This window comes from Pelodiscus sinensis, chromosome 24, assembly GCF_049634645.1.
Source record: "Pelodiscus sinensis isolate JC-2024 chromosome 24, ASM4963464v1, whole genome shotgun sequence".
Lineage (NCBI taxonomy): Eukaryota > Metazoa > Chordata > Testudines > Trionychidae > Pelodiscus > Pelodiscus sinensis.
The window spans coordinates 1242877-1383886 of NC_134734.1; the positions used below are offsets into that span (position 1 = coordinate 1242877).

Below are 141010 nucleotides of genomic sequence, written 5' to 3' on the forward strand. Positions count from 1 at the left end.
ATTCTAGGGAATGGGAGAAGGGAGAACAGCAAAACAGAGACAATGGATTTCAGGGAGGCAGATTTCAGTAAACTCAGAGAGCTGATAAGTAAACTTCCATGGAAAGCAAGATTAAGAGGAAGAACAACTGAGGAAAGTTGGCAGTTTTTCAAAGGGACATTATTAAGGGCCCACAAGAAAACTATTCCACTGTGTAAGGAAGTTAGAAAGTCTGGCAGGAGAGCACCTTGACTAACCCAGGAGATCTTACATAATCTGAAAATCAAAAAGGAGTCATATAAGAAGTGGAAACTAGGTTAAAGTTGAAAGGATGAATACAAAGTAATAACATAAGTATGTAGCGGCAAGATTAGAAAAGCAAAGATTAGAGTAATGTCTAGCTAGAGACATAAAGGGTAACAAGGAAACAGTGTGTAAATATATGAAAAGCAAGAGGCAGATGAAGGACAGGGCAGACCCATTGCTCAGTGAGAAGAGAGAAACAATAACAGGAAACTTAGAAATGGCAGAGGTGCTTAATGACTTCTTCGTTTTGGTTTTCAGATGTCTGATGATGGCGGGAACCTAGCCTAGTGAATGCTAATGGAAATGGGGCAGGTTTACAAGTTAAAATAGGAAAAGAACAAGTTAAAAAAAGTAGGGAAAGTTAGATGTCTGCAAGTCCCCAGGGCCTGATGAAATGCATCCTGGAATACTCAAGGAGCTGATAGAGGAGGAATCTTTAGCTCTCATCTTTGAAAAATCATGGAAGTCGGGAGAGAGTCCAGAAGACTGGAAAAGGGCAAATCTCGTGCCCGTCTATAAAACAGGAAATAAGAACAACCCAGGAAACTCCAGACCAGTCAGTTTAACTTCTGTGCCAGGGAAGATAATGAAGCAAGGAAATAATCTGCAAACACCTGGAAGGTGACAAGGTGATAGGAATCAGCCAGCATGGATTGGTAAAGAACAAATCACGTCAATCCAATCTGATCGCTTTCTTTGATAGAATAACAAGTCTTGTGGATAAGGGAGAAGCGGTGGACGTGGGATACCTTGACATTAGTAAGGCATTTGATACGGTCTCGGATGACCTTCTTATCAATAAACTAGGGAAATCCAGCCTAGATGGGGCTACTGTAAGCTGGGTGCATAACTGGCTGGATAACCGTTCTCAGAGAGTAGTTATTAACGGTTCACAATCCTGCTGGCAGGGCATAACAAGTGGGGTTCTGCAGGGATCTCTTTTGTGACCAGTTCTGTTCAATATCTTCATCGATGATTTAGATATTGGCGTAGAGAGTATGATTGTAGTTTGCGGATAATACAAAGCCGGGGGGAGGGGGCTGCAAGTGCTTTGGAGGACAGGGTGAGAGTTCAAAATTATCTGGACAAACCGGAGAAACCGTCTGAGGCAAACAAACTGAATCCGAGTCAGTAGTGTGACGCTGTTGCAAAAAAACAAAATAACAAAAACAAAAGAATCCCAAAGCCTTGAAAAGAGAAGAGGGAGGGGAAACATTGCCAGTTTTCAAGTACCTAAACGGGTGTTAGAATCATAGAATCATAGAATCATAGGACTGGAAGGGACCTCGAGAGGTCATCGAGTCCAGCCCCCCACCCTCAAGGCAGGACCACGCTCCGTCTACACCATCCCTGACAGATGTCTATCTAACCTGTTCTTAAATATCTCCAGAGAGGGAGATTCCACCACCTCCCTTGGCAATTTATTCCAATATTTGACCACCCTGACAGTTAGGAATTTTTTCCTAATGTCCAATCTAAACCTCCCCTGCTGCACTTTAAGCCCATTACTCCTTGTCCTGTCCTCAGAAACCAAGAGGAACAAATTTTCGCCTTCCTCCTTGTGACACCCTTTTAGATATTTGAAAACCGCTGTCATGTCCCCCCTTAATCTTCTTTTTTCCAAACTAAACAAGCCCAGTTCATGAAGCCTGGCTTCATAGGTCATGTTCTCTAAACCTTTAATCATTCTTGTCGCTCTTCTCTGTACCCTTTCCAATTTCTCCACATCTTTCTTGAAATGTGGTGCCCACAACTGGACACAGTACTCCAGCTGAGGCCTAACTAGTGCAGAGTAGAGCGGCAGAATGACTTCACGAGTTTTGCTTACAACACACCTGTTGATACAACCTAGAATCATATTTGCTTTTTTTGCAACAGCATCACACTGTTGACTCATATTCAACTTGTGGTCCACTATGACCCCTAGATCCCTTTCCGCCATGCTCCTTCCTAGACAGTCGCTTCCCATCTTGTATGTATGGAAGTGATTGTTCCTTCCTAAGTGGAGCACTTTGCATTTCTCTTTATTAAACCTCATCCTGTTTACCTCTGACCATTTCTCTAACTTGCTAAGGTCATTTTGAATTATGTCCCTATCCTCCAAAGAAGTCGCAACCCCACCCAGTTTGGTATCATCTGCAAACTTAATAAGCGTACTCTCTAACCCAATATCTACATCATTGATGAAGATATTGAACAGTACGGGTCCCAAAACAGACCCTTGAGGAACTCCACTTGTTATCCCTTTCCAGCAGGATTTAGAACCGTTAACAACAACTCTCTGACTACGGTTATCCAGCCAATTATGCACCCACCTTATCGTGGCCCTATCTAAGTTATATTTGCCTAGTTTATCAATAAGAATATCATGCGAGACCGTATCAAATGCCTTACTAAAGTCTAGGTATATGACATCCACCGCTTCTCCCTTATCCACAAGGCTCGTTATCTTATCAAAGAAAGCTATCAGATTAGTTTGGCATGACTTGTTCTTCACAAACCCATGCTGGCTATTCCCTATTACTTTATTACCTTCCAAGTGTTTGCATATGATTTCCTTAATTACCTGCTCCATTATCTTCCCTGGGACAGACGTTAAACTGACCGGTCTGTAGTTTCCTGGGTTGTTCTTATTCCCCTTTTTATAGATGGGCACAATATTTGCCCTTTTCCAGTCTTCTGGAATCTCCCCTGTCTGCCATGATTTTTCAAAGATCATAGCTAAAGGCTCAGATACCTCCTCTATCAGCTCCTTGAGTATCCTGGGATGCATTTCATCAGGACCTGGTGACTTGCTGACATCTAACTTTCCTAAGTGATTTTTAACTTGTTCTTTGTGTATCCTATCTTCTAAACTTACCCTCTCTCTGCTTGTATTCACTACGGGTATGTCTACACTACAAAGTTAGTTCGAACTAACGGACGTTAGTTCGAACTAACTTTAATAGGTGCTACACTAGCGCTCCGCTAGTTCGAATTTGAATCGAACTAGCGGAGCGCTTAGTTCGAACTAGGTAAACCTCATTTTACGAGGACTAACGCCTAGTTCGAACTAGCTAGTTCGAACTAAGGGCTGTGTAGCCCTTTAGTTCGAACTAGTGGGAGGCTAGCCCTCCCCAGGTTTCCCTGGTGGCCACTCTGGCCAACACCAGGGAAACTCTATGCCCCCCTCCCAGCCCCGGACCCCTTAAAGGGGCACGGGCTGGCTACGGTGCCCGTGCCAGGTGCAAGCCTGCCAGCACCCAGCTAGCAGACCCTGCACCTGGCACGGCACAGAGCCACCCACCCAATGCCCCCCAGCCCACCCCCTCTTGCCGGGACCAGGCTGGCGGCTCCCGGGAGCTTGCCCTGGACCGCAAGAGGCGGGCACCTTCCTGGGCTAGTGCGGACATCGTGGACCTCGTCCACGATCTCCGCACTAGGCACAGGAAAGTGGCCGTCTAGGGCAGGAGAGCTGCCAGCCTGGCCACCCAGGACCAGGTGTGCATGAAAATCAAGGGGGTCCACTGAGACCCCCGACACTGAGCCCTGAGCTTACAATGGCCGTACTGGGTCAGACCAAAGGTCCATCTAGCCCAGTAGCCTGTCTGCCGACAGCGGCCAACCCTAGGGACCCTGGAGGGGATGGACCGAAGACAATGACCAAGCCATTTGTCTCGTGCCATCCCTCTCCAGCCTTCCACAAACTTTGGGCAGGGACACCACTCCTACCCTCTGGCTAATAGGACTCCATTGACCCAACCTCCATGAATTGATCTAACTTCTTTTTAAACTCTGTTCTAGTTCTAGCCTTCACAGCCTCCTGCAGCAAGGAGTTCCACAGGTTAACTATTTGCTTTGTCAAGAACAACAACTTTCTCTTACTAGTTTCAAGCCTGCTACCCATTCCTTTCCTTTGGTGTCCTCTAGTCCTTCTTGATGGGAACTCAGGAAGAACTTTTCTGAATGCACCCTCTCCACCCAACCCCTGCTTTTAGAGACCTCTATCCTGTCCCCCCTCCGTCTCCTCTTTTCTAAGCTGAACAGTCCCAGTCTCTGTAGCCTTTCTTCATCTGGGACCTGTTCCCAACCCCTGATCATGTTAGTTGCCCTCCCCTCTCCCAGCCTTTCTCTTCCCCTCTCCCACCTCCTTTTCCCAGTCTCCCCCAGTTTTTTTCAATAAAGACAGAGTCAATGTTGGAAGAAACGTTATCTTTATTTTGTACATCAATAAGAAGGGGGGCTAGGGAAGGGTAAGTGGAAGGAGGTGAGGGAGGAATGGGGTACGAGCCCCCGATGGGGAGGACTGGGCTGGCTCTGCGGGCTTCTGGGGGTGGAAGCTCTCCTGCAGCCCCCCAATTACTCCCTCTCCCCAGATGGCAGCCTGCGGCAAGTGCAGCCGGGCTGATGGCCGAGTGGTGTGATGTGCCCAGTGTGGGCACTCAGGGCACTCCAAGCCAGAACTTCTTTGCAAGCGGGGCACCCCTTAGAACTGTCTGTCCGGGGTGGGGGTCGGGACCCTTTAAGCGCAGCCCTCGGCTAGCCTGAGACAGCATCTCCATGCTCTAAGTCCTCCTTTTATGCCCTGCCGGCACTGCTTCCGGCCATCCTTAAGCCCTGTTCAGAGTCCACTCAATGTGGACTTACTAGTTCGAACTAGCAAAACGCTAGTTCGAACTAGTTTTTAGTTCTAGATGCGTTAGTTCGAACTAGCTTAGTTCGAATTAACTAATTCGAACTAAGTTAGTTCGAACTAACTTTGTAGTGTAGACATACCCTACGTTAGGCACACCTCCAGACTTCTCGGTGAAGACCGAAACAAAGAAGTCATTGAGCATCTCCGCCATTTCCAAGTTCCCTGTTACTGCTTCTCCCTCCTCACTAAGCAGTGGGCCTACCCTGTCCTTGGTCTTCCTCTTGCTTTTAATGTATTTATAAAAGGTCTTCTTGTTTCCCTTTATGCCTGTAGCTAGTTTGATCTCATTTTGTGCCTTTGCCTTTCTAATCGTGCCCCTGCATTCCCGTGTTGCTTGCCTATATTCATCCTTTGTTAGTTGTCCTAGTTTCCATTTTTTAAACGACTCCTTTTTTATTTTTAGATCATGCAAGATCTCCTTGTTAAGCCAAACTGGTCTTTTGCCATATTTTCTATCTTTCCTACACAGCGGAATTGTTTGCTTTTGGGCCCTTAACAACGTCCCTTTGAAATACTTCCAACTCTCCTCAGTTGTTTTTCCCTTCAGTCTTGCTTCCCATGGGACCTTACCTACAAGTTCTCTGAGCTTATCAAAATCTGCCTTCCTGAAATCCATTACCTCAATTGTGCTGGTCTCCCTTCTACCTTTCCTTAAGATCATGAACTCTATTATTTTGTGGTCACTGTCCCCTATACTGTCTTCCAGAAGGGAGACCTCTGGCTCCCCACGCAGCCTGCAGTTCAGTTCGACCTTCCCCGGGGCGCTGCCCAGGCGGGAGCTGGAGGGGAGGGGTGGGAAGGGGCTGGATACAGGGGTTCGTAGGATCCCCGGGCGGGCAGGGACCTCAGGGGCCATCGAGTCCAGCCCCGGGCAAAGCATCAGCAGGGTCCAAGCCGGCTTCCTCATCCCTTGTTCCGGAGAACTCCGGTCTGCAAGTGAAGTGAAGTGGAGCGGAGGGGGTGGGGAGCTGTGTCTACACTTCCGTTGGAGTCTGCAGGGTCTCTCCCTGGCTCGGGGAGGGGGAGTGCAGGACACGAGCTGGGGGGGGGGTCCCATAGATCGGCCAAGAGCCGTTTGCAGAGCTCCCTGCCAGCTAGTCCCTTGTGCATGGGGGGGAGGGGGGGGTTGGGGAGCGTGCGAGAGGAAGTGGGTTTGTCAGATCACAAAGCACCGCGCGGTCTCTGCAAAACCAGGCGTCGGAGGTGACAGAGCGTGAGCAAAACTGCTTCCCTTTGGGTCCTGGTGCTCCATGCAAGGAGCTCTGTGGGGGAAGGGGTGGAGGGTCTGGGGGTACAGGCTTCTGGGTGACTGGGATGAGGGGCTTAGGATCCAGGAGAGGGTCTCCAAGTTTGGGGTGGGGCTCAAGGCTGGTGTGCAAGAGTGTCCAGATTCTGAGCTCGGGGCTTTGAGGTGGGGACAGGGATGAGAGTTTTGGGGGGCAGAAGAGGGCTCAGAGCTGGGGAGGTCTGCAGGTGGGGCAGGGGATTGGGACTCAGGCTTATCCGGACAGCTCTATGCTGGGGAGAGCCCGTGTCCCCCAGCCACGGCAGCTTTCAGGCTTGAGGGGAAGCTCTCTCTCCCCGCTGCAGTCGGTAGACCCTACGCAAGGCTTAATAAGACGCTACCGTGCCCACCCCCCTGCCCTCTGGGCCACAAGCTCTGGTCTCCCCCAGCCAAAGTACAAAGTCAGGGGTACCGCTCTGGGAAGGCTCAGCCCAGAACCCCAGATAAACCTGCCTTTTTTTTGTGGTCGAGAACACTCACAACTCGCTCCCTCCTTGCTGCCTGTATAATTTGCATTGTACACATGGACACAAATACAGAGAAGTATTTTTCAAATTTTAAAAACTTTATTACCGTATAACCTGGTGTACAAATAAAAAGTTAGCTTTTTGGTCAAAGATGTTTTTATCAACAGCTATTTACACAATGTCCTTTTTCTGATACAGAACTGAACTATGCACATGTTTTGCACTTGTATTCTTTCTTGTCATCGGCGAGGGTTTCGTGACTGTACAGTTTTGGTAAAACTTCTTGATTATTCATGCATTTAGCCAGGAAGACCCTTAGCATTTGGGTTCTGTTACCAGATTTGCCCATTACTTGGGGTGCGCTCAGTTATTGGGGTTACTTGTCTGGGGGGGGGGGTTGATAATTCTATTAATATACTGCTTGTGTCACTTATGTTCTTAGAGCTCTACTTTTCCCTTCTGTCACTTCCCTCCCAATGGAGCTATCCTGCACCCAGGCTCCCCAGAGCAACCCTCATATGCCCCCCGATTCAGCACAGAACCCACTTTCATGCCACAACCGTTCTGCTCGTAACTCACCTGATAACTAGAATTCTTTTGGTACGTTTTGGTTAAAGCAGAGGCCGGGGGAGGGAGTCTTCGTGAATCAGACTGGAGATCCCATTGACACTGGGGATCAGGGAGCAGAGCAGCAAGGGGGACCTGCCAGACATGGGTGGAGGGGGACCTTGGACCTCCACGCACCCAACAGTGGTGAGGGCCCCAGAGCCAGCCCCACAGCTGCACAGTGCCTCACATTGTGTCACAATATTTATAGTAAAAGTCAGGACAGGTCACATGGTTCCATGACCTGTCTAGGAAGGAGCATGGCGGAAAGGGATCTAGGGGTCATAGTGGACCACAAGTTGAATATGAGTCAACAGTGTGATGCTGCTGCAAAAAAAGCAAATAGGATTCTAGGTTGTATCAACAGGAGTGTTGTAAGCAAAACTCGTGAAGTCATTCTGCCGCTCTACTCTGCACTAGTTAGGCCTCAGCTGGAGTACTGTGTCCAGTTCTGGGCGCCACATTTCAAGAAAGATGTGGAGAAATTGGAAAGGGTACAGAGAAGAGCGACAAGAATGATTAAAGGTCTAGAGAACATGACCTATGAAGCCAGGCTTCATGAACTGGGCTTGTTTAGTTTGGAAAAAAGAAGATTAAGGGGGGAACATGATAGCGGTTTTCAAATATCTAAAAGGGTGTCACAAGGAGGAAGGAGAAAATTTGTTCCTCTTGGTTTCTGAGGACAGGACAAGGAGTAATGGGCTTAAAGTGCAGCAGGGGAGGTTTAGATTGGACATTAGGAAAAAATTCCTAACTGTCAGGGTGGTCAAATATTGGAATAAATTGCCAAGGGAGGTGGTGGAATCTCCCTCTCTGGAGATATTTAAGAACAGGTTAGATAGACATCTGTCAGGGATGGTGTAGACGGAGCGTGGTCCTGCCTTGAGGGCGGGGGGCTGGACTCGATGACCTCTTGAGGTCCCTTCCAGTCCTATGATTCTATGATTCTATGAATTTCTCTGAATTGCCTGAGACCTGTCCCTGATGTTTAACAGAAATATCTGTGACAAAATTAATGATCTGGATAATGGGAGGGATTGCACCATCAGCAAGTTCACAGATGACACTAAGCTAGGAGGAGAGGTAGATACTCTGGAGGACAGGGATCGGGTCCAGAGTGACCTAGAGAAATTGGAGGATTGGGCCAAAAGAAATCTGATGAGCTTGAACAAGGACAAGTGCAGAGTCCTGCACATAGGAAGGAGGAATCCCAAACATTGTTACAGGCTGGGGACCGACTGGCTAAGCGGCAGTTCTGCAGAAAGACGACCTGGGGATTCCAGTGGGAGAGAAACTGGATATGACTCAACTACTGAAGGGAGGTTCCAAAGAGGATCAAGCTCAGCTGTTCTCAGGGGTGGCAGGTGGCAGAACAAGGAGCAATGGGCTCAAGTTGCAGTGGGGGAGGTCTAGGTTGGAGATTAGGAAAAACTATTTCACTAGGGCTACGTCTACACTGGCATGATTTTCTGAAAAGTTTTCCATTAAAAGCATTTTCGGAAAAGCGCGTCTAGATTGGCAGGGTGCTTTTCCGCAAAAACACTTCTTGTGGAAAAGCGTCCGTGGCCAATCTAGACACGGTTTTCTACAAAAAAGCCCAGAGGGCCATTTTCGCGATTGGGGCTTTTTTGCGGAAAACAGTCCTGTGCTGTGTACACTGGCCCTCTTGCGTGAATGATTTGCACAAGAGGGCTTTTGCCCGAATGGGAGCAGCACAGTATTTCTGCAAGAACACTGACAATCTTACATGAGATCGTCAGTGTTCTTGTGGAAATTCAAGCGGCCAGTGTAGACAGCTGGCAAGTTTTTCCGCAAAAGCAGATGATTTTGCGGAAAAACTTGCCAGTCTAGACACAGCCAAGGAGAGGAGTCATCTGGATGATGCGTCAAGGTCTACACTGACTGGACAGAGCTGTAAGTGGGGCATCGGAAGTGGGGTACGGAGAAAGTTTGGGTAAGCGAACTCTGCTGTGGTATTTTCCCAAGATAATGCCACGTGACAGTCACACCTCCCGGCACTTGGAGGCTGGGAATGTTCCCGGTTCTGCAAAAGGGGCCTTCGTACGCAGACAGGGGGCAGCAGTTACCTTCGAGGGGCAAGGGGAGAGACAGCCATGTCCCCAGCCTCCTCCTCAACGATCAGTGAAAGGAGCAATGACGCCCCTTAGTGGAGTTGAGAGCCGCTGGGCCGCACCAGCAACCCTGCCGGGGTGCCCAACAGGTTCCCAAGGGGCCTGTCCTGCGGTTGGCCCTGCAGCAGGGGGTGCTATAGGAGCACAAGCGGCGAGCCGTGGCCGTGGGGGCGATAAAGGGAGACTCTCAGCGGAGCTGGCTGGAGTCAGCCCGGCCCTGGGGTCCCTTATGGAGCCGGGGATTGTGGGTACAAGTCTCACTCATGCCTCTCCCTCCTCTCCTGGAGCAGATGGGCAGCCTCCTCTTCTCCAAGGCTGGAGAGGCCATCAGCGGGGCAAATGCAGGCAGCAGGGGTCCCAGCATGTGCCATGTAGGCATTGGCACTGGCCTTGGGAGGGGGCATCAGGAGAGAAGCGTCAGCAGGAGGAGCCCGGACAGGGCGGGCAGGAAGAGCCCGGCGGGGCGCACGGCTGCACTGACTGTGCTGGCGGCTGGGGTGCATTTGCCGTTGGTTAGCTCTCCAAGGATCCCTGGGAAGGCCCCTGACACGTCTTTTATCCGGGTGCAGGCGGTCTCGGTCGCACAGCCCTTCATGACGGCCTTTGGGGGAGTTCCACCTGCGTGGGGAGAGGGAGGGGGAAGATGATCAGTGGGAGGGGTGCAGCTCTCTTCCTGGGGATGGACTAGAACACATCAGCCAGCCCGGCCTCAGATCTGCCTCTGGGCCCCACGTCGGCCTCCCCCGGACTCCATCGCCCCTTCGGCTCTACTCCTCCAGCCTCTCTGGTCTGACATGCCCCCCCCCTTCTCCTTCCCATGCATTCACTGGGTGTCCTTCAAGTCACCGGCCTCCCCCATTCACTGAGGACACCTGTACTGGGTCGGACTCTTGCAGAGCAGCAGCTCAGTGTTGGTGGCAGCGGTGGGATCTCGAAGAACCATGGCTTCATAGTGTATTAAAGCACCATAAGGGGACTCTGCAAAACTAGCATCAATTCCCAGCTCAGCTGCAACCTTCTTGTGTGAGTTGGGGCTAGTCATGGCACCATTCCCTGCCTCAGTTTCCTCACCACTTATCTGGGGAGAGTTTCCCTACCACACTGACTCAGACTGCAGGCTCATTGGGGCAGGGGCAATATCTCCCTGCAAGCCTGTAGTGCCTAGCACGGCTCAGTCCCTTGTGTGGGCAGAGCCCAGCATGGCCAGGCTCCCTGTGCTGAGCCAGGCCCTGCATTGAGGAGGTCGGGTGGAGAGCGAGAGGCACAGGAAGGGGAAGACCCGGGTTCGAGGTCAGTCCAGAGGCACAGAGCCCCGGTGTCCTGATCTGCGGCGGACACCTTTCCCTAGTGGGCCCCACCTGGTGTCTGTCTCCTGCCCTATGGGGGGGCAGAGGGAGGGAAAGGGCCAAGGAAAATCCCCCCAGAAGAAGTTATTGGAAGTTACCAGCTCTTGTGGTTACAGTGATGTCGATACATTGGGTCTCGGGGCCCACGCAGTCGATGGTCTCTTCACGACATTGTTCAGGGGGGTGAGCGTAGCAGCCGGGGCAGCGCCGGCCGTTCAGGGTGGTGTTAGCTGGGGGCACTTGGAAGAGGGGGAGCAAATGCAGTCAGCTCGGGGGACAAGCCCTAGGAGGTATCAGGGTAGGGAGAGCAGCTGGGGGGGGGGGGCACCACTCAGCTCTGGATCCCCCTGCAGGGGGTGCTGCAGCTCTGGGGATGCTGGAGGCAGCAGGGGCAGGGGAGAGGTCTATGAAAGGAGCACTGGATCCCACCCTGGTTGGGCAGGGGGGCAGCTGGGCTCACACCTGGTGCCTGCCTAGAGCCCCGCCCACTCACTCCACCCACCCAGCCCGGGGCTCCGTGTTATTCAATGGGGAGCCCCCTGCTGGGTGGGAGGACTGAGGGGAGGTCCCAGGCAGCAGGAAGTGCAGGGATGGGGGAGGGGACGGGGCACTGTACCTTTAGCCACTTCTGGGGAGCAGCCATCCCCCTGGCAGCAGGCGACGATCGTCCTTATTGCCTTTGCCTTCCCAAAACTCACAGAGACGGGTCCGGCTTTGCACGTGCGGGAGGTCAGACAGGCCTTGACAGTAGCTTGATTTTTCTCTCTCTCTGCATGAGAGGAGAGGTCTGAGCTGTAACCTCCTCCCATTTCCACCCCATCAGCACCCTCTTCACATTGACAGCCCTGAGCCAGCAGCCTTCCTCTCCCCGAGGGGAAACTGAGGCACGGGGCGGCGACATGACTCACTGGAGATTCCACGGAGCCAGAGCAAGTGATTTCTCTCCCGATCTGCAGCATTTAGGGCCTAAACCTGCTGCCAAACATGGGGGCCCCCGAATCCCCTGCCCCTAAAATTCTTCAGTTGCCAAAGGTCCCACCACGAGTACAAACACCTACCCCAAGTTCTATCTGTCAGCGCGACGCTGCACGAGTCGAACTCAGGAGAGCAGGACTGTCGGTCGCCCCTGCAGTCAGCTCCAGGCCCAGCGCAAAACTCACACAGCAGGCAGGCCCCTGGAGAGGGAGGGAGAACATGAGGCCCGGACACCAACTGGGCCCTGCCCCACTGACACCAGCTGGTCCTGCCCAAAAGGAACCCAGCCCCACTGGCAGCCTGCCCCACTGGCTGCTGTGCAGCTACCTTGGGGGCTGTGTCATTCCGGGCCCTCTCCTGCTGTCCCCCAGATTCCCCGGCTGAGCCCCTGGCTCGGTGCCTGCTTCTCAGTTCCATGCCCAGAGCCCCCAGCAGGCAGCTTGGAGATGGGAGCTGCTGGGGAACCAGCCCCACTCACCCATGGCCAGAAGAGCAGTGAGGAGGCAGGCGGCCAGAGGAGCCTTCATGGTGCCGGGAGCAGCCGATGGACACGGGGGTGGCTGGGGCGTTCCAGTCTCTGGCCAGGGGATCCTTCCCCGACAGTCTGGAAGGGGATCAGTCAGAGGCCGCCCAGGATGGAACCGGCCGGCAGCACGGAGGCACCCCTGAGCAATTTGCCACAGTTCTGGGGCAGCCACCTCACGGCCCCCGTCACTGGAAAAATAAATTATTCCAGAAGTTTGAGCAAGTTACTGGGGGACGCTGCCCTAGATTTGATGTTAACAAATAGGGAGGGACTGGTTGGAGATCTGAAAGTGGAAGGCAGCTTGGGTGAACGTAACCGTGAAATCCTAGCGTTCAGGATTCTAGGGAACGGGAGAAGGGAGAACAGGAAAACAGAGACAATGGATTTCAGGGAGGCAGATTTCGGTAAACTCAGAGAGCTGATAAGTAAACTCCCCTGGGAAGCAAGATTAAGAGGAAAATCAACGGAAGAAAGTTGGCGGTTTTTCAAAGGGATATTAAGAGCCCAAAAGCAGACTATTCCACTGTGGAAGTGTGACGGCGCGTCGGGTTTTTCTCGTCTCCTGACCCCCGGTAATGGCACAAACAGACTCCACCAGCCAGTAGAATAGAGGGAGTTTATTGCTTCTCCAGGCTGCAGCACAGCACAGATGTCATCTGGTTACAGGAACTGGGGCTAGGAGGCTTCAGTGCCCCCCTTGAGATGGGGGGTGGCTGGGCCCTACAATCCCAGCCCCCTCCCTAGCTCCTTCTCCCCTGCTTCCCAGACAGAAACTAAAGACCCTTCCAGCCCTGCCCCCAGCCAGGGGCGGCATTCCCCCTTCCTTTGTTCCTCTCCCTGGGGGGTAACTGGTAGAACAGGTCACCTTCCTGGCCCATCAGCTACTCTGCTGGGCCTTGGTACAGGCAGCAGCCAGTGGGGGTCACCCACAGCCCAAGCCTAGCAACCAGCAAGGTACCCCCACTACGTCACAGTAAGGAAGTTAGAAAGTCTGGCAGGAGAGCACCTTGACTTACCCAGGAGATCTTACATAATCTAAAAATCAAAAAGGAGTCATATAAGAAGTGGAAACTAGGTTAAAGTTGAAAGGGTGAATACAAACTAAAAATACAATTATGTAGCGGCAAGATAAGAAAAGCAAAGATTAGAGTAATATCTAGCTAGAGACATAAAGGGTAACAAGAAAACAGTGTGTAAATATATTAAAAGCAAGGGGAAGATGAAGGCCCATTGCTCAGTGAGAAGGGAGAAACAATAACAGGAAACTTAGAAATGGGAGAGGTGCTTAATGACTTCTTCGTTTTGGTTTTCAGATGTCTGATGATGGCGGGAACCTAGCCTAGTGAATGCTAATGGAAATGGGGCAGGTTTACAAGTTAAAATAGGAAAAGAACAAGTTAAAAAAAGTAGGGAAAGTTAGATGTCAGCAAGTCCCCAGGGCCTGATGAAATGCATCTTGGAATACTCAAGGAGCTGATAGAGGAGATATCAGAGCCTCTAGCTATCATCTTTGGAAAATCATGGCAGTCGGGAGAGATTCCAGAGGACTGGAAAAGGGCAAATCTCATGCCCGTCTATAAAAAGGGAAATAAGAACAACCCAGGAAACTCCAGACCAGTCAGTTTAACTTCTGTGCCAGGGAAGATAATGAAGCAAGTAATTAAGTAAATCATTTGCAAACACCTGGAAGATAATGAGATGATAGGGATCAGCCAGCATGGATTTGTAAAGAAAAAATCACGTCAATCAAATCTGATCGCTTTCTCTGATAGAATAACAAGTCTTGTGAAAAAGGGAGAAGCGGTGGACGTGGGATACCTTGACTTTAGTAAGGCATTTGATACCGTCTCGCATGACCTTCTTATCAATAAATTAGGTAAATCCAGCCTAGATGGGGCTACTGTAAGATGAGTGCATAACTGGCTGGATAACCATTCTCAGAGAGTAGTTATTAACAGTTCACAATCCTGCTGGCAGGGCATAACAAGTGGGGTTCTGCAGGTGAGCTCACCGCTTCAGGTACCAAAATGTTGTGGGCCAGCCCTGAGTGGGAGACAAAACAGGCGGCTCTCCAAACAGCGGGAGAGAAAACAGGCGGCTCTCCAAACAGCGGGAGAGAAAACAGGCGGCTCTCCAAACAGCGGGAGAGAAAACAGGCGGCTCTCCCAACAGCAGGATAGAAAACAGGCGGCTCTCCCAACAGCAGGAGAGAAAACAGGCGGCTCTCCCAACAGCGGGAGAGAAAACAGGCGGCTCTCCAAACAGCAGGAGAGAAAACAGGCAGGTCTCCGTGTCAGCAAGAAACAATTTAGACCCTGTTGTGTCGGCTGGGTCTGGTCCCAGCCTTCTCTACAGGGCCCCCACGCTGCCTGGAGGGCCGGGAACCCCCCGTCTCTGCGCTGCAACCGGGCCGCACCTCACAGCATCCAGCTGCCTGCAGAGAGGCTCCCAAGCACGCGCCGCTTTTAACAGCGGAGGGATCCCAGGGCCCAGGCCGGGCAAACCCACCTCTCTCCAGGGCCGAGTTCTCCGTGTGCCCCCGCCCTGGAGCCTGGGGCTGCTGCACAGTCACTCCACCTTTCCTGGAGGCTGGGGGTGGGGAATTTTGCTGACCCCTCTCTCCCAGGGAGGTGGGTTTTGCTCCTCACACCACAGGGAGTTGGTACCTTCCCCACCTGCTCAGGGTAACTCCTGATGCCACAGACCAACTGCAGCCAGAGCTGGGGCTAGAAATTCCCCTCCTAGATGGTGGCATTTGCCACTGATGTTCCCCCCTCCGCCCGTCCTCCCACCACTGTCATGCTGTTGGGCACATCCCACTTTTCAGAGGGTGCCACAGAATTGCCAATTCTCTGCATCTGCCTCAGTTTCCCCACGTTGTCTGGGGGGCTCTGGCCTTCATTAACATTCACAGGGTGATGGAGAGGGGCTGGGAGCCAGGACTGCTGGGTTCTCTGCCTGGCTTTGGCTGCCATCTCACATTTAGAGGGTAAAGCAAGGGGGCTGGGTGCCCAGATAGTTGGATTCCAACCCCTGCTCTGGGAGGAGAGCGTTCCCTAGTGGTTAGAGCACCGCTAGGCTCCCACTTACCAAATGCTCCTTAGAGTCAGGTTTTCTGGGTATGAAATCAAGGCCCCGTTCCACCAAGCTGTACCTGTCTCTTGCGCGGGCCTGTCACAACGGAGCTGGGGCTGCCTCGCTCTCCCGTTTTATACACCGGCAGCTGCGATGCAACATAGAAACCTTAATGGATTTGCGCTCGGCTCCAGGTACAGTCTGTAAGTTTCTATTCCTCTCGCCGGCCCTGCCCTCCCCCCAGGCCTCTGTGCGCCCTGGCACGTCCCCCGCCTTCCTGCCAAGAAATGGAATTCCAGGAAAGCGAGACTCCAGCTCTGCTCAGGCGGCCCTGAGGGGCAGCGGGTCCCACAATGGTCAGGGCAGCCGGCAGCCTGGGTTCTGTTCCTGGGGCCACATTGATTAAGGGCAGGACTCTTGGCAGCTGCTCCTGGTCTTGGGGGAAGCGGCACCCAGTGGTTAGAGCGGTGGGGGTAGGAGCCAGGACGCCTGGGTTCTGCCGAGGGGCTAGTGGGGCACGGGACAGTTGTGCTGCTTGGGCCGTGGAAATTGGGGCTTCATGAAGATGGTTAATGCAGGATGGAGGGGGCCTGCTGGTTAGGACTCCTGGGTTCTCTCCCCAGTTGTGGGAGGGGAGTGTGGTCTAGTGGTTAGCACAAGTGGCCTGGGAGCCAGGACTTGGGGGGAGGGTCTAGCCTACCCATGGAAAGAGAGTGGGGTGCAGTGGTTCTGGAGCAGGCTTGGGGTCTTGGCCCTGGCTCTGGGAGGGGAGGAGAGTCTAGCGGGTGAAAGCAGGGCAGCGAAGAGAGAGTCTGGGTTCTACTCCTGGGGGGGGGGGGGGGAAGGGAAGCGATTGCTGCTGGTGAGAAGAGCTGGGAATCGGGGGGCCTGGGGTAAAAACAGGAGAGGGGGCCGTGTGGAACCCTTCTTTCAGTCCCACTTCCCGATGCCCTGAAGCGTAACTGTTTCCCCTGCAGGAGAGCTCTGCAGAAGGGCCCTTGTGCACAGAGTGGGCCTGGGGGCTGCCGTCAGGGTGGGGTCTTAGAGCCAGACAATAGCTCACTGTTGAAGCAAAGATTTCAATTAGTTTACGTGGCTAAACAGATAGTTTTATTGGCCAATAAAAGCCAAGTGAGCCAAACGTGGTCCCAGCAAAGCCAGGCCCAGTGAAGCTGCCTAATACAATCAGTCCTAGTATCTTTATACCCTTGACCAAACAGCCTGATGTCAGGGCATCCAATTACAGAAATCCTCAATTAAGCTAGGGAAAACAAAGCCTTATCAACAAGAAGTCGGACAGGTACGAGGGAGTGCCTCTCCTGTCTGAACTAGCCCAATGAACACATTCCAATAGCACATCTGTCTTGGCCTGGCACATGGGGTGATAGAAAGTTCACTCTGGCCTTCGTGGAAAGACAAAAAGCTGAAATGGTTTCTGTTCTACAAGATGGCTTCTAGCTAAACATAAAATGGTTTCTGCAGCTTCTACATCACCCAGCCTCCTCCTTGATCAGTGGAGGGAGCAATGAAGCCCTTTGGTGGAGCAGAGAGAGCAGGGGGTAAAGAAGCCACCGTCCAAAGCAGATATTGGTAGCTCTGTGGCTTGGGGGGGGGGGGGGGGGGTAGTTCCTTGCTGTGCCCACAGGGGATATGTCTACACTACAAAGTTAGTTCGAACTAATGGAGCGCTTAGTTCAAACTAGGTAATCCTCATTCCACGAGGACTAAGCCTAGTTCGAACTAGCTAGTTCGAATTAAGGGGTGTGTAGCCCCTTAATTCGAACTAGTGGGAGGCTAGCCCTCCCCAGGTTCCCCCTGGTGGCCTCTCTGGGCACAACCAGGAAAACTCTTCTCCTCTCCCCCAGCCCCGGGCCCTTAAAGGGGTAAACTCTGGCCAGACGGTACTGGAGTCAGACAGCCCTGCCAGCAGTCTCTGCCCCTGACCGAGTGGCCCCACCATGAACCAGGCAGCCACTGGCATCGAGCTGTCCCCTGCCCAGACCCCGAGCACCCCGGGGCCAGCCAGGGGCCGTACACGGCGCGCGGCCCCCTGGACTAGTGCGGAGGTCATGGACCTCATTGAGGTCTGGGGGCAGGCCCCCAACGTCCATGATCTCCGCACTAGGAGGAGGAACGCGGCCGTCTATGCCTGCTTAGCGACTGCCATGGCCCGCAAGGGACACAGGCGCTCCCGGGAGCAGGTGCGCATTAAAGTTAAGCAGCTGCGGCAGGCGTACGCCAGGGCCACCAGGGGCGGCGCCACTGCAGGGGATGACACCTGCCCCTACTTCCCCGCCCTCCACCAACTCTTGGGGGGCAGGGCGGTCCGAATTAGTTAGTTCGAATTAACGTTGTAGTGTAGACGTACCCGGGGAGTTCACGACAGGCCAGTGTGGGGCTTTTAGGCCTGGAAGCTGCCTGCTACTCTCTGCCTCCAGCATCCGGGGAACAGCCGGGCCCGTTTGTGCTGACTCGGGAGGTTGCGCCCTGACAGGAGGGAATCGCACCATCGATGTCTCAGTCAGTCTCCTAGCAACCCCGCCAGGCCTCAGGGAACTGGCCAATGAGTCCCGGCCCCCAGCAGGTAGTGAAATGGACAAGGCCACGGAATGGGCCCGACGTGTCTCCTGGGAGGGAGTGGGGGGTCTGGTGGTTTCAAGAGGGTGGGGGACCTACATATTAGGACTCCGGGGTTCTGCAGAGAAAGCAGGGGAGCTAAGGATGGTCCTCTTTCCCCTGCAGCTCAGGGTCCCTGCAGTGTGAGCTTGATCGTGGTGGGAGCATCGGCACGTCCCCTCGCAGAACCACGGTCACCAGACGCTGAGTCAAGTGCACCACCAAAACAAAGAAGTCATTAAGCACCTCTGCCATTTCCAAGTTTCCTGTTACTGTTTCTCCCTCCTCACTGACCAGTGGGCCTACCCTGTCCTTGGTCTTCCTAATGCTTCTAATATATTAATAGAATGTCTTCTTCTTTCCCTTTAAACAGGATGAAGTTTAATAAAGACAAATGCAAAGGGCTCCACTTAGGAAGGAACAATCCGTTTCACACATACATTGTGAAGCGGCTGTCTAGGAAGGAGTAAGGCAGAAGGGATCTAGGGGTTATAGTGGACCACAAGCTGAATATGAGTCAACAGTGTGATGCTGTTGCAAAAAAAGCAAACATGATTCTGGGATGCATTAACAGGTGTGTTGTGAGCAAGACACGAGAAGTCGTTCTTCTGCTCTACTGTGCGCTGGTTAGGCCTCAGTTGGAGTGTTGTGTCCAGTTCTGGGCACTGCATTTCAAGAAAGATGTGGAGAAATTGGAAAGGGTTCAGAGAAGAGGAAGAAGATTGATAAAGGTCTAGAGAACATGCGCTCTGAAGGAAGGCTGAAGGAATTGGGTTTGTTTAGTTTAGAAAAGAGAAGACTGAGGGGGGACATGATAGCAGTTTTCAGGTATCTAAAAGGGTGTCATAAGGAGGAGGGAGAAAACTTGTTCATCTTGGCCTCTGAGGGTAGAACAAGAAGCAATGGGCTTAAACTGCAGCAAGGGAAGTTTAGGTCGGACATTAGGAAAAAGTTCCTACCTGTCAGGGTCATCAAACACTGGAATAAATTGCCCAGGGAGGTTGTGGAATCTCCCTCACTCACTGAAGATATGTAAAAGCAGGTTGGCCAGACACCTGTCAGGGATGGTCTAGATGGTGCTTGGTCCTGCCGTGAGGGCAGGGGACTGGACTCGATGCCTCTCGAGGTCCCTTCCCGTTCTAGCGTTCTAGGAGTCTAGGATTCTATGATCCTCCAGTCAGGATTAGATGCCAGTCACACACGGCACAGCCCAGCAGGGACGGCCTCTCCCTCCTCCACTGTCTTCTGCCTGTTTCTCTGCCTGTAGCACATGACTGTTACTCTTCTGAAGGGCTTAGTTCTGGGAGGAATGTGCCCTCCAGGCGAAGTCAGGGGGTAGAGACCCAAAGGGGTGCGCGAGGTCTCCACCATCTGATGCACACGGCAGGCTAACGGGTGACTGCTTGCCTCCCACCAGGTAGGTCTCTGAGGGGTTGTGAGTGTGGCCAGACCCCAGGTAACGTCGGTTGATTTGGTTGAGGCAGAAGTCCGACGTGCACGTTACTCCAATATACCAAATCGATGGACTCCAGCTCATAAGAACATAAGAACATAAGAACATAAAAACGGCCGTACTGGGTCAGACCAAAGGTCCATCTAGCCCAGTATCCTGTCTGCCGACAGTGGCCAGCACCGGGTGCCCCAGAGAGGGTGGATCGAAGACACGATCAAGCGATTTGTCTCCTGACGTCCCTCTCCAGCCTCTGACAAACAGAGGCCAGGGACACTGTTTCTATCCCCTGGCTAATAGCCTTTTATGGCTAACCTCCATGAAATTATCTAGCTTCTCTTTAAACTCTGTTATAGTCCTAGCCTTCACAGCCTCCTCTGGCGAGGAGTTCCACAGGTTGACTACACGCTGTGTGAAGAAGAACTTTCTTTTATTAGTTTTAAACCTGCTACCCATTAATATCATTTGGTGTCCTCTAGTTCTTCTATTATGGGAACTAATAAATAACTTTTCTTTATCTGCCCTCTTCACACCACTCATGATTTTATAGACCTCTATCATATCCCCCCTCAGTCTCCTCTTTTCTAACTGAAAAGTCCCAGTTGCTTTAACCTCTCCTCATATGGGACCCGTTCCAAACCCCCTAATCATTTTAGTTGCCCTTTTCTGAACCCTTTCCAAGGCCAAAATATATTTTTTGAGGTGAGGAGACCACATCTGTACACAGTATTCAAGATGTGGGCGTACCATAGTTTTATACAGGGGCAGTAAGATATTCTGGGTCTTATTTTCTATGTCTTTCTTAATAATTCCTAGCATCCTATTTGCCTTTTTGACGGCCGCTGCACTCTGTGTGGAAGTTTTCAGAGAACTATCCACAATAACTCCAAGATCTCTTTCCTGATTTGTCATAGACCCCATCATACTGTACGTATAGTTGGGGTTATTTTTCCCGATGTGCATTACTTTACACTTATCCACATTAAATTTCATTTGCCATTTTGTTGCCCAATCACTCAGTTTGGTGAGATCTTCTTGGAGTCCCTCACAGTCTGCTTCTGTCTTGACTATCCTAAACAGTTTGGTATCATCTGCAAACTTTACCACCTCACTGCTTACCCCTTTCTCCAGCTCATTTATGAATAAGTTGAATAGGATTGGTCCCAGGACTGACCCTTGGGGGACACCACTAGTTACCTCTCTCCATTCTGAAAATTTACCATTTATTCCTACCCTTTGTTTCCTGTCTTTTAACAAGTTCTCAATCCAAGAAAGGACCTTCCCTCTTATCCCATGGCCATGTAATTTACACAAGAGCCTTTGGTGAGGGACCTTGTCAAAGGCTTTCTGAAAATCCAAGTATACTATATCTACTGGATCCCCCTTGTCCGCATGTTTGTTAACCCCCTTCAAAGAACTCTAACAGATTAGTAAGACAGGATTTCCCTTTACAGAAACCATGGTGACTTTTGTCCAACAAATTATGTTCTTCTACATGCCTCACAATTTTATTCTTTACTATTGTTTCAACTCATTTGCCTGGTACTGCAAATGGGGGAAATGGTGTGGGATATATCCCCTCGGCAGGGGCCAATCCAGTGAGATGCCATCCACTGGTTGAATACAGTCCATTAGTGATACCCTCTTCTTCTTACTGGTGTGTCCATGACTGATCCAGAATTATCTGGGTTTTGCACCTCTTGTCTCACCACGAGTGTGAAACAATGGTCTGTCTTTGGTTAGATCCTTCCCTTGCGACTTTTTCTTATCTGGCAATGCTGGGAACGCTACCTCAGCTACATACACAGTTCTTTTATCTCACACAGTCCTTTTTCTGACAGTTGTAAACAAGTCCATAACCCTTCGAGGCTCTTGCCTGCACCTCAGCTTGGCCTCTCTTCGGCTCACTTCCTGTTCATTTGTTCATGCACTCATGCTAACCATTTACACAGCCCATGATTCATGACAAGAGGGGCACGGCAGAGTAATGCTGCTTGAGCCGAGGAAATTGGGGCTCCATCATGATGATTGAGGAAGGGGACCTGCTAGTCAGGACTCCTGGGTTCTCTCCCCAGTTCTGGGAGGGAAGTGTGGTGCAGTGGTTAGCGCAAATGGTCTGGAAGCCAGGACTCAAGGGGGTCTAGCCCACCCATGGGAAGGGCATGGGGTGCAGTGGTTCTGCAGCAGGCTCTGGGCCTGGCCCTGGCTCTGGGAGGGGAGGGGAGTCCAGCAGGTGAAAGCAGGGCAGTGAAGTGAGAGTCTGGGTTCCACTCCTGCGGGGGAAGGGAAGTGATCGCTGCCAGTGAGAAGAGCTGGGAATCGGGGGGACTGCGGTAAACAGATGGGGGGGGGGGCTGTGTGGAGCCCTTCGTTCAGTCCCACCTCCCGGCACCCTGAGGCCCTGAATGTTTCCCCTGCACAAGATGCTGGAGCAATGGCTGGGGGGGGGGAGGCTCAGACCCTGGGCTGGGCGTCACTGGGGTCAGACGCCGCAGCAGGGCCGTGGGCCCCGCACTGTGGGCGGGTGACACCCAGCCCATCCCGTGTCCTTTCTGGAGGGACCCCAGGAGTCCTGGCTCCCAGATCTCCCCCCTCCCACCCCGCTCTGGAGAACCCCGGAGACCTGACTGCAGTCCCAACCCCACCCTGGTCTCTGTGGGGCCACTGCTCCTCCAGGAGTCCTGCCACCCCCACCCCTGCTCTAACCACTGCACCTCGCTCCCCCAGAAGCCTGCTCTTTAGTAACCCGCCCGTAGCCAACCAGGAATAGACCCCACGGGTCCTGCTGCCCCACCCACTGGCGACCCCCCCTCCCGTCAGGGCTCCCAACCCCGCGTCCAAAGGAGCCGCGGGTTCGCCCTCCCTGTGGGTTTGCTGTCTCTGCAGGAAGGCTGGTGCCTTTCTCAACGGGCTCATGTGTCCACATGGTGCTACCGGAGGGGGGGGGGGCAGGTCTCACTACACTCCTGTACCCCCCCAACCCTGAGCAGGGATCCCTGGCGATCTCAGCAAGGCCAGAGGAGCCCCAGCCTCCAGTGCAGCGGGCTCCTGACCCAGCCCCCTCCCCGCTGGTGCCATGCCCGCCCCACACATGCTGGGCCCCCTATGGCCTGCAGCACCCCCGTCCCCCCCCCCCCCCATGCAATGCGCTGCTTAGCGGAGCGCCTGTTCATTGGGAACTGGGTACTGATGGGAGTGGGGGGGGGGCGTTCGAGTGGGGGGGGCTGAAGCCCATTGGTCGGCGCGTGGCCTATCGTGGCAGCCCGGGCCGGGCGCTGCACCCCCGAGGGGACCCCACGGCCACGGCCCGCCTCGCCTCTCGCGCTCCTGCGGCGCCCCCTGCTGCAGGGCCACGCGTGGGGCAGGCCCCTTGGGAACGCGTTGGGCGGGTGCAGCCCAGCGGGGGACGGGAGCGGGGTCTGGGAGCCCGGGCGTCGCTTCCAGCCCCTGAGTGTTTGGGGCTGAGTCCCCTGCTTCCCGCTGAGCGCCCCGCTCACCCCTCGCGGAGGGGGCCCACCCAGGGGCTGAGACGCGGGCAGCCCTGCCGGCTGCGGGGCGTTTCTCGGGGGCACGGAGACGCCCTTCCCGGAGCCTCTACACGGGGTCCCTGGAGCCGAGAGGCCTCCCCGCGCCAGGCAGGCAAAGGGTTAAAAGAGGCTCCCATTCCTGGAATCCCGCTTCCCGGCAGGAAGGCAGGGGCCGTGCCAGGGTGCCCAGAGGTCTCAGGGAGGCAGGGCCGGTGCAGCCACAGTACACCAGCGAGGGGGATACAAACTTACAGACTCTCCCTGGAGCCGAGCGCAAATCCATTACGGTTTCTATGTTGCATCGCAGCCGCCGGTGCATAAACCGGGAAAGCGAGGCAGCCCCAGCCCCGCTGGACAGACCCAAGCGAGAGACGGGTGCAGCTTGGCGGAACGGGGCCCTGATTTCACATCAGGCAAACCCGACTCTAAGGACCATTTGGTAAGTGGCATCCTAGCGGGGCTCTAACCACTAGGTCACACTCTCCTCCCGGAGCAGGAGGTGGGATCCAACTCTCTGGGCACTGCCCTGGGATTCCATGTGTAGCACCAAGGGAAAGCAGGACACTCCGGAGAGACGTCACCACTTTCCTATTCGCTGCTAGCCTGAAGCAGTCGATAGAGTTGTTTACATACAAGCCTTACAAACAAGGGCTGTTCAATTTAAACACTATCCATTCTAAAGCAATTCATACAGTGCGAAGCAAAAGCAATTAGTAGAAGATTATTATAATTAAGCCTAATAGAAATCCGCACTTTGCCCAAGGCAGCATCGTTAGTTCAGTTAAGGCAGGGTCGGACAATGCAGACAATATTATTCTGGGGAAGAGGGGGGGGGGTTCTCCAGGCTCCCCTACAGGCACCCAGCCCCCTCCCTCTGGCCACTAAATCTGACACTGCAGCCAGAGTCAGGCAGAAAGCCCAGGCTCCCAGCCCCTGCCACCCCAGCGCTAACCACTAGTCTCCCAGCATCCCAAGCCAGTGGGGGTCAGTCTAGACTACAGGGTTTTGTGGACAAAGCCTCTGTTGACAAAGAGCATCTAGACTACAGCCAGTTCTGTAAAAGCAAGCGCCTTGTCGATAGAGTCTAGATGCTCTCTCTTGAAAAAGCAGGGACGCAATAGTGCCTTTTGCCACTAGACCTTCCCCCCCAAGTCAGTGAGACAGCCCAGGAGTCCTGGCTCCCAGCTCCTCTCCACCACCCTGTGAACGTTAATGGAGGCCGGAGTAAATGTGGGGAAACTGAGGCAGCGGCAGAGCCCTGGCAATGCTGAGACACCCTCTGAAAAGCGGGACATGCCCAGCACAGTGACAGAGGGGGAGTGAGCGGGCAGGGGGCTATTTGGGGAGCGGCCCGTTTTGTTCCCGCTGTTTGGGGAGCCGCCTGTTTTCTCTCCCTCCTGTTCTGGACTCGTGGGTGGATCGTTCTTGATCCCAGAAGCATCCGTCTCACGCTGCCGCTCCCCGGCGAGACCATCTAAGGCTTGGCCCTCTCTGCTCTGACGCACGGAGCACGGAGGGGTCCGCGGTGCCGGTACCCCAGGGCTGTGGCTCTAGCCCCACCCACCCTGTCATCTGGCCCGTGCGTGGGTCGGGGCCGCCTCCCTCCTGCTCTCAGCTCAGCCCGCCTGTGTTTGTTCCCCCAGCAGGAGAATTAACAACCAGGGCGCGGCGGGGATGGAGCAGGGGCGGGGCCTGGAGTATGGGAGGGCGGGGCCTGGCTCTTCCCCAGGTTGGGGGGCGCAGTCACATGGCCAGTGCCTCCCCCCCCTTACTCCCCGCTCAGTAGCCCTCGTTCTGTGATTCCCCCCTCGGCCAGGGCACGGCCCCATTCAGAGCGGGGTGGCCGGACGTGGCCGTTGCTGGCTGGACGCCCAGCTCTGAAGGCAGCCGGGATCCTCGTCCCAGCGCTGATCCCCCAGCCCGGCCCACGGGCACACGCACTCACAACGCCCCTGCACCTGCATCCCCCCCCCCCCGCAGCTCCCTCCCCGCCCAGCGGCCCCGGGATCCCGGCCGGATTCGCTTCCCCTTTGGGTCGCACCGAATAACACAAAGCGGGGACCGAACCTTTGGCGATTCCTTATTTATTTCCGTGGGCAACAGTTTCAATTTTTGTGGCTGAGAGTGACCCCTAGTGGGGAAACGAGGCAGCGCCAGTCCGGAGCCACAGCGCTCTAGGGAGAATTTTTTATCCCCAGGCTTGGCCGAGTCAGAGTCTCAGAGTCTCAGAGAGAGAGAGAGAGAAAGAGAGAGAGAGAGACAGAGAGAGAGAGAGAGAGAGAGAGTGAGTGTGTGTGTGTGTGTGTGTGTGTGTGGTGTTTCAGTTGATCACACTGGCTTGTTTAAGCATTTTTCTGCTTCCATGCCTTTCTATTGTCACACTTCCAGCAAACGCTGGGGCAATATCCATTTCCTGCCTGCAGACACTGAGGTTCACAAAGTTCAGACTTTTCCACCATCAAACCACCCAGTGTCAGCATCGCCCTGACAAGCTCATCAGTTGCTCCCACAGCACTCTAGAGCGGGCAAGAAATATGGTTCTCGCTGGGAAACTGAGGCACAGAATGGTGAGATGACTCACCCAAGGTGAGACCTTTGTCAGAGACAGGGTGGAACTGAATTGCGCTAAAGCTCAAGCTATTGCTTAATTCACTAGCTCAAACAATAGACTACGGCTATTTATTTTTTCTGTATTTATTTTTAACGCTCCCTTGCAATAGGGGTCAAGTTGTGGGTATTTCATTGGAATCCTGCGGCACCTCGTTACATAACGACTCTCTCCAATAGGTGCATGGATGTTGGCCATTAGAACCAAGGATTTCAGGCTCTTACACACCCCTATGGCTAAGGGAAAACATCAGCTGTGATGTGATACAGCCATGAGAAAAAGCGGGAGGCCACCAAGTTTCCTCTGTATTCTGCCTTGTAGCAGAAAACGTCAGTTTCACTACACACAGTCTCATGCCCCTCATCCAAAGGGAAAAATATTCCCATCGAAAATAATCGAAACGTACAGCTGAGCAAAATCAATCCTACGAACTCCTGTATCCAGATCCCGGTGCAGATCTCGCCATGGCTAAATGCAGCCCAGACTCCTCCCCCGGGGCCACTGTGGCTCCGGAACCAGCTGGACTCGTCCTCCCAGCCCTCCTTACCGTGCTGCTGGTGAACGGCCTCTCCTGATCCCCCGTCCCGCGGCTCAGCCCCGCTGCCCTGGGGAGCAACATGCTGGTGGCAGGGCTCGGATTCACGTCCCCTGGAACGGGATGAGCAGAATAAAACAGACACGAGAAAACTGGGCAGGAGCAGGTGTCTATGGGGGGGAGGGGAGTGATTCTTGGGTCGTGTGTGTGTGTGTGTGTGTGTGTGTATGTAATAGTGAATCTCAGATATTGTGTGTTTCCTGTGTGTGATAATGAGCGTTAGGTTCTGTGGCTGTGTCTACACTGCAGCCTTCTTTTGAAAAAAGCTTTTCCGGAAGAGATTTTCTGGAAAAACTTCCTCTGAAAGGGAGCGTCCACACTGCGAAATTGCATTGAAAAAGCGAATGGACGCTCTCATAGACTCATATGACTCATAGACTTTAAGGTCAGAAGGGACCATTGTGATCATCTAGTCTGACCCCCTGCACAGTGCAGGCCACAGAATCTCACCCACCCCTCCTAGAATAATCCTCTCACCCATATCTCAGATATTGAAGCCTTCAAATACTTTGAAGACCCCAAGATGCAGAGAATCCTCCAGCTGTGATCTGTACCCCATGCTACAGAGGAAGGGCTGCGGTTACTGTGGGTGGAGTGGCTACCAGGGCACCTGTGCTTTTTCCTCTTTCCTCTCTTGGGAAAGAACTCCCTCTTCCCCCTCCACACAGGCCTTTGTCCAGAAGAGATCTTTCGGAAAAAGGCTTCTTCCTCACCGAACGAGGATTACCAATGCCAGAAAAACCCCTCTGTGATTGCAGTATGGATGTAACTCAAGTTTTTTCAGAAAAACCAGCCGTTTTCCCAAAAAACTGTCATGTAGACATACCCTGTGCATGTGCGATCATGAGTCCTGGATTCTGTGTGCACGTGTGTGTATGATAGCATGTATTGGACAATGTGTGTGTAATCACATCTTGGACTGTGTGTGTCTAAGTATTGGACTCTGTGTGTGTGCGTGCCCATGTATATAGAATCCTGAGACCTGGATTGTGTGTGTCATTGTGAGTCTTGGATCATAAGAACATAAGAACGGCTGTACTGGGTCAGACCAAAGGTCCATCTAGCCCAGTAGCCTGTCTACCGACAGTGGCCAGCACCAGGAGCCCCAGAGAGGGTGGACCGAAGACAATGATCAAGCGATTTGTCTCCTGCCATCCCTCTCCAGCCTCTGACAAACAGAGGCCAAGAACACCATTTTATCCCCTGGCTAATAGCCTTTTATGGACCGAACCTCCATGAAATTATCTAGCTTCTCTTTAAACTCTGTTATAGTCCTAGCCTTCACAGCCTCCTCTGGCAAGGAGTTCCACAGGTTGACAACACGCTGTGTGAAGAAGAACTTTCTTTTATTAGTTTTAAACCTGCTACCCATTAATTTCATTGGGGCAATGTCTACACTGGCACCCTTTTCTGGAAATGCTTAAAACGGAACAGTTTTCCGTTATAAGTATTTCCAGAAAAAGCGTGTCTACATTGGCAGGATGCTTTTCTGGAAAAGCACTTTTTCCGGAAAAGCGTCGTGGCTAATGTAGATGCTCTTTTCCGCAAAAAAGCCCCGATCGTCATTTTCGCGATCGGGGCTTTTTTGCAGAAAAGACTACTGTGCTGTCTACACTGGCCCTTTTCCGGAACAGTTTTTCTGGAAAAGGACTTTTGCCCGAACGGGAGCAGCATAGTTTTTCCGGAAAAACAATGACGATTTTACAGTAGATCATCATTGCTTTTCCGGAAAAGCAAGTGGCCAGTGTAGACATATTTAGGGAACTAATAAATAACTTTTCTTTATCGGCCCTCTCCACACCACTCATGATTTTATAGACCTCTATCATGTGTGTGATAGTGAATCCATGCGTGTGTGGTGTGCGTCTGGGGATTACATGTGTCATTCTCTCTCTCACACACACACACACACCCTGCACTTCACTCTCCTCTCCCGACCCAAAATGTTACCCCCAAAAATTTCCACTGGAGACCGCCAGCGGTTACAGGAGGGTGGACGTATTGATTGAGGAATTCACACTCCACTAGATGGTTTAGCTAAAGAAGATGAAGCTTCCACTGAAGGTTTAAACTAAAGAGGAACCAGCTCTCCCTCTCACACACCAATACACCCCCCTTCAGTCATTCACACACACTCATTCCTGCCCTCAGGCACTCACACTGTCATATGGGTTGCAGAAGGAGCTTAGGCATGTGGGGGATGGGCCAGTAGGTGCACCCCGGGGCCTGGCTGGAGGTCTCTAGGATCAAGGCGCCTGTCTGGTGAGGGCCCCTATGTGTGGGTAGAGGAAGGGCCGGCCATGGGATTTCTTCCCATCAGAAATTTCCTCTTCTACAGGGAAAAGAAACAACCCACAGCCCTGTCTCCTGGCCTCCCTCCGCTGGCGAACCTGGCTGGGTAACTCCCCGAGTCCCCTTTATGCCTTTCCCTCACCAGTGACGTGACTCTCCTGCTACTACAATTGGGGAAACTGAGGCACAGACCTGCTCAAGGCCGCCCAGGGGGCCAGTGGCCGAGCTGGTCCCACCGCAGGGCTTGCTGCATCAGGCCACGCTGATTTTCTGGTACAGGAAGGGGTGTCCCACCCACATCCCATCCCTCCCTTCCAGGCACTGGAGATGGGAGGGACGTTGGCTCCATCGCCAGTGCCAAACCACCCTGCGGCCCTGAGTCCTGGAGCCTCGGTCGGCTTGTGGGGCTCAGAAGCTGGGCAGATACAATAGTGCAGACACTGGTATCCTCTGGGAGCTAGTCATGCCAGTCGGTTCTGATCAGACTCAATGAAATGTAAGATCAGGCTCTAGGTCAAGTCAGACGATGTTGGGATGAACCCCGAGGTGATCGCCCACAAGGGGGGGGGTGTCTGTCTCTCTCCCGGGACAAGGCTATAGAACTTGTCTAAAAGTCGCTCTGAAAGGAAGGGCCAGGCAGAGGGAGCACATGTCCCCGTTGGGCCCAGAAAGGGCCAGGGCTGTGTAGGCGTCAGCGACAACCCCAGCTCCTCGGAGGGACCCGAGCTGAACCATCCCGGCCCTTCCTCCACAGCAGCTGCGAAGGCCGAACAGTTGGTTCGCGAACACACCTGGCCCATGACATGCGGATCCCCAGGCTGCGGCGTTTGTATCACGCGAGGGGGATGGAGACACCTGGCTTGTATCTCCACATGGGGAGCTCGAACTCTGTAATAATTGTGGTGTGAATCCAACGGTGCAGAGACACTCTTTGGTGCACTAGTATCATTTTCAGGGCGATGTTATCTCATTCCTAGTGGACTGTGCAGAAGTCGGAAGAGCGCCTATGGCCAGTGCTGGGTTCACTGCTTAGCCTGTTGGCATCACAGCTGCATATTTACAAAACAAACTGGATCTTAAGGGAGCAGACTGTGAGGGGCGCACCAGGGGAAAGTGACACCCCCTGTTATAGGCTGGTGAATGGAACCAAGTCACAGTTACTCCCTGACCATTTTTGTTTAAAGGATTCGTTTTCTAGTGACAGTGAGTCACCCTGCCCACTTCCTCAAGAACACTCAGATGCATTTCCTCTATCCACGGAGTATATTAGACCACGATCTGTCCACTGACAGTCAAAGCTGCAGGGACCTTTGGCTCCCAGTTGAAATCACACCGGCAAAGCGCGACGTCGGTCGGCCTGGCAGAGGACGGAGTCGGGATTAGAGTCTCTGCGCCCAGGTGGGGGCTGAGTCGCTGGCACCGTTGGTAAGTCGCTTGTTCCTTTGCAATTGTTGCTGTCACCGTTTTATGCTGTTCGAGGTCACGGGTTGTTAATACTCAACCTTTGGCAGAAGAGCGACGGCTTGTCCAGCAACGCTTAGGCACAGACACCGGCACTTGTGCTGCTCCCTAGGCTGTCCTGAACACCAGTCACCTGCCACTCCTATTTTACACGAGCTCAATGAACAGGTTCCTAGCTAGTCGAATACCTAGATTTACAAGCTCCCAAATATTCATAGATATGTCTCATCTTAAATAAATACCCCTGCACCGTGTTCAAAGACTTAATTGAGTCCCCAAAATAGTGGGGGAGGCAGGGGCGGACTGGCCTGGTGGGGCATCGGGAATTTCCCTATGGGCTGTCCTCCGAAGGGTCAGCCAGAAGGCCGGCTGGCAGCTGCAGGAGGAGGAGGGGGATTGTGACAGAGAGCTGCAGCCCCGCACTTTAAATTCCCCGGCACCGCGCACCGACCATCTACAAGGCACGGTGGGGCCAGGGAGAGCATGCACGGTGTGCTCAAATGCCACGCAACAAGGGATTGTTGAATAAGGCCTACTTGAATAAGGGATCTTCCGGAAAAGGGTTTATTTTCCACAAGATCCCGTCTAGATTGGCGCTTTTCTCTGGCAAAACCCCGAGCCGGAAAAAAGCAGCAGCTATGTTCATGCAAATGCCGTGGGGGATATTTAAATCCCCCCCGGCATTTGCAATTCCGAAGTGTCTCGTTAGCATCCCTTTTCCGGAAAAGGGTGCCAATGTAGACACAGCCCCTATGTTTGCACTACTGTGGGGATTTAAATGGATACCAACTGGAAAACAATGCTTAAAACTCTCCTTTTGCAAAGTTGTGATAATTCAACTAAAAAATGCTGAAAGCCCAGGATTTTACACAGGTTTGGGAATTTAAACAGCAACCAGATAAAATGCTACAAAGCCCATATGGACGCCCTTCTGGGAACTGAAATGAATACAATTTGAAAAAATAACTTATGTGGAAATTCACATCAAAACAGAAACCGCTCCAATCCTACAATTTGACAAACCTGGGAAAAAGTATCTTGCTGAAGCCAGTGGGAAATGCTAAAAATAATCCATATTAACAGTTCAACGGATTAAAAAGCTTCACATTCGGTCCCACCTGGCCTCTATCTCAGCGTGTCACAGCTCCTACCGCAAGTTTCCTCCATATGTGGGCTCACATCGGTGGCCCTGCGCCAAACCCCGTCCAGCTCTCTCATTTCCCTGGGCGTGGGGGCCAGCCTGCGGCAGAGCTCACGGGACGGGCCCCCAGCAGCCGGAGGGCAGTGACTCACAGTTACCTGGTGCCGCCCCTGAGACCCCCTGGAGGGTTAACGTGGGTCCCACTCCCCTGGGGGCTGTTTGCCCTGTGGGTCAGTGACCAAGGGCAGCTCTGAATGGCACCAGCTGGAACCGGGAGTGAACCCTGGCCTGGCCTGAACTTCAGCAGGGGCTGGAGCCTCGGGGCAGGACCCAGTGAGGGGGGTTAGCGACCCCTTAAACCAGGGTGGGGCGCCTCAGGACCAGGGCCCGGATGTGGCCCCCAACTTGCCTGGATCTGACCCCGGAAGTTCAGGGCTCCACCGTGGGGCTGGAGACACAAAATCGATTGGTTTGGCCCCGAGACGCTGGTGCGCGAGGGGAACGTGGGGAGGGTCTGTCTCCTCCGTCGGGGGCCAGGTCAGAGGGGGGTTGCTTTGGTTTTTGCTTCTCAGTGCGGCCCCCGTCTGACTTGTCTGTGGCCCCCCCACCCCTGAGCCATCCCCTCAAGGACCCAGCATCACCACTCTGGTTTGAATCCAGGGGACATGGGTGCCATGGAAACCAGCCACTGAGGGTTCGGGGCAGAGTGAGCGCCCCCTGGGGGGCAGCAGAGACCTACCACACTGGGCCTGGGGGGGAGGGCTCATCCTGCATCCCCCCCCCCGGGCTGCCCCCTTAAAACCAATTCACCATCCACTCACACTGGCTACAGAACATTTTCATCCTCACACCTTCCCCTCAGCCACCACCAATTCCTGGACCCCCGAGCACTTACCCCCCCCCCCCCCATTCCTTCCCAATTCCCCTCAGGGCTGGCCCACAATATTTTGGCACCGGAGGCGGGGAGCTCAAATGCCAGACCCCCTCGCTTGGGCCAAAACTTTGAAAGGCTCAATTCTGCCTCCTTCCTGTTCTCCTCTCACGGGGCTGCGCTGCTGCCTACATACGCACCAGCAGCAGACACGTTTCTGCACTCTGCGGCCGAGTGGCACCCACCCCCCCCAATCTGGCAGAGGCGGCCGCCTCAGTTCCGCTCATGGCAGGACCAGTCCTGTTTCCCCTCCCCTCAGTCCAGTGGCTCTGTGCTCCCATCTCCCCTCCTCCAGGCTGAGGGCTTTATGCCCTCTCTCCCCTTCCACCCGGGCTGGGGGCTCTGACCCCATCTCCTCTCCCCTCTGTGCCCTCAATGCCCTGCTACCCCTATGCCAGGAGTCCGTTGGCTGCCACCTGTGAGATACAAAAGCTGGATTGGGGTGGGGCTCTCAGTGACTAGGGCTGGCACACCAGGTGCGTAGGCTGAGGACTAACACGATTTCCGTGTCGCTATTTTAGGGCCTGGGGCTAAGAAATGCAGAGGGAAGCAAGCAGAGAAAATCCCCCGCCCATCCTCATGCACTGGGGAAGGAGGAACCACCTGGCCATATTGAAAAATATCCTCTAGAAGATTCATTTTAAAACATTAAAATGGTGCGAGGTGCATGTGTGTCCAGCACGGGCCTCCCCTCAGGGAACCGGCCTGCGCCAGCGCCAACCAGACCACAGAGCGCACCTTTCGCGGGGGCCTCCAACCAATGAGAACGACGTTTTAGGGGGTGGTGCCTATTGTGGGTGTAGATAGAGACGGGTTAGGAACAGGGAGCCCAGAGAGGGAAATCGGAGCTCCTGCTGGGATCCCCTCAGCCTGCCCCATAGTCCCTGCCTCCCAGGAGGGGAGTGTCCTTTACCCTGCAAGGCAGCTGCAGCAAACCCAGCACCATCCCCCGCCCAGCCCACCACAGGCAGCGGCCGTCACCCTGGTGCCAAAGCCCAGTCACACTTTGGGGTGGGGGCAGGGTCTGGCCCTTACGTTCCTGGGGCCTCTGTGCTGATATTCCGAGGACTTGAGCTACAAACCTTCCTGCCCCCAGCTCAGGGCCGGTGACTCTCATTGCGACCCTGCCCGGCCTCCGTCGAGAACGGCCAGCCCCCGACAGACAGTTTGCGGCTCCAGAGCCCCCTGGCTCAGACCCCAGACCGGCTCCAGCTCCCACCCTGGCACCATGAAGACGCTTCTCCTCTGCTGCCTCCTTTGGGCCCTGCTGGAGACAGGTGAGAACGGGGCCGGGAGGGTGCCTGGACCCCTACCCGGTGCAGACAGGCAAAGACCCACCCAGGAGAGTTGCTCTGCAGAAGAGGGGCTGCCCCCCCCCGGGGTGAAATACGCTCCAGCTCTGAGATCTTCTCCCTGGGCTGCTCAGCACCTGTCCCACACGGGGTGGGGGATGGTCCTCCCGGTTCTCCCTGGGGAGACGGGGCCTCCTGCCTCGGTTCTCATAGACTCACAGAACCCCAGGGTGGCAGAGACCTTGGGAGGCAGCAAGTCCAGCCCCTGCCCAAAGCAGGATCAGCCCAAATAAACCAGCCCAGCCAGGGCTTTGTCCAGCTGGGACTGAAACACCCCTGGGGATGGAGATTCCACCCCCTCCCTGGGGAACCCAGCCCAGCGCTTCCCCACCGGCCTAGGGAAATCATTTCTCCTAATATCCAACCTAATCCCCCCCACTGCAATTTGAGCCCATTGCTCCTTGTTCTGCCACCTGCCACCCCTGAGAACAGCCTCTCTCCAGCCTCTTTGGAACCCCCCTGCAGGGAGTTGCAGGCTGCTCTCAAATCCCCCCTCGCTCTCCTCTTCTGCAGACTGAACAAGCCCCAATCCCTCAGCCTTTCCTCGCAGGTCATGTGCTCCAGCCCACGAATCATTTTGTTTGCCCTCCGCTGGACCCTCTCCAATGTGTCCACATCCTTTCTATAGAAGGGGGCCCAGAACTGGACACAATACTCCAGATGTGGCCTCCCCAGAGCTGAATAAAGGGGGATAATCACTTCTCTGCATCTGCTGGCAACGCTCCTTCTAATGCCCCTAATATGCCATTCGCCTTCTTGGCTACAAGGGCGCCTTGTTGACTCCTCTGCAGCTTCTCATCCACTGTAACCCCCAGGTCCTTTTCTACTAACCTGCTGCTTAGCCAGTCGGTCCCCAGCCTGTACTAATGCTTGGGATTCTTCCCTCCCACGTGCAGGACTCTGCACTTGTGTGACGACACGTTGGGGTCTCCCGCCTCCTTCACCCCCGGAATGGCACGAACAGACTCCACAAGCTAGTAGAATAGAGGTGGTTTATTGCCTCTCCAGGATACAGCACAGCATAGATGTCATTGGGTTACAGAGCAGGCCTAGGATGCCTCAGTCCCCCTTGATATGGGGGGGGGGGGGTCTCGGCTTCTAAACCCCCCAGACTGTTGCTGAGGCTGCTTCCTCCATCCTCCCAGACAGAAAACTAACTAACTCTCCTCCAGCCCTGCCCCCCAGCCAGGGCAGCATCCACCTTCCGTTGTTCCTCTCCATGGGGGGTAGCTGGTCGGCCAGGTTGAGAGATCCCTTTGCATAATGACTCATCCCTCGTCCTTCTGGGCTGTGGTACCGGCGGCAGCCAGTGGGGGTTACAACAGACCCATAGAAACCAGCAAGTTCCCCCCCACTACGTCAGTTGTCCTTGTTGAACATCATCAGATTTCTTTTGGCCCAATCCTGTAATTTCTCTTGGTCACTTGGACCCGATCCCTGCCCTCCAGTGTATCCAGCCCTCCCCCTAGTTGTGCAATAGAGGGACAGATATCGCTGGCACAAAACCAAGAAATTCAGGGTGAGATCCCAGCTCTAATGGAATCAATAGGGCAGATCCCAGCTGGGTCAATGGGCCGTAGCTCCTTTACAATCAATGGGGCTGCAGAGAAGGCTCAGCGCAGATGGATCCTGTTGCCTTTGCTTCCCTAGGGGCCTGTGTTTCCTGTGAGGTCTGCGTTGGTGGCCCTATCAGCTGTACGGGCCCAATGCAAGTCTGCAGAGAGCAACTGGATTCCTGCGGGATCATAAAAACAGAATCAGTAGTAGGTAGGTGCAGAGATCTTGAACCAGCCCAGCACACAGGCTGGGTCGGCATCAGCCCGCCCAGAACCAGGGACTGTTGGGTGAGAGCAGGGGGTCTGGGAGCCAGGACTCCTGGGTTTTCTCTGTGGCTCTGCGAGGAGGCTGGGGGAGTCTATGGTTGATCCTGGCAGGTGTGCGGTGTCTGGTGGGTTAGAGCCAGGGGAGTCAGGGCTCCTGGGTTCTCTTTGTGACTATAGGAAGGGAAGAGAAATCCAGAGGGTGAGGTTGAGGGGTGAGGGTGAGGGGCAGCTATGGGCACCAGTCCTGCTAGTTCTCTACTGACCTGGATTGAGTCATGCCTCAGTTTCCCCCTCTTTAAGTAAGTCATAATCACACTTGTGAAGCGTGGGGGGGGGGGGGGGGGAGGGGAGCAGAGACCTGAAGCTTCATCTCCTCTTTCTCCCATGTAGGGTGGATGAAGAGCCCGTTCACTGTGAAGGCCTGTGTGCCCTCCAGCCTGTGCAACTTTACATCCCACTATGTGACTTTTGGGAACGGGATCTCTGTGAGCGGGAATGTCGCCTGCTGTGTCGGGGAGGCCTGCAAAACAGCCACTGTTAGCGGTACAGCACCTGCCTTCTTCTCCAGCCTGTCCGCTCCCGCGCGCCCCCTGCCCTGCCTGGCCCCTTCAGGCCTCCCTGTGGGAAGAGAGAACGGGATTAGGAAAGAGCCTTTATTTCCCCATTGGATAACCCTGAACCCCTCTTTGGGGGGGGAAGTCGGTGGGCGGGGCTCTAGGCTTGCACCACCTGTGAATCGGATCTAGGATTTCCTGCTGCAAACCTCTCCCTGCCCCTGCTACCTCCTGTGCCCCAGAGCTGCAGCGCCCCCTGCAGGGGGATCCGGGGCTGAGCAGTGCAGCCCCCAGCTGCTCTCCCTGCCCCGCTGCCCCCTGGGGCTCGTCCCCTAAGTTGATTTCATTTGTTCCACTTTTCCTAGTGCCTCCGTATAACGCCACCCCGAACGGCCGGCGCTGTCCAGCCTGCTACTCTGTGTTCTCCCATCACTGCAATGAAGAGATCATCGACTGCACAGGCACCCAGACACACTGCCTGCATATCAGCACCACAGTGAAAGGTGGTAATTGGCATCCTGCTGTTTCTCTGTCCGATCTCCTCACCCCGGAGCCACCACATGTATAGGCAGGCCCCTGTGGTGGGGAACATTAAATGGGGATCTCTTCTGACTGAAACAGTCTGATGAATTTGAATTCACAAAATGTGTTGAAATTTCTATTTTTAACTGCAGAAAGGTTTGAGCTGAAAAATCTCAGAGCACCGGAGAATTTTTGAGCAGTCTCTGGTATAAGAGAGGAGATGAAATTGAAAAGGGAGAAGTGAACTATGATTAAACTAAATGCTTTTTCCAGCCATTAACCCGTTAATCCGTGGAACTCACCACCACTAGAAACTGCTGTAGTCAAGAGCTATGTAAGATTCTAAAAGATCTTTGCTTATCAAGAAGAGCTGGAGTGATCATAATGAATGATTAAAAAAAGTTGAACCTTATTTTTCTGGTCTTACACTGATTTCTAGCTATTAGCCATAACCCTCATATCAGTGGTTTGGATACCTTTCTGTGCAGGATCTAGTGCTGGCTGCCAATTGAGGTAGGATACTCTCCTGTGCTCAGCACCCTGTGCAAGGGCCCCAGACTGCCTTGGTGTCTCTCGATTTGTAGACTAGCAGACTCTAAAGTAATACAAATGAAGTGACAGTACAAACACACCCTGCCTGGGTCTGCTGCAGAAATCTCCCAGCTGGTGGGACTTGGAAGTGCCAGAGATATTTCCTTTTTACTGGTTGTGGAACAGTGTATCAGATGCCCCAACTGAGATTGGGGCCTTTTTGTTCCAGGTGTTGCACAGACCCATTGGCTGAGGTGAATCCTCTGCTTCACACTTGCTGTTGCCAAAATTGGGAGTCCCCGTGTGCCAGGGTCTGTACAGGGCCTTTGGATGAGAACTGGTTAAGGATCCCACAACTGCCACCATCAGTGAGCAACACCATTGCCAGGTGAATGGTGGGATTGACATCGACCTGTTAGATCGTTAGAGATCAGGGGTTCACTGAGTGACACTGCATCAGAGCAGAGGAAGGGAGACTGTTGGGGGGTCCCAGATGGGCAGCAGGGTGTGGCACAGAAGGGGGAAGGGGACCATGTTGTATAGGACCAGAGACATAAAAGGCTTCCCAAATGGGTTCCCAGACACTGACCCTCTTGCTTTGACTCCCACAGGTGAGACAAGCATAAAGTCCACCATAAAAGGCTGCGTCAGTGAGTCTGCCTGCACTAATATACAACAGTTGAAAGGGGTCTTCATGCAGTTTGATGTGGATCTCACCAAGGCCGAATGCAGCGGGGCCACTGTGGCTCTGGAACCAGCCGGACTCGTCCTCCCAGCCCTCCTTACCGTACTGCTGGTGAACAGCCTCTCCTGATCCCCCCTTCTGCGGCACAGCCCCGCCACCCTGGGGAGCCGCGCTGCTGTGACAGGGTTTAGATTCCCTTCCCCTGTAACAGGATTAACAGAATAAAACAGACACAAGAAAACTGGATGGGAGCAGGTGTCTGTGTGTGTGTTTGGGGAGGGGAGTGATTCTTGGGTCATGTGTCTGTCTGTCTGTCTGTCTGTAAGGGTATGTCTAGACTACATGCCTCCGTCGATGGAGGCATGTAGATTAGGCTACTCGGTATAAGGAAATGAAGCCGCGATTTAAATAATCGCAGCTTCATTTACATTTAAATGGCTGCTGCACTCTGCCGACCAGCTGATGATCAGCTGTTTGTCAGCAGATCGGGGCAGTCTAGACGTGCCGTGGTTGACAAGGAAGCCTTTGTCAACCAGCGCAGGTAAACCTGATTTCGCAAGGCATACCTGCGCTGGTCGACAAAGGCTTCCTTGTCGACCACAGCACGTCAAACTGCTCCGATCTGCTGACAAACAGCTGATCATCAGCGGGTCGGCAGAGCGCGGCAGCCATTTAAATTTAAATGAAGCTGTGATTATTTAAATCGCAGCTTCATTTCCCTATGCCGGGTAGCCTAATCTACATGCCTCTGTAGACATACCCTAATAGTGAATCTCGGATATTGTGTGTCTTCCTGTGTGTGTGTTAGACTCTGTGGCTATCTTTAGACTGCAGCCTTCTTTCAGAAGAAGCTTTTCCGGAAGAGATTGTCTGGAAAAACTTCTTCGGAAAGGGAGCATCCATACTGACAAATCACATTGAAAAAGCGATCTGCTTTTCGACTGACAGCGTCCACACTCACATGTAAGCTGTGATTACTATGGACAGAGTAGCCACCAGAGCACCTCTGCTTTTTCCTCTTTCCTCTTCTTCCAAAAGAACTCCCTCTTCCCCCTCCACACAGACCTTTTTCCAAAAGAGCTCTTTTGGAAAAACAAAATCCAGGACTATGTAGCACTTTAAAGACTAACAAGATGGTTTATTAGATGATGAGCTTTCGTGGGCCAGACCCACTTCCTCAGATCAAATAGTGGAAGAAAATAGTCACAACCATATATACCAAAGGATACAATTAAAAAAATGAACACATATGAAAAGGACAAATCACATTTCAGAACAGAAGGGGGATGCGGGGGGGGGGGAGGGGGGAATACGTTTTTAATTGTATCCTTTGGTACATATGGTTGTGACTATTTTCTTCCACTATCTGATCTGAGGAAGTGAGTCTGGCCCACGAAAGCTCATCACCTAATAAACCATCTTGTTAGTCTTTAAAGTGCTACATAGTCCTGTTTTTTGTTTCAGCTACACCAGACTAACACGGCTACATTTCTATCACTTTTGGAAAAAGGCTTCTTCCTCATAGAAGGAGGTTAACTAATGTAGGAAAACCCCTCTGTTCTTTCGATATTCTTTTGAAAGAACATGATTGCAGCATGGCTATAACTCACATTTTTTCAGAAAAGTGGCCGTTTTCCCGAAAAAAACTCTGTTGTGTAGACGTTCGCTGTGCATGTGTGATCATGAGTTTTGGACAATGTCTGTTTGTGTGTGTGTCATAGCAAGTCTTGGATCATGTGTGTGTAATCACGTCTTGGACTGTGTGTGTCCAAGTATTGGAGTCTGTGTGTGTGTGTGTCTGTGTATGTATAATCCCAAGTCCTGGATTGTGTGTGTCATTGTTAGGCTTGGATCATGTGTGTGATAGTGAGTCCATGTGTGTGTCATGTGCATGTGGGGATTACATATGTGTTGGTGGTCCTCTGATGGATTGCCTCATGTTTAATTTTAGTGGGGTCCTGGGGGCATCAGAAGCTTGGTTGTGAGGCTGATTGGAGCTAGGACAACCCTTGTAATGGAATGGGGAGAGCATGCGCACATTCACACACACACACCCTCACATGCACACACACACACATAAACACAGATCGCAGCCTGCACAGCCGTCTCCAGTGCCACCACCCCGACAGGCCCCCATGCGGAAAAGAAATGTGGTTGGTTTATTTGTGGGGCCTTTTCCATCCCAGAATAGTCCCACGTTTTGTCATAAAACTGAAAAAATGTTCAGTCCCCCGCTAGTGCCCTTTAATTACACTGTGAATGTGGGTTTCTGGCAGGGCTGCCAGCCAGGGCTGGAAACCCCCCGGGGTTAAAGCAGCCGCCTGGGGATGCCAGGACCCTGCTGCCTCTTGGAAACATGCCCTGAGCTGGGAGTGAACCCCAGACTCGGGCGAGGGATGGGGAGATGAAGGCAGGTGCATTTAACATTGGAATTAAAGGGTTAAGGAGCGTCTGCAGCCCTGCAGTTTAGCAGCTCCCTGGCCTCCTTTACAGACTCCAGCCAGAGGGGGCCAAAGGCCTGGGTCCGGGTTACAGTGGTGGGGCCGTGAACCTTCCCAGGCCTTCTCAACCATTTTTTTATAAAGAACCCCTTTAGAAAAAACAGAGAGGAAGGCTTTCCCAAGAAACAGCTGGCATCTACAGTGATGGCTCCGTGGTGCCATGTCCTGCCCCTCGTCTCCAGGCCCTAAGCCCGCAGCTCCTATTAGCCACTGTTCCCCGCTACTGATCTATGGGAGCTACAGGAGCGGTGTCTGCAGGCAAGGACGGCATATGGAGACCCCCTGTTCTGCTTCTCTCAGGGGCCGCAGGGACAGACCAGCCACATCCAGGGGCACCAGTGACCACGGGGTGATGACTCCAGCCATGGTAGGTTCTGCATTTGAGAACTCACTGCTCACAGAAATAAACGTAAGTGTAAGAGAGAAATGAACACGATGAAATGCCCAGAGCAGCCAAACCCCCAAACCACCCCACTCTGCAAGCAGGAAGTAACACCACCACCATCGTATCACAGAACACTAGGACTGGAAGGGACCTCGAGAGGTCATTGAGTCCAGTCCCCTGCTCTCATGGCAGGACCAAATACTGTCTAGACCATCCCTGATAGACATTTATCTAACCTGCTCTTAAATATCTCCAGAGATGGGGATTCCACAACCTCCCTGGGTAATTTATTCCTGCATTTAACTACCCTGATGACAGGTAGGAACTTTTTCCTAATGTCCTACCTAAACCTCCCTTGCTGCAGTTTGAACCCACTGTTTCTTGATCTATCCTCAGAGGCCAAGATGAACAAGTTTTCTCCCTCCTCCTTATGACACCCTTTTAGATACCTGAAAACTGCTACCATGTCCCCCCTCAATCTTCTCTTTTCTAAACTAAACAAACCCAATTCCTTCAGTCTTCCCTCATAGGTCATGTTCTCTAGACCTTTAATCATAATAGAGGCTCAATGTAAATGTATACCCCAAATTAAAAAATATAGTAAGAGACCTAAAAAAGAGCCACCCTGGCTTAATAACCATGTAAAAGAAGCAGTGAGAGATAAAAAGATCTCTCTTAAAAAGTGGAAGTCCAATCCTAGTGAGGAAAATAGAAAGGAACAAAAACATTGCCAAATGAAGTGTAAAAATGTAATATGAAAAGCCAAAAAAGATTTTGAGGAACAGCTAGCCGAAAAGTCAAAAAGGAAGAGCAAAATGTTTTTAAGTACATTAGAAGCAGGAAGCCTGCTAAAAATCCAGTGGGACTCCTGGACAATTGAGATACAAAAGGAGTAATCAAGGATGATAAAGGCATTTGTGGAGAGACCAAATGATTTCTTTGCTTCATGGCTGAGGATGTTAGGGAGATTCCCAAACCTGCACCCTCCTTTGTGGGTAATGAATCTGAGGAGCTGTCCTGGACTGAAGTGTCATTAGAGGAGGTTTTGGACAAAAAGAAAAACTTAACGTTAACAAATCACCAGGACTGGGTGACATTCATCCAAGGGTTCTTAAAGAACTCAAATGGGAAATTGCAGAGCTAGTATCTGTGGTTTGTAACCTATCATTTAAATCAGCTTCTGTACCCACGGCCCGGAAGACAGCTAACATAACACCAATATTTAAAAAGGGCTCTAGAGGCAACCCTGGCAATTACAGACCGGTAAGTCTAACTTCAGTACTGGGCAAATTAGTCGCAACAATAGTAAAGAATACAATTGTGAGGCACATAGAAAAACATAATTTGTTGGGCAAAAGTCAACATGGTTTCTGTAAAGGGAAATCCTGTCTTACTAATCTATTAGAGTTCTTTGAAGGGGTCAACAAACACGTGGACAAGGGGGATCCAGTAGATATAGTATACTTAGATTTCCAGAAAGCCTTTGACAAGGTCCCTCACCAAAGGCTCTTACATAAATTAAGTCATCATGGGATAAGAGGGAAGATCCTTTCATGGATTGGGAACTGGCTAAAAGACAGGAGACAAAGAGTAGGACTAAATGGTAAATTTTCAGAATGGAGAACTAGGGCTATGTCTACACTATGAGTTTTCTGGGCAAAAATATGCTAATGAGGGACTCATTTGCATAAGTTGCCATCTTATTTGCATATTTTCTGTCTATCCAGTTTTGCCTAAAAGGGGTTTTTGTGCAAAAAGAAGACATCCACCTGCTTCTTTCTGTGCAAAAACCCCAGCACAAAAACAGATCTGCAGAAAATATGCAAATGAGATCACGACTCATGCAAACGAGTCCTTCATTAGCATAATTTATGCTAAGAAAACTTGTAGTGTAGATGTAGCCTAGGAGTACAGGATCTGTCGAAAAAGCACCCCACTATCGGCAGAACCGCGGTTTCAGGTTCGAAATGGCGCTTGTTTGAAACGGAGTTTGGCCATACCCTGAGAGAGAGCATGACAGAGACACACAAGGCGTGAGAGTGATCGAGACTTGCATTGCCAAGCTCCCTCCAGATCCTCCTCTCTGTTTGGAGATGGGGTACAGGAGTGAGGGGAGGAGGGACACCCTGACATCAGCGCCCCCTTCTCCCTCCACCAAAACTATGGGAAAAAGGTCGGCAGATTGCGGAGAGCCATTTCCGTACCTTTTGCTGGAAAAAGCAGCAGGGAGGAGCTAGCCTGAGAGGACAGTGATACCTGGGACAGCTCCGAGTGGGCACTGGCCTTGGGATCTGGCCCAGACCCGGGTCCAGCGGCAGACCGGCTGTGATAGACAAGGGCGAATTGCAGAGCCCTGGGGTGAGATCTCGACCTCACAGCCCTGAGAGCGGGGGTGGGTGGAGCAGCCTCCTGGGGCCGTGGCCCCGAGAGCGAGTAGCAGGGGAGCAGTGACACTGAGCAGGCAGCTGCTACTTACAGGGTCCCAGGGCCGGATCCCAAAGTCCCCCCCACCCCCAACAGCAACACAAAGGGGGTTGGAAGAAGCCTGGTCCCAGGTGACCAGCCAGAAAAGCCACCTGGGGCACCCCCCTCCCCCCCCCCCCCCCCCGCAGAGCCAGTGGGGCGGAGAAGTTCGTGCCTACAAAGGGTCTCCTGGGAGAGGGGAAGCCCTTCGCACGGGGAAATTGACGTTGATCATCAACCCAGCTGATGCTTTGCCCGGGGGCTGGACTCGATGGCCCCGAGGTCCCTGCTCACCTGGGGATCCAACAAACCCCTGTATCCAGATCCCAGTGCAAATCTCGCCATGGCCGAATGCAGCCACGGGGCCACTGTGGCTCCGGAACCAGCCGGACTCGTCCTCCCAGCCCTCCTTACCGTGCTGCTGGTGAACAGCCTCTCCTGATTCTCCCTCCCGTGGCACAGCCCCCCTGCCCTGGGGAGCCACGCCGCTGGTGGCAGGGCTGGGATTCACTTCCCCTGGAACGGGACGAGCAGAATAAAACAGACACAAGAAAACTGGGCAGGAGCAGGTGTCTGTGTGTGTGGGGGGAGTGATTCTTGGGTCGTGTGTGTGTCTGTCTGTCTGTCTGTAATAGTGAATCTCGGATATTGTGTGTCTTCCTGTGTGTGATAATGAGCATTAGGCTCTGTGGCTGTGTCTACACTGCACCCTTCTTTTGGAAGAAGCTTTTCCGGAAGAGATTTTTCTGGAAAAACTTCCTCTGAAAGGGAGCATCCACGCTGAGAAATTGCATTGAAAAAGCAAATGGACGCTCTCTCGCTCACGCTCTCTCGTGAGCTGCGGTTAGTGTGGGTGGAGTGGCTACCAGGGCACCTGTGCTTTTTCCTCTTTCCTCCCTTGGGAAAGAACTCCCTCTTCCCCCTCCACACAGGCCTTTGTCCAGAAGAGCTCTTTCAGAAACAGGCTTCTTCCTCGTAGAATGAGGGTTACCATTGCTGGAAAAACCCCTCTGTGATTGCAGTATGGATGTAACTCAAGTTTTCCCCCCAAAAAACTGTCATGTAGACAAACCCTGTGCATGTGCGATCATGAGTCCTGGATTGTGTGTGCACGTGTGTGTATGATAGCATGTGTGGTGGGAGAGGTCCAGGTTGGATATTAGAAAAAACTCTTTCACTAGGAGGGTGGTGAAGCACTGGAATGGGTTCCCTAGGGAAGTAGTGGAGTCTCCATCCCTAGAGGTGTTTAAGTCTCGGCTTCACAAGGCCCTGGCCAGGTTGATTTAGTTGGGATTGGTCCTGCCTAGAGCAGGGGGCTGGACTTGATGACCTTCTGAGGTCTCTTCCAGTTCTATGGTTCTATGATTCTATGATTCTGTTGGATCATGTGTGTGTAATCACGCCTTGGACTGCGTGTGTCTAAGTATTGGACTCTGTGTGTGTGCATGCCCATGTATGTATAATCCCGAGTCCTGGATTGTGTGTGTCATTGTGAGAATTGGATCATATGTGTAAGAGTGAGTGGTGTGTGTGGCGTGTGTGGTGTGCATCTGGGGATTATGTGTCATTCTCTCTCACACACACACCCTGCACTTCCCTCTCCTCTCCCGACCCAACATGTTACCCCAAAAATTCCCACTGGAAACCCCCCAGGGTTACAGGAGGGTGGACGTATTGATTGAGGAATTCACACTCCACTAGATGGTTCAACTAAAGAAGATGGAGACTCCACTGAAGGTGTAAACTAAAGAGGAACCAGCTCTCCCTCCCTCACACACACACACCGATACCCACCCTCCTTCAGTCATTCACACACACCCATTCTGTCCTCAGGCACTCACTCACTCACACTGTCATATGGGTTGCAGAAGGAGCTGTGGCATGGGGGGGATGGGCCAGGAGGTGCGCCCCTGGGCCTGGCTGGAGGCCTCTAGGATTAAGGTGCTTGTCTGGTGAGGGCCCCCATGTGCGGGTAGAGGAAAGGCCGGCAATGGGATTTCTTCCCATCAGAAATTTCCTCTTCTACAGGGAAAAGAAACAAACCACAGCCCTGTCTCCTGGCCTTCCCCCACTGGTGAACCCAGATGTGTAACTCCCCCAGTCTCCTTTATGCCTTTCCCTCACCAGTGACGTGACTCTCCTGCTACTACAATTGGGGGAAACTGAGGCACAGACCTGCTCAAGGCCGCCCAGAGGGCCAGTGGCAGAGCTGGTCCCATTGCAGAGCTCACTGAATCAGGCCACACTGACTTCCTGGTGCAGGAAGGGGTGTCCCACCCACATCCCATCCCTCCCTTCCAGGCACTGGAGCTGGGAAGGACGTTGGCTCCATCGCCAGTGCCAGACCACCCTGCAGTCCCGAGCTCTGGAGCCTCGGTCGGCTTGTGGGGCTCAGAAGCAGGGCAGATACAATAGTGCAGACACTGGTATCCTCTGGGAGCTAGTCATGCCAGTCGGTTCTGATCAGACTCAATGAAATGTAAGTTCAGGCTCTGGGTCAAGTCAGACGATGTTGGGATGAACCCCAAGGTGATCGCCCGCAATGGGGTGTCTGTGTCTCTCCTGGGACAAGGCTATAGAACTTGTCTAGAAGTCTCTAAGGAAGGAAGGGCCAGGCAGAGGGAGCACATGTCCCCGTTGGGCCCGGAAAGGGCCAGGGCTGTGCAGGGGTCAGTGACAGCCCCAGCTCCTCGGAGGGACCTGAGCTGAACCATCCCGGCCCTTCCTCCGCGGCAGCTGTGAAGGCCGAACAGTTGGTTCAGGAACACACCTGGCCCATCACATGCGGATCCCCAGGCTGCGGCGTTTGTACCACGCGAGGGGGATGGAGACACCTGGTGGAAATCTCCACATGGGGAGCTCGAACTCTGTAATAATTGTGGTGTGAAGCCAACGTGCAGGGACATTCTTTGGTGCACTGGTGCAAGGACACTCTTTGGTGCACTGGTGCAGAGACACTCTTTGGTGCACCGGTATCATTTTCAGGGCGGTGTTATCCCATTCCTCGTGGACTGTGCAGAAGTCGGAAGAGCGCCTATGGCCAGTGCTGGGTTCACTGCTTATCCTCTTGGCATCATAGCTGCGCATGTACAAAACACAATGTATCTTAAGAGAGCAGACTGTGAGGGGCGCACCAGGGGAAAGTGACACACCCTGTTATAGGCTGGTGAATGGAACCAAGTCATCGTTAGTCCCTCAACACTTTTCTTTAAAGGATTCGTTTTCTGGTGATAGTGAGTCGCCCTGCCCGCATCCTGCTCTCTCCAGAACACTCAGATGCTTTTCCTCCATCCATGGAGTGTATTGCACCAGGGTCCGTTAGCTGACAGTCAAAGCTGCAGGGACCTTTTGCTTCCTGTTGAAATGAAACCTGCGAAGCCCAGTGTCACTCGTTCTGGCAGAGGACGGAGTCGGGATTAGAGTCTCTGCGCCCAGGTGGGGGCTGAGTCGCTGGCACCGTTGGTAAGTCGCATTGTCCTTTGCAATTGTTGCTGTCACCGTTTTATGCTGTTCGAGGTCCCGGATCATTCGAGGTCCTCCAGCCCTTGGCGGACGAGGGGGCTTGTCCAGCAGCGCTAAGGCTGCTTTTGGGTCGTCTCTTTGCTCCAATAAGTAGAGACACCGGCACTTGTGCTGCTCCCTAGACTGTCCCTGACTCTACTGAACATCTAAAGCCCAGGATCCTGGGACCCCCCTGGCTAATCGCCTGGCTGGGCTTTAGTCATCCCCACCCTGCTGAACCCCCTGACTCCAGCCACCTGCCACCCCTGTTACATGAGCTCAGTGAGCAGGTTCCCGCGACACCCCGACGTACAACCCCCCCCCCCAACACTCCCAGAGACGTCTCCCCTGAAAGAAATATCCCCTGCGCCGGGGTCAGTGACTTAATCGACTCCCCAGAGCAGCGGGGGAGGGGCGTTGGCTCCCTCTCTTGTCCCTCGATGGCTGGTGGCTGAGGAGAGGTTATTCCCCAGTCGGCCCCTGCCAAGCGGCCGGGGGAAGCTGCAGGAGCCGGACCCGGTCACAGCCCGGCAGGGTGGAGGGGGCTGCAATGAGGCTGCGTGACCCCTACACGCTCTGAGTTCCTGCGGCCTCTTGGCACCAAGGAATCCATTCATTAATCAACCCTCTCCCCCCTCCCCCAAAATGGAACGGCATAAGAACATAACAACGGCCAGACTGGATCAGACCAAAGGTCCATCTAACCCAGTGTCCTGTCTGCGAACAGTGGCCAGCACCAGATGCCCCGGACGGGGTGGACCGAAGACAACGATCAACTGATTTGTCTCGTGCCATCCATCTCCAGCCTCTGACAAACAGAGGCCAGGGACACCACTCCTACTCCCTGGATAATAGCCATTGGTGGAGCTAACCTCCATGAATTTATCTAGCTTCTCCTTAAACTCTGTTCTAGTCCTAGCCTTCACAGCCTCCTGTGGCAAGGAGTTCCACAGGTTGACTACGCACTGTGTGAAGAAGAACTTTCTTTTTTGGTTTTAAACCGGCTACCCATTAACTTCATTTGGTATCCTCTTGTTCTTATATTATGGGAACTAATGAAGAAATTTTCTTTATGCACCCTCTCCATACCACTCATGATTTCATAGACCTCTATCATATCCCCCCTCAGTCTCCTCTTTTCTAAGCTGAAATGTCTCAGTTGCTTTAGCCTCTCTTAATATGGGACCTGTTTCAAACCCCTGATCATTTTAGTTGCCCTTTTCTGAACCCTTTCCAAGAGCAAAATCTCTCTTTTGAGGTGAGGAGAGCACATCTGTACACAGTATTCAAGATGTGGGCGGACCATATTTTTATACGGGGGCAGTAAGATATTTTTTGTCTTATTCTCTATCCCTTTTTTAATAATTCCTAACATCCTATTTGACTTTTTGACTACTGCTGCACACTGTGGACATTTTCAGAGAAGCAGTCACTTAAGCCATTGAGAAATTTTCTCTCTGCATCTCTTCCTGAGGTGACATGTACCCAGTCAATACGGAGATAATTAAAATCCCCCATTATTATAGAGTTTTTTATTTTGGTTGCCTCAGCATTTCAATGTCATTATCACTGTCCTGGTCAGGTGGTTGATAATATAGCCCTACTGCTATATTCTTTTTATTAGAGCATGGAATTACTATCCATTCTGATTCTATGGAACATGTTGATTCATTTAAGATTTTTATTTCATTTAATTATACGTTATCTTTCACATACAGTGCCACTTTGCCACCCACAGAGCCCGTTCTGTCCTTCTGATATATTTATATCCCAATATGATTCTGTCCCACAGATTTAACTCATTCCAACAGGTTTGTGTGATGGCTATTATGTCAATGTCCTCCTTTAATACGAGGTACTCTAGTTCACCCATCTTCTTAGTCGGACTCCTAGCATTTGTGTAGAAGCACTTGAAAAAATTGCCACCGGAAAACACATAAATTTAACCATAATAACAGTTTGAATGGATTAAAAAACTTCACATTCAGTCCCTCCCAGCCTCTATCTCAGTGTGTTACGGCTCCTGCCATGTTCCCCTGTTCCCCTGGGTGCTGTTTGCCCTGCGGGTCGGTGACCCAGGAGCGCTCCAGGAATGGCGCCAACAGGAACCAGGGAGTGAACCCTGGCCTGGCCCAGAGCGACACTGGGTGCCTGGGACCGGAGCCTCGGGGCAGACCCCGATGGAGGAGTGGGGGTTAGCGACCCCTTAAACCAGGGTGGGGAAACCTCAGCCACTTCACCGTGGGGCTGGAGACACAAAATGGGCTGGTCTGGGCCCCCAGGGTCTGGTGTGGGAGAGATGTGGGGAGGGTCTTTCTCCTCCGTCGGGGGCCACGTCAGAGAGGGGGTTGCTTTGATTTTGCTTCTCAGTGCGGCCCCTGACTGATTTGTCTGTGGGTCAGCGGCCCCCCAAGTCGAACCCCCCAACCTCTAAGCCAGCTCCTCAAGTACCCCCCCTCCCGGCTTACACCCAGGAGACCCAGGACACAGGAAATGAGGAGAACCAGTAGTTCAAATTAGGATCTCTAATTCGAACTACCTACTCTGTGCCGCGTGTAGCCGCGGGCACGGAGTTCGGACTAAGGGGGATTTAAAATGGCGGCGCCTGGGAAGATGCAAATGAAGCCCAGGATATTTAAATCCCGGGCTTCATTTGCAGCTCCGGCTGCCCTCATTTGCTTACCTCGCTTGAACTAATGAGCTAGTGTAGACGTACCCATAATGAAAGAGCTCAGTGGGCCTCCCATCTTTCTTCTCCTCAGCCTGGGGACACTGTGCTCCCCATCTCCCCTCCCTTCTGTGCTCCCCATTCCCTGCGCTGCCACCTGTGAGGTACAAAATATTGGGACTGGGAGCGGGTGGGGCTCTCAGTACCTAGGGCTGATACATCAGGCACATAGGCCAAGGCCTAACACATTTCTAAGTAGCCATTTGAGGGTGTGGGGCTAAGAAATGTTGAGGGAAGCAGCAGAGGACCCCCCCCCCTCCCCGTGCGTTAAAATGGTGCGAGGCGCATGTGTGTCCAGCATGGGTCTGGGCACTGGCCTGTGCCAGCGCTAACCAGACCACAGAGCACCTGCCCTGCCTAGGGCATTCGGGGTCCCACACGTTTCTCGGGGGCCTCTGACCAGAGATGACTAAGGGGGGGCGGACATCATGGGTGTAGACAGAGACGTGTTAGGAACAGGGAGCCCAGAGAGGGAAATCGGAGCTCCCGCTGGGATCCCCTCAGCCTGCCCCACCATCCCTGCCCCCCGGGGTGTGTCCTTCACCCTGCTGAGCAAGGCAGCTGCAGCGAACCCGTCACCCCCCCGCCCAGCCCACCGCAGGCAGCGGCCGTCACCCTGGTGCCCAAAGCCCAGTCACACTTTGGGGTGGGGTCTGGGTCTGGCCCTTACGTTCCTGGGGCCTCTGTGCTGATATTCCGAGGACTTGAGCTACAAACCTTCCTGCCCCCAGCTCAGGGCCGGTGACTCTCATTGCGACCCTGCCCGGCCTCCGTCGAGAACGGCCAGCCCCCGACAGACAGTTTGCGGCTCCAGAGCCCCCTGGCTCAGACCCCAGACCGGCTCCAGCTCCCGCCCCGGCACCATGAAGACGCTTCTCCTCTGCTGCCTCCTCTGGGCCCTGCTGGAGACAGGTGAGAACGGGGCCGTGAGGGTGTTTGGACCCCTACCCAGTGCAGACAGACAAAGACCCACCCAGGAGAGTTGCTCTACAGGAGAGGGGCTCCCCCCCCCCGGGTGAAATACGCCCCAGCTCTGAGATCTTCTCCCTGGGCTGCTCAGCACCTGTCCCACACGGGGTGGGGGATGGTCCTCACGGTTCTCCCCTGGGGACACAGGGCCTCCTGCCTCGCTTCTCATAGACTCACAGAACCCCAGGGCGGGCAGAGACCTCGGGAGGCAGCGAGTCCAGCCCCTGCCCAAAGCAGGACCAGCCCAACTGAACCAGCCCAGCCAGGGCTGTATCCAACTGGGACTTAAACACCCATAGGGATGGGGATTCCTCTCTAGGGAACCCAGCCCAGGGCTTCCCCACCAGCCTTGGCAAATCATTCATCCTAATCTCCAACCTAGACCTCCCCCACTGCAACTTGAGCCCATTGCTCCTTGTTCTGCCACCTGCCCCCACTGAGAACAGCCTCTCGCCAGCCTCTTTGGAACCCCCCTTCAGGGAGTTGCAGGCTGCTCTCAAATCCCCCCTCACTCTGCTCTTCTGCAGACTGAACAAACCCCAATCCCTCAGCCCCTCCTCTCAGGTCGTGTGCTCCAGCCCCTAAATCATTTTGGTCGCCGTCCGCTGGACCCTCTTGCAGGTGTCCACATCCTTCCTGTAGTGGGGGGCCCAGAACTGGATGCAACACTTCTGATGTGGTCTCTCCAGAGCCGAGTAAAGGGGAATAATCACATCTCTGGATCTGCTGGCAACGCTCCTCCAAAAACACACTAATATGCTGTTAGGCTCCTTGGCTACAAGGGCGCCTGTTGACTCATCTCCAGCTTCTCATCCACTGTAACCCCAGGGCCTTTTCTGCAGAGCTGCTGCCTAGCCAGTCGGTCCCCAGCCTGTAACCATTCTTGGGATTCTTCCGTCCCCGGGGCAGGGCTCTGCACTTCTCCTTGATGAACCTCATCAGGTTTCTTTTGACCCAATCCTCTAATCTGTCCAGGTCACCCTGGACCCAATCCCTGCCTTCCAGAGTATCTACCTCTCTCCCTAGTTGTACAATTGAGGGATGGACGGCACTGGCAGAAAACCAAAAAATGCAGGGCAAGATCCCAGCTGGGTCAATGGGCCATAGCTCCATTACAATCAATGGGGCTGCAGAGGGTTCAGCACAGACGAATCCTGTTACCTTTGCGTCTCCAGGGACCTGTGTTTCCTGTGAGGTCTGCAGCAGCATGCACAAGGAGTGTACGGGCCCTGTGCAAGTCTGCAGTGAGGAACCGGATTCCTGTGGGATCATTAGGTCAGTGCAGGACACTTTGAACCAGCCCAGAACACAGGGTGGGTAGCTGTCAGCCCGTCCAGAACCAGGGGCTGTTGGGTTAGAGCAGGGGGTCTAGGAGCCAGGACTCCAGAGTTTTCTCTGTGGCTCTGAGAGGGGTGGGCTTGTGGGTGGAGGAGAGAGGTTGGGGGGTGGCTATAGTTGGACCTGGCAGAGGTGTGGTGTCTGGTGGGTTAGAGCCGGGGAAGTCAGGGCTCCTGGACTCTCTTTGTGACTCTAAGAAGAGATGAGAAATCCAGAGGGTGCGTGTGAAGGGTTAGGGTGAGGGGCAGCTGTGGGCACCAGTCCTGCTGGTTCTGTACTGACCTGGGGTGAGTCGTGCCTCAGTTTCCCCTCTCTAGATAGGTCATAATCACACCTGTGAAGCGTTGTGAGGAGGGGACAGAGACTTGAAGCCTCATCTCCTCTTCCTCCTATGCAGGGGAGACGAAGAATGTGAACTTTGAAAAGGCCTGAATATCCTCCAGCGAGTGCAGCCTTGCGCCCCTTTACATGACTTTTGGGAACGGGATCTCTGTGACCACAAACGTCGCCTGCTGTGTCGCGGAGGCCTGCAAAACAGCCACTGTTAGCGGTACAGCGCCCGCCTTCGTCTCCAGCCTGTCCGCTCCCGCGCGCCCCCTGCCCGGCCCCTTCAGGCCTCTCTGTGGGAAGACGGAACGGGATTAGGAAAGAACCTTTATTTCCCCTGCCCTGCAGGGGGCGCCCCATTGGCTAACCTTGAACCCCTGGGTGGGGGGAGGTCAGTGGGCAGGGCTGCAGGCTCCCACCAGGTGTCAACGGGATCCAGGATTCCCTGCTGCAAACCTCTCCCTGCCCCTGCTACTTCGGGTGCCCCAAAGCTGCAGCGCCCCCTGCAGAAGGATCTGGGGCTGAGCGGTGCTGCCCCCAGCTACTCTCTCTGACCCGCCACCCCCTGGGGTGCATCCTCTGAGCTGACTGCATTTGCTCCACTTTTCCCAGTGCCCCCGGCTAACACCACCGTGAACGACCGGTGCTGCCCAGCCTGCTACTCTGTTATCCCATCACTGCAAGGAAGAGATCATCGACTGCACAGGCTCCCAGACCCACTGCCTGCATGTCAGCACCACAGTGAAAAATGGTAATTGCTGTCTGTCTGTTTCTCTGTCTGATTTCCCCACCCAGGAGAGACCATGCACCTGGGCAGGTCCTTGCAGTGGGGAACATTAAAGAGTTTCTTAGATAAAACATTGGAAGAGAAAGTTGTTTTGTATTACAATCATGAACCAGTCTGATTGTTCCCAGAGTTTGTTCTCATGAGGGTCTCTTCCAACTGAAACAATCTGATGAATTTGAATTCACAAAATGTGTTCAGATTTCTATTTTTAACTCCAGAAAGGTTTCAGCTGAAAAATCTCAGAGCACAAGAAAATTTCTGAGCAGTCTCTGGCATAGGAAAGGAGATGAAATTGAAAAGGGAGAAGTGCACTATGATTAAATTAAATGCTTTTTCCAGCCAATAGCCCATTAATATTTGGAACTCCCCACCACTGGAAACTGCTGTGGTCAAAAGTTGTGCAATTCTTGTTTATCAAGAAGAGCTGGAGAGATCATAATGAATGATCAGAAAAGTGTTTAACATTCTTTTTCCGGTCTTACACTGATTTCTAGCTATTAGTAGTATCCCTCATATTGGTGGTTCAGATACCTTTCTGTGCTGGCCGCTGATTGATGCAGGATACTCTTCTGTTCACAGCACCCTGCACAAGGGCCCCCCAAACTGCCTTGATGCCTCTTTTTTTGTAGAACAGCAGTCTCTAACGTAATACAGAAAAAGTGACAGTACAAACACACCCTGCCTGGGTCTGCTGCAGAAATCTCCCAGCTGGGGGGACCCAGAAGTGCCAGAGATATTTCTTTTTTACTGGTTGTGGAACAGTGTAACAGATGCCCCAACTGAGATTGGGGCCTTTTTGTTCCAACTGTTGCACAGACTTTGTTGGCCGAGAGGTGAATCCTCTGCTGCACACTTGCCTTTGCCAAAACTAGGAGTCCCTAAGTGCCAAGGTCTGTACAGGCCCTTTGGATGAGAACTGGTTAAGGATCCCACTACTGCCACCATCAGTGAGCAACTCCATTGCCAGGTGAATGGTGGGACTGACATCCCGCTGTTAGAGTTTGTTAGAGATCAGGGGTTCACTGACTGAGACTGCATCAGAGCAGAGGAAGCGAGACTGTAATGGGGTCCCAGATGGGCTGCAGGGAGTGGCTCAGAGGGAGAAGGGGACCGTGTTGTATAGGACCAGAGGCATAAGAGGCTTCCAAAAGGGGTTCCCAGACACTGACACTCTTTCTTTGTTCCCCACAGATGGGACAACTGTAAGACCACCATGAAAGGCTGCACCAGTGAGTCTGCCTGCACTAATATGCAGCAGTTCAAAGGGACCTTCGGGGGGCTTGGTGCGGATCTCACCATGGCCGAATGCAGCCCAGCCTCCTCCTGCGTGGCCACTGTGGCTCTGGAACCAGCCGGACTCGTCCTCCCAGCCCTCCTTACCGTCCTGCTGGTGAATATCCTCTCCTGATCACCCCTCTCGCAGCACAGCCCCCCTTCCCTGGGCAGCCGCACAGCTGTGGCAGGGCACTTCCCCTATAACAGGATGAACAGAATAAAACAGACACGAGAAAACTGGATGGGAGCAGGTTTCTGTGTGTGTGTGTGTGTGTGTGTGTGTGTGTGTGTGTGCAGGGGGAAGGGGGAGGATGACTGATTCTTGGATTGTGTGTGTGTGTCTGTCTGTAATAGTGGCAAGGAGTCCTGTGGCACCTTATAGACTAATTGAAGTGTTGGAGCATAAGCTTTCGTGGGCAAAGACCCAGTGAATCTCGGATATTGTGTGATAATAAGCGTTAGACTCTGTGGCTGTGTCTACACTGCAGGCTCCTTTCGGAAGAAGCTTTTCCGGAAGAGATTTTCTGGAAAAACATCTTCTGAAAGGGAGCGTCCACACTGCCAAAGCACATCGAAAAAGTGATCTGCTTTTTCGACAGATAGCGTCCACACTGAACGGACGCTCTCTCGCATGTGAGCTGTGGTTACTGTGGATTGAGTGGCTACCAGGGCACCTGTGCTTTTTCCTCTTTCCTCCCTTGGGAAAGAACTCCCTCTTCCCCCTCCACACAGGCCTTTTCCCAGAAGAGATCTTTTAGAAACAGGCTTCTTCCTCGTAGAATGAGGGTTACCAATGCCGGAAAAACCCCTCTGCTCTTTCAGTTTTCTTTCAAAAGAACGTGATTTCAGTGTGGATATAACTGAAGCTTTGTCGGAAAAATAGCCATTTTCCCCAAAAAACTCTGTCATGTAGACACACCTTGTGTGTGTGTGATCATGAGTCTTGGACTGTGTGTGTTCGTGTGTGTGTGTGATAGCAAGTCTTGGATCATGTGTGTGTAATTACGCTTTGGACTGTGTGTGTCTAAGTATTGAACTCTGTGTGTGTCTATGTCTGTATAATCCCAAGTCCTGGATTGTGTGTCTCATCGTGAATCTTGGATCATGTGTGTGATAGTGAGTCCAGGGTTGTGTGGTGTGCATTTGGGGATTATGTGTGTCTGTTGCTGGTGGTCTGATGGATTTCCTCATGTTTATTTTTCGTGAGGTCCTGGGGGAGTCAGAAGCCTGGTTTTGAGGCTGATTGGAGCTAGAATGATCCCTTGTAATGCAATGGGGAGAGCATGTGCAGAGGCACACACACACGCATGCACACGGAATGGAGCCTGCACAGCCGTCTCCTGTGTCTCCCCTCCGACAGGCCCTCGTGCGGGAGGTAAATGAGGTTGGTTCATTTGTGGGGCATTTTACAGCCTAGAAGAGTCCTGATTTTTCTCCTAAAACTTCAAATCTGTTCAGCTGACTCCTCTCCCCCGCTGCTGCCCTTTAGTTACACTGTGAATGTGGGTTTCTGGCAGGGCCGCCAGTCAGGGCTGGAAACCCCCCGGGGTTAAAGCAGCCACCTGGGGATGCCAGGGGCCTGCTGCCTCCTGTGCAAAGCAGCTCCTGGAAAGATACCTGGGCCAGGAGTGAACCCTGGTCTCGGGTGGAGGGGGGCAGATGAACACAGGCGCTTTTAACATTGGAATAAAGGGAGAGGCATCTGCAGCCCTGTGCTATAGCAGCTCCCTAGCCTGCTTTACAGGCTCCAGCCAGCAGAGGGGCCAAAGGCCTGGGTCCAGGGTACAGTGGTGAGGCCATGAACTATCCCAGGCTGTCTCAGCCCCCCCTTTTTTAATAAAGTCCACCTTTAAGAAAAAAGAGAGAGGGAGAGAGAGGAAGGTTTTCCCGATAATAATCTTGCACCTACAGCGATGGCTCCCTGCCCCTCGTCTCCAGGCACCGAGCCCCCAGCTCCTACTGGCCACGGTTCCCCATCACTGGGAGCTACAGGAGCGGTGTCTGCAGGCAAGGACGGCACATGGAGACCCCCTGCTCTGCCTCTCACAGGAGCCACAGGGACGGGCCAGCCACGTCCAGGGGCAGCAGTGACCACGGGGTGATGACTCCGGCCAGGGCAGGTTCTGCATTTGAGAACTCACCGATCACAGAAATAAATGTAAGTGTAAGAGAGAAATGAACGTGATGAAATCCCCAGAGCAGCCAAACCTCCAAACCACCCCACTCTGCAAGCAGGGACAGAAGTAACCACAGCCTCCTCCAGTGTGTGGTGTGGCACAAAAGCCTCCGCCTGAGCTATTGCTTGATGGACACACACATCTCCTGGAAATACAGTAACCTCTAAGGCCCTGCCAACACATGAGTTAGGGCCTGACAAAAACCTCCTGCTGACGGCATTGCTGGGGGAGTGGAGGGAGTTGTCTTCGATATCACTTCATTACTGATGATTTGCAAATAGTTCTCTGAAGCTCTGTAACTGTTCCAGCTGCATCGCCTGTTAAACTCTGCAAATCTTTGGAATCTTTGTTAACTAGCCAATTAGCCTGTCATAAGACGGGATTTTCAGGTGTCTCTTCCACGTCGGTCTTCTCTCCTGAGCCTCCGGTCTCTTGCTCCGGGTCTCTGTCTCTGTCTCCTCCTCCTACTGCTTCCCCCCCCCCCCCCCCCAGCTCTCCTCCGCCTTCTGCCTCTCTCTCCGTCTCGCTCTTTCTCTTCTCCTCCCGCTCCTGCCTCTCACTCGGGGGACCACAGAGCCGAAACGGACGCTTGTGCCGCTTCCTCCCCCGCGGCAGCCTGGCTGAGCAGCACAGAGGTGAAGGACATGACTCAGGCAATAGCGCGGCCCAGAGATACAGCCAGGGAGGCACCAGCGCCGCCCAGAGGGAACAGCCAGCATTTCATTGGGCGGCTATAATCTTTGTTAATCATCACAACTGTGTAACTCTCAGCCACTTTGGCTGTAATTTCAGAGACCTACTGTTAACTGGGAGACTGTTGAACCTCCCACCCTTGTAACTTCTTGCAACTTTCCTCCACTCTGCTTGTAACTTGCTCTCAGTGGCATTCAACCCTGAGCCAGGAATGTGTGTGAGTGAGTGGAGACTATTGAGTGTTTGGGATCAGAGACTGCAAGGCTGAGCATCTGCAGCCAGGGGAGGAGTCAGGGGACCAATTAAGGAGGTGAGGAAGGTGGATGAGTCCGAGGGGTTGTACAGGGGCAATAAGAGGAGAGAGCTGGGGCAGAAGCCCTCTGTCGGAGAAGCTCTTTCTCTTCTGACCAGCTCCCCAGCCGTGATCAGCCGGCAGATCCTCCAGGATCCACAGGCCTCGGCTCCGTGTGCCACCCATATGCCAGTGTGAGTGTGTGAGTGTCTGAGGGCAGGAATGAGTCTGTGTGAATGACTGAAGGGGTGTGTGTATTGGTGTGTGTGAGAGAGGGAAAGTGGTGGAGGGGGAGGAGGAGGGAGGGAGAGCTGGTTCCTCTTTAGTTTAAACCTTCAGAGGCAGCTCTACCCTCTTTAGTTGAACCATCTAGTGGAGTGTGAATTCCTCAATCAATACGGCCACCCTCCTGTAACCCTGGGGGGTCTCCAGTGGGAATTTTGGGGGTAACATGCTGGGTCTGGAGAGGAGAGTGCTGGGCCGGGTGTGTGTCTGAGAGAGAATGACAGACACACACAGGGTGTGAGTGACAGAGACTTGCATTGCCAAGCTCCCTCCAGCTTCTCCTTTCTGTGTGGAGACGGGGTACAGGAGTGGGGGCAGGAGGGACACTCTGACATCGGAGCCCCCCCTTCTCCCTCCACCAAAACTATTGGGAAAAGGTGCACACACTGCGGAGAGCCATTTGTGTACCTTTTGCTGAGAAATGCAGCAGGGAGGAGCTAGCCTGAGAGGACAGTGGTACCTGGGACAGCTCCGAGTGCCCAGACCCAGGTGTTCTCGTCCATCCTCCCAGTTGAAGGGAAAGGACTAGGTAGGGATCGCCCACTGAGGAAGTAAATGCGCGGTTACACAGGTGGTGTTGGAGAGAGGCCTTTGGTTTCTTCGACCATGGGATTGGTGTTCCAAATCAGGTGGATGAGGTAGATGAGGCTTTCTTCAGGAAACTGAGAGAAGCTTCCAGATCGCAGGCCCTGGTTCTTGTGGGGGACTTTAATCACCCCGACGTCTGTTGGGAGACCAATACAACAGTACACAGGCAATCCAGGAAGTTTCTGGAGAATGTTGGGGATAACTTCTTGACACAAGTGCTGAAGGATCTGACCAGGGGCCGTGTGCAGCTTGACCTTCTGCTCACAAACAGGGAGGAACTAATAGGGGAAGTGGAGGTGGGTGACAACCTGGGAAGCTGTGATCATGAGATGGTAGATTTCAGGGTCCTGACCAAAGGAAGAAAAGAGAGCAGTAAAATACACACCTTGGACTTCAGAAAAGTAGCCTGTGACTCCCTCAGAGATCGGATGGGCAGAATCCCCTGGGATGCTAACATGAAGGGGAAAGGAGTCCAGGACAGCTGGCGGTATTTTAAAGAAACCATCCCCATGTGAAGCAAGAGAAGCAAACATGGTAGGAGACCAGATTGGCTTCCAGGGGAAATCCTTGGTGAACTTAAGCACAAAGAGGGAGCTTACAAAATGTGGAAACTTGGACAAATGACCAGGGAGGGGTATAAATGTCTAGCTCGAGAATGCCGGGTGGGGGAGAGGGGTGTGGGTATCAGGAAGGCAAAAGCACAATTGGAATTACGACTGGCTAAGGATGTGAAGGACAACAAGAAAGGTTTCTAAAGGCATGTTAACAAGAAGAAGGTGACCAGGGAGGCTGTGGGGCTCCTACTGGATGAAGGAGGTAACCTAGTGACAGATGATGTGGGGAAAGCTGAAGTACTCAATGCTTTCTTTGCCTCTGTATTCATGGACCAGGTTGGCTCCCATACTTATGTGTTAAGTGACTCAAGATAGGATGAAGACGGACAGCCCTTGGTGGGTAAAGAACAGGTTAGGAACTATTTAGAAAAGCTAAACGTACCCAAATCCATGGGTCTGGACTTAATGTATCCGAGGGTACTGAGGGAGGTGGCAAATGTCATTGAGGAGCCTTTGGCCATTATCTTTGAAAAGTCGTGGAGATCAGGAGAGATCCTGGATGACTGGAAAAAGGCAAATGTAGTGCCAGTATTTTAAAAAGGGAAGAAGGACAATCCAGGGAACTATAGACCAGTCAGTCTTACCTCAGTCCCTGGAAAAATCATGGAAGGGATCCTTAAGGAATCCATTTTGAGGCACTTGGAAGAGGGGAAAGTGATCAAGAATAGTCAACATGGATTCACGAAGGGCAAGTCCTGCCTGACCAATCTGATTAGCTTCTATGAGGAGGTAACTGGCTCGGTGGACGTGGGAAAGTCAGTGGATGTGATATACCTTGACTTTAGCAAGGCTTATGATACGGTCTCCCACAATATTCTTGCCAGCAAGTTAAGGGAATGTGGATTGGATAAATGGACAGTAAGATGGATAGAAAGATGGCTAGAAGGCCGGGACCAGCGGGTAGTGATCAATGGCTCAATGTCAGGAGGGTGGTTGGTTTCTAGCACAGTGCCCCAACATTCAGTTCTAGGGCCGGTTTTGTTCAATATCTTTATTAATGAACTGGAGGAGGGGAGGGATTGCACCCTCAGCAAGTTTGTGGATGACACTAAGCTGGGGGGAGAGGTAGATACGCTTGAGGGCAGAGATAGGGTCCGGAGTGACTTAAACAAATTGGAGGATTGGGCCACAAGAAATCTGATGAGGTTCAACATGGACAAGTGTAGAGTCCTGCCCTTGGGACGGAAGAATCCCAAGTATTGTTACAGGCTGGGGACCAACCCAGTAAGTAGCAGATCTGCAGAAAAGGACCTGGGGATTCCAGTAGATGAGAAGCTGGATATGAGTCAACAGGGCGCCCTTGTAGCCAAGAAGACTAATGGCATATTAGGGTGAATTAGGAGGAGCATTGCCAGCAGATCCAGAGATGTGATTATTCCCCTTTATTCGGCTCTGGTGAGGCCACATCTGGAGTATTGTGACCAGTTCTGGGCCCCCCACTACGAAAAGGACGTGGACGCATTGGAGAGGGTCCAGTGGAGGGAAACCACAATGATTAGGGGGCTGGAGCATTTGAGCTACGAGGAGGAGCTGAGGGAGTTAGGTCTGTTCAGTCTGCAGAAGAGAAGAGTGAGGGGGGATTTGTTAGCAGCCTTCAACTTCCTGAAGGGAGGTTCCAAAGAGGCTGGAGAAAGGCTGGAATGGGTTCCCTAGGGAAGTAGTGGAGTCTCCATCCCTAGAGGTATTTAAGTCTCGGCTTGACAAAGCCCTGGCCGGGTTGGTTTAGTGGGATTGGTCCTGCCTAGAGCAGGGGGCTGGACTTGATGATATTCTGAGGTCTCTTCCAGCTCTATGGTTCTATGATTCTATGATACTTAGAGGGTCCCAGGGCCGGGACTCAAAGTACCCCCTGTGGAGGCAGGAAAAGGGAAGAAGGGAATTTGTGAGCAGCCATCTTAGCCTTGTTAACAAGAGAGCAAGAGTCAGGCTAAGTCTGTGGCCTGACAACGCGAGATCTGGAATTAGACGCTGCCTTTGTCTCTTGCCTCCATACGGAGATAAGGATAGAACGCTGGGTCTGGCAGGGACCTTGAGATAAGGTGCATCTGGGTGGAACTAAATAACTGTTAGCCATTGGTGTTTGTAATGGGACGGAGACTAATTGTTATTGTTATTATATGTAATCGACAGTATAGAAACTGCTTCATAATTGCTTGTATTCGAAGATCTGCCTCATGGGGGGGATTCCCCCCCCCCCGTCCGAACCAGTTTTTCCCTTGCTGCAGCTCGTAATAAAACTGCCTCTGGCTACTTGTTGCTTAAACACAACGCAGAGTGAAGGCTTGTTTTCTTCCACAATTTGGTGCCGTGACTCGGATGGCAACACCCGATTGAAGACAGCGACAGCGGCTGCAGACCGTCCCCCTACACCACCAGGGTGCCAAATGAGAGGAAAATAAAAGCTTTTTGCTTGCTGGAACAGTAACAGACCAACCAAGACCTTGTGCTAAGGAAAAGCATTATAGCTTCACACATTAAGCCTGATCTGTGGTACAAGAGGGAAACTGAGGCATGCCACTGTTGGGAGGGCTAGCAACTCTGAGGTAATTCGAGGGAGTGGAAGGTCACGAGTACCGATAAGCGCCCTTGTTCTCGGAAAGTTGCAGCTCACTCGCCCATGGAAGTGGTAAGGAACTAGCTGTAACCGGTTCCCCTAACAGATCTTAGGCAGTATTTTAAGTTATAATGGACCATCCCGACGGGGGTAGAAATGTTTTCTTGTCTTTCAGATCATCAGAAAGCGCTGGTGCCAGCTAAAGAAAAACAACAAACAACAACAACAAAAAACCATGGTTCTGTGTCATGACAAAATAAGTTTGTGTTCTGTCCAAGTTTGTCTTGTGTGTTTTAATTGTAATACGTATTGCAAATATTGTTGTGTATAGATATTGTTGTAGTGAAAGGATAATTTGAGTAAAGCAGAAGCATTAATTTAAACCATCAAAATTAATAATTGGGCCCAATCAATTGGCAACTCTAAATTTAGTCAATTGGCAACTTTAAAATTCAGTGAAAGGATAATAGTTTGGAAATTGTTTAGGCTAGGAGAATGTTAACAATGTCTCCACAGGTGAACAAAAAAGGAACTGGAAGGAAGCAAGGAGCGCATCACGTGAACAGAAGGACTGGGAGTGGGGTACCAGCCCTCTCCCCCTCCGGATTGGTTTTGCTTTAATGGCTACACAAATGAAATATTTAGCTTCTGCAAATTTGCACACCAACCATAAAAGTGGTTTGGCCAGAGATAATAAGAAATCTGTAAGAAACAACACGGGCAAGTGGGACATCAGCATATGTAAGTAAAGATGCCCACAACAATGAGGAAACTAGTAACCTCACCATTGCAATAACAGCTACTTGCCCTGCTACTCATTGGTGCCTGATGCCTTAAAAGGCCTCAAGAATTATGGAATTGCATGGGTTAACAATTAAACATCTGTGAACCACGCTTGGTCCTATCAGAGAAACAGTGACTCTAGTCAACGTAACCTCCTTCAAGTCACATACATAGAACAAATACACGCTAATAGCAATGGGGAATACACGGCCTTGGGCCACCCCTCATTCACACAGAATTATTTTATTTATTGTAACAACATGAACACTACCAGGACAACTGTCACTGATCCTTACCGTGGTGATGTTCCACACTGGTATAGCCCAGCTGTGTGCTAGACTGGCTAATCAAACTGGCAAGTGCCTGATTAAGCAACGACGGGGCTTAGCAGATACCATCGCAGGCTGGTTTGGGCCTGGAAACTCTGTCAGCAACACTTATGTCATAGCCCAGAAATTGTATGAGAATCCAGGCTGGTAGCTGCAGTAATATCCAGTGCCTGTAAAGGCCTAGACACCAGCCAAGCCAACCGATTGATCCTGGATAGTTTGAAGGATCTGTCCAGCTCTGTGTCCACTTCACTAGACCTAACCAGATATTTGGACCAGAGACTAATTGGATTGTTAATTAATGGAACTAAATTAAAGGAATTAAAAGGCCAGTATTGAAGAATAGGATAGCGTTGACCACCCAGCCCTTATGGAAGTGGTGAGTCCCCATCTCCTCCAGGCCTATCCATGGGAGTGGGGAAGTAGAGAATCCATGAGGACCCAAAGGCCCACCTGGACAGGACATAGTATAACAGTTTGTTTTTAGCTCCTCTGGGGATTCCTCACTCAGATCAGATCAGAATGGTAACCTCCCTGCCTGTACCTAAGCAGGAGCATATAGATAGAGTCGAGGGCATCGCTTATTCTGAAGCTGTGGGAGCCTCCCTGTACCCAGGGATTGTTGCACCCACTTTGATAAGGAAATTTTATGTACCTGCCCTAATTATGATATGTTGTGTTATATTGCCAAGGAGAAACTTGTGGGAGTGGTTTGGGTTTCTCCCTTTGATCTGGACTCTGTGCTTATGGACAGGTACCATCAGCATGTACCTGCCCTCCCTAATTTGGTTACTAATTATGATATCTTGTATGATGTTACTAAAATTATAGACCAGCCCCATCACAGAATTATATTGGGGATATTAATGATTATATTGCTTTTGCTTATTAAAGGTTTCATATTGCATTGTTGTTGTAAAAGATGTAGTAATAGAGAGAGCTTTTATGTTTGTACTAATTATGTATGAAAATAAAGGATTAGAAAGGTAGTTGTGCTGTAAGCACAAAAGGGGGGAGTGTGGAGGCAGGAAAAGGGAATAAGGGAATTTGTGTGCAGCCATCTTGGTCTTGTTAACAAGAGAGCAAGAGTCAGGCTAAGTCTGTGGCTTGACAACGCGAGATCTGGAATTAGACGCTGCCTTCGCCTCTCGCCTCCATACGGAGATAAGGATAGAACGCTGGGTCTGGCAGGGACCTTGAGATAAGGAGCGTCTGGGTGGAACTAAATAACTGTTAGCCATTGGGGTTTGGAACGGGAAGGAAACTAATTGTTATTGTTATTATATCTAATGGACAGTATAGAAACTGCTTCAGAATTGCTTGTATTCGAAGATCTGCCTCGGGGGGGGGGGGCTCCCCCCCTGTCCGAACCAGTTTTTCCCTTGCGGCAGCTCTTAATAAAACTGCCTCTGGCTACTTGTTGCTTAATCACAACGCAGAGGGAAGGCTTGTTTTCTTCCACACCCCCAGCCCAGCAAAGAGGCTCAGAAGAAACCTGGTCCCAGGTGACCGATCAGCCACCTGGGGGCACCTCCCCCCCCAGAGCCAGCTGGCAGGGAAGTTCGTGCCCACAAAGGGCCTCCTGGGAGAGGGGGAGCCCTTTGCACGGGGGAAACTGACGTTGATCATCAACCCAGCTGTTGCTTTGCCCGGGGGCTGGACTCAATGGCCCCGAGGTCCCTGCCCACCCAGGGATCCTACAAACCTCTGTATCCAGCCCCTTCCCACCCCTCCCCTCCAGGTCCTGCCTGGGCAGCGCCCCAGGGCAGGTCGAACTGAGCTGCAGGCTGCGTGGGGATCTGTCGGCCCGGGCCGGCGAGGGCGTTTCTGTGAGGGAGGCAGGGAGCGGGGCCCAAGTCTGGGAGGCGCCCGTGTCCATTCCTGCGCTCAGAGAGATGCGCGGCCCAGCCCCCGCCTCCCGCTAGCGCCGGCTCAGGTGTTCCTGCCCCACCGCTCAGGGCTGGAAAATCGCAGGGAAATGTCGCTTGGTTCCCCCTCTCTGGTTTCTCCTTTGATTCTTTTAAAGAGGTAAAAGCTCCTTTCCTGGGGGACGTTTCCTTCCTGCCCTTCCACCTGGCTGCCGCATGTTCCATGCCTGAGCCGCGTCCCACCGGGTCTCTGGGGTGCTTGATTCCATCCCAGTTGGGGCCTGTGCCTTGTTCCTTTCAGTCCTTCCTCACTGCCCCATGCCCCCTGCTGTGGGGGGAGACCTACGTGTGAGGTGGGGGCCTGCGGAGCCCTTGGGCATTGTGGGGGGGGGTGGTTCCGCACTCCCTGAGGGGCAGGGTTTCGGGCTGTGGCTGCCAGCCCTTAGTGCCACTTGAAGCACATTTCTGTGAGCTTCCCTGTGGGCCCCCAACCCAGCCCCCTCTGAACGTAGCTTGGGGTGCCTGAGGCGAGGCAGGCAAGTCTGAGCTTGAGAGGCTCCTCCCCTTCTGGGCCAGGTGACCCCGCCTCTTCCCAGCTCGACTCCCCAGATCTGCCCCCAGCGGCCCAGGAAGCCAGAGGTCTCCTTTCACCTGCTCCGTGCAGACAGGCCTGATCCAAGCTGGCTGTGAGCCAGACTGCGCCCTTCCCTCAGCCGGAGGGATGCCTGGGGGGATGGGCCAGCAGTTGCACCCTGGGGCCTGGCTGGGCACCTCTAGGATCAGGGTGCCTGTCTGGCGAGGGCCCCCATGTGCGGGTAGAGGAAGGGCCGGCCATGGGATTTCTTCCCATCCGATATTTCCTCTTCAACAGGGAAAAGAAACAACACAGCCCTGTCTCCTGGCCTTCCTCCCCTGGCGAACCCAGCTGGGTAACTCCCCCAGTCCTCTTTATGTCTTTCCCTCACCAACAACGTGACTCTTCTGCTTTCACAAGTGGGTAAACTGAGGCACAGACATGCTCAAGGCCACCCAGTTGGCCAGTGACAGAGCTGGTCCCATCGCAGGGCTCACTGCATCAGGCCACGCTGCCTTCCTGGTGCAGAAAGGGGTGTCCCACCCGCGTCCCATCCCTCCCTTCCAGGGACCGGAGCTGGGAAGGATGATGCCTCCATCGCCAGTGACGAACCACCCTGCGGCCCCGAGTCCTGGAGCCGCGCTCGGCTTGTGGAGCTCAGAAGCTGGGCAGATATCATAGAATCATAGAACACTGGGACTGCAAGGGACCTCGAGAGATCACTGAGTCCAGTCCCCTGCCTTCACGGCAGGACCCAGTACTGGTATAATAGTGCAGACATTGGTCTGCTCTGGGACTGATCATATCATTCGGTTCTGATCAGACTCAATGAAATGTAAAATCAGGCTCTGGGTCAAGTCAGACGATGTTGGAATGAACCCCGAGGTGATCGCCCGCAAAAGGGAGGGGGGTGTCTGTGTCTCTCCTGGGACAAGGCTATAGAACTTGTCTAAAGTCGCTAAGAAAAGAACGGCCAGGCAGAGGGAGCACATGTCCCCGTTGGGCCCGGAAAGGGCTAAGGCTGTGCAGGGGTCAGCGACAACCCCAGCTCCTCGGAGGGACCCGAGCTGAACCATCCCGGCCCTTCCTCCACAGCAGCTGTGAAGGCCGAACGGTTGGTTCAGGAACACGCCTGGCCCATGACATGCGGATCCCCAGGCTGCGGCGTTTGAACTATGCGAGGGGGATGGAGACACCTGGCGTCAATATCCACATGGGGAGCTCGAACTCTGTAATAATTGTGGTGTGAAGCCAACGGTGCAGAGACACTCTGGTGCACTTGTGCAAGGACACTCTTTGGTGCACTGGTGCACGGACACTCTCTGGTGCACTTGTGCAAGGACACTCTTTGGTGCACTAACATCATTTTCAGGGCGATGTTATCTCATTCCTAGTGGACTGTGCAGAACTCGGAAGCGCGCCTATGGCCAGTGCTGGGTTCACTGCTTATCCTGTTGGCATCACAGCTGCGCATGTACAAAACACAATGTATCTTAAGGGGGCAGATTGTGAGGGGTGCACCAGGGGAAAGTGCCACCCCCTGTTATAGGCTGGTGAAGGAACCAAGTCACCATTAGTCCCTGAACCCTTTTTTTTTTTAAAGGGTTCTTTTTCTAGTAACAGGGAGTTGCCCTATTTGCTTCCGGTTTTCTGCAAAGCCCCCAGATGCATTTCCTCTATCGATGGAGTATATTAGACCACTATCTCTTGGCTGACAGTCAAAGCTGCAGGGACCTTTGGCTCCCAGTTGAAATCGCACCGGCAAGGCGCGGTGTCGGTCAGCCTGGCAGAGGACGGAGTTGGGATTAGAGTCTCTGCGCCCAGGTGGGGGCTGAGTCGCTGGCACCGTTGGTAAGTCGCTTGTTCCTTTGCAATTGTTGCCGTCACCGTTTTATGCTGTTCGAGGTCCCGGATTGTTCACACCCGGCCCTTGGCGGACGAGGGGGCTTGTCCAGCAGCGCTAAGGCCGCTTTTGTGTCGTCTCTTTGCTCCAATAAGTAGAGACACCGGCACCTGTGCTGCTCCCTAGACTGTCCCTGACTCTATTGAACATCTAAAGTGGGACGCTAAACGCAGGATCCTGGGAGCCCCCTGGCTGATCGCCTGGCTGGGCTTTAGTCATCCCCACCCTGCTGAACCCCCTGACTCCAGCCACCTGCCACCCCTGTTACATGAGCTCAGTGAGCAGGTTCCCGCGACACCCCGACGTACAACCCCCCCCCAACACTCCCAGAGACGTCTCCCCTGAAAGAAACATCCCCTGCGCCGGGGTCAGTGACTTAATCGACTCCCCAGAGCAGCAGGGGAGGGGCGCTGGCTCCCTCTCTCGTCCCTCGATGGCTGGTGGCTGAGGAGAGGTTATTCCCCAGTCGGCGCCTGCCAAGCGGCCGGGGGAAGCTGCAGGAGCCGGACTCGGTCACAGCCCGGCAGGGTGGAGGGGGCTGCAATGAGGCTGCGTGACCCCTACACGCTCTGAGTTCCTGCGGCCTCTTGGCACCAAGGAATCCATTCATTAATCACCCCCCCCCACACACACACACCTGGGAGGGCGGCTCCTCGGATCCTGCTGGGCCTGGACTTTGACCTTCCTCTGGCTCCGTAACGTTCCCACAGTTCAACCTCCAGCGCCCCCTTCCCACGGGCCAGAGGAATCCCCGGCCAGCCAGAGCCTCGGGACCGGTCAGCGACACCCCAGGCGGGCGCCCTCCACGTGCAGTGAGGGGCCCGTCCACACTCACAGCCCCCAGAGACCCACCCGGTGGGAGCCGAGCAGTCACCCGCCGGCCTGCCGTGTGCGTCGGATGGTGGGGACCTGGCCTGCCCCTTTGGGTCTATGCCCCTGTCTGCTCCCGGAGGGCACATTCCTCCCTGGACTGCAGAACTGATCAGCGAGGAAGATTAAACTCGTGTGCTACAGGCAGAGGACAGCGGAGCAGGGAGAGGCAGGCCCTGCTGAGATTTGCCCCGTGTCTGACTGGCCCCAAACCCTGAGATTTCTATTCTCACACATGTGGACATTTAAATGGATTAAAAATTGAAAACAAAAGTCTCAAAATCCACAATTTCCCACAAGCACGAACATTGAAATAGACCAAAATGAAGAAAAAAAAACCCCAAATGCTTAAAACCCAGGATTTTACACAGCAGCGGTGATTTAAATGGAAAACCCCTAAAGACGTCACGTGTGCACAACTGTGGGGACTGAAATGGCTCCCAACTGCAAAAAATGCTTAAACCGCAACATTTTACACAGGTCTGGGAATTTAAACAGCAACCCAATAAAATGCTACAAGGCCCGTACGGACGCCCTTCTGGGAGCTGAAATGAATCCCCCCCGTCCAGCTCTCTCATTTCCCCGGGCGTGGGGGCCAGCCTGCGGCAGAGCTCACGGGACGGACCCCAGCAGCCGGAGGGCAGTGACTCAGTCGCCTGGTGCCACCCCTGAGAGCCCCTGGAGGGTTAACGTGGGTCCCGCTCCCCTGGGGGCTGTTTGCCCTGCGGGTCAGTGACCCAGGGCAGGTCCGAATGGCGCCAACAGGAACTGGGAGTGAACCAGGGCCTGGCCGAGACGGAGGCTGAGGGCATCTGGGGCTGGAGTCTTGGTGCAGGGCCAGGTGGGAGGGGAGGGTTAGCGACCCCTTAAACCAGGGTGGGGAACCTCAGGACCAGGGCCCGGTTGGGGCCCCCCCCTTGCCTTGGATCCAGCCCCAGAGGTTCAGGGCTCCCCCCCCCCCCCCGAGCGCTGGGGATCCTGCATTGGTGCCCAGCCCCTCCCCACTCCCCGTGGGGCTGGAGACACAGAATGGGCTGGTCTGGGCCCCCAGGCTCTGGTGTGCGAGGGGAACGTGGGGAGGGTCTTTCTCCTGCGTTGGGGGCTGCGTCAGAGAGGGGCTTGCTTCTAAGTGCAGCCCCCGACTGATTTGTCTGTGGGTTGGTGGCCCCCCCAGCCCCAAACCCCCCACCCCTGAGCCAGCCCCTCAAGGGCCCAGTGCCTCCCCCCCTTCCCCGACTTGCACCCAGGGGACATGGGCGCCATGGAAACCAGCCACTGAGGATGCGAGCCAGAGTGAGCAACCCCTGGGGGGTAGCAGAGACCTACCCCACTGGTCCTGGGGGGAAGGGTCATCCTGCCCCCCCACCCCAGGTCTGCCCCTTTAAAGCCATCTGCTCACACTGGCTACAGAACATTTTCATCCTCTCACCTTCCCCTCAGCCACCGAGGCTTCCTAAACCCCCCAGCACTTACCCCCCCTTCCATGCCAGGGGACCCCGTTCTGCCACTGTCAAGGCCTCAATAAAGGCTGTCACCTGTGAGATACAAAATCCAGATGGGGGGGCTCTCAGTACCTAGGGCCGACACAGCAGACACGTAGGCCCAGGCCTAACACGATTTCCGTGTAGCCATTTGAGGGCCTGGGGCTAAGAAATGCAGAGGGAAGCAAGCAGAGAACCCCCCCCCCCCCCCGTGCTCATGCGCTGGGAAGGAGGGACCACCGGGCAATATTGCAAAATATTGTCTAGAAGGTTCATTTTCAAGCGTTCAAATGGTGCAAGGGCGAATGTGTGTCCAGCCTGGCCCCCCCGCTCAGGAACCGGCCTGCGCCAGCGCTAACCAGACCACAGAGCAACTCCCTGCCTAGGGCATTCGGGGTCCCACACGTTTCTCGGGGGCCTCCGACCAGTGAGGACGAAGGCGTCTGACAGTTTTAGGGGGTGGCGCCCATCGTGGGTGTAGACGGAGCCGTGTTAGGAACAGGGAGCCCAGAGAGGGAAATCGGAGCTCCCGCTGGGATCCCCTCAGCCTGCCCCATAGTCCCTGCCCCCCGGGGTGTGTCCTTCGCCCTGCTGAGCAAGGAAGCAGCAGTGAACCAGCACCCCCCCGCCCAGCCCACCGCAGGCAGCGTCCGTCACCCTGGTGCCCAAAGCCCAGTGACACTTTGGGGCGGGGGCTGGGTCTGGCCCTTACGTTCCTGGGGCCTCTGTGCTGATATTCCCAGGACTTGAGCTACAAACCTTCCTGCCCCCAGCTCAGGGCCGGTGACTCTCATTGCCACCCTGCCCGGCCTCCGTCGAGAACGACCAGCCCCCGACAGACAGTTTGCGGCACCAGAGCCCCCGGCTCAGACCCCAGACCGGCTCCAGCTCCCGCCCCGGCACCATGAAGACGCTTCTCCTCTGCTGCCTCCTCTGGGCCCTGCTGGAGACAGGTGAGAACGGGGCCGGGAGGGTGTCTGGACCCCTACCCGGTGCAGACAGACAAAGACCCACCCAGGAGAGTTGCTCTGCAGAAGAGGGGCTCCCCCCCCGGGTGAAATACGCCCCAGCTCTGAGATCTTCTCCCTGGGCTGCTCAGCACCTGTCCCACACGGGGTGGGGGATGGTCCTCACGGTTCTCCCCTGGGGACACGGGGCCTCCTGTGCTCGGATTTCATACACACATAGAACCTCCAGGCTGGCAGAGACCCCAGGAGGCAGCAAAGCAGGAGCAACCCCAACTCAGTCACCCCAGCCAGGGCTTTGTCAAACTGGGACTTAACCACCCCTAGGGACGGAGATTCCACCGTCTCCTTAGGGAATCCTGTCCCTGCGCTTCCCCACCCGCCTAGGGAAATAGTTTTTCCTAATATCCAACCTAGACCTCCCCCACTGCAACTTGAGCCCATTGCTCCTTGTTCTTCCACCTGCCCCCACTGAGAACAGCCTCTCTCCAGCCTCTTTGGAACCCCCCTGCAGGGAGTTGCAGGCTGCTCTCAAATCCCCCCTCACTCTCCTCTTCTGCAGACTGAACAGACCCAAACCCCTCAGCCTCTCCTCATAGGTCACGTGCTCCAGCCCACGAATCATTTTGGTTGCCTCCGCTGGACCCTCTCCAATGCGTCCACATCCCTCTTGTAGGAGGGGGCCCCAGAGCTGGACACAATGCTCCAGATGTGGTCTCACCTGTGCCAAATGAAGGGGAATGATCACTTCTCTGGATCTGCTGGCAACGCTCCTCTTAATGCCCCTAAGATGCTGTTAGCCTTTGCGACAAGGGCGCCCTGCTGAGTGAGATCCAGCTTCTCATGTACTGGAATCGCCAGCCCCTTTTCTGCTGAACTCTTACTTACCCAGTGAGTCCCCAGCCTGTAACGATGCTTTGGGTTCCTCCCTTCCAAGTGCAGGACTCTGCATTTGTCCTTGATGAACCTCATCAGATTTTTTTTCGCCCAATCCTCTAATCTGTCCAGGTCACTCTGGACCCGATCCCTGCCCTCCAGTGTATCCACCCCTCCCCCTAGTTGTGCAATAGAGGGATGGACGTCACTGGCACAAAAGCAAGCAATGCCGGGTGAGATCCCAGCTGGGGCAATGGGCCGTAGCTGCATTGGAGTCAATGGGGAAGTCCCCAGCTGAGTCAGTGGCCTGTAGCTCCAGTATAATCAATGGGGCTGGAGAAAGGGCTCAGCACAGATGGATCCTGTTGCCTTTGCTTCTCCAGGGACCTGTGTTTCCTGTGAGGTCTGCCAGAATAAGGGTGACAGCTGCACGGGCCCGGTGCAAGTCTGCAGCAAGGAACTGGATTCCTGTGGGATCATGAAAACAGAATCCATACTAGGTAGGTGCAGAGACCTTGAACCAGCCCAGAACACAGGCTGGGTCGGCGTCAGCCCGCCCAGGACCAGGGGTGGTTGGGTGAGAGCAGGAGGCCTGGGAGCCAGGACTCCTGGGTTCTCTGTGGCTCTGCGAGGGGGCTGAGGCTGGGGCTGGTGGGTGGAGGGGAGAGGCTGGGGGAGTCTCTAGTTCAGTGGTCCCCAACACGGTGCATTTGTGTGCATCTGCCAAGTGCTCGGGGCTGGCCTGGCCCTGGGCATGTGGCGCACGGTAAGCGTCGGCCCCGGGAGCGCCGTGGATTGGCCGCCCGCGCTCTGGGCACGCGGCGCATGGGGGAGTGCCGGCCCCGGGCACGTGGCTATGGGGACGGGAGCGGCTATGGGGGGGACCACTGCTCTAGTTGGTCCTGGCAGGGCTGTGTTTCTGGTGGGTTAGAGCCGGGGGAGTCAGGGTTCCTGGGTTCTCTCCCTGACTCTGGGAGGAAAGAGGAATCCAGGGTGTGAGGGGCAGCTGTGGGCACCAGTCCTGCTGGTTCCCTACTGACCCGGGGTGAGTCGTGCCTCAGTTTCCCTCTCTAGATAGGTCAGAATCACACCTGTGAAGCGTTGCGAGCGGGAGACCTGAAGCCTCATCTCCTTTTCCTCCGATGCAGGGGAGAAGAGCCTGTCCTTTGAGAAGGCCTGCGTGTCCTCCAGCCTGTGCAACCTTGGGCCTCTCTACATGAAATTTGGGAACGGGATCTCCATAAGCAGGAACGTCGCCTGCTGTGTCGGGGAGGCCTGCAAAACAGCCATTGTTAGCGGTACAGCGCCCGCCTTCCTCTCCAGCCTGTCTGCTCCCGCGCGCCCCCTGCCCTGCCTGGCCCCTTCAGGCCTCTCTGTGGGAAGACGGAACGGGATTAGGAAAGAACCTTTATTCCGCTGCCCTGCAGGGGGCGCCCCATTGGATAACACTGAGCCCCTGGGTGGGGGGAGGTCAGTGGGCGGGGCTCTAGGCTTGCACCACCTGTGAACCGGATCCAGGATTCCCTGCTGCAAACCTCTCCCTGCCCCTGCAACCTCCTGTGGCCGAAAGCTGCAGCGCCCCCTGCAGGGGGATCCAGGGCTGAGTGGTGCTGCCCTCATCTGCTCTCCCTGCCCCGCCACCCCCTGGAGTTCATTGCCTGAGCTGACTGTGTTTGCTCCACTTTTCCCAGTGCCCCCGGCTAACACCACCCTGAACGGCCGGCGCTGCCCAGCCTGCTTCTCTATGTTCTCCCATCACTGCAATGAAGAGATCATCGACTGCACAGGCTCCCAGACCCACTGCCTGCATGTCAGCGGCACAGTGAAAAGAAGTAATTGGCATCCGGCTGTTTCTCTGTCTGATTTCCCCACCCAGGAGAGACCACGCACATGGGCAGGTCCCTGCAGTGAGGAACGTTAAATAGTTCTTTTATATACAGGCAGTCCCCAACTTACGCGGATCCGACTTATGTCGGATCTGCAGTAACGAACGGGGCTCGCCCCAGAGGACACGGATTGCGGGACCTCGCGGTCCTGCCGCCCATGTACTCTGGGGCTTTCTCGGCGTCTCCCTGGTCTGCAGACCAGGAAGCCGTGGAGCAAAGCCACGGAGGGGCTCGGGCAGTGGGGCAGACCAGGCGCACCTGGGCTGCCCCACTACCCAAGCCCCCCCACGGCTTTGCAAAGCCTCGGGGAAGCCGGCAGCGGAGCAGCCCAGGCACCCCGTGGCTGTCCCGCTGCTGGCGTCCTCAGAGGCTTCCTGGTCTGCTGGGGTGGGGGGGGGCGCAGCTAGTACACCCCACCCCCCAGCAGACTAGGCTTTTCTCCGGACGCCTGTGGCAGAGCAGCTGGGGCACTGCCGGTTGGTCCCGCAGCGCCGCTCTGGGCGCTACTGGACCAACCCGGCAGCACCCCAGCTGCTCTGCCCCAGGCATCCTGATTCAGCCGTTGCTGGTCAGTTTCAGCAGCGGCTGAATCAGGACGCCTGGGGCAGAGCAGATGGGGTGCTGCTGGGTTGCTCCAGTAGTGCCGACGATCGGCGCTACTGGAGCACCCCAGCAGTACTCCAGCAGCACCCCAGCAGCACCCCAGCTGCTCTGCCCCAGGCGTCCCCATGTCAGCTGCTGCTGAAACTGACCAGTGCTGACTACAGGAAGCCTGAGGCAGAGTTGCTCTGCCCCGGGCTTCCTGGAATCAGCTGCTGATCAGTTTCAGCAGCAGCTGACTTGGGGACGCTTGGGGTTCTTAAGTTGATTCTGTATGTAAGTCGGAACTGGCGGTCAGTTTCAGCAGTGTCTGAATCTGGACGCCAGTTCCGACTTACATACAGATTCAACTTAAGAACAAACCTACAGTCCCTATCTTGTACATAACCCGGGGACTGCCTGTAAAACATTGGAAGGGAAAGTTGTTTTGAATTACAGTAATGAACCAGTCTGATTTTTCCCAGAGTTTGTTTTCATGGGGGTCTCTTCCGACTGAAACAGTCTGACGAATCTGAATTCACAAAATATGTTCACATTTCAATTTTTAACAGCAGAAAGGTTTCGCCTGAAAAATCTCTGAGCACAAGAGAATTTCTGAGCATTCTCTGGCATAGGAGAGGAGATATAATTGAAAAGGGAGAAGTGCACTATGATTAAATTAAATGCTTTTTCCAGCCAATAACCCATTAATCTTTAGAACTCCCCACCACTGGAAACTGCTCTGGTCAAAAGCTATGTAAAATTCTGAAAGATTCTTGTTTATCAGGAAGAGCTGGAGAGATCATAATGCATGATCAGAAAACTGTTGAACCTTCTTTTTCCAGTCTTACACGGATTTCTTCGTATTAGTGATATCCCTCATATCGGTGGTTTGGATACCTTTGTGTGCAGCATCTAGTGCTGGCCAGTGACTGAGGCAGGATACTCTCCTGTGCACAATGCCCTGCACAAGGGTTCCCCAAACTGTCTTGGTTCTATCTTTTTGTAGAATAGCAGGCTATAAAGTAGTACAGAAAAAGTGACAGTACAAACACACCCTGCCTGGGTCTGCTGCAGAAATCTCCCAGCTGGTGGGACTTGGAAGTGCCAGAGATATTTCTTTTTCTTGGTTGTGGAACAGCGTAACAGATGCCCCAACTGAGATTGGGGCCTTTTTGTTCCAGGTGTTGCACAGACCCCTTGGCTGAGAGGTGAATCCTCTGCTGCACACTTGCCTTTGCCAAAATTAGGAGTCCCTATGTGCCAGGGTCTGTACAGGCCCTTTGGATGAGAACTGGTTAAGGATCCCACTACTGCCACCATCAGTGAGCAAAACCATTGCCAGGTGAATGGTGGGACTGTTAGAGTTTGTTAGAGATCAGGGGTTCACTGAATGACGCTGAATCAGAGCAGAGGAAGGGAGACCGTTGTGGGGATCCCAGATGGGCAGCAGCGAGTGGCTCAGAGGGGAAAGGGAACCATGTTGTATAGGACCAGAGACATAAAAGGCGTTTCCAGACACTGACCCTCTTGCTTTGTCCCCGACAGGTGAGACAGCCATGAAGATCAAGGTGAAAGGCTGCACCACTGAGTCTTCCTGTACTAACAAAGAGATCTTCAAGGAGTTTGATGCAAATACCACCACGGCTGAATGCAGCCCAGCCTCCTCCCGCGTAGCCACTGTGGCTCTGGAACCAGCCGGACTCGTCCTGCCAGCCCTCCTTACCATCCTGCTGGTGAATGGCCTCTCCTGATCGCCCTCCTGTGGCACAGCCCCACTGCCCAGGGGAGCCATGCTGGTGGTGACAGGGCTCGGATTCACTTCCCCTGGAACAGGATTAATAGAATAAAAGAGACACGAGAAAACTGGATGGGAGCAGGTGTCTGTGTGTGTGTGTCTGGGAGGGGGATGGAGAAGGGGACTGATTCTTGGATCGTGTGTGTGTGGGGGGGCAGATTCTTGGATCCTGTGTGTGTGTTTGTAATAGTGGATCTCAGATATTGTGTGTCTTCCTGTGTGTGATCATGACTGTTTGACTCTGTGGCTGTGTCTATACTGCAGGCTCATTTTGGAAGAAGCTTTTCCGGAAGAGATTTTCTGGAAAAAACGTCTTCTGAAAGGGAGCATCCACACTTCCAAAGCACATCGAAAAAGTGATCTGCTTTCTCGACAGATAGTGTCCACACTGAATGGACGCTCTCTCGCATGTGAGCTGTGGTTACTGTGGGTGGAGTGGCTACCAGGGCACCTGTGCTTTTCCCTCTTTCCTCTCTTGGGAAAACACTTCCTCTTCCCCCTCCACACAGGCCTTTTTCCAAAAGAGTTCTTTCAGAGAAAGGCTTCTTCCTCGTGGAATGAGTGTTACCAATGCTGGAAAATCCCCTCTACTCTTTCGATTTCCTTTCAAAAGAACGCGATTGCAGTGTGGATGTAACCCAAGTTTTTTCGGAAAAATGGCCATTTTCCCTAAAAATCTCTGCTGCATTGACATACGTTGTGCGTGTGCAATCATGAATCTTGGAGCATGTGTTCATTGGTGTGTGATAACCAGTGTCAGATCCTGTGTGTGTAATCATGCCTTTGACTGTGTGTGGCTAAGTATTGTGTGTGTGTCTGTGTGTGTGTGTGTGTATGGATCAGGTGTGTGATAGTGAGTCCAGGGTTGTGTGGTGTGGATCTGGAGATTATTTGTGTCTGTTGCTGGTGGTCTGATGGATTTCCTCACATTTAATTTTAGTGGGGTCCTGGGGGTGTTAGAAGCCTTGTTCTGAGTCTGATTGGAGCTAGGATAAGCCCTTGTAATGGAATGTGGGAGAGAATACACACAGGTGCACACACACACACTCAAACAGACACACACACACACACGCATACACACACAGAGAGAATGCAGCCTGCACAACCGTCTCCTGGGCCACCCCTCTGACAGGCCCTTGTGCAGGAGGGAAATGAGGTTGGTTTATTTGTGGGGCCTTTTACAGCCTAAAGGAGTCCCACTTTTTGTCATAAACTTGAAAATATGTTCCCCTCCCCCGCTGCTGTGAATGTGGTTTTATGGTGGGGCCACCAGCCAGGGCTGGAAACCCGCCGGTTTCCGGCATACAGCACCTCTTGGAAAGATCCCTGGGCCGGGAGAGAACCCCAAACTCGGGCTGGGGGAACTGAACACAGGCGCCTTTAACATTGGACATAAAGGAGACGCATCTGCAGCCCTGTGGTGCCTCCTGTCTCCAGGCTCCGAGCCCCCAGCTCCTACTGGCCACGGTTCCCCGTTTCTGATCACTGGGAGCTGCAGGAGCGGTGTCTGCAGGCAGGGACGGCACATGGAGACCCCCTGCTCTGCCTCTCACAGGGGCCGCAGGGACAGGCCAGCCACGTCCAGGGGCAGCAGTGACCACGGGGTGATGACTCCGGCCAGGGCAGGTTCTGCATTTGAGAACTCACTGCTCACAGAAATAAACGTAAGGGTAAGAGAGAAATGAACATGATGAAATGCCCAGAGCAGCCAAACCCCCAAACCACCCCACTCTGCAAGCAGGGACAGAAATAACCACGACCCCCCACGTGTGTGGTGTGGCACAAAAGCCTCCACCTGAGCTTTTGCTTGATGTCCATGAACGTTTCCAGGAAATACACTAAACTCTAAGGCTGCGTCTACACGGGCAAGATTTTGCGCAAATACTTTTAACAGAAAAGCTTTCTTGCACAAGAGAGCGACTACACTGGCAAGGATGCTTTTGCGCAAAAGCACAGCTCTTGCACAAACATAAGAACATAAGAACGGCCGTACTGGGTCAGACCAAAGGTCCATCTAGCCCAGTATCCTGTCTACAGACAGTGGCCAGCACCAGGTTCCCCAGAGGGGGTGGACGGAAGACAATGATCAAGCAATTTTGTCTCCTGACATCCTTCTCCAGCCTCTGACAAACAGAGGCCAAGGACACCATTTCTATCCCTTGGCTAATAGCCTTTTATGGACCTAACCTCCATGAAATTATCTAGCTTCTCTTTAAACTCTGTTATAGTCCTAGCCTTCACAACGTCCTTTGGCAAGGAGTTCCACAGGTTGACTACACGCTGTGTGAAGAAGAACTTTCTTTTATTAGTTTTAAACATGCTACCCATTAATTTCATTTGGTGTCCTCTAGTTCTTCTATTATGGGAACTAATAAATAACTTTTCTTTATTTGCCCTCTCCACTCCACTCATGATTTTATAGACCTCTATCATATCCCCCCTCAGTCTCCTCTTTTCTAAACTGAAAAGTCCCAGTCGCTTTAACCTCTCCTCATATGGGACCCGTTCCAAACCCCTAATCATTTTAGTTGCCCTTTTCTGAACCCTTTCCAAGGCCAAAATATCTTTTTTGAGGTGAGGAGACCACATCTGTACACAGTATTCAAGATGTGGGCGTACCATAGTTTTATACAGGGGCAGTAAGATATTCTGGGTCTTATTTTCTATCCCTTTCTTAATAATTCCTAACATCCTATTTGCCTTTTTGACCACCGCTGCACACTGCGTGGAAGTTTTCAGAGAACTGTCCATTTGTCGTAGCCTAATTAGCCCTCATCATACTGTACGTATAGTTGGGGTTATTTTTCCCGATGTGAATTACTTTATACTTATCCACATTAAATTTTATTTGCCATTTTATTGCTCAGTCACTCAATTTGGTGAGATCTTTTTGGAATTCCTCACAGTCTGCTCCTGTCTTGACTATCCTAAACAGTTTGGTATCATCCGCAAACTTTACCACCTCACTGCTTACTCCTTTCTCCTTTCTCCAGATCATTTATGAATAAGTTGAAAAGGATTGGTCCTAGGACTGACCTTTGGGGTACACCACTAGTTACCCCTCTCCATTCTGAAAATGTACCATTGATTCCTACCCTTTGTATCCTGTCTTTTAACCAGTTCTCAATCCAAGAAAGGACCTTCCCTCTTATCCCATGGAAATATAATTTACACAAGAGCCTTTGGTGAGGGACCTTGTCAAAGGCTTTCTGAAAATCTAAGTATACTATATCTACTGGATCTCCCTTGTCTGCATGTTTGTTAACCCCTTCAAAGAACTCTAAGGGTACGTCTACACTACAGCGCTAGTTCGAACTAACTTAGAACTAACGCATCTAGAACTAAAAACTAGTTCGAACTAGCGTTTTGCTAATTCGAACTAGCAAGTCCACATTGAGTGGACTCTGAACAGGGCTTAAGGATGGCCGGAAGCAGTGCCGGCAGGGCATAAAAGGAGGACTTAGAGCATGGAGATGCTGTCTCAGGCTAGCCGAGGGCTGCGCTTAAAGGGTCCCGACCCCCACCCCGGACACACAGTTCTAAGGGGTGCCCCGCTTGCAAAGAAGTTCTGGCTTGGAGTGCCCTGAGTGCCCACACTGGGCACATCACACCACTCGGCCATCAGCCCGGCTGCACTTGCCGCAGGCCGCCATCTGGGGAGAGGGAGTAATTGGGGGGCTGCAGGAGAGCTTCCACCCCCAGAAGCCCGCAGAGCCAGCCCAGTCCTCCCCATCGGGGGCTCGTACCCCATTCCTCCCTCACCTCCTTCCACTTACCCTTCCTTAGCCCCCCTTCTTATTGATGTACAAAATAAAGATAACGTTTCTTCCAACATTGACTCTGTCTTTATTGAAAAAAAACTGGGGGAGACTGGGAAAAGGAGGTGGGAGAGGGGAAGAGAAAGGCTGGGAGAGGGGAGGGCAACTAACATGATCAGGGGTTGGGAACAGGTCCCAGATGAAGAGAGGCTACAGAGACTGGGACTGTTCAACTTAGAAAAGAGGAGACGGAGGGGGGACACGATAGAGGTCTCTAAAAGAAGGGGTTGGGTGGAGAGGGTGCATTCAGAAAAGTTCTTCCTGAGTTCCCATAAAGAAGGACTAGAGGACACCAAAGGAAAGGAATGGGTAGCAGGCTTGAAACTAGTAAGAGAAAGTTGTTGTTCTTGACAAAGCAAATAGTTAACCTGTGGAACTCCTTGCTGCAGGAGGCTGTGAAGGCTACAACTAGAACAGAGTTTAAAGGGAAGTGAGATAAAGTGATGGAGGTTGGGTCCATGGAGTCCTATTAGCCAGAGGGTAGGAGTGGTGTCCCTGCCCAAAGTTTGTGGAAGGCTGGAGAGGGATGGCACGAGACAAATGGCTTGGTCATTGTCTTCGGTCCATCCCCTCCAGGGTCCCTAGGGTTGGCCGCTGTTGGCAGACAGGCTACTGGGCTAGATGGACCTTTGGTCTGACCCAGGACGGCCATTGTAAGCTCAGGGCTCAGTGTCGGGGGTCTCAGTGGACCCCCTTGATTTTCATGCACACCTGGTCCTGGGTGGCCAGGCTGGCAGCTCTCCTGCCCTAGACGGCCACTTTCCTGTGCCTAGTGCGGAGATCGTGGATGAGGTCCACGATGTCCGCACTAGCCCAGGAAGGTGCCCGCCTCTTGCGGTCCAGGGCAAACTCCCGGGAGCCGCCAGCCTGGTCCCGGCAAGAGGGGGTGGGCTGGGGGGCATCGGGTGGGTGGCTCTGTGCCGTGCCAGGTGCAGGGTCTGCTAGCTGGGTGCTGGCAGGCTTGCACCTGGCACGGGCACCGTAGCCAGCCCGTGCCCCTTTAAGGGGTCCGGGGCCGGGAGGGGGGCATAGAGTTTCCCTGTTGTTGGCCAGAGTGGCCACCAGGGAAACCTGGGGAGGGCTAGTCTCCCACTAGTTCGAACTAAAGGGCTACACAGCCCTTAGTTCGAACTAGCTAGTTCGAACTAGGCGTTAGTCCTCGTAAAATGAGGTTTACCTAGTTCGAACTAAGCGCTCCGCTAGTTCGATTCAAATTCAAACTAGCGGAGCGCTAGTGTAGCACCTATTAAAGTTAGTTCGAACTAACTTTGTAGTGTAGACATACCCTAATAGATTAGTAAGACATGATTTCCCTTGGTAAGACAGAAACCATGGTGACTTTTTTCCAACAAATTATGTTCTTCTACGTGCCTCATAATTTTATTCTTTACTATTGTTTCGACTAATTTGCCCAGTACCAACATTAGACTTACCGGTCTGTAATTGCCAGGATCGCCTCTAGAGCCCTTTTTAAATATTGGTCTCACATTAGCTACCTTCCAGACATCAGGTACAGAAGCCAATTTAAAGGATAGGTTAGAAACCACAGATAATAGCTCTGCAATTTCCCATTTGGGTTCTTTTAAATGCCATCCAGTCCCGGAGATTTGTTAACATTAAGTTTTTCTATTTGTTCCAAAACCTCCTCTAATGACAAAGGCACATGCCAGTGTAGACGCTCTCTCATGCAAATACGTTAACGCAAAAACTCTTGTGTTAAAAGTATTTGCACAAAATCTTGCCAATGTAGATGTAGCCAAAACGGCGGAGTGCAATTTCCATACCTTTTGCTGAAAAAAGCAGCAGGGAGGAGCTAGCCTGAGAGGACAGTGGTACCTGGGACAGCTCCGAGTGGGGACTGGCCTTGGGATCTGGCCCAGACCCGGGTCCAGCGGCAGACCGGCTGTGATAGACAAGGGCGAATTGCAGAGCCCTGGGATGAGATCTCGACCTCACAGCCCTGAGAGCGGGGGTGGGTAGAGCAGCCTCCTGGGGCCGTGGCCCCGAGAGCGAGTAGCAGGGGAGCAGTGACACTGAGCAGGCAGCTGCTGCTTATAGGGTCCCAGGGCCGGGTCCCAAAGTCCCCCTGTGATGCCGAGTCGGGGTTCCCCTGATCCTGCAGCCCCATAGCAGCAAGAACAGACTCCGCCAGCCAGTGGAATAAAGAGGGTTTATTGCTTCTCCGGGATACAGCCCAGCACAGACGTGACGTGGCTTCAGGAGTCAGGGCCAGGATGCCTCAGACCCCTTGGGGTGGGGGGGGGTCCATTGTCCCCCCCAGACCCTCAGCCCTCAGCTAAGGCTGTTTCCTTCATGCTCCCCAGCCAGCAACTAAACCTTCCCCCAAACCTGGTGTTCGTCTCCCCCTCCCTCCCTTTGTCTCCCCCCGGGAAGCGCCTTGTTCTCTCCTCAGGCTGGGCCTGGGTGTCTGGGCCAATGCACATGTGGGTGAGTCTGTGGGAATCGCACATCCCAGCACAGGGGGCACCGGGTTACAGAGCAGACAGACCCCCACTACGGCACCCCCCCCCCAACAGCAACACAAAGGGGGTCAGAAGAAGCCTGGTCCCAGGTGACCGACCAGAAAAGCCACCTGGGGGCACCTCCCCCCCAGAGCCAGCAGGCGGAGACGTTCGTACCCACAAAGGGCCTCCTGGGAGAGGGGGAGCCCTTCGCACGGGGAAATTGACGTTGATCATCAACCCAGCCCTTGGCCCGCACGCCCCTCCCCCTGCCAGGGAGAGATCCAGCAGCCCGAGTCCCCACCCCCAGCACATCCCATATCCTCTCTGGAGGGACCCCAGGGCTACGGCTACATTGGCGTGATCTTGCGCAAATACTCCTCTCCACCACCCTGTGAACGTTAATGGAGGCCGGAGTAAATGTGGGGAAACTGAGGCAGCGGCAGAGCCCTGGCAATGCTGAGACACGCTCCGAAAAGTGGGACTTGCCCAGCACAGTGACAGAGGGGGAGTGAGCGGGCAGGGGGCTATTTGGGGAGCGGCCTGTTTTGGACCCTTGGGTGGGTCGTTCTGGATCCCAGAAGCATCCGCGTCTCTCGCTGCCGCTCCCCGGCGAGACCATCCGAGGTTTGTCCCTCTCCGCTCTGGGGGCCCCGCAAACATCCCAGCACGGAGGGGTCCGCGGCGCCGGTACCCAGGGCTGGGGCAAGTGGCTCTAGCCCCACCCACCCTGTCATGGGGCCGGGCGTGGGCCGGGGCTGCCTCCCTCCTGCTCTCAGCTCGGCCCGCCCGTGTTCGATGCCCGGCTGGAGATCTGACAGCCAGGGCGCGGCGGGGATGGAGCAGGGGCGGGGCCCGGAGTACGGGGCGCCGGGGCCTGGCTCTTCCCCGCGTTGGGGGGCACAGTCACATGGCCAGTCCCCCCCCCCCCCCCCCAGTTCTCCCCGCTCAGTAGCCCTCGTTCTGGGATTCCCCCCCCCCCCCCGCTCTCGGCCCGGGGCAATGTTAAAACACGCCCCCCCCAGCATACTGCCCCCCTGCGGTCCTGGTTTGTGGGGGGCCTCGTGGGCCCCCGGGGGAGCCGAGTCCTGCCGACGTACCGAGGTGGGTTCAATTTTCCGCCCGCGCCCAGTTTGGCGGCCCCAGGCGGAGCTGCGGTCGCGCCTCGGCTTTGCTGCCGGCCGCAGACAGGACCCGAGAGAGGGGCCGGGGGCAGACGGTGGATCCTGAGCGCCCTGCGGGCACCCGGCTGAGGGGGCCTCCCCTTCGCCCTGACACCGGGCGGCTGCCGCCTCTGCGGGGGCTAGAGAGACAATGGGGGGGGGGGCTGCCTGCACCTCCCCTCCCCCCCACACACAGCCCCAGTCTCCTGTGACCCCCGGCGCCGGGATGGAGCTGGGGATGGGACGGGACGGGCTGAGGTGCCCAGCTCCGGGGCTCGGGGCACGAGCCAGGCTGCAGCTGCTGGTCCCAGCACACTGGGGAGGGACAGGACTTCTCCTTCCGCCGCCCGGCCGCTCCAGGGCTGGGTCAGACCCAGGGCCAGGGGGCTCCCGTGGTGCGGGGAGCTGCGCGCTGCCCCCACCCCGCTTCCGGCCTGAGCCGGGGGGGCACTGTGTGGGGAGCTCACCCCCCCCCCCCTCACCATCTTCCCGAAGGCCAGCCCAGGGCACGGCCCCATTCAGAGCGGGGTGGCCGGACGTGGCCGCTGCTGGCTGGACGCCCAGCTCTGAAGGCAGCCGGAATCCTCGTCCCAGCGCTGATCCCCCAGCCCGGCCCACGGGCACACGCACTCACCACACCCCGGCACCTGCATCCCCCCCTCTGGAGCCTCCTCCCCGCCCAGCGGCCCCGACCGGATTCGCTTCCCCTTTGGGTCGCACCGAATAACACAAAGCGGGGACCGAACCTTTGGCGATTCCTTATTTATTTCCGTGGGCAACAGTTTCAATTTTTGTGGCTGAGAGTGACCCCTAGTGGGGAAACGAGGCAGCGCCAGTCTGGAGTCACAGCGCTCAAGGGAGACGCTTTTTAACTCTAGGCTTGGCCGAATCGCGCGCTCTCTCTCTCTCTCTCTCTCTCTCTGTGTGTGTGTGTGTTTCAGTGGATCACACTGGCTTGTTTAAGCATTTTTCTGCTTTCATCTCTTTCACACTTGTTGCAAACGTTGGGGCAATAACCCATTTCCGGGCAGCAGACGCTGAAGTTCACAAAGTTCAGGCTTTTTCACCATCAAACCACCCAGTGTCAGCATCACCAGGGACAAGCTCATCACTTGCTCCCAAAGCACTCCAGATGAGGGCGAGAAATACGGTTCTCGCTGGGAAACTGAGGCACAGAATGGTAAGGTGACTCACCCAAGGTCAGCCAACAGGCCAGTGTCAGAGACAGGATGGAACTAAATTGTGCTAAGGCTCGGTTTCATTTAAGGCTCTTTACTTTGTAGACTTGGACAGGTGAGATTGACAGTTCAAGGTTCTAATAAAGCTTCAACTTTCTGCGTCTCAGGGTCTCATTTAATAATTGTTGTGCAACACCACCCGGAGTTTTCACACATGCGTGAACATTTAGCTTGGATTCACAAAGGGAAAGTCGTGCCTGACCAATCTGATTAGCTTCTATGATGAGGTAACTGGCTCTGTGGACGTGGGAAAGTCAGTGGATGTGATATGCCTTGACTTTAGCAAGGCTTTTGATACGGTCTCCCACAATATTCTTGCCAGCAAGTTAAGGGAATGTGAATTGGATAAATGGACTGTAAGATGGATAGAAAGATGGCTAGAAGGCCGGGCCCAGCGAGTAGTGATCAATGGCTCCATGTCAGGATGTGCCCCAAGTTTCAGTTCTAGGACTGGTTTGTTCAACATCTTTATTAATGACCTGGATGAGGGGATGGATTGCACCCTCAGCAAGTTTGCGGATGACACTAAGCTGGGGGGAGAAGTAGATACGCTGGAGGGCAGGGAGAGGGTCCAGAGTGACTTAGACAAATTGGAGAATTGGGCCACTAGAAATCTGATAAGGTTCAACACGGACAAGTGTAGAGTCCTGCCCTTGGGATGGAAGAATCCCAAGCACTGGTACAAGCTGGGGACCAACCATTTAAGTAGTAGTTCTGCAGAAAAGGACCTGGGGGTTACAGTGGATGAGAAGCTGGATATGAGTCAACAGGGCGCCCTTGTAGCCAAGAAGGCTAATGGCATATTAGGTTGCATTAAGAGGAGCATTGCCAGCAGATCCAGAGATGTGATTATTCCCCTTTATTCGGCTCTGGTGAGGCCACATCTGGAGTATTGTGTCCAGTTCTGGGCCCCCCACTACAAAAAGGATGTGGACGCATTGGAGAGGGTCCAGCGGAGGGCAACCAAAATGATTAGGGGGCTGGAGCACATGACTTATGAGGAGAGGCTGAGGGATTTGGGTCTGTTTAGTCTGCAGAAGAGAAGAGTGAGGGGGGATTTGAGAGCAGCCTTCAACTTCCTGAAGGGGGTTCCAAAAAGGATGGAGAGAGGCTGTTCTCAGTAGTGACAGATGGCAGAACAAGGAGCAATGGGCTCAAGTTGCGGTGGGAGAGGTCCAGGTTGGATATTAGGAAAAACTATTTCACTAGGTGGGTGGGGAAGCACTGGAATGGGTTCCCTATGGAAGTAGTGGAATCTCCATCCCTAGGGGTGTTTAAGTCTCGGCTTGACAAAGCCCTGGCTGGGTTGATTTCGTTGGGATTGGTCCTGCCTTGGGCAGGAGGCTGGACTTGACGACCTTCTGAGGTCTCTTCCAGCTCTATGATTCTATGATTCTATGGATTAAAAGTTAAAACAAAAATAATAAAATCTGCAATTTCTCACCAGCATGAACATTGAAGTAGAGCAAAATGCAGAACGCCCCCTCCCCCTCACCCCAATGCTTAAAACCCAGGATTTTTCACAATTGTGGTGAGCTAAATGGGAAAAATGCCTAAAAACCACCAGGCTGTATCTCGACTGGCAAGTTTTTCTGCAAAATCATCTGCTTTTGTGGAAAAACTTGCCAGCTGTCTACACTGTCCGCTTGAATTTCCGCAAAAGCACTGACGATCTCATGTAAGATTGTCAGTGCTTTTGCGGAAATACTATGCTGCTCCTGTTTGGGCAAAAGTCTTTTTCTGAAAAACTTTTGCGCAAAAGGGCCAGTGTAGACAGCAGAGATTTGTTTTCCGCAAAAAAGCCCCGACCGCGAAAATGACGATTGGGGCTTTTTTGCGGAAAAGTGCGTCTAGATTAGCCATGCTCACTTTTCCTCAAAAAGTGCTTTTGCAGAAAAGCGTCCTGCCAATCTAGATGCGCTTTTCCGAAAATGCTTTTAACGGAAAACTTTTCAGTTAAAAGCATTTCTGGAAAATCATGCCAGCGTAGACGTCGCCTCAATGTTTGCAACAACTGTGGGGACTTAATGGATATCAACTGGAAAACAATGCTTAGAACTTTCCTTTTGCACAATTGTGAAAATTCAACTAAAAAATGCTGAAAGCCCAGGATTTTACACAGGTTTGGGAATTTAAACAGCAACCAGATAAAATGCTACAAAGCTCCCATGGACGCCCTTCTGGGAACTGAAATGAATACAACTTGAAAAAATAACTTACGTGGAAATTCACATCAAAACAGAAACCGCTCCAATCCTACAGTTTGACAAACCTGGGGAAATGTATCTTGCTGAAAACAGTGAGAGACGCTTAAAACTAAACCATATCAACAGTTGAACACATTATAAAACTTAACGTTTGGTCCCACCCAGCCTCTATATCAGCATGTCACAGCTGCTGCCCTGCGCCTGCATGGTCTTTGGGCTCACACCGGTGGCCCTGCGCCAAACCCCCGTCCAGCTCTCTCATTTCCCTGGACCTGGGAGCCAGCCTGCAGCAGAGCTCACGGGATGGACCCTCAGGAGCCGGAGGGCAGTGACTCATGGTCGCCTGGTGCCGCCCCTGAGAGCCCTGGAAGGATAACGCGGATCCCGCTCCCCTGGGGGCTGTTTGCCCTGCAGGTCAGTGACCCAGGGCAGCTCCGGGAATGGCAACAGCTGGAACCGGGAGTGAAACCTGGCTTGGCCGAGAGAGACGCAAGGCATCTGGGACTGGAGCTTCGGGGCAAGGCCCAGTGGGGGGGGAGGGGTTAGTGACCCCTTAAACCAGGGTGGGGAACCTCAGGCCCGGGGCCCTGATGTGGCCCCCAACTTGCCTGGATCTGGCCCTGGAAGCTCAGGGCTCCCCCCACAGAATTTGGGAGCCTGTGCTGGTGCCCAGCCCTTCTCCCCTCCCAGGCCAGAGGTTCTGTGTCCCCCATCTCTCCTCCCCTCTGTGCCCCCCATTCCCTGCTACCCTTATGCCGGGGGCCCTCCAGTAGGCACCTGTGAGCTACAAAAGCCGGATGGGGGGGGGGTCTCAGTACCTAGGGCCGACACAGCAGACACGTAGGCCGAGGCCTAACACCATTTCCAAGTAGCCATTTGAGGGCGTGGGGCTAAGAAATGCAGAGGGAAGCAAGCAGAGAACCCCCCCCCCCCCCCGTGCTCATGCGCTGGGGAAGGAGGAACCACCGGTTCATTTTAAAGTGTTAAAATGGTGCGAGGGCGCATGTGTGTCCAGCACGGACCTCCCCAGCACTAACCAGACCACAGAGCGCCTGCCCCCCTAGGGCATTCAGGGTCCCACAGATATCTCGGGGGCCTCCGACCAGCGAGGACCAAGGGGTCTGACAGTTTTAGGGGGTGGCGCCCATCGTGGGTGTAGACGGAGCCGTGTTTGCAACAGGGAGCCCAGAGAGGGAAATTGGAGCTCCCGCTGGGATCCCCTCAGCCTGCCCCACCGTCCCTGCCCCCCGGGGCGTGTCCTTCACTCTGCTGAGCAAGGCAGCTGCAGCAAACCCGGCACCGCCCCGACCAGCCCGCCGCAGGCAGCGTCCGTCACCCTGGTGCCAAAGCCCAGTCACACTTTGGGGCGGGGGGCTGGGTCTGGCCCTTACGTTCCTGGGGCCTCTGTGCTGATATTCCGAGGACTTGAGCTACAAACCTTCCTGCCCCCAGCTCAGGGCCGGTGACTCTAATTGTGACCCTGCCCGGCCTCCGTCGAGAACGGCCAGCCCCCGACAGACAGTTTGCGGCTCCAGAGCCCCCCGGCTCAGACCCCAGACCGGCTCCAGCTCCCGCCCCGGCACCATGAAGACGCTTCTCCTCTGCTGCCTCCTCTGGGCCCTGCTAGAGACAGGTGAGAACGGGGATGGGGGGGGGGGGTGTTTTTCGACCTCTGCCCAGTGCAGACAGACTAAAGCCCACCCAGGAGAGTTCCTCTTCAGGAAATATGCTCCAGCTCAGATCTTCTCCCTGGGCGGCTCAGCACCTGTCCCACACGGGGTGGGGGTGTGACAGACCGGGCCGCGTCTGGGCACAGCTGAGGGCGTCCGCTCAGGGCAAATTGCTCAAATCTGGTGCTCCTTACAGCCCCCTTGACTGGAGACCTCTCCAAACAGGCCATAAACCAGTCTCACAGAGCGCTTCAGCTGCCTGCCTGAAGCCTCACGAGCAAAACCCCTCCGACAGCCCAGCAATATCCGTGCCCCAGATGGCCCCGGGCCTCATACACAGGTGGGGGGGGTCCTAGCACCCAATCCCACCTACCCCGAACAAGTCCTGTCCGGTTCCAAGAAACCAGCCACAGATCTCTGGTCAATTTACCCTCTGGATCTTACCCACAAATCACACTGGGCCAATCCTTTAGAATCTATAACTAAAGGTTTATTATCACAAGAAAGAAAAGCCTGAGAGTAAGGTTGTTAAAGTACAGTACGTTACATGCACCGAATCTCCCAGTCCTCGATGCAGGCTCTAGCAGAGATGTTGCAGCTGCTGGTTTAAAAGTTCTTATTGCACATCCTGCAATCAGGATGGGTTCACAGGTCTTCCGGGCTCTTCAATCCCTGCAGTGCTGCCTCTGGGATGAAGTGCTGAGCTGAGAACAAAATGGCATCGACCGCATGGCCTCTTTATACCTCCTTCCTGGCTTCTTCTTGTATGCAGCCAGTCACCTGGTCAGAGGCCAATATCTATGTTCCCTGCTGGCTGCCCTCAGGTGACAAACCCCATTCTTTGGGTGTGTCCATAGCCCATTGAGAGCCATTGTCCCACAGGGCCTCGCTACTCAGCCTGTCCATAACAATGCTTACCCACATTCAGAGAAATATTCAGCTTCCACACAGATTACAGATTCCTACCTACACACACAGACATTATACACTCACATAAATAGAGTACATAAGATCAGCAAACAATAAGCTCTAATTCAATACCCCACATGGCTCCCTTTTATACCAATTTCTGGGGCCAACACCCCCACCTAGGGGTGCAGCAGCAATCTGGCTGCTTCCCTCCAATTCAGTAATGTGACAGGGGGATTGTCCTCGCCGTTCTCCCCTGGGGAGACGGGGCCTCCTGCGCTCGGATTTCATACACACATAGAACCCCCAGGCTGGCAGAGACCTCAGGAGGCAGCGAGTCCAGCCCCTGCCCAAAGCAAGACCAGCCTAACTCAATCATCCCAGCCAGGGCTTTGTCCAGCAGGGACTGAAACACCCCTAGGGATGGAGATTCCACCCGCACCCTAAGGAACCCAGCTCAGCACTTCCCACCCGCCTAGGGAAATCATTCATCCTAATCACCAATCTGGACCTTCCCATTGCCGCCTGTTCTGCATCTGTCACCCCTGAGAACAGCCTCTCTCCTGCCTCTTTGCAACCCCCTTCAGGAAGTTGCAGGCTGCTCTCAAATGCCCTGTAGAAACCATTTTATGTTTAGCTAGAAGCCATCTTGTAGAATAGAAACCATTTCAGCTTTTTGCTTTTGCACGAAGGCCAGAGTGAACTTTCTATCACCCCACGTGCCAGGCCAAGACAGATGTGCTATTGGAATGTGTTCATTGGGCTAGTTCAGATAGGAGATGCACTCCCTCGTACCTGTCCGCCATCTTGTTGATACGGCTTTATTTTTCCTAGTTTAATTGATGATTTCTGTAATTGGAGGCCCTGACGTCAGACTGTTTGGCTAAGGGTATAAAGACACTAGGACTGATTGTGTTAGCAGCCTTACTGGGCCCGGCTCTGCTGGGACCACGTTTGGCTCACTTGGCTTTACTGATCAATAAAGCTGTCTGCTTAGCCACGTAAACTGAGTGAGGCTTTTGCTTCGACAGCCCCCTCACTCTTCTCTTCTGCAGACTCAACAAACCCAAATCCCTCAGTCTCCTCTCGCGGGTCGTGTGCTCCTCCCCTTCCTCATTTTGGTTGCCCTTCACTGGGCCCTCTCCCATGCGTCCACATCCTTCCTGTAGTGGGGGGCTCAGAACTGGACACAATACTCCAGATGTGGCCTCTCCAGAGCCGAATAAAGGGGAACAATCACTCTCTAGAATTGCTGGCGATGCTCCTCCTAATGCACCCCAATATGCCATTAGCCTTCCTGGCTACAAGGGCGCCCTGTTGACTCACATCCAGCTTCTCATCCACTGGAATCCCCAAGTGCTTTTCTGCAGAACTGCTACTTAGCCAGTCGGTCCCCAGTCTGTAGCAATGCTTCGGACTCCTCTGTCCCCAGGACAAGACTCTGCACTTCTCCTTGTTGAACCCCATTGGATTTCTTTAGGCCCAGCTGTGTAATTTGTGTAGGTCACTCTGGACCATTTCCCTGCCCTCCAGTGTATCTGCCCTTCCCCCAAGTTCTGCAATAGAGGGACGGACAACTCTAGCGCAAAACCAAGTAATGCCGGGTGAGATCCCAGCTGGGTCAATGGGCCGTAGCTCCATTACAATCAATGGGGCTGCAGAGAAGGCTCAGCACTGATGGATCCTGTTGCCTTTGCTTCTCCAGGGACCTGTGTTTCCTGTGAGGTCTGCGTCGGCGTCCACAAGAGCTGTACAGGCCCTGTGCAAGTCTGCAGCAAGGAATTGGATTCTTGTGGGATCATTAAAGCAGAATCAGTAGTAGGTAGGTGCAGAGACCTTGCACCAGCCCAGAACACAGGCTGGGTCGGCGTCAGCCCACCCAGAACCAGGGCCTGGTGGGTTAGAGCAGGGGGCCTGGGAGCCAGGACTCCTGGGTTTTCTCTATGTCTCTATGAGAGGCATGGGGCTGGTGGGTGGAGGGGAGAGGCTGGGGGAGTCTCTCATTGGTCCTGGCAGGGGTGTGGTGTCTGGTGGGTTAGAGCCGAGGAATCAGGACTCCTGGGTTCTCTCCCTGACTCTGGGAGGAAAGAGAAATCCAGTGGGTGAGGGGCAGCTGTGGGCACCAGTCCTGCTGGTTCTCTCGTGCCTCAGTTTACCACTCTCTAGATAGATCATAATCACATCTCTGACGTGTTCAAGGGTGAGACAGAGACGTGAAGTGTCATCTCCTCTTCCTCCCATGCAGGGAATATAAAGACCCCGATGTTTACGAAGGCCTGCGTGTCCTCCAGCCAGTGCAACCTTGAGCCCCTCTACCTGAGTTTTGGGAACGGGATCTCCATAAGCACGAATGTCGCCTGCTGTGTCGGGGAGGCTTGCAAAACAGCCACTGTTAGCGGTACAGCGCCTGCCTTAGTCTCCAGTCTGTTCGCTCCCACGCACCCCCTGCCCTGCCTGGCCCCTTCAGGCCTCCCTGTGGGAAGAGGGAATGGGATTAGGAAAGAACCTTTATTTCCCTGCCCTGCAGGGGATGCCCCATTGGGTAACCCTGAACACCTCAGTGGCGGGAGGTTGGTGGGCAGAGCTCTAGTTTTGCGAACTGGATCCAGGATTCCCTGCTGCAAACATCCCCCTGCCCCTGCTACCTCCTGTGCCCCAGAGCTGCAGCGCCCCCTGCAGTGGGATCCGGGGCTGAGCAGTGCAGCCCCCAGCTGCTCTCCCTGTCCCACCGCCTCCTGGGGCTCGTCCCCAAAGCTGACTGTGTTTGCTCCACTTTTCCTAGTGCCCCCGGCTAACACCACCCTCAACGGCCGGCGCTGCCCAGCCTGCTACTCTGCGTTCTCCCATGACTGCAACGAAGAGATCATCGACTGCACAGGCACCCAGACCCACTGCCTGCATCTCAGTGGCACAGCGAAAAGCGGTAATTGCCATCCTGCTGTTCCTCTGTCCGATTTCCCCACCCAGGAACCACCACGCACATAGGCAGACCCCTGCAGCAGGGAACGCTAAAGAGATCTTTAGATAAAACATTGGAAGGGAAAGTTGTTTTGAATTTCAATCATGAACCAGTCTGATTTTTCCCAGAGTTTGTTCTCATGGGGGTCTCTTCCGACTGAAAGAATCTGGCAAATTTGAATTCACAAAATGTGTTTAGATTTCTACTTTTAACTGTAGAAAGATTTCAGCTGGAAAATCTCAACGCAGCAAAGAATTTCTGAGCACTCTGGCATAAGAGAGGCGATGAAATGGAAAAGGGAGATGTGCACTCTGATTAAAATAAATGCTTTTTCCAGCCAATAACCCATTGATCTGTGGAACTCCCCACCATTGGAAACTGCTGTGGTCAAGAGCTATGTATAATTCTAAAAGATTCTTGCTTATCAGGAAGAGCTGGAGTGATCATACTGAATGATCAGAAAACTGCTGAGCCTTCTTTTTTCAGGTCTCACACTGATTTCTAGCTATTAGCCATATCCCTCATATCGGTGGTTTGGATACCTTTCTGTGCAGCATCTAGTGCTGGCCGGTGATTGAGGCAGGACCCCACTCTCAACAGAAAACCCACTGACTCCTACAGTTACCTACATGCTTCCAGCTCCCATCCAGCACACACCATACGATCCATCGTCTATAGCCAAGCCCTTCGATACAACCGCATCTGCTCTAATCCCACTGACAGAGACCAGAAACTTCAGGATCTCTACCAAGCATTTATAAACCTCAATTACCCACCTGCAGAAATAGCCAAATTGAAATAGCCAAATTGAAATAGCAAATTGAAAGAGACAGACGAATACCCAGAAACCATCTACTTCAAGACAGACCCGAGAAAACAAACAATAAAACACCACTTCTCATCACCTACAGCCCCCAACTTAAACCCATCCAACGCATTATCAATAAACTACAGCCTATACTGGAACAGGATACTACCCTCCGAGAGGCTCTGGGAGACAGACCCATAGTCTCCTATAGAGAGCCACCTAACCTCAGGATGATTCTTACCTACAACCACAGGACATACCCCACTAACACCAACCCTGGAACTGTCCCTTGCAACAAACCCCGGTGTCAGCTTTGTCCACATATTTACTCTGCTGACACCATTATTGGACCTAACCAATTCAGTTATAAGATCAAGAACACATATTCCTGCACATCCAGAAATATAATTTATGCTATCATGTGCCAACAGTGTCCGTCTGCTATGTACATTTGACAAACGTCTCAGATACTTCGCCAAAGAATCAATGCCCACAAAAGTGTCACAAAGAAAAAACAGTTTCTTGCCATTTCAACCAGAGAGGGCATTGTCTCAAGGACTTGACTACCTGCCTCCTGCTTCAAAGGCATTTTACCACAAGACTTCAAAGAGAAACCTCTGAACTGTCATTCATACTTCAATTTGACACTTTACGACTGGGTCTGAACAAAGATGCTAATTACCTTACCCATTACAAAGATAGCATCCCTAATTATCACCTCTAATATCATTAGCTCACAGACATTAACCCCTCCCCTCCATCACCCTGTGTTCTGAAATTTGGTTTGTCCTTTTTATATGTGTTCACTTTTTTCATTGTATCCCTTTGGTATATATCGTCGTGCCAATTTTCTTCCATAATTTGATCTGAGGAAGTGCGTCTGGCCCACGAAAGCTCATCACCTAAGAAACCATCTTGTTAGTCTTTAAAATGCTGCATAGTCCTGTCTTTTGTTTCATCTAGACCAGACTAACACGGCGGCATCTTTATTACTAGCACCATCAGTGAGCAACACCATTGCCAGGTGAATGGTGGGACTAACATTGGCCTGTTAGAGTTTGTTAGAGATCCGGGATTCACTGAGGAAGGGGACCGTGTGGGAGATAGAAAAGGTTTCCCAAAGGGATTCCCAGACACTGACCCTCTTGTTTTGTCCCCCACAGGTCAGACAACTGTGAAGACCACCATGAAAGGCTGCGCCAGTGAGTCTGCCTGCATTAATATGCAGCAGCTCAAAGGGACATTCGGGGGGATCGATGCGCATTTCACCACGGCTGAATGCAGCCCAGTCTCCTCCCGCGTAGACACTGTGGCTCCGGAAGGAGCTGGACTCATCTTCTCAGCCCTCCTAACCGTCCTGCTGGTGAACATCGTCTCCTGATTGCCCTCCTGCGACACAGCCCCGCTGCCCTGGGCAGCCGCACTGCTGTGGCAGGGCTCAGATTCGCTTCCGCTGTAATGGGATGAACAGAATAAAACAGACACAAGAAAACTGCAAGAGAGCAGGTGTCTGGGTGACTGGGTGGGGGGAGAGGGACTGATTCTTGGAAAGTGTGTGTGTGTGTGTGTGTGTGTGTGTGTGAATAGTGAATCTCAGATATTGTGTCTTCCCGTGTGTGATAATGAGCATTAGATTCTGTGGCTGTGTCTACACTGCAGACTCCTTTTGGAAGAAGGTTTTCTGGAAGAGATTTTTTGGAAAAATTTCTTCCAAAAGAGAGCAGCCACACTGCCAAAGTGCATTGAAACGTGATCTGCTTTTTGCAGAAGAGGCTCTTGCACCAGAAGGAGCTGTCTACACTGCCCCTTCTGGTGCAAGAAAAACCCTCTTGCGCAATGCCGTTATCCCTGAAAATAATCAGCATAGTGGCATTGCGCAAATTTTTTCTAGTGCAAGAAGGGGCAGCGTAGAGGCTCCTTATGGCACAAGAGCCTCTTCTGCAAAAATGGCAGCTCATTAGGTATGCAAATGTGGCTCGGTGATTGTCATGATTATGAGGGTTAGCCAGCGGCCTGGGGATTAAGGGGTTAACTACACCTAGCCAGGTGGAGAGGCCAATAGGAATGTAGGTGGGGCTTTCAAACTGGGACAAAGGAATTGGGGTTTTTCCTCCTTTGTCTCTCTGGGCCAGTCCTCTGCAGCTAGAGAGAGAGAGAAACACGTCTCTCTCCCTCCAAGACATAATTCTCCACTTTCTGTATGTAGGGTAAAGTTTGGATAATTTCGTTAGGCTTTATTGTTTAAGGGTTGGGTATGGGAGCTGCGATCTGGCACTGCTTAAGAGATGTTTGGCTTTTCTTTGTAACTAAATTCTAGCCCATGGTGCAATTCCTCCATGAGTATATTTTGTTACCATCCCATCAAATCATTATGCTTGCAACAAGAATATTGTTTTAATAATAAAAGTTTTCTCTTTTCTTTTTATTAACCTGGTAGTGGTTAATTGTGGGCCCTGATTTTTATTTTAGGGGTGAGTTTTCCCAAATGATCTTTCCCGTAATCTCGCTATTAATATTTGGGTGGTGGCAGCAGAAGTGCTATTCCCAAAATCTAGGGTTTTAAGATTTGGGGGAAGTTTTATACCAAAGCCTGGTCGATAAGGCTTTGGGGTAGACTTGCTGGCCCCCACTTCTGCATTTATCGTGCCAGTGACAATGATATTCCTCTCTTAGCCTCATTTGCACATTTCTGGCCGAGAACCCGCCAGTGTAGACGTAGCCCTAATGTGGGTTTCTGGCAGGGCCGCCAGCCAGGGCTGGAAGCCCCCCAGGGTTAAAGCCGCCATCTGGGGATGCCAGATCCTCCTGCACAAAGCAGCTCCTGGAAACATGCCCTGGGCCGGGAGTGAACCCTGAACGTGGGTGGGGGATGGCAGGGGGACGAACACAGACGTGTTGAACATTGCAAGTATAGGAGACACATCTGCAGCCCTGCAGTTTTGCAGCTCCCTATCCTGCTTTGCAGACTCCAGCAGAGGGGGCCAAAGGCCTGGGTCCAGGGTACAGTGGTGGTGCTGTGAACCATTCCAGACTTTCCCAGCCTTTAAAAAAAAAAAAGAAAAAAAGAAAGAAAGAACCCCTTTAAAAAAGAGAGAGATTTTCCTGATAAACAGCTGGCATCTACAGCGATGGCTCCATTGTGCCACGTGCTGCCCCCCATCTACAGGCACCGAGCCCCCAGCTCCTACTGGCCACGGTTCCCTGTCACTGGGAGCTGCAGGAGCGGTGTCTGCACTCAAGGACGGCACGTGGAGACCCCCTGCTCTGCCTCTCTCAGGGGCCACAGGGACAGGCCAGCCACGTCCAGGGGCAGCAGTGACCACGGGGTGATGACTCCAGCCACGGCAGGTTCTGCATTTGAGAACTCACCAATCACAGAAATAAACGTAAGTGTAAGAGAGAAATGAACGTGATGAAATCCCCAGAGCAGCCAAACCCCCAAACCACCCCACTCTGCAAGCAGGGACAGAAGTAACCACGACCCCCCACGTATGTGGTGTCGCAGAAAAGCCTCCGCCTGGACTATTGCTTGATGTCCACCTACATTTTCTGGAAGTGCACTAAACTCTAAGGTCCTGCCAATACATGACTCAGAGAGAGTGTGTCTACACTACAGCACTAATTCGAAGTAATTTAATTCGAATTAGTTAATTCGAACTAAGCTAATTCGAACTAGTGCATCTAGACCTAAAAACTGAGTGGAAACTGAACCGAAGTTAAGGCTGGCTGGAAGCAGGACTTAGAGTGTGGAGCTGCTGCCTCAGGCTAGCCAAGGGCTGTGCTTAAAGGGACCCGACCCCCACCCCAGACAGACAGTTCTCAGGGGTGCCCCGCTTGCTTGTCTACCTCGATGAGGGACAGCAAAGCAGTCCTGTCTTGGAGTGCCCTGAGTGCCCACACTCGGCACATCACAGCACTCGGCCATCAGCCCGGCTGCACTTGCCGCAGGCTGCCATCCGGGGGGGTCAATTGAGGAGCTGTCAGGATCCAGGAGACCCTGCAGGAGAGCTTCCACCCCAAGGTGCCCACAGACCCACCCCAGTCCTCCCCATCGGGGGCTTGTGCCCCATTCCTCCCTCACCTCCTTCCACTTACTCCTTCCTACCCCCCTTTCCTGATGTAAAAAATAAAGGACATGTGTGGTCAATAATAGAAACTCTCTTTATTTAACAAAAATGGGGGGGTGGGACTAACCTCTGGGGAGACTGGGAAAAGGAAGTGGGAGAGGGGAAGAGAGAGGGTGGGAGAGGAGAGGGGAGGGGGAAACCTGGGAGGAGGGAGCTGGAAGCGGGAAGCCAGGGGAAGAAGGAGGAGGGGAAGTATCAAACTATGGTACGCCATATCTTCAGTACTGTGTACAGATGTGGTCTCCTCACCTCAAAAAAAGATGTTTCAGCCTTGGAAAGGGTTCAGAAAAGGGCAATGAAAATGATTAGGAGTTTGAAACCGGTCCCATATGAAGAGAGGCTAAAGAGACTGGGACTTTTCAGCTTAGAAAAGAGGAGACTGAGGGGGGATATGATAGAGGTCTATAAAATCATGAGTGGTGTGGAGAAGGTGAATAAAGAAAAGCTCTCCATTATTTCCCATAATATAAGGACTAGAGAACACCAAATGAAATTAATAGGTAGCATGCTTCAAACTAATAACAGAAAGTTCTTCTTCACAAAGCATATAGTCAACCTGTGGAACTCCTTGCCACAGGAGGCTGTGAAGGCTAGAACTAGAACAGAGTTTAAAGAGAAGTGAGATAAAGTCATGGAGCTTGGGTCCATGGAGTGGTATTAGCCAAGGGGTAGGAACGGTGTCCCTGGCCTCTGTGGAAGGCTGGAGATGGATGGCACAAGAAAACGGCTTGGTCACTGTCTTCGGTCCATCCCCTCTGTGGCACCTGATGTTAGATGCTGTCGGCAGACAGGCTACTGGGCTAGATGGACATTTGGTCTGACCCAGTACGGCTGTTCTTATGTTCTAAGATCAGGGCTCAGGGTCAGGGGTCTCACTGGACCAACTTGATTTTCATGCAAACCTGCTCCTGGGTTCGCTTGTGGCCTTTGGATTCCAGGCTGGCAGCTATCCTGCCCTAGTCAGACCCTTTCCTGTGCCTAGTGCGGAGACTGTAGACGTTGGAGGCCTCTCCCCCAAACCTGGATGAGGTCCACGATCTCTGCACTAGACCAGGCAGGCGCCCGCTTCTTGTGGCCCTGGCCAGGTTCCTGTGAGCTGCCAACCTGGTCCTGGGAAGAGGCGGAGGGCTGGGTGGCAGCGGGTGGCTGGCTCATGCCGTGCCAGGTGCAGGGTCTGCTGGCTGGGTGCTGGCAGGCTTGTACCTGGCACGGGCACCATAGCCAGACCGTGCCCCTTTAAGGGCTCCGGGGCCGGGAGGGGGGCAGACGAGTTTCCCCGGCTTGGCCCAGAGTGGCCACCAGGGCAAGCTGGGAAGGGCTAGCCTCCAACTAGTTCAAATTAAGTGGCTACACAACCCTTAATTCAAACCACTTAATTCAAACTAGGCGTTAGTCCTCGTAGAATGAGGTTTACCTAGTTCGAATTAAGCGCTCCGCTAGTTCCAATTAAGTTCGAACTAGCGGTTTGCATGTATAGCGCCTATGAAAGTTAAAATTCAAACTAACAGCTGTTAGTTCGAATTAACTTTGTAGTGTAGACATACCCAGACTGACAAAAGCTCCTGCTGACAATTTATCAATAATTCTCTGTAACTTTGTAACTGTTCCAGCTGCATCACCTGTTAAACTTCGCAACTTCTTGTGAGCTTTGTTAAACCTCGCGACTGTGCAACTCTCAGCCTCTTTGCTTTGTAAGTTCAGAATCTTACGGTCAACTGAGTGATTGTTGAAGCTCCCACCCTGGCAACTTCTTGCAACTTTCCTTCACTTGCCCTAAGCAGCAGTCTCCCCTGAGCTAGGAATGTGTGTGAGTGAGTGGAGACTCTTATCGCTGTGTCTACATTAGCATGATTTTGCGCAAAAGCAGCCACTTTTGCGCAAAATCTTGCCACCTGTCTACACTGGCCGCAAGTACTTGCGCAAGAACACTGACATTCTAATGTATAAAATCAGGGCTCCATAAACAGTTTTCCAGACCTTCAGAGAATTCGCGGGGTTCACATCAGCAGGTCTGGTCTGTATAATTCTGTGAAAACTCCAGTTGTAACTCTTTATAAACTCAGATAACACGACCGCTGTTGTGTTTGGAGAACCGGTGCATATCCACCAAGTCTGCTCGCTATTGTAAATCCATGTCTGAGACAACGGTCTTGTTTCTTTTAAGACGTATTCGAGCAGGCTCGTGCAAAGAGTAAGCATCCTGGTCCGAAAGCCACGATGTTACCTGTCTTCTGTTCAAAGTTATACAGTGCTTTTTGACTGCTTGAAACAGAGGGTTCACCCCACCAAAGCTGCCAGCTTCCCTGGGGGTGTAATATATTTTCTCTAACAGAGCAATCTGCGTAGACATGACTGTTATTTGTGTTAGTAAAAGATTCTGTAAGTATGGAAGGAACACATTCACACCAACACATTTAATACAAGTTTTATGAAGCATCAGGATTAACACACCCTTTTACATCTGTCTGCAAATGGGCACCATGACACCCCCACCACTATCGCTATTAGGGAGTCCGAGTTAATTCATTCTTCCACGTTTGTTCTCGAGATCCATGTGTCAGATATGAGCAAAAACAGCTGGCACAAGATAGATTTACTCCCACAGGATTACCGATGTGCAATTTCTCAAAGGCTTCTAGAAAGTCATCGTCGAGCTGGCGAGAGATTGTCAAAAAAAGAGAGTAAACTATAGCTGCTGGGTTTTAGATTCACAAAACACCCATGATGGCCCCACCTCGATTTTTCATTTACCCGTTTGACTTCCTTTCCATTCACCTTGTCCGACTCCTGGGAGCCGCGGGCAGCTTCCTCCACGGGGATGGATAACGAGAGGCCGTCTAGCTCGTCGGGCTGCTTTGTGAGCGGTTGGGTTTCGGGATCAGATTCTGGGGTATCCAATAGCAGTGGGGGCAAAGGGGCCCCTTTTTGCCTCTCCCTCATCCTCGGAACTGTGGCTGATGTGGTGCTTTCTTCTCATGCGGTGGAAGGCCCTTGGAAGCAAAGCAAAGTCCAAACTTCTGGTGGGGGTGGTGAAGGAGTCCATGTTTCTGCTCAGCGTTTGCATGCTCTGTGCAACACGCACTCTTGGAACAAGATGGCCTCTTTTGTGTGGCGCTAGAACTTATGGGGAAGTGCTATGCTCTGATTGGCAGAGGGTGCCACAGGAAGCTCTTAGAGGGGTCACACGACCCGCTTCTGGTCTGGTCAACCGGTCCCGGAACTGCTCCCCGATTGGTCAAAGCGGTTTGTGGGGTGGTCCACAGGGGAAAACCCCTTCCTGATTGGTAGAGGGAGGCAGGGCGAGTTCTTAGAGGGGTCACATGACCCACTTCCGGGCGGGTCATCCGGTCCTGGGACTGCCCCCGATTGGTCCAAGAGTTTCATGGGGCGGTCCTACAGGGAAAAACCCTTCCTGGTTGGTAGAGGGAAGCAGGGCAAGTCCTTAGAAGGGTCACATGACATCCCTTGCTTCCAGTCACCTGGCCCTCTTGACCCCGGATGTATTACCCCCAAGGGCGGGACTTCCGGTGACAGGGGATGGGCCTAACGGGGGAGGGGGCGGGGCAGGGTCACATGACACCCTTTACTTCTGGTCATCTGTCCCTCTTGACCCCAGATGTACTACCCTCCAAGGGCCGGACTTCTGGTGATGGGGGGGGGGGGGGCTGGACATGGACGGGACTTCCGGGGTCAGGGGGAGGGGCTAACGTTTGGTTGATGGTAGGGCCCTTATACTACTTATTAACACCATGCTCTTGTGCCAAAATGTTCATCTGTCACTCCCAAGGTAACTGAGAGATATAGTTCTCACTGGGAAACTGAGGTACAGAATGGGGAAGTGAGTAATCCAAGGTCAGCTGGGAGTCCAGTACCAGAGAAAGGGTGGAAATGATTTGCACTAAGGCTCCAGCTATTGCTTAATTCACAAGCTCAACAACAGACTACGGCTATGTATTTTTTAATGCTCCCTTGCAATAGAGGTTGAGTGGTGGGTATCTTATTGGAATCCTGTGGCATCTCATTACATAATGACTCTCTCCAACAGGTGCATCAAAACTGGCCATTTGAACTGATGATTTCAGGCTGTTACGAACCCTTGTGGCTAAGCGAAAACCTCAGCATTGAGCGCTGTGTTTTGACTGCAGATGCGGAGAGCTGTGATGTGATACAACCACGAGAAAAAAACAGAGGCCACCAAAGGTTCCTCTATATGCTGCCTTGGAAGGGTTTGATTTGTAGCAGAAAATGTCAGTTTTACTACACATGCCCCTCCTCGAGCTGAAAAATATTCCCAGTGAGAATAATCTAAACGTACAGCTGAGCAAAGTCAGCTGCAGATAGTGGCAGTGTTTGATTTGGGCTATTTACTTTGTAGACTTGGAAATGTGTGATCCACAGTTAAAGGTTCTAATAAAGCTTCAACTTTCTGAATCTCAGCGTCTAATTTATAATTATTGTCCAGCACCACCCAGAGTTTTGTCACACATATGGAAATTTAAATGGATTAAAAACTGAAAACAAAACTCTTAAAATCCGCAATTTCCCACAAGCATGAACACTTAAATAGACCAAAATGAAGAAAAAAAACCCAAAATGCTTAAAACCCAAGATTTTACACTGAGATTGAAACAGGAAAAACACCTCAAAACCATACACGCTTGCACTTCTGTGGGGATTAAATGACTATTGACCAGAAAAAAATTATTAAAATTCAACTCTTGCACAACTCTGAAAATTGAAATAAAAAATACTTAAAGCGCAGGATTTTACACAATTTTGGGAATTTAAACAGCAACCAAATAAAATGCCTACGAAGCCCATACGGACGCCCTTCTGGAAATTGAAATGAACACAACTTGAAAAAATAACTTATGTGGAACTTCACATCAAAACAAAAATGGCAGCAATTCTAAAATTTGGGGAAAGTTATGTGGCTGAAAATAGTGGAATCTGCTTAAAATAATCCATATCAACAGTTGAAAGGATTAAAAAACTTCACATTCAGTCCCACTCGGCCGCTATCCCAGTGCGTCACGGCTCCTGCCTCGAGCCTGCTGCATCCATAGGGTCAAACCGGTGGCCCAGTACCAAACCCACATCCAGCCGGTGGCAGAGCTCACGGGACCGACCCCCAGCAGCCGGAGGGCAGTGACTCACGGTCGCCTGGTGCCGCCCTTGAGAGCCCCTGGAGGGTTAACGCGGGTCCCGCTCTCCTGGGGGCTGTTTGCCCTGCGGGTCAGTGACCCAGGGCAGCTCCGGGAATGGCGCCAACAGGAACCGGGAGCGAACCCTGGCCTGGCCGAGATGGACACTGTGTGCCTGGGGCTGGAACCTCCGGGCAGGGCCCAGTGAGGGGGGTTAGCGACCCCTTAATCCAGGGTGGGGAACCTCAGGCCCAGGGCCTGGATGAGGCCCCCAATTTGTCAGGATCTGGACCCTGTGGGATCCTGCGCTGGTGCCCAGCCCCCTCACCCCTCCACTGTGGGGCTGGAGACACAAAATGGGCTGGTCTGGCCCCCAGGCACTAGTGCGCGAGGGGAATGTGGGGAGGGTCTTTCTCCTCCGTTGGGGGCTGCGTCAGAGAGGGGGGGTGCTTTGGTTTTTGCTTCTCAGTGCGGCCCCCGACTGATTTATCTGTGGGTTAAATCAGACCCCTTGCCCATGAGCCAGCCCCTGAAGGGCCCAGCGCCCCCACCCTGACTTGCACCCAGGGGACATGGGTGCCATGGAAACCAGCCACTGAGGGTGCTGGGTCGGGGGGGGGGGGCTGGGCCCCAGGGCTGCTCCTTTAAAACCAATTTGCCATCCGCTCACACTGGCTACAGAACATTTTCTTCCTCTCACCTTCCCCTCAGCCACCACCATTCCCTGCACCCCCCGGCACTTGCCCCCCCCCCCCCCGTTCCTTCCTTCCATGCCAGGAGACCCCATTCTGCCAGTGTCACAGCCTCTAATTCTTCAGTGAAAGAAGTTTCTGCCCCCCCACATTTCACCTCCCTGCTGTCCGGGGGCTCTGTACACCCCCAATTCTCTCAGGAAAGGGCTCTGTGTGCCCTCCATCCCCCTGCCCCAGGCCAGGGGCTCTGTGCCCCCCCTCCATTCCCCCAGGGCACGGGCCCTATGCCCCCATCCCCTTCCACCCATGCCAGAGGCTCTGTGCCCCCTATTCCCTGCTGCCCCTATGCCAGTGACCCTCAAGCTGCCATCTGTGACATACAAAAGCTGCATTGGGGTGGGGCTCTCAGAACTTAGGGTTGACACGGAGGCCTAACATGATTTCTATGTAGCTATTTTAAGGTTTGGGGGCTAAGAAATGCGGAGGGACGCAAGCAGAGAACCTCCCCCCGCCGCCCCTGTGCTCACGCATTGGGGAACGAGGAACCACTGGGCAATATTGTGAACAATTCTCTAGAAGATTAATTTACAAATGTTAAAATGGTGGGAAGGAAAACGGTCGTGCGCCAGCGCTAACCAGACCAGAGCGTCTGCCCTGCCTAGGATATCTGGGGTCTCACACATCTGGGGGCCTCCGACCAGTGAGGATAAAGGGGACGGACAGTTTTAGGGGGTGGCGCCCATCGTGGGTGTAGACGGGTTAGGAACAGGGAGCCCAGAGTGGGAAATTGGAGCTCCCGCTGGGATCCCCTCAGCCTTCCCCACCGTCCCTGCCTCCCGGGGGGGGGGGGGAGTGTCCTTTACCCTGCAAGGCAGCTGCAGCAAACCCAGCACCATCCCCCGCCCAGCCCACCACAGGCAGCGGCCGTCACCCTGGTGCCCAAAGCCCAGTCACACTTTGGGGCGGGGGGCTGGGTCTGGCCCTTACGTTCCTGGGGCCTCTGTGCTGATATTCCGAGGACTTGAGCTACAAACCTTCCTGCCCCCAGCTCAGGGCCGGTGACTCTCATTGCGACCCTGCCCGGCCTCCGTCGAGAACGGCCAGCCCCCGACAGACAGTTTGCGGCTCCAGAGCCCCCCGGCTCAGAGCCCAGACCGGCTCCAGCTCCCGCCCCAGCACCATGAAGACAGGTGAGAACGGGGCCGGGAGGGTGCCTGGACCCCTACCCGGTGCAGACAGACAAAGACCCACCCAGGAGAGTTGCTCTGCAGAAGAGGGGCTCCCCCCCCCCGCACCAGCTCTGAGATCTTCTCCCTGGGCTGCTCAGCACCTGTCCCACACGGGGATGGGGGATGGTCCTCACAGTTCTCCCCGGGGAGACGAGGCCTCCTGCCTCGGTTCTCATAGACTCACAGAACCCCAGGCTGGCAGAGACCTCAGGTACCATCATGTCCAGCCCTTTTCCCAAAGCAGAACAACCCCAACTCAATCATCCCAGCCAAGGGCTGTGTCCAGCTGGGACCTAAACACCACTAGGGATGGAGATTCCCCCCCCCCCCCCCAGGGAACCCAGCCCAGGGCTTCCCCACCCGCCTAGGGAAATCGTTTGTTCTAATCTCCCACCTAGACCTCCCCCACCGCAACTGGAGCCCATTGCTCCTTGTTCTGCCACCTCTGAGAACAGCCTCTCTCCAGCCTCTCTGGAACCCCCTTCAGGGTGTTGCAGGCTGCTCTCAACCCCTCCCCCCCCTCTCCTCTTCTGCAGACTGAACAAGCCCCAATTCCTCAGCCTCTCCTCGTAGGTCATGTGCTCCAGCCCCCAAATCAGTTTTGTTGTCCCCCCCCCCCCCGCTGGTGGACCCTCTCCAATGCACCCACATCCTTCCAGTAGTGGGGGGCCAGAACTGGACACAATACTCCAGATGTGGCCTCCCCAGAGCTGAATAAAGGGGAATAATCACTTCTCTGCATCTGCTGGCAATGCTCCTCCTAATGCCCCTAATATGCCATTCGCCTTCTTGGCTACAAGGGCGCCCTGTTGACTCATCTCCAGCTTCTCATCCACTGTAACCCCAGGGCCTTTTCTGTAGAGCTGCTGCCTAGCCAGTCGGTCCCCAGCCTGTACCCGTGCTTGGGATTCTTCCGACCCCGGGGCAGGGCTCTGCACTTGTCTTTGTTGAACCTCATCAGATTTTTGGGCCCAATTCTCTAATTTGTCTGAGTCACTCTGGACCCAATCCCTGCCCTCCAGCGTATCTACCCCTCCCTCTAGTTGTGGAATAGAAGGACAGACAATACTGGCACAAAACCAAGAAACGCACAGTGAGATCCCAGCTGGGTCAATGGGCCGTAGCTCCAGTACAACCCATGGGGCTGCAGAGAAGGCTCAGCACAGATGGATCCTGCTGCCTTTCCTTCTCCAGGGACCTGTGTTTCCTGTGAGGTCTGCGTCGGCGTCCACAAGGAGTGTACGGGCCCTGTGCAAGTCTGCAGGGAGCAGCTGGATTCCTGCGGGATCATGAAATCAGAATCAGTAGTAGGTAGGTGCAGGAGACCTTCAACCAGCCCTGAACACAGGCTGGGTCGGCGTCAGCCCGCCCAGAACCAGGGGCTGTTGGGTTAGGGCAGGGGAGCCAGGACTCCTGGGTTTTCTCTGTGGTTCTGCCAGGGTGGGTGGAGGAAAGGCTGGGAGCCAGGCCTTGTCCGGTCTGTCATTGGTCCTGGCAGGGGTGCGGTGTCTGGCGGATTGGAGCTGGGTGAGTCAGGATTCCTGGGTTCTCTCCCTGACTCTGGGAGGAAAGAGAAATCCAGCGGGTGAGGGGCAGCTGTGGGCACCTATCCTGCTGGTTCTCTACTGACCTGGCGTGAGTCGTGCCTCAGTTTCCCTCTCTAGATAGGTCATAATCACACTGGTGAAGCATTGCGAGGGGGAGGCAGAGCAATGAAGCCTCATCTCCTCTTCTTCCCATGTAGGAGAGATAAAGAGCCCGACTTTTGTGAAAGCCTGCGTGTCCTCCAGGCAGTGCAACCTTGCGCCCCTTTACATGACTTTTGGGAACGGGATCTCCGTGAGCACCAATATCGCCTGCTGTTTGGGGAATGCCTGCAAAAAAGTCTCCATTAAGGGTACAGCGCCCGTCTTCCTCTCCAGTGTGTCTGCTCCCGCGCGCTCCCTGCCCTGCCTGGCCCTTTCTGGCCTCCCTGTGGGAAGACGGAACGGGATTAGGAAAGAGCCTTTACTTCCCCTGCCCTGCAGGGGGCGCCCCATTGGATAACCCTGAACACCTGGGTGGGGAGAGGTCAGTGGGCGGGGCTCTAGCCTCCCACCAAGTGTGAACAGGATCCAGGATTCCCTGCTGCAAACCTCTCCCTGCCCCTGCAACCTCCTGTGCGTCAGAGCTGCAGCGCCCCCTGCAGGGGGATCCGGGGATGAGCAGTGCTGCCCACAGCTGTTTTCCCTGCCCCGCCACCTCCTTGGGCTTGTCCCCCGCGCTGACTGCGTTTGCTCCACTTTTCCTAGTACCCCCGGCTAACACCACCCTGAATGGTCAGAGCTGCCCAGCCTGCTACTCTGTGTTCTCCCATCACTGCAACGAAGAGATCATCGACTGCACAGGGGCCCAGACCCGCTGCCTGCATGTGAGTGGCACAGTGAAAACTGGTAATTGCCATTCGGCTGTTTCTCCATCTGATTTCCCCACCCAGAAGTGACCGTGCTCATGGGTAGGCCTCTGTGGTAGGGAAGAGACTCAGCACACCTGGGTTCTAGCCTCATGATTTTTCCTCGCTGTACTTCGATTTCCCCTGCAAACGCCTGAGAACTTATGAGGGTTTGGAGACAGGCGATAAGGAAGGTCTGGAAAAGGCCATGGAAAGAAGGGAAAATACCTGGGGCTATTTTCCCCTGTGAACCAGAAAGGTGACACGATAGAGCATGTGAAATAATGATTGTGACAGAGAAAAGTGGAGATGAATAAATAAGATAGAGTTTTGGGTGAAATTGAAAATATATATTTTTTTTTTTAGCAATTTCAGCAAACTGAAAAGTCATGAAAAGTTTCATTTTGGGTCAAATGAAATATTTGGTTTTGATTTTCAGGAGCTGTTAACATTAAAGAGTTGCGATAAAATGTTGGAAGGGAAAGTTGTTTTGAATTACAATAATGAAAAGTTTTGATTTTCTCCCAGTTTGTTTTCATGGAGGCCTCTTGTGACTGTAACTGTCTGAGAAATTTGAATTCACAAAATGTGATCAAATGCCTGTTTTTCACTGGAGAAATGTTTCAGATGCAAAATCTCAGAGCACGAGAGGATTTCTGAGCACTCTCTCCCATAAGAGAGGATATAAGGAAATGGTCAATGAAATTGAAAAGTGAGAAATGCATTATGATTAAAATAACTCCAGCCAATAACCCATTAATCTGTGGGACTCCCCTCTAGTGGAAATTGCTGTGGTCAAGCGCAATTCTAAAGGATTCCTGCTTATCAAGAAGAGCTGGAGTGATCATGATGAATGATCAGAAAACTGTTGAACCTCCTTTTTCCGGTCTTACACTGATTTCTAGCTATTAGCAATCAGGAGTAGGAGAATATCCATCATACTTGGTGGTTCAGGTACCTTTCTGTGCACTGTCTAGTGCTGGCCACTGATTGAGGCTGTGCACCGCGCCCTGCACAAGGGACCCCCAAACTGCCTTGGTATCTCTCCATTTGTAGACTAACAAGCTCTAAAGTAATACAGAAAAAGTAACAGTATGAAAGCATCATTCCTGGCACTGCTGTAGAAATCTCCCATCTGGAAATAACAAAGATATTTCTTTTTTACTGGCTGTGGAACAGTGTAAATCTGAGATTGGGGCCTTTTTGTTCCATGTGTTGCACAGGCCCCTTGGCTGAGAGGTGAATCGTTTGCTGCACGTTTTCCCTTGCCAAAATTGGGAGTCCCTATGTGCCAGGGTTTATACAGGGCCTTTGGATGAGAACTGGTTAAAGATCCCACTCCTGTCACCATCAGTGAGCAACACCATTGCCAGGTGAATGGTGGGAGTAACATTGGCCTGCTCCACAGTTTGTTAGAGATCAGGGATTCACTGAGTGATGCTGAATCAGAGCAGAAGAAGGGAGACCATTGGGGGGTCCCAGATAGGCTGCAGGAAGTGGCTCAGATGGGGGAAGAGGACTGTGTTGTATCGGACTAGAGACATAAAAGATTTCCCAAAGGGGTTCCCAGACACTGACCCTCTTGCTTTGTCCCCAACAGGTCAGTCAACCATAATGACCACCATGAAAGGCTGTGCCACTGAGTCTGCCTGCACTAATATGCAGCAGCTCAAAGGGACCTTCGGAGGGTTCGATGCGGAACTCACCACGGCAGAATGCAGCCCAGCCTCCTCCCACGTGGCCACTGGCCTGGCCTCCCCCTACGTGGCTCCGGAATCAGCTGGACTCATCCTCCCAGCCCTCCTTACTGTCCTGCTGGTGAACGTCCTCTCCTGATCCCCCATCCCGCGGCACAGCCCCCCTGCTCTGAGGAGCCGTGCCGCTGTGGCAGGGCTCGGATTCCCTTCCCCTGTAACGGGGTTAACAGAATAAAACAGACACGAGAAAACTGGGTGGGAGCAGGTGTCTGTGTGTGCAGGGAGGAGGCAGGCTGAGTCTTGGATTGTATGTGTGTGTGCATGTGTGTGTGTGTGTAATAGCAAAGCTCGGGTATTGTGTGTCTTCCTCGGGTAATGAGTGTTAGACTCTGTGCATGTGTGATCATGAGTTTTGGACCATGTGTGTTCATATGTGTGTGTGACAGCAAGTCTTGGATCATGTGTGTGTAATTACGTCTTGGATTGTGTGTGTGTAGGTATTGGACTCTGTGTGTATGTGCGTGCGTGTGTATAATCCTGAGTCCTGGACTGTGTGTGTCATCGTGAGTCTTGGATCATGTGTGTAATAGTGAGTCTGTGCGTGTGTAGTGTGTGTGGGGATTATGTGTGGTGGTCTGATGGATTACCGCATGTTTAATTTTAGTGGGGTGTTAGAAGCCTGGTGGTGAGGATGATTGGAGCTAGGACAACCCCTTGTAATGGAATGAGGAGAGCATGCACACAGGTGCAAACGAACACACACACACACACACGGACGGACGGACGGACGGACGGACGCAGCCTGCACGGCTATCTCCTGTGCCACCCCTCTGACAGGCCCTCGTGCGGGAGGGAAAATGAGGGTGGTTTAATTGTGGGGCCTTTTCCATCCCAGAATAGTCTCACTTTTTGTCATAAAACTGAAAACAATGTAGCAGAGAACGGAACCGCTCGTTGCAGCACCCTGCGACCCGTCCGAGCTGCCAGGCTGGGTCAGAGGAAAGGTCCATTTAACTCAGTGTCCTGTCTGCTCACAGCGGCCAATGCCAGGTGCCCCATAGGGAATTGTCAGGGAATTATGGGATTGCTTGACGATTCCCTCCCCTGTCACCCATTCTCACCCCCTGACACCATCCCTACCCAGCCTGGCTAATGATTCTAGCTAGTTCTTTCTTGAACCGTGGAAACGTCCTGGCCTTCACAACCTCCGTTGGTAATGTTATTTGTGTTAAAAGTGCCTGTTTTTTAAATCTCTCTTCAGATGGGACCCGTTCCAAACCCCCTAATCCAAGGTCTCCAACCTTTTGAACCACAAGGTCAAGTTTTCAATAACAGTGCAAAGTAAGGTCTACCTCAAACCCAACCACCCTCACCCCACTCTGCAAGCAGGGACAGAAGTAACCACAACCGCCCACGTGTGGTGTGTGGCACAAAAGCCTCCGCCTGAGCTATTGCTTGATGTCCACGTACATTTCCTGGAAATACACTAAAGGTCCTGCCAACACGACTCAGAGATTGACAAAACCTCCTGCTGACAGTACTGCTGGGGGCAGGAGGAGGAGTTGTCTTTGATATCACTTCATTACAGGTGATTTGTCAATAGTTCTCAGAAGCGTTGTAACTGTTCCAGCGGCATCGCGGTTAAACTTTGCAACTCCTTGGAATCTTCGCTAAACCTCGCAACTGTGCAACTCTCAGCCGCTTTGCGTTGTAAGTTCAGAATCCTACAGTCAGCTGGGTGATTGTTGAACCTCCCACCATTGTAACTTCTTGCAACTTTTCTCCAGTCTGCTTGTAACTAGCTCTCTGCGGCATTCTCCCTGGCATTCTCCCCGGTAATGAAGCATACTGAAGTTGCAAATCAAGGGATTTAAATATCCCACCGTTGAGTAGCGTAATCGCAGCCAGTCACCATTTTAAAATGCCGGCCGCCCAATTTAACTTGCCACATGTACACATGGTAGTCTGATTCCCTGAAATTAACTGGTACTCCTCATTGAACCAGCATTTAAAAATGGCGACCGGCCACGATTATGCTAATCAAGTATGAGATATTTAAATCTCGCGCTTGATTTGCAACTTTGGTATCCTTCATTTGCCTCCCTTGTCCGAACTAGGGGGCAAGTGCAGACATACCCTGGGAGAATAGGTGGGCAGGATTCCCTGGGATGCTAACATGAAGGGGAAAGAAGTCCAGGAGAGCTGGCAGTATTTTAAAGAAGCCTTATTGAAGGCACAGGAAGAAACCATCCTTATGCGCAGCAAGAAAAGCCAATATGGTAGGCCACCAGATTGGCTTACCAGGGACATCCATGGTGAGCTTAAACACAAAAAGGAAGCTTACAAGAAGTGGAAACTTGGACAGATGACTAGGCAGGAGTATAAATATATTGCTTGAGAATGCAGGGGAGTTATTAGAAAGACGAAAGCGCAATGGGAACTGCCCCTTTCATTTTAAACATTATGATATTAATTTTGTGCCCCTGTATGTGGATGGTGAACAGATACCAACCAAACCTCTGCAACCAGACTTTGAGGCCGGCCGCTGTGTGAGAGAGAATACATGAGTCTGGTACAGACAGCAGGCAAACACATAAAGATCGTTCTCTGTTAATTGACCGTGAGGAGTTTGCACGGGGTTACACCTTGTTTGCCTTCGATCTCTCTCCTGACCAGGAATGCACCGACCACTATTCGCTGATTAAAACAGGGAACCTCAGAGCAGAAATACGCTTTGGGAAGGCTTTGACGGTCACCGTCAATATGATTGTGTATGGGATTTTTGACAACGTCATAGAGATAAATCAGAGGAGAAACGTTCTGTTTGATTACATGTGAAGATGGACACGGTGCAGCTCTCAAGTGTCTTGACCACAGACCCTTATACAAAAGAGAATTGCTTGGATGTGTTCCCTTGTGATTGGCTCCCTGGTGGCAGGTTGTTATCTCAGAGACCCTTAGGTTTGGTGGTTAACACGTACCCTCACAACCAACCGGGTGAACACTGGCTTGCCTTGTATCTGGCAGAGCGTACCTGTGGAGAGTTTTTTGATTCATATTGACACCCCCCAAACAGCGCATTGTTTCTTAGAAGCATTATGAAATTTTTAAACAAAAATGCCACCAACATTGTGTTTCACACTAGACAATTACAACACCCCCTCTCTGTCGCCTGTGGCTATCACTGTGTGTTTTTCTTGCATTACCGTAGCAAGGGTTTATCTTTTGACCAGATTTTTAAAATGTACTCTAATGACTTAATGCAAAATGACCAGATGGCGATGAACTTTGTAAAAAATAAATTTAAATATTTGGGCATGCCTAGTCTTGCTCAAAACATGTTTCAGCAAACTCAGACATGCGTATCCTGCAATGACTTTCATAGCCATGTTGCTCAATAAAGCACCCCAGGTGAGGGGTTTAAAAGCAACTGATGTTTGTTTTTCTTAATTTTTGTTCTTAAAAACAATGAACAATTCAGAAAAAATACCAAGACATAATATATATATTAAATAGATAGTCTCTCTCTCTCTATATATACACACACACACACACACGCAGAAGTGTTTTTATTTAAAGCAAAATGTGATCAAGTTCAAAAATTATTTTTAGAACATGACAAACTTCACATACTGAGCCAGTCAGATAGTTTATCCAATTTTCGGTTTTTAGAAGGCAAAACAGGAGTCGGTGTTTCTCGATCCATCCCAGTGTCAGTGGCTGAGGCCTTCAGGCGTTCCCAAAGAACTCTGTTGTCTGCACTGCCCATGACAGAAGATGGGACGTTTAGTTCTGCCATGGCATTTATAAACACTTCCCACCCTTTAGGTACATGTCTGCTAGGGACAGAACGCGTCTGGGTGACGGCTCTGACTAAGTCAAGCATGTTAGAACCATTAACCACCGAGCCTTTGTACACAAATGCACCTTTATCATTCCAGGAAGCGATAGTTTTATCCTGGCCCAGCTTATTTAGCAACACTGAGGTGTTTTTCTTATAACGCTTATTCACGTTATCCAACACTTCCTGAACCACAGAGTCTGAAGCGTTTGCTGTTTCTGGAGGTTTGGCGGTGTCACTCTGTTCCGGTAGAAACAGACTTATTTTCCTTTTATCTGCATCACTTTGCCTCACGTATGTTAGGTACCTCTGAAGCACAGCGCTGTACAGTTTAGCCTTTTCGTATTCAGCTAAGTCAGTCCTTTGAAGAACAGACTTCATTTCAGCATCCAGTAAGCAAATTGCGGTTGTTCTGATATTTTCCTACACTGGAGGGGGAGCCCTTAAATGCTCCAGCTGATGGCGGGGCACCAGGTACATTTTTTCTGCATACTCCATTATCGGTTATTCAAAAGCCCCGTTATCAGAGGGACAAAACTTAACAAAGGGCCAATAAACCCCTCAGACTGCTTCACCAGATGCTTCTTTCTTTTAAGCGAGACCCTTTTATTAGACAATGTTTTTATAAGCGTGCGTTTCTTTTACAGCACACTCACTTGATTCTGCGTTGAAGACACATTTCCTTTTAAGGTATTGAGTGCTATTTCTGAGATGGCCGCTACTAAATCGTCAGGGCCCGAACACAGAATAGCAAATCACCCCCGCAGCAAAGGAAGGCTAAGTAATTTTAAAAGAGCCAGGTTTCTCTTCACGCAGCTAGACATGTTTTCGGTCGGCAACCCCCAGCTGTTAAAAAGGGGCTGTTCTAAATGGACTCCCCCGACGGTTGGAATTACAATCTGGATTTCTATATACAAAGCTTCTGCAACAACGTACAGACTGACATTATTCGTAAACAACAACAAGCAACACACAATCTCAGCCACGCTGAACACCATGCCATCCAGAGTCTCAAAAACAACCTGGACATTATAATCAAACCAGCTGACAAAGGGGGTGCTGTGGTCATTATGAATAAGGCCGACTATAACCAAGAGGCAATCAGACAACTCTCCAACACCACATTTTACAAACCTCTCTCCTCTGATCCCACCTCGGAATACCAAAAGAAATTACTCTGTCTCCTTAAAAGCCTCCCTACAGCTTTTAACAAATCCACACAAACACCTTCTGACCCCAGACCAGGATCGTTCTATCTGCTTCCCAAGATCCATAAACCTGGACACCCCGGATGCCCCATTATCTCTGGTATTGGCACACTCACTACTGGTCTATCCAGCTATGTAGACTTTCTCCTCAAACCCTACGCAACCAACACCCCCAGCTATCTCCGAGACACTACCAACTTCCTAAGGAAACTACAAAACATCGATAACCTCCCCAATAACACCATCCTTGCCACCATGGATGTAGAAGCACTATACACCAACATCCCACATAAAGACGGATTACAAGCACTTAGAAACACTATCCCAAAGGACACCACTGCCAACCTGATAGCAGACCTATGTAACTTTGTTCTCACCCACAATTATTTCCAGTCTGAGAACAACTTATACCTCCAGATCAACGGCACAGCCATTAGTACACGCATGGCCCCACAGTATGTTAATATCTTTATGGCTGACCTAGAACAACGTTTCCTCAACTCCCGTCCCTTTTTACCCCTCCTCTACCTACGGTACATCGATGACATCTTTATGACCTGGACGCATGGCCAAGAAACACTGGAGACATTCCACAGAGATTTCAACAACCTACACCCCACCATTAACCTCAGCCTAGACCATTCCACATGAGAGATCCATTTCCTGGACACCACAGTACAAATCAACAATGGAAAATTAGACACCACCCTCTACAGAAAACCCACTGACTCATACAGTTACCTACATGCTTCCAGCTCCCATCCAGCAAACACCACACGATCCATCGTCTATAGCCAAGCCCTTCGATACAACCGCATCTGCTCTAATCCCACTGACAGAGACCAGAAACTTCAGGATCTCTACCAAGCATTTATAAACCTCAACTACCCACCCGGAGAAATAAAAAAGCAAATTTAAAGAGCCAAACGAATTCCTAGAAACCATCTACTACAAGACAGACCCAAGAAAACCAACAATAGAATACTACTTGTCATCACCTACAGCCCCCAACTTAAACCTGTCCAACACATTATCAATAAATTTCAGCCTATACTGGAACAGGACATTAAACTCCAAGAAGCTCTGGGATACAGACCCAGAGTCTCCTATAGACAACCACCTAACCTCAAGATGCTTCTTATCAACACCCACAGGACATACCACACTAACACCAACCCTGGTACCTTCCCTTGCAACAAACCCCGTTGCCAGCTCTGTCCACATATTCACTCTGCTGATACCATTATTGGGCCTAGCCAAGTGAGTTATAAGATCAAGAACACACATTCCTGCGCATCCAGAAATATAATTTATGCAATCATGTGCCGAAAGTGTCCGTCTGCTTTGTACATTGGACAAACGTCTCAGACACTTTGCCAAAGGATCAATGCCCATAAAACAGATAGACAGAATCACAAAGAAAAAACAGTTTAGTGTCCATTCTGGTTGAAATGGCAAGGTCTCAATGATCTAATCACCTGCATCCTACTCCAGAAGACTTTCAAATCTGCACTTGAAAGGGAATCCTCTGAACTGTCATTCATGCTAAAATTCGACACTCTCCGTGGGAGGCTCAACAAAGACTCCAGCTACCTTACCCATTACAAAGATAGCTTCCCCAATTATCACCTCTAAAATCATTAACTCACAGACATTCACCTTCCTTCCCCCACCCCCCACATTCCCCTTCTGTTCTGAAATTTGATTTGTCATTTTCATATGTGTTCATTTTTTTAATTGTATCCTTTGGTATATATGGTTGTGACAATTTTCTTCCACTATTTGATCTGAGGAAGTGGGTCTGGTCCATGAAAGCTCGTCACCTAATAAACCATCTTGTTAGTCTTTAAAGCGCTACATAGTTCTGTATTTTCTTTTTCCCTGGGCATCATACTGTCTACACCATAGTGTCCCACACTGGGCATAGGTCCCAAGTAAATTTGGTTTTCTAAAGTGTTAAAAAAATGTGGAAAATATCCTTTGCCCCCTTCAAACCCCATCGCCTGCGGTAGCTTGCTAAGCTTCATGGGCAAGAAGTTTAACGAGTCTATAAAACGAATGCTCAGGGCCTTAACTTTCACACACATTAGTTTACTACCCTGAGTGATCAGTTCTAGGCACATCTTTTCCTTCAGTAGCTGTCTCACAACAAAGTATGCATGGCAACCTTTGGAATTGTGTGCTATGAACGTGTAGTCGCGGAACTCTTTGCCAATAAAGGTCTTAACGAACATAGAAAGACACTCGCTACCCTTAAATTTCCAGGATTTTTCTGACTTTAGGGCCATAGCAAAAATGTAATTGGGAGCGTGCAACCCAGTCTCCTGCGTGCATTCAAAATCATAAAAAATATACTTTTCTGAGGATTCGGGCTTTCTAAGGCTGTCCATAAAACAGAGATGACTGTCTATGTTGCCAACAAGCAAGCCCGTACACTGCTTACAGCGCCGCCCTTTACAGCGGTGCCGCTTGTCCACGTAAGACTGACACTCATCACACAAAGTTTAGACAGGCATTCGACTTGTTTTTTCGATGCGCAGTCTATGTGTCTGACTAAGCACTCTTTGGATAGACAAAATAGTCTACAGCTAGGACACCGCAGCGGCACGCCCACGCTGTCTGAGCACGTTCCCCTCAAGCAGAGGCGGCAACAATACCTGCAAGAGTGGTCGTGACTGTACACTGTGTGGCAAAACTCACAATCATTTTTCACTCTGAACAACTTTTTCACATCCAGAACCCCATAGTAATGCTCATCGTGCAACAGGATAAAATAAGTCTTGGGGTACACTGGGCCCCCCGTTTTAAAAAAGCCCCAGCCGCCTTTCGCCGTATACAGCACCACCTGTATGTTAACTCCTAAATGCTGTTCAAACTTTGCTACGTCGCTGAGCATTACCTTTTTTTGATCTGACCACCTCAGTTTCTCGTGAAGCTTTCTCGCCCCCTCTAACAACTTGGCATCTGTAGGTTTAAGCCAGGTCTACTAAACATGGTCTCTTTTTATGAATAATTTGACTACTAAGGATAGAATTTAAAACTCTACGAGCGCCCCCACCCCTGTTTTTTACAACTGCCACAACGAGGCGCAATGTTCCATTGAGGTGCAACTCTCTATTACTTTGCAACCGTTTTGAGGTCTGGTTTAAAAAATCCTCAGCAGACAGCTCGTCCCTAGTTCTTCTGACCAAAAACAAAGGGTTAGTTAAATTACAGCTCTCTAAACGTAACTGGACATAATCATCAGGGCCTATCCTACCATTAACGTCATCTAGAACTAACTGTATTCCCCTACGTGTGGCTTCAATAACCTGTTCAGGTGAATGTATTTGCTCAAGATTGACAAAACGAAATTCCTCGCAATACACTGACCACCCCAAATTTAGGTACTTCAGCTTGCCAACTTCTCACTTTCTCCATATACAACTCTGGATTTTCAGAGGCACTTGAGGGTTCCTCTACGGCACCATCAGGGGCATCTTCTACCTCAGATGCTATTTCAGAGTCAGAGCGGTCTCTGTGAGAGTCATCAGGACTAGCCAGGGTCCAGTCTACAGACTCATCACCACCCCTCAGGTCAGATAAGCCATTTTGTGAGCCTCCAGTAGGGGGCATCTCTTTTTGGTATTTTTTCCTCATCACCTTGTGACATAGTGGGGGGTGACCTGCTAACTCTCTGGCTGCTGCCTGTAGTTCCACCGAGCAGACAAGCGATGAGTCACCCTCTTTGCCTAGTATCTCAACTGGTTTGGCCAGCTGACCCCCATGAAGAGGAACAAAGGAAGGTGGATGCTGCCCTGGCTGGGGGGCAGGGCTGGAGGAGAGTGGGTTAGTTCCTGGCTGGAAAGCAGGGGAGAAGGAACTGGGGAGGGGGCTGGGATTCCCCTATCTCAAGGGGGGCACTGAGGCCTCTTAGCCCCCAGTTCCTGTAACCTGATTACATCTGTGCTATGCTGTATCCTGGAGGAGCAATAAACCACCCTCAATTCTACTGGCTGGTGGAGTCTGTTTCTGCCATTTCGGGGTGCAGGAGACGGGGGACCCCCAACGCACCGTCACACACCTCTTCAGCCTTTTTTAAAAATTTGGCAGTGATCTTGGCCTGGAACTTTATGGCAGCCACCCGTTTATCCGCCAAATGCTGTCCCCACTTTTGTTTACACCTTATCTGATAGGAACCCCTGAGGAGGACCCTTTTGCCCAGGCCCCTTTCTTTTAGGCCCCCTAAGGATACAGAGTTCACCAGTTTTCTGAATGAAGCATCAAACTCTTCCCCCATACGAGAATATGGGGGAGCTGTGATGAGCTCATGGTTTTGGGAGAATGGTTTGTCAGTCCTTGGTTTTTTATTCACAACCCCTAGAGCGCGTGCTCCGGGTTTGTGAACGTGAGCGTTTTCCCTCGCAGGTTTCTCAGGGCTTGGTGTGGCAGTGGCCGCTGAGGAACTGGAGTTGTGTTTGTGTGGCTGCAACACCTCAGCATTGCAGGAGTTTTCTGTCCTTGGTTTTTTATTCACAACCCCTAGAGTGCGTGCTCCGGGTTTGTGAATGTGTGTGGTTTTGCGCACGTTCAGAACCCCTAGAGCGCCTGCTCCGGGTTTGTGAACGTGGGCGTTTTCGCTCACAGTTTCCTCAGGGCTTGGTGTGGCAGTGGCCGCTGAGGAACTGGAGTTGTGTTTGTGTGGCTACAACACCTCGGCATTGCAGGAGTTTTCAGTCCTTGGTTTTTTATTCACAACCCCTAGAGCACCTGCTCCGGGTTTGTGAATGTGGGCGTTTTCGCTCACAGTTTTATCAGGGCTTGGTGTGGCAGTGGCCGCTGAGGAACTGGAGTTGTGTTTGTGTGGCTACAACACCTCGGCATTGCAGGAGTTTTCAGTCCTTGGTTTTTTATTCACAACCCCTAGAGCGCGTGCTCCGGGTTTGTGAATGTGTGTGGTTTTGCACACGTTCAGAACCCCTAGAGCACATGCTCCGGGTTTGTGAATGTGGGCGTTTTCGCTCACAGTTTCTGCAGGGCATGGTGTGGCGGAGACCGCTGAGGAACTGGAGTTGTAGTTGCATGGTTGTTTTTTACCAGAGTCTGTTGTTCTGTCCTTGCGTTTGACGTATGTGAGGTTTGGACCGCCCGGATGCTTCATCTGCACTCTTGTGCTGTTTTGCGTTGTAAAGGGTCTCAAAGCAGATTCCTGGTTCTTTGGCGGTTCTGGAGGAGATGTCCTTGTAGCTCTGACTACAGCATTGTCAGAAAAGTTGTCCATGCCTATGAGGTGGGGGAAAAACATTTTACAAAAAACAAACAAACAAAAAAACCCCTGAACTTTACCATCTCTCACCCCCACACCTATGTATTTACTTAAAACCTCATAGAACAACCAAACTGATAAGCAAAATATATTTACTGGGCTTCATCGATCCATCAGTCACTGATGCTGGTGAATTTTCCTTTTCAGCTGTCTCTTTCCTTTTTCTTTTGAGCTTGTTTTCCCTCTGGTCTAAGGAGCTCTCATATTTTGACTGTACTGTGGAGCAAACAACATTATTACAAAATACATGAAACCCTCTTGTAAACTTGAAAATCATTAGGGTGTTTTTCTATTTAAAAAGTTATAGCTTTAAAAACAAAATAATCCATTTCAGGCTGTACAACAAACACCAGTTTTCAGTTTATTTCTACCACTTAAAAAAACCAACCAAACAAACAACAAAAAACCCCACAAATTATTTTTAAATACATCTCATTTTGCAGAATAAAAACCAAAACTGCTTTTAAAACCCCTTGTTGGTTTAAACAAACCAAGTACTTTAAAAAACCCTGCACCTATGCCTTGTACAGCCCCCTCCCCCTCCCTCCACACTCATACATTAAACAGCAACTTTATAAAAACACACCAAACCAAGTTTGCAGCCATATACTTGTCAAAACCCACATGCATTTAACACATCACATTTTGCACAGAAAAAGCAACCCACAAAACACTCCATACCAGCAGTTTGCCAACATATAGTTTAGAAACACACCTGTGTCTGTCCATCACACACACACACACACCTTCAAAAACTCTCCACAACAGTTTTAAAATCATTTGCAACTATATTTTTTAAAAGCAGTGGTATGCAACAAACTGGGTTTTTTTAAAACCACTTATCTCTAGCATAAGCCCCTGAATCACCCACAACTTAACCCCTACTGCCAGCTTTTTTTAAAATAAAAACCCCAGGTAAAAACACACCACATTTTTGTAACCACCCCAGATACTTTTAGCCAAACCTCACCACTTCCTCCCCCAACTCAGAATTAAAACATTTATTTTGAAAACACATTTGGCACAGAAAGAGCAACCCACCAAACACGCTATACCAGCAGTTTGCCAACATAGAATTTAAAAACACCAATAAGCTCCCCCACAATTAAGTTTTGAAAAAAACCCAACTCACAATTTAAACATTACAATTAGTTAAAAGAAAAAATAACCCACACGCTTTAAAAATGATTATGGATAGTTACCTTCTACCACAGGGTAAAGGCATGCTGGCACAGGGCTATTCTGTTTTCCCCTATGTATATTTGGGACTATGGAATAAAGAACAAGCAAAAAATGTGAGTTAGGATTACCCCTAAGTGCTTCAAACCCCATTTGAAAAACACACCTATGTCTTGCACAAACCTCATTTCTCTCTCACACAAATCACACACACACAAAAGCCCCACATACATTTAAAAGTCAATTGCAAAAAAGTTACCTTTCACTATGGGATAAAGTGTTGCAGGCACATGCTTGTCCTGTTCCCCCACCCCCATGTGTGCTTGGGCCTTAAGGTTAAAGAATAAGCACAAATGTTAGTTAGTATTACCCAGGGTTTTTTTTAACAGTATTAAGCACAACTACAGTTAAAAATGGTTTTTACCTTGGCCTGGTGGTGAACTGCAGCTTAGAATTACTGGTTCCATGTTAAACAGATCACACTGCAATAAAGATAGCCACCATTATTTTACTGAGAGAGCATGGCCAAAGAGTGGCATTATAGAATATATATTTTCAAAGTTAAAACCAGGGAACATACCTTCTCCTGTTGCAGTCCAGCAGCCATTCAAGAAAGTTTCTATTGAAAAGGACAGTCTCCAAAATACCTAGGTTGTTTTTTACCCTCCTAACCCATTGTTTCAAACAACTTCAAGGTAGTAGCTAGCAGGTGAATTTGATCACTGCAACTCTAAAATAATAGATCCTTAAAGACTTTAGGCACCCCTCCCTAGCATGGCCTTTTGTGATCTGGGGTGGAAGAATTAAGCTCTCTCCACAACTGAGTTGCTTTTGGCTACATTTTTTTTTCTTTTAGTTAAAATATATTTTTTGTAGGGCTTTCTTACAGCATTAACAGTAAAAGCACCAATCCTTAATGTAGCTGTACCCATTTCCATGTGGAGACCCTTTGCAGATATCAATAAATGTCTAGGGGGTTGTTTTTTAAAACATGCTTCTTTTATGCTTAAGGCTTGGGGTATAAATAAAATGCTTTTAAATGTTTGATTGTCTTTAGAGCAAATGCTTGTTCTAAAGTATGGGTAAAAGTTTGAAACATTTCAGTTTTGGGTTAGACCCTTAATTTTTTTTTTAACTTTTAATGGCTAGAAAAAGTAGCCCATAGCATTCAACCAAGTCCTGGGTCATATTTAAACTGTCCAATAGCATTTCTACCAACCCCAGGGGTTATATTTAAACTGTCCAATAGCATCTGCAAATTCCTGAGGTGTTATTTATTTAGATATTCATCAGAGCCAACCCATCCAATTTAATTACTGAACATTAACCTCAACAAGGGTAAGTGGTCACACCTAAACCTAACCATTGACTAGAGCCCCTGGCTATTCAGTGAGGTGTGGTTAAACCATTGAGTTCATGTCTAATAAATCCTAACGGGGAGGGGGTAATTTTTCCTTTTATTTAAAAAACAAAACATTTTGAGGGGTTTTTCCTTCCCCGAGTTTCTACCATACACCTTTCAGGGTTTTTCAGTAAATGGGCCCCTTTATACAAAATGGATTCTCACAAACTTTATTTTTTAAAATGATTTTATTTAAAAGACATACAGACCATGTGTCCACCAACACTTTTACTCATGTAAGGATCACACAAACCTTCTGAGAGAAGATAGTCACAAAAGCCCCTTTTCAAAAGATATTTACAGCTACCAAGTTTTATATCTCATGTGTGCCCCCTCACCGTTCTCTAACTTCATCCTTTTAGACATCTTACAAATAGTCTTTTTCTTAAGCAGGGTTCTGTAACTTTTTGTACGCACCAGACGTTCAATATAACGCTCTAAGCAGGCGTCTTTTGGCTTGGTCATGGTCTTTAAAACACTGTGAGGATCTTGACTGAATTGCACTGCATTTACCAAAGTCACCCCTTGTGCTAAGTGTTCTTGAGTTAAGCACAGACATTGCATAGCATAACCTACGGCAATAACAGTATTTAATAAGCTTTCCAAAAACAGTACAGCACATAGGCCCGGGAGCTTGCAGTTTACATCCTCTGGAGTCCAAGTCACACAGTCATGGTGCCGCTGGGCTGGCGCATCTATGACACAACCCTCCCAGTCCTCAAAAAGCTTTTCCCTAAGACAGTGACTAAGGACGGTATAAACACCAGCGCGTACAATAGAGCGCATCACTTTTTTACGCTTATGATGTGGCACTGGCTCAACTAGGTCAATGGCAAGCCACCTCCTGAATTCTTCATGGCCGTCATCCTCGGCGTTCTCTTCAACGCTTTGTATCGGTGTTGAGCAAAAACAAGGTGGGCCCGGTTCGTCTTCCTTGTCCGATGCAATGCTGTCCCGGGTCTGAGGGTCAGCTAGAAAGGCATCGTCAAGCTGTCAAGAGATTGCCAGAAAGAAATAATGTAAGACGCTCTGGTCATTTTTTTTTTAAAGTCTACAAAATCCCAGTTTCCTAACCCATGATGCCCCAACTTCGATCTTTCATTTACCTGTTTGGCTTCTTTTCCATGACTCTTGTCCGGCTCCTGGGAGCCATGGGCACCTTCCTCCTCCAGGCCATCTAGCTCGTCGGGCTGCCTCGTGAGCGGTTGGGTTTCGGCATCAGATACTGGTATATCCATCAGTGGCTGGGACAAAGGGCTCCCTTCAACTTCTCCATCCTCCTCGGAACTGTCGCTGATGTAGTGCTTTCTTCTTGGCACCAAAACAAAGTTGGTGAAAGAAGCCATGTTTACGCTCAGCGTTTGCACGCTCTGTGAAACACGCGCTCTTGGAACAAGATGGTCTCTTTTGTGTGGCACTAGAACTTATGGGGAAGTGCTATGCTCTGATTGGCAGAGAGTGTCACGGGAAGCTCTCAGAGGGGTCACATGACCCGCTTCCGGTCTGGTCAACCGGTCCCGGAACTGCCCCCCAATTGGTCAAAGCGATTCACGGGGCGGTCCTACAGGGGAAAAACCCTTCCTGATTGGTAGAGGGAGGTGGGGGGAGTTCTTAGAGGGGTCATATGACCCGCTTCTGGGCGGGTCGTCCGGTCCCGGAACTGCCCCCCGATTGGTCAAAGCAGATCACGGGGCGGTCCTACAGGGGAAAAACCCTTCCTGATTGGTAGAGAGAGGCGGGGTGAGTTCTTAGAGGGGTCACATTACACCCCTTACTTCTGGTCACCTGCCCCTCTTGACCCCGGATGTATTACCCCCAAGGGCGGGACTTCCGGTGAGAGGGGAAGGGCCTAACAGGGGTCACATATCACCCTTTACTTCTGGTCACCTGTCCCTCTTGATCCAGATATACTACCTCCAGGGGCGGGACTTCCGGTGACAGGGGAGACGGGACTTCCGGGGACAGGGGCGGGACTTCTGGGTTCAGGGGGCGGGGCTAGCGTTTGATTGATGGTAGGGCCCTTATACTACTCCTGTCGGACAGGAGGCACAGGAGCCCACTGTGCAGGCTACATTCTGTGTGGGTGTGTGTGGTTGTGCATGTGAGGTTCCATGTGTGTGCCTGTGCGTGTGCTCTCCCCATTCCATTACAAGGGGTTGTCCTAGTTCCAATCAGCCTCACAACCAGGCTTCTAACACCCCCAGAACCCCACTAAAATTAAACATGAGGAAATCCGTCAGACCACCAGCAACAGACACACGTAATCCCCAGATGCACACCACACAACCCTGGATTCACTATCACACATGATCCAAGATTCATGATGACACACTCAATCCAGGCAGGGCCGGACTCAGGGGAGGGGCTAGCCGGGAAGCTGCCCAGAGCAACAACCTATGGGGGGTGCCTGATGGCAGCTGTAAGGGGCATTGAGTGCCCAGGGCCGGCGACCCTTAGAGCTGCTATCAGGTGCCGCGCACCCAAATAGGTGCGCAGTGCGCTGGGCAGGGGTGGCGGGGCCGCGCCATGCATGTGCCATGCGCTCGGGGCAGAGCCGTGCATGCGTTACATGCCCGCTGCCCTTGGCACAGGAATGGCTCGCGCTGGCCCTGAATCCAGGATTGTACATACACAGACACACAGAGTCCAATACTTAGACACACACAGCACAAGGCATGATTACACACACATGATCCAAGATTCGCTACCACACACACAGGGGCCACTTTTCGAAAAAACTTGAGTTACATCCACACTGTAAGGGGTTTTCTGGCATTGGTAACCCTCATTCTACGAGGAAGAAACCTTTTTCCAAAAGAGCTCTTCTGGAAAAAGGCCTGTGCAGAGGGGGAAGAGGGAGATCTTTCCCAAGAAGAGGACAGAGGAAAAAGCACAGGTGCGCTGGTAGCCACTCCACCCACAGTAACCACAGCTTATACGCGAGAGAGCGTCCGTTCAGTGTGGACGCTATCTGTCAAAAAAGCAGATCACTTTTTCCATGTGCTTTGGCAGTGTGGACGCTCCCTTTCAGAAGATGTTTTTCCAGAAGATCCCTTCCGGAAAAGTTTCTTCAAAAAGGAGCCTGCAGTGTAGACACAGCCACAGAGTCTAACGCTCATGATCACACGCTGGAAGACACACAATATCCGAGATCCACTATTACAGACACACACACACGATCCAAGAATCACTCCCCCCCACTTACTCCGGAACACACACACAGACACCTGCTCCCGTCCAGTTTTCTCGTGTCTGTTTTATTCTGCTCATCCCGTTCCAGGGAAAGTGAATCCGAGCCCTGCCACCAGCACATTGCTCCCCAGGGCAGTGGGGCTGTGCCGCGGGAGGGCAATCAGGAGAGGACGTTCACCAACAGGACGGTAAGGAGGGCTGGGAGGACGAGTCCAGCTCCTTCCGGAGCCACAGTGGCCCCGTGGGAGGAGGTGGGGCTGCATTCGGCCGTGGTGAGATCCGCATCAAACCCCTCAAAGCCAGGAAGGTGAGTGGCATATTAGGATGCATTAGGAGGAGCATTGCCCGCAGATCCAGAGAAGTGATTATTCCCCTTTATTCAGCTCTGGAGAGGCCACATCTGGAGTATTGTGTCCAGTTCTGGGTCCCCCCACTACAGGAAGGACGTGGACGCATTGGAGAGTGTCCAGCAGAGGGCAACCAAAATGACGAAAGGGCTGGAGCACGTGGCCTACGAGGAGAGGCTGAGGGGTTTGGGTTTGTTCAGTCTGCAGAAGACAAGAGGGAGGGGGATTTGAGAGCCGCCTGCAACTCCCTGAAGAGTTGGGGAGAGGCTATTCTCAGCCCTGGCACGTGACAGAACAAGGAGGAATGGTTTCAAATGACAGTGGGGGAGGTCTAGGTTGGAGATTAGGAAAAACTCTTTCCCTAGGCCGGTGGGGAAGCCCTGGGCTGGGTTCCCCAGGGACGGGGTGGAATCTCCATCCCTAGGGGTGTTTCAGTCCCATCTGGACAGAGCCCTGGCTGGGCTGGTTGAGTTGGGCTGGTCCTGCTTTGGGCAGGGGGCTGGACTCAATGGTACCTGAGGTCTCTGCCCACCCTGGGGTTCTGTGAATCTATGAAAACTAAGCGCAGGAGGCCCTGTCTCTCGCATGGGCCTGTCACAGGGGGGCTGGGGCTGCCTCGCTTTCCCGTTTTATGCACCGGCAGCTGTGATGCAACATAGAAACCTTAATGGATTTGCGCTCAGCTCCAGGGAGAGTCTGTAAGTTTCTATTCCTCTAGCCCGACCTGCCCTGCCTCCAGCGCTCTGTGCGCCCTGGCACGTCCCTTTGCCTTTCTGCTGGGAAATAGAATTCCAGGAAAGCGAGACTCCAGCTCTGCTCAGGCGGTGTCCTGGGTTCTGTTCCTGGGGCCATGTTGATTAAGGGCAGGATGCCTGGCAGTGCCCCCTGTTCTTGGGGGAAGCAGGGCCCAGTGGTTGGGGGGGGAGGAGCCAGGATGCCTGGGGTCTGTCGAGGGGCTATTGGGGCACAGGAGAGTAGTGGTGCTTGGACCATGGAAATTGGGGCTCCTTCGTGATGGCTGAGGAAGGGGGCCTGCCGGTCAGGACTCCTGGGTTCTCTCCCCAGTTCTGTGATGGGAGTGTGGTCCAGTGGTTAGCACAAGTGGCCCAGGAGCCAGAACTCAGGTGGTCAAGCCCACCTGTGGGAAAGAAGCAGGGTGCAGTGGTTCCTGAGCAGGCTCTGGGCCTGGGCCTGGCTCTGGGACGGGAGGGGACTCCAGCGCGTCAAAGCAGGGCAGCAAAGTGAGAGTCTGGGTCTAGAGCCTTTTTTTCAGTCCCACCTCCCGGCGCCCTGAGGTCCTGAATGTTTCCCCTGCACAAGACACCAGAGCAATGGCTGGGGCGGGCGGGGGGGGGGGGGGGGGGGGGGGGGATTTGGGCTGAGGGGGGATTTGAACTCGGCTCCCCATGGCCTAGCTGAGAGGTTGGCCCGTGGCAGTTCCTTCCTCTCTCACCTTCCCCGTGTGGTCAGTCTCAGAGTGGCGGCGCACGCGTCTAGTCTGGTGGGGAGGGGTGCAGCTCGCCCCTGCAGCTGGTCCCTTAAGCAGAGTGAACCTCTCACTGCAGGCCGGCCCCTGGGGAGGGAGAACATGAGTCCCCAGCTGGCCCCCCCAGCTCCTCAGGGAAGCACCAGGCTCCACGCCCGGATCCCCCCTGCTCCGCGCTGCCTGTTTGGTCCCTGCCCCCAGTGAGCGCCAGACACTTCACGCTGTTCGGCAGCTTCCCCCCCCCCCCCCCCCCCCCATCCCTCCTCCGGGCCATTCAAATTAGGGTTTTCCCAGGGGGGTTCCCTCATCAGCCCCAGAGGAGACCCTAGCGGCGGGTGCTGGTGTCGCTCCCAGGACAGAGCCCCATGGGCACCAGCTAGGCCCTGCCCCTCCCCACCAGCTGCCATGGAGCTGCTTTGGGGACAGTGCCCCTCGCCTGCTGTCCCCCCGACACCCCCACTGAGCCCCTGGCTCGGTGCCTGCTGCTCGGTTCCATGCCCAGGGCCCCCGGCAGGCGGCTGGGAGCTGGGGCCGCGGGGAACCAGCTCCACTCACCCGTGGCCAGCAGAGCAGCGAGGAGGCAGGCGGCCAGAGAAACCTTCATGGTACCGGGAGCAGCCGCTGGGCGCAGGGGCAGCCGGGGGATCGGTCCTGGACAGGCTGGAACGGGATCAGTCAGAGGCTGCCCAGGCCAGAACTGGCCAGCGGTGTTGGGGGTGGGAGACCCCAAGCCCTTTGCCACAGTTCTGGGGCAGCCCCCCTCGGCCTGTGAGCCGGGACTGCTGGATTCCCTCCAGAAAGGATGCGGGATGTATTGGGTGTCACGCGCCCACAGTGTGGGGCCCACAGCCCTGCTGTTGCGTCTGACCCAGGGAGGCCCAGCCCCCTCAGCCATTGCTCCAGCCTCACTGCATTGGACTGCAAATTGTGCTGTAATCTAGACACAGCCTGGGAACCGTTAGACCGGGTCAGGATACGCTTCTGGCTTCATTCACCACTCAGCCGGGTGAGGGGATTTGAACTGGCCTCAGCCACTAGATAGAAAAGAGAAGACAAAGGGGAGGTACAATAGAGCCTATAAAACCAAGAGTGGTGTGGAGAAAGAAGAGAGATTTACTCCTTCCCATGACACAAGAAATAGGGGTCACCAAATGAAATTAAAAGGCAACTGGTTTAAAATAACCCTTCACACAATGTACAGTTAACCGGTTCATCTGTGGAACTCCTTGCCAGAGGACGTTGTGATGTCCAGGACTGGAACAGGGTTCTAAAAAGAGCTAGATAAATTCACGGAGGTTAGATAAATCAATGGCTGTTGGCCAGGCTGGGTAGGGATAGTGTCCCTGGCCTCTGTTTGTCAGAGGCTGGGAATGGGCGACAGAGGAGGGATCACTGGACACTGGGCTAGATGGGTTTTGGGGACCATGCTGCAGGGGAAAGAGGACTTTCCTTAGCTTCCCCTGCTCTCTGTGCAGAACCCCAGAGTCCTAATATGTAGGTCCCCCACATCTTTAAGCCACCAGACCCCCACACCCTCTGAGGCAGGCAGAACCCAGGGGTATGTCTATACTACAAAGTTAATTCGAACTAACAGCCATTAGTTCGAATTAACTTTGATAGGCGCCACACAGGCAAACCGCTAGTTCGAACTTAATTCGATCTAGCGGAGCGCTTAATTCGAACTAGGTAAACCTCATTCTACGAGGACTAATGCCTAGTTCGAATTAAGGGCTGTGTAGCCACTTAATTCGAACTAGCTTGAGGCCAACCCTTCCCAGCTTTCCCTGGTGGCCGCTCTGGGCCAAACCAGGAAAACTCCTCTCCTCTCCCCCAGCCCCAGGGCCCTTAAAGGGGCAGACTCTGGCCAGACGGCACTTGCCAGAGCCAGCCCTGCCAGCATTCTGTGCTCCTGACCCAATGGCCCCAGGATGAGCCAGGGAGCCAGCGGCAGCCAGCCATCCCCCGCCCAGTCGCCCAGCACCAGGGGCCAGCCAGGGGCCGTGGACGGCGTGCGCCCTCCTGGACTAGTGCGGAGGTCATGGACCTCATTGAGGTTTGGGTGCAGGCCCCCAATGTCTATGATCTCCACACTAGGCGGAGGAATGTGGCTGTCTACAGCTGCATAGTGGCCACGATGGCCCAAAAGGGACACAGGTGCACCCAGAAGCAGGTGCGCCTGAAAGTAAAACAGCTGAGGCAGGCGTGCGCCAGGGCCACCAGGGGTGGTGCTGCAGCAAGGGCTGCCACCTGCCCCATCTTCCCCGCCCTCAACTGACTCATCGACCGACTCCTGGGGGGTGGAGCAGTCCACACCACCCTGGGAGGCAGCGAGTCGGGACCGGAGGGCTGTGACCTGGGCACACCGGAGGGGCCACCACAAGCGGTTCCAGCACCAGAGTCGGCAGGGTCGTCCGGGGAGGCCATACCGGGTAAGTGCCAGCACTGTCCCCTGCCCGGGGGGGAGGCAGGGAGGGAGACCAGGGACTGCGTGCATGGGCCATGCCTCCCACGGATCATGCAGCCACCTGTGCACGTGCGAGCACATGCCCTGCCACCCTTGGGCAGGTAGCTCCAGCTGCGTGACACCCAGAGATCGTGGCCCAATATGCACATGTGTGTGTGAAGAGACCTGACACGCTCCCAACCCCAGGGTGGGACCCAACAGGACACTTTCCCTTCACACACCCCCTCTACACAGAGGCAGGGACATCTGCCTCCCGCCCCGGCCGCAGGATACACGACACAGGGACATGGGTGTGGTCTTGGGGCACCTCCCAGTCCTGGGGAGAGCCAGACATCCTGACCATGGCCTCTGTGCAAGCACATCAGCTCTGACGGTGCAAGGAACGATCGCCTCCACGTCGCGGAGGAGGGGGAGGGGGAGGGGGCTTGGCATCATCCACTGCATCCCCAGGGAGAACTGACCACTTCTCTTCTTTCTCTACAGCTGCACCAGCTGCTCGTGCCGGGTGCACCACCCCGCCCGGGACATGATCATGCACCCGTGGCCTGCTCCGGACCACCACCCCCAGCAGGAGTACTGGGACCAGCACCTGGGGTCCCTGCGAGCTCTGCACTGCACCGTGGAGGCCTGGATGCGGGAAGACCTGCAGCTCCACCAGGAGCAGCTGGCTGAGGAGCGAGCCAGAAACGCAAACCTGCAGGCCCTGCTGCAGAGCATGGTGCCCTGTGCCCGTCCTGCATCTGCTGCCCCTCCAACAAGTGTCCCTCCTTCCACTCCTGCCCCCCTCCCACCTCTTCCTCCTCAACCCCCACACCCTCCTCCTCAATGTCCACACCCCCCACCTCAACCTCCGCACCCTCCACCCCATCCTATGGGGACACCGAGGCCTCCTCCCTTGCCGTGCTGGGAAACGGTCTCTTGAGTTTCCCCTCCTCTTCCTTCCCCTGGCTTCCCCCTTCCAGCTCCCTCCTCCCAGTTTTTTCCCTCCCCTCTCCCACCCTCTCTCCTGCCCTCTCCCATCTCCTTTCCCCGGTCTCCACACAGTTTCATTCCCCCTCCCCAGATGTGTTCAATAAACAGAGTTGTTATTTTTGAAAATACGTGTCTTTTATTTGACATCAGGAAGGGGGGGCTAGGGAAGTGGAAGGAGGAGAGGGAGGAACGGGGCACAAGTCCCCGGTGGGGCAGACCAGGGAGGCTCTTAGTGCTCCTCAGTGTGGAAACTCTCCCGCAGGGTCCCCTGGATCCTGACAGCCCCTCGATGGTCCTCCCAGATGGCAGCCTGCAGAGAGTGCAGCCAGGCTGCCAGCAACTTATCCATGAGACACAGCAGAGTCCCCAGGGGCAGGTCTGGTTCCATGTTGCAGAGTGCTGTGGTGTCCCAAGTGAGGGCAAGCAGAGCACTCCGAGACACAAATGCTTTGCTGTCCCTCAGCAGGGTAGACCAGCAAGTGAGGAACCCTGAGAACTGTCTGTTCGGGGTGAGGGTCGGGTCCCTTTAAACACAGCCCTCAGCTAGCCTGAGACAGCAGCTCCACACTCTGGCTACGTCTAGACTGGAATGATTTTCCGGAAATGCTTTTAACGGAAAAGATTTCCGTTAAAAGCATTTTCAGAAAAGCGCATCTAGAGTGGCAGGATGCTTTTCCGCAAAAGCACTTTCTGCAGAAAAGCATCCATGGCCAATCTAGACACGGTTTTCCGCAAAAAAGCCCCGATTGCCATTTTCGCGATTGGGGCTTTTTTGTGGAAAACACTACTGTGCTGTCTACACTGGCCCTTTTGCGCAAAAGTCTTTCAGAAAAAGACTTTTGCCCTAACGGGAGCAGCATAGTATTTCCAGAAAAGCAGCTGACAATCTTACATGAGATCATCAGTGCTTTTGCGGAAATTCAAGCAGCCAGTGTAGACAGCTGGCAAGTTTTTCCGGAAAAGCGGCTGATTTTCTGGAAAAACTTGCCAGTCTAGACACAGCCTCTAAGTCCTGGTTCTAGCCAGCCTTAACTTCGGTTCAGGGTCCACTTAATGTGGACATGCTAGTTTAAATTACAAAACGCTAATTCAAACTAGTTTTTAGGTCTAGATGCACTAATTCGAATTAGCTTAGTTCAAATTAACTAATTCGAACTAAGTTACTTCGAATTAAAGTTGTAGTGTAGACATACCCTAGGAGACACGTCGGACACATTCCATGGCCTTGTCCATTTCACTACCTGCTGGGGGCCTGGCTGACCTGCTAGGAGACAGACCGAGAAATCGATGGTGCAATTCCATCCTGTTTGGGCACAACCTCCTGAGGGTATGTCTACAACTAACTCGAACTAGTGCATCTGGACCTAAAAACTAATTTGAATTAGCGTTTTGCTAATTCGAACTGGCATGTCCACATTGAGTGGAACCTGAACCGGAGTTAAGGCTGGTCGGAACCAGTACCGGCAGGGCATCAGGTTAGAACTTAGAGCATGGAGCTGTTGACTCAGGCTAGCCGAGGGCTGTGCTTAAAGGGACCCGATCCCCACCCCGGACACACAGTTCTCAGGGTTCCTGGCTTGCTTGTCTAACTCGATGAGGGACAGCAAAGCAGTCCTGGCTTGGAGTGCCCTGAATGCCCTCACTAGGCACATCACAGCACTCAGCCATTAGCCCGGCTGCACTTGCCGCAGGCTGCCATCCGGGAGTGGGTCAATCGGGGGGCTGTCAGGATCCAGGAGGCCCTGCAGGAGAGCTTCGACTCTGAGGAGCCCACAGAGCCACCCCAGTCCTCCCCATCGGGGGTTTGTGCCCCATTCCTCCCTCACCTCCTTCCACTTACCCCTCCCTAGCCCCCCTTCCTGATATAAAAAATAAAGGACACGTGTGTTCAAAAATAGAAACTCTCTTTATTGAACAAAACTGCGGGGGGGGGGGATTAACCTCTGGGGAGACTGGGAAAAGGAAGTGGGAGAGGGGAAGAGAGAGGGTGGGAGAGGGAAGGGGGGAAACCTGGGAGGAGGGAGCTGGAAGGGGAAAGCCAGGGGAAGAAGAAGGAGGGGAAGTATCAAACTATGATACGCCATATCTTCAGTACTGTGTACAGATGTGGTCTCCTCACCTCAAAAAAGATGTTTTGGCCTTGGAAAGGGTTCAGGAAAAGGGCAACTACAATGATTAGGGGTTTGGAACAGGTCCCATATGAAGAGAGGCTAAAGAGACTGGGACTTTTCAGCTTAGAAAAGAGGAGACTGAAGGGGGATATGATAGAGGTCTATAAAAGCATGAGTGGTGTGGAGAGGGTGCATAAAGAAAAGTTCTTCATAAGTTCCCATAATAGAAGGACTAGAGGACACCAAATGAAATGAATGGGCAGCAGTTTAACACTAATAAAAGAAAGTTCTTCTTCACACAGCACATAGTCAACCTGTGGAACTCCTTGCCAGAGGAGGCTGTGAAGGTTAGAACTAGAACAGAGTTTAAAGAGAAGTTACATAAATTCATGAAGGTTGGGTCCATGGAGTGCTATTAGCCAGGGGGTAGGAACGGTGTCCCTGGCCTCTGTTTGTGGAAGGCTGGAGATGGATGGCACGAGACAAATGGCTTGGTCATTGTCTTCGATCCATCCCCTCAAGGGTACCTAGTGTTGGCCGCTGTCGGCAGACAGGCTACTGGGTGAGATGGCCCTTTGGTCTGACCCAGTACAGCCGTTCTTATGTTCTTATGTTCTAAGCTCAGGGTTCAGGGTCGGGGGTCTCACTGGACCACCTTGATTTTCATGCAAACCTGCTCCTGGGTTTGCATGTGGCCTTTGGTGTCCAGGCTGGCAGCTATCCTGCCATAGATGGCTGCTTTCCTGTGCCTAGTGCAGAGGTCATGGACGTTGGAGGCCTCCCCCCAAACCTGGATGAGGTCCACGATGTCCGCACTAGACCAGGTGGGCGCCCACCTCTTGTGACCCCGGGCAGGCTCCTGGGAGCCGCCAGCCTGGTCCTGGGAAGAGGCGGAGGGCTGGATGGCAGCAGGTGGCTGGCTCATGCCGTGCCAGGTGCAGGGTCTGCTGGCTGGTGCTGGCAGGCTTGCACCTGGCACAAGCACCGTAGCCAACCCATGCCCCTTTAAGGGCTCCAGGGCAGGGACGGGGGCAGACGAGTTTCCCTGGTGGTGCCCAGAGTGGCCACCAGGGAAAGCTGGGGAGGGCTAACCTCCCACTAGTTCGAATTAAGTGGCTACACAGCCCTTAATTCGAACTACTTAATTGGAAGTAGGCGTTAGTCCTCGTGGAATGAGGTTTACCTAGTTCGAATTAAGCGCACCACTAGTTCGAATTAAGTTCAAACTAGCGGTTTGCATGTGTAGCGCCTATCAAAGTTAATTCGAACTAATGGCTGTTAGTTAGAATTAACTTTGTAGTGTAGACAGACCCCAAGTCAGCACAAACGGTACTAGCTCTGTTCCCTGGATACTGCAGACAGAGAGCAGCAGGCGGCTTCCAGGCCTAGAAGTCCCCACGCCAGCCTGTCCTGCAGGGTCCCGGCTGAAAATGAACTAGCTCCACATGGCTTCCTGCCTCTCGTGCCTGTGGGCTGCAGTCATGAACCCCCCGTGGGCACAGTGTCACATTACCGAATTGGAGGGAAACAGCCAGATCGTTGCTGCACCCCTAGGTGGGGGTGTTGGCCCCAGAAATTGGTATAAAAGGGAGCCATGTGAGGTATTGAATGGGAGCTTATCATTTGTTGATCTTATGTACGCTATTTATGTGAGTGTATAATGTCCGTGTGTGTAGGTAGGAATCTGTAATCTGTGTGGAAGCTGAATATTTCTCTGAATGTGGTTAAGCATGGCTATGGACAGGCTAAGTAGCAAGGCCCTGTGGAACAATGGCTCTCAATGGGCTATGGACACACCCAAAGAATGGGGTTTGTCACCTGAGGGCAGCCAGCAGGGAACAATGAGATTGGCCTCTGACCAGGTGACTTGCTGCATACAAGAAGAGGCCAGGAAGGGGGTATAAAGAGGCCATGTGGTCGATGCCATTTTGTTCTCAGCTCAGCACTTCATCCCAGAGGCAGCACTGCAGGGATCGAAGAGCCCGGAAGACCTGTGAACCCATCCTGATCGTAGGATGTGCAACAAGAACTTTTAAACCAGCAGCTGTAACATCTCTGCTAGAGCCTGCATCGAGGACTGGGAGATTCAGTGCATGTAACGTACTGTACTTTAACAACCTTACTCTCATGCTTTTCTTTCTTGTGTTAATAAATCTTTAGTTGTTAGATGCTAAAGGATTGGCTCAGCATGATTTGTGGTAAGGTCCAGAGGGTAAATTGACCAGGGATCTGTGGCTGGTTTCTTGGAACCGGACAGAACTTGTTGGGGGTAGGTGGGATTGGGTTTTAGGACCCCCCACCTGTGTATGAGGCCCAGGGCCATCTGGGGCACGGATATTGCTGGGGTGCCGGAGGGGTTTTGCTCGGGAGGCTTCAGGCAGGCAGCTGAAGCGCTCTGTGAGACTGGTTTGCGGCCTGTTTGGAGAGGTCACCAGTCTGGGGGCTGTAAGGAGCCCCGGATTTGAGCAATTCGCCCTGAGCGGACACCCTCAGCTGTGCCCAGACACGGCCCGGTCTGTCACACACAGCGAGGAACTACCCCCCTGCCCAGCCACAGAGCTACCAATATCTGCTTTGGGCGGTGGCTCCCTTGCCCACTGCTCTCTGTGCTCCAACAAGGGGCTTCATTTCTCCCTCCACTGATCAAGGAGGGAGGCTGGGTGAGCTGTTGTCTGGCTCTGAGAACCCACCCCGAAGGCAGCCCCTAGGCCCGCTCTGTGCACAAGGGCCTTTCCGCAGAGCTCTCGTGCAGGGGAAAGGTTCACAGCCTCAGGGCACTGGGAGGTGGAACTGAAAGAAGGGCTCCAGATACCCCTCCTCCCTGCCATGCTTTCACCACAATCCCCCCGATTCCCAGCTCTTCTCAATGGCAGTGATCACTTCCCTTCGCCTGCAGGCGTAGAACCCAGACTCTTTGCTGCCCTGCTTTGACCCGCTGGACTCCCCTCCCTTCCCAGAGCCAGGCCCAGGCCCAGGCCCAGGCCCAGAGCCTGATCTGGAACCACTGCACCCCACTCCCTTCCCACGGGTGGGCTAGACTCCCCAAGTTCTGGCTCCCGGGCCACTTGTGCTAACCACTGGACCACACTCCCATCGCAGAACTGGGGAGAGAACCCAGGAGTCCTGACCGGCAGGCCCCCTTCCTCAGCCATCATGACGGAGCCCCAATTTCCATGGTCCAAGCACCACTACTATCCTGTGCCTCAATAGCCCCTCGACAGACCCCAGGCATCCTGGTTCCCCCCCCCCCCCCCCCGCCTCTCTAACCACTGGGCCCTGCTTCCCCTAAGAACAGGGGGCACTACCAGGCGTCCTGCCCTTAATCAACATGGCCCCAGGAACAGAACCCAGGACACCGGCTGAGCAGAGCTGGAGTCTCGCTTTCCTGGAATTCCATTTCTCGGCAGGAAGGCGGGGGACGTGCCAGGGCGCACAGAGGCCTGGGGGGAGGGCAGGGCCGGCGAGAGGAATAGAAACTTACAGACTGTACCTGGAGCCGAGCGCAAATCCATTAAGGTTTCTATGTTGCATCACAGCCGCCGGTGTATAAAACGGGAGAGCGAGGCAGCCCCAGCTCCGTTGTGACAGGCCCATGCGAGAGACGGGTCCAGCTTAGCAGAACGAGGCCCCGATTGACACCCGACAAACCCGACTTTAAGGAGCATTTGGTAAGCGGCATCCTAGCAGTGCTCTAACCACTAGGGAACATTCTCCTCCCAGAGCAGGGGATGGAATCCAACTGGGCACCCAGCCCCCTTCCTCTGCCCTCTAAATGTGAGATGGTGGCCAAAGCCAGGCAGAGAACCCAGGAGTCCATCTAGGAGGGGAATTTCTAGCCCCATCTCTGGCTGCGGTTGGTCCGGGGCAGCAGGAGTAACCCTGAGCAGGTGGGGAAGGTACCAACTCTCTGTGGTGTGAGGAGCAAAACCCACCTCCCTGGAAGAGAGGGGTCAGCAAAATTCTCCCCCTCCCCATCCCACCGCCCTCCGAGAAGGTGGAGTGACTGTTCAGCAGCCCCAGCCTTCAGGGCGGGGGCACATGGAGAACTCGGCCCTGGAGAGAGGTGGGTTTGCCTGGCCTGGGCCCTGCGATCCCTCCGCTGTTTAAAGCGGAGCGTTTGGGAGCCTCTCTGCAGGCAGCTGGATGCTGTGAGGTGCGGCCCGGTTGCAGCGGCAGCCCCCTCTGCAGCGTGGAGACGCAGGGTTCCCGGCCCTCCAGGCAGCGCGGGGGCCCGGTAGGGAAGGCTGGGAGCAGACCCAGCCTGCACAGAACCAGCCGACACAATGGGGTCAGAGTTGTTACTTGCTGCCATGGAGAGCCGCCTGTTTTGTCTCTCTCCTTTTTTGGACTCTTGAGTTGATCATTCTGGATCCCAGAAACCATTTGAGGTTTGTCCCTCTCTGCTCTGCTGGGCCCTGCAAACATCCCAGCACAGAGGGGTTCACGGCGCCGGTACCCCAGAGCTGTGACAAGTGGCTGTAGCTCCACCCACCCTGTCAACTGGCCCATGCGTGGACTGTTTCCCTTCTGATCTCATTTCAGCCCGTCTGTGTTCGATCTCCCGGCTGGAGATTTGACAACCTCTGGGACCCCCTCCCCCAGTCCCGCTGCTGCTTCCCATCACCATGACGGCTTCTCCTGCCCTCTGGCTCCTCGCTGCCCTCCTGGGGACAGGTGAGTGGGGCAGGGGCTGGTTTGCTGATGTGGCCCATGTCACACAAGCTCCAAACAGCCTTTTCCCTGCAACGGTTTATAGACGTTGCCACAGATTCACAGGGGCCAAATGGGCGCGTTGGAGTGAAGGGAGGTAGGAGGAGCCACCAGTTCCCATGGTAACGTGGGAAACAATTCTGGAAAGGGGAGGAGATGTTGAGGGCCGACACCCGTGAGAACTGGGGGCTCGTCCGACCTGGCCAAACCAGACAGAAATGTGGGAGGGAGGAGATATGGAGGAGCAGGCTGAACAGACGCCTGTCAGGGATGGTCCAGACCAGGGCTACTCAGCACGCAGCCCCTGGGCACGATCCTTTGAAGACGGGAACACACCCCACAGCAGCAGGGTCTCCCCGGCGGGGGGCACTGAAAGACACAAGCGGACGGGCTGGCTGGAACGGATGCTGGGTGTTGGCGTTTCTAGCGCCCGGGCAGGAGGTGCCGGGAGCACCAGGGCATTGTGGGCCGTGCAGGCTGCGTGGCCTTGTGGGCAGAGCCTCGACCAGGGCTACGCCACATGCGGCGCCTGCTGGGATCCTTCGAACAGGGGAACACGCTCCACAGCAGCGAGGCGCCTCCCGGGGGGGGAGCACTGAAAGACGCAAGCGGATGGGCTGGCTGGAACAGGCAGGTGCAGGGTGTCGGCATTTCTCACAACCAGGGAGGAGGTGTCAGGAGCACCAGGGCATTGTGGGACATGCTGGCTGCGTGGCTTTGTGGGCAGAGCCTAAGGTGGCCGCGTTTGTTTCCAATGCCGTGGTTTATAGCTCAATCTCTGTATGCATGCCTCTCTGTGGAGAAGAAGTTATTTGCATATATTTGCATATATATTTGCATGTACTTGCAGCCACACTTAAGTTGCCGCCCTCAGCACGTGCTGTGAGTATGGTCGTGGGCCCTGGAGCTTCTAAAGTTGAGGAGCCCTGGCCCAGACGGTGCTTGGTTCTGCCGGGAGAGCAGGGGACTGGATTCGCTGCCCTCCTGGGATCCCGGCCCCTTCTCGGTCTCTAGGACCCTGGGATGCCCCCAGGCGGGTGGCTGGGCAGGATCCAGCCGGAAGGCCTGTGCTGAAGACGAGGCAAAAGGCGTTTCTGTAGGGTCCCCAGCGGGCGAGAATCGGCCATCGAGAGGGCCCAGATCCCGGCTAGTGGGGATCAAACCGCTGGGAAGGCAAGGGAGGGACCCAGCCGGGGGCTCACGTTCTCCCTCCTCCCCAGGGGCCTGCCTGAAGTGCGAGGTTTGCCAAGGACCAGGAAACAGCTGCACGGGCACCCTACAGCCCTGTGAAGATCACCGTGATGCTTGTGGCACCGCTCTGACAGAGACAACAGTGGGTGGGTGAGACGGATCCTAACCCCCATGGGCCAGGCTGGGATCAGGGATGCCTGGGCCTTGGGAAGGGAGTGGGGTGGCTGGGGGGTCTGAGCAGGGGTTGACTGGGAACCAGGACACCTGCGTCCTATGCCAGGACCTGTGGCTCTGCATTGCCATGCCTGGTGTCTAGGACACTAGCCAGCCAGGGGCCCCGGCTGCCGGATAGGAATCAGGGAGGGGGAAGCATGGGAGAAAGGGATCCCCAACAGCCAGTACTCCAAGCTGGGAGCTGACCCCTGCCCTTTTCCTAGAGATCAGACCCTCAAAGTCCCGGCTTCAGCTCTGCTCAGGGTTCAGAACTGGGAATTCCTACCCGTGACCCTGGGATCCGAGCCAGGTCTGCCCTTCCTCTCACCAGGCAGGGGCGGGGGAGGGCTAAATCGGTCACCTCGGCCAAATTCCATCTGCATCCGGTTCCTCGCTCCAATGAGTCCCCTGTCTCACAGGCTGCCCCTGGAGGAGCCCCACAGCTAATTGAGGTAGGAGAAAGCCTGACGGGAGATCCGGGAGCCTAGCTAGGAACGGGGCCAGGGGGGTTAGGATTTAGCAGCCGTGCGGTTACCCACCACCAGAAATTAAGTAAGTTGGGGTGTTTAGAGGGCTACAGGGGTCGGTGGCAGCTGAGCTTGGGGCATGAAGCTCTAAACGGTGGATTTAGGCATCTGAGCAGGCAGTTGAGGGCTGGATCACGTTGTGGGGGGGGGGGGCCGTGGGACCACGAGTTGAGTGGTGAGGCCCAGCTCCCTTTCCAAAAGCCATGTTGACTCTTCCCCACCGAATCGTTCACTCCGTGCCCAGGAATTCTGTTCTTCACTAGACTTTCAACCCCTTTGCCTGCCCCGAGAGTAATTGCCAGGATCACCTGGGGAGCCTTTTTTTAAAAATTGCTGTTCCATTATAGTTGGGTTTGGTCCTGCTTGGGCAGGGGGTTGGACTTGATGACTCCTGAGGTCTCTTCCAGGTCACTTTTCCCAGGGGCAGAGGGAGGGTTGGGGACATGGCTGTTGTTAGCCAGAGGGGGCTGATGGGGAAGGAGGGGCAGGGGAATAAATCTCTCTTCTCTTCCATTCAGAGGGAGTGACGTCTCAGAAGATCATCAAGGCGTGTATGGCACCCCGCCAATGTGAATCTGGCCTCTTCTCTATCACACATTACACTGGAGTGTTATTAAGGATGAACACGTCCTGCTGCATGGGAGCTGGCTGCAAGACACCCCCAGTTACACGTAGGTCTCCCCAACTCCTCCTCTCCTCTCTCACCACCACATTGGCTTCCCGAGACTGGTCCTCCCGCCCTGCAGGGGGCATGCCATTGACTAACACTGAGTCCCTGGGTGGGTGGAGTTCAGGGGGTGGGGCTGTGGAGCTGCAGCGCCCCCTGCAGGAGGATCCAGGCCTGAGCGGTGCAGCCCCCAGCTGCTCTCCCTGCCCCGATGTCCCTTGGGGCTCATCCCCGGAGCTGACTGTGTTTGCTCCGCTCTTCCCAGTGCTCCCAGCTGACACCAAACCCAATTACCAGAGCTGCAGTGGATGCATCTACGTATCCCCAGAGGTGTGCATGGACGTGACCATCAACTGTGCTGGGCCCGAGACCTGGTGTTCCTACTCCATTAAGGAAACAGGCAAGTGGCAACTTCCCCTCATTTATGCTGGGTTTCCTTGCGGTAACAAGTTCATAACCTTCCTTGGGCCAGCCCCAGAGCACCGACAACTCGCTCGGTTCTTCCTTCCCACAGCTGGGACCTTTGTTCTTGGCCTCATGCCCCAGGGTCAGCAGATAAAGGTCCCCCTTCCCAGGGGAGCTTCCCAAGGCTGGTTCTGGGGTGACCAGGGTGGGGCTGGGCATTAACTTCACCCTAGAGATTCTCCAGGGAAGCCACTTAACCTCTTGTTCCCAGGGTCATTCCTGGCCGGCCCATGGCTCAGTACAGGCCTTAGGAGCCCAGCTCTGCTCGGTAAAGGTATCGGCTGGAGATCAGAGCATCTGGGGCTCCTGTTCCCTGCGCCTCCGGGGCAACCTTGGCCCCGTGGCTTCCCCTCCCCTTCTTTCCATTTCCTCTCCCACATTTTGCCTCGGCAGAGTTTAGTCTGTAAGATCTTTGGTGTAGCGACTGGATTAGTATTGGGAGTCCTGCGGTGCCGTGCACTGCACAAGCCCCAGCAGAGGTGGAGAAGAGCAAGTTCATAGTCACCGTCCTTCCCCCAAAGAGCAAAGAAGGAGCATACTCCCTGTGTTATGGTAGGGGAAACTGAGGCACAGAGCAAGTATGTGACTTACCCAAGGCCACACAAGGAGGCTGGGGCAGAACTGGGAATTGAGCCTAGTTTTCTTAAGTCCCATCAGGGAGCCTTGATTCTCCACCAAACCTTATAGATAACCCCTATAGATATCCCACTTCTCCCACCAGCAGTAAGCTACTGCCTTTCTGGATGAACAATGGGGCTAATACAGGCCCACATCTGGTCTTGTTGGTGGGCTCTGGGTCTGGGCCACTAGTGATTTATTCACGGACACTGTCACTGCAACAAATCAGAGGAGAAGGGGTGGCCATCCAAGTCCAGACTGGTTGGGGGAGCAGAGCAGATGGGAAGATTGAGGATCCAGCGGGGCAGGGGCTAGATGGGGCTCTCAGGAGCATAGGAGGGGTTGTCCAGGGCTGTTCCAGCAATTGCCTATGCAGCCTGAGCACCTGCACCCCCCTTCTCCTGAGGTCTGCACTCAGGGGTCTGGGGCTACAGGGGCAGGCCCAGAGAGGCCAGGGGCACTCCTCTGTGATGGTGGGACACAGAGGGACAGAGCCTCAGCTGCGCTCCCAGCTGTGTCGCTTGTGGGAAGGGGCTTGGAGGAAGGACTGGAATAGGGGCAAAGAGGATGGGGCAGAGCCGGGACAGAGCAGGGTGGTTGCCCTGGGCCCCACACTACCCTAGGGACAGCCCTGCTGGGTGCAGCCCATGGGCAGGGTGGCTGGGTGTGGGACTGGCTGCATATTGTGCACCTAGGTCAGGAGAGCCGGGGGTCGGTCAGTGTCCCAGCTCCCCTGGGCCAATCGCCTGCCTTCTCCCCACTGCGCATGTAGATGGTGGGGCCACCTTCAACATTCTGCACGGCTGCGCGACCAAGTCCTACTGTGCTGTCGTAGAGTCGCCATTTGGGATCACCTCAGGTAGGAGGTTCCTTCCAGCCAAAGACGTCTGCACTCTCGCCACTGTCACGACCGACGTGATGGTGGGATATATCGCGATGTTCACAGCTCTCGCTCTGTTCCTCCTGTGGAAACTCTTCTCCTGTCTGCGTGGACAAGCGCCACCGCACTGCTGCCAGCTGTCGAAAAAAGTTGCGGTGCTGTGACTGTCCCGCTTTCACATGCCCACGCTCGCTCCTTGGGTCAACGGACAGCAGTGCACTATGGAGTGTCAGTGTCCATTGAAAGCAGTGCATTGTGGGTAGCCGGTTTCAATGGGCAGCAGTGCACTGTGGGTTGTCGGGGCAGGGTGTGTGTGTGTGTGTGTGTGTGTGTATGTTACCGAGGAAAAGGTTTAATGTCCGTGACTTTACTGCTAGGACTGGGGTCCCGTCGCAGAGGGCAGCCAACAGGCTGACAGACGCCCTGGCTACGTCTACATTGGCACCCTTTTCCGGGAAAGTAGGAATAAGGGATGTTCCAGAATAGGGCTTATTTTCCGGAAAATCGCATCTAGACTGGCGCTTTTCTCCGGCATAACCCCGAGCCAGAAAAAAACGGCAGCCATGTTCATGCAAATGCCACGGGGGATATTTAAATCCCCCACGGATTTGCAGTTCCGACTTGTCTCATTAGCACCCTTTTCCCGGAAAAGGGTGCCAATGTAGACGTAGCCAGCCTGAGGTTATAGGAAGAGCTTATTACACCTCAGATTTCAGCTGCTAGGATACAGGATCCCTTCGCAGCGGGCAGTCTAGGGAAGACTGAGAAATGCCCCAACGGATCTGTCACCTGGGCGTGACACGATCGAAACGCCCAAGCTCTTCCTATA

The 141010-nt window shown here is 52.9% G+C and overlaps 3 protein-coding genes, 1 long non-coding RNA gene and 1 pseudogene across 4 annotated transcripts; 4 read left to right on the forward strand and 1 right to left on the reverse strand.

The window, feature by feature from the left end:
* Positions 1 to 9677: 9677 nt before the first annotated feature.
* Positions 9678 to 15546, reverse strand: LOC106732672 (phospholipase A2 inhibitor and Ly6/PLAUR domain-containing protein-like). The gene is made up of 6 exons (XM_014578347.3): positions 15388 to 15546; positions 12250 to 12485; positions 11855 to 11971; positions 11413 to 11565; positions 10895 to 11035; positions 9678 to 10068 (listed from the first exon to the last, which is right to left on the reverse strand). The coding sequence occupies exons 2-6, from the start codon at positions 12296 to 12298 to the stop codon at positions 9854 to 9856; spliced, it is 675 nt and encodes a 224-aa protein (XP_014433833.3). The 5' UTR covers positions 12299 to 12485; positions 15388 to 15546; the 3' UTR covers positions 9678 to 9853.
* A 7491-nt stretch (positions 15547 to 23037) lies between these two features.
* Positions 23038 to 35104, forward strand: LOC142819592 (uncharacterized). Its single transcript, XR_012897470.1, has 4 exons — positions 23038 to 23404; positions 29645 to 29885; positions 33090 to 33270; positions 34996 to 35104. It is a non-coding gene; the product is annotated as an uncharacterized LOC142819592 (long non-coding RNA).
* Positions 35105 to 49608: 14504 nt separating this feature from the next.
* Positions 49609 to 53926, forward strand: LOC142819589 (phospholipase A2 inhibitor gamma subunit B-like; annotated as a pseudogene).
* Positions 53927 to 66211: 12285 nt separating this feature from the next.
* On the forward strand, positions 66212 to 107654 carry LOC142818198 (phospholipase A2 inhibitor gamma subunit B-like). The gene is made up of 6 exons (XM_075907701.1): positions 66212 to 66342; positions 69519 to 69698; positions 104470 to 104586; positions 105020 to 105172; positions 105567 to 105707; positions 107307 to 107654. Exons 2-6 carry the CDS (start codon positions 69650 to 69652, stop codon positions 107540 to 107542), a joined length of 696 nt encoding a protein of 231 aa, XP_075763816.1. The 5' UTR covers positions 66212 to 66342; positions 69519 to 69649; the 3' UTR covers positions 107543 to 107654.
* LOC142819588 (phospholipase A2 inhibitor gamma subunit B-like) lies at positions 86026 to 94512 on the forward strand. Its single transcript, XM_075907700.1, has 6 exons — positions 86026 to 86151; positions 87190 to 87370; positions 90022 to 90138; positions 90562 to 90714; positions 91099 to 91239; positions 93247 to 94512. The coding sequence occupies exons 1-6, from the start codon at positions 86041 to 86043 to the stop codon at positions 93462 to 93464; spliced, it is 921 nt and encodes a 306-aa protein (XP_075763815.1). The 5' UTR covers positions 86026 to 86040; the 3' UTR covers positions 93465 to 94512.
* Positions 107655 to 141010: the final 33356 nt, after the last annotated feature.

Excerpts from the sequence above, each read along its gene's own strand:
- LOC106732672 (XM_014578347.3), bottom strand. The coding sequence starts at position 12,298 with ATGAAGGCTCCTCTGGCCGCCTGCCTCCTCACTGCTCTTCTGGCCATG. Across the intron at positions 11,566-11,854 it reads GCTGACAGATAGAACTTGGG|AGAGAGAGAAAAATCAAGCT; the intron begins GTAGGTGTTTGT and ends CCTCTCATGCAG. Across the intron at positions 11,036-11,412 it reads CTCCCCAGAAGTGGCTAAAG|TGCCCCCAGCTAACACCACC; the intron begins GTACAGTGCCCC and ends CCCTCTTCCAAG.
- LOC142819588 (XM_075907700.1), top strand. The coding sequence starts at position 86,041 with ATGGACCCTCAGGAGCCGGAGGGCAGTGACTCATGGTCGCCTGGTGCC. Across the intron at positions 90,715-91,098 it reads CAAAACAGCCACTGTTAGCG|TGCCCCCGGCTAACACCACC; the intron begins GTACAGCGCCTG and ends CACTTTTCCTAG. Across the intron at positions 91,240-93,246 it reads CAGTGGCACAGCGAAAAGCG|GTCAGACAACTGTGAAGACC; the intron begins GTAATTGCCATC and ends TGTCCCCCACAG.
- LOC142818198 (XM_075907701.1), top strand. The coding sequence starts at position 69,650 with ATGAAGACGCTTCTCCTCTGCTGCCTCCTCTGGGCCCTGCTGGAGACA. Across the intron at positions 69,699-104,469 it reads CTGGGCCCTGCTGGAGACAG|GGACCTGTGTTTCCTGTGAG; the intron begins GTGAGAACGGGG and ends TTCCTTCTCCAG. Across the intron at positions 105,708-107,306 it reads GAGTGGCACAGTGAAAACTG|GTCAGTCAACCATAATGACC; the intron begins GTAATTGCCATT and ends TGTCCCCAACAG.